The 144179-nt window shown below is 42.2% G+C and overlaps 2 protein-coding genes across 2 annotated transcripts; both read left to right on the top strand.

Annotated features, from left to right (window-relative positions):
• Positions 1-29977: 29977 nt before the first annotated feature.
• On the top strand, positions 29978-34351 carry LOC147608637 (glutamine synthetase cytosolic isozyme-like). Its single transcript, XM_086789545.1, has 14 exons — positions 29978-30121; positions 30434-30473; positions 30572-30675; positions 30816-30864; positions 30974-31080; positions 31190-31277; positions 31415-31543; positions 32059-32133; positions 32270-32323; positions 32427-32464; positions 32586-32745; positions 33775-33835; positions 33944-34033; positions 34164-34351. The coding sequence occupies exons 1-14, from the start codon at positions 30051-30053 to the stop codon at positions 34172-34174; spliced, it is 1077 nt and encodes a 358-aa protein (XP_086645671.1). The 5' UTR covers positions 29978-30050; the 3' UTR covers positions 34175-34351.
• Positions 34352-63339: 28988 nt separating this feature from the next.
• LOC147608636 (uncharacterized) lies at positions 63340-105365 on the top strand. Its single transcript, XM_086788973.1, has 10 exons — positions 63340-63671; positions 63933-63978; positions 64060-64196; positions 64326-64392; positions 66414-66555; positions 66671-66877; positions 67277-67350; positions 67556-67747; positions 67946-68041; positions 104752-105365. The coding sequence occupies exons 1-10, from the start codon at positions 63370-63372 to the stop codon at positions 105160-105162; spliced, it is 1674 nt and encodes a 557-aa protein (XP_086645099.1). The 5' UTR covers positions 63340-63369; the 3' UTR covers positions 105163-105365.
• The last annotated feature ends 38814 nt before the right edge of the window (positions 105366-144179 follow it).

Raw genomic sequence — 144179 nt, 5'->3', positions numbered from 1 at the left:
TTCTTTTAATCCCCTAACCAGGGAAATCAAACTCAAGCTTCTCCCTAAGGAGGTTTTTTGCGACACTCAAATGCAAAATTGGCTTGGAAGAGTTTTTGACCCTATCACAACTAGCATATTAAAACACTTCTCCTAAGCTAAATGTGCTAGGATAATAGACCCTATAAAGCTCTTTTCACCAATTAAGTAGCTTGGCTAGTAGAACCCAGCCAAAATCCCTCAAGATAGGGTTTTTACACTAACTCTTAACCAACACCTAGCAGAGAACCTGCACTTTTGGAGTTTCTGTAAATAAATCAAGAATAATATAATCGCTCCATGGCTTGGTATGGTCATAGTACTTTATAAGGTCTACGAACCTAGTACCCAAGGTTGAGATTCAAGAATCTCTATGGCTAATTATAGCCAACTTGAAAAACCAACTCAGACAGGGTACCTAAAATAGCAAATTTCTAAATTTGACCAATCAGGGTGAGACTTGGTAGGAAGTTAGTCCAAGGTATCCTTATCCTAAGCCAAAAGTAAGAATTGAGTTTGGATACCTAGTGTGAGCACAAAATCCAAACATGGAGGCTCCCATGCCCCACTTGGACAGCTCCTTCCTAGACAGGGTAAACTTCTGAGACAGCCTTTTGACTCCGAACTCCGATTGGGGTGTTCAAGTAGTCAAAAGTTATCAACAGAAAACAAGGAATCCAAATCTACAAAAAACTATGTAGAATTAGTTTGACTCCGAACTCCGATTGGGGTGTTCAAGTAGTCAAAAGTTATCAACAGAAAACAAGGAATCCAAATCTACAAAAAACTATGTAGAATTAGATTCTTTGTCAAAAGTTGTTGCAATTCATGAAACTACAACTTTTCGACTCTATTCTTAAGCGCTTTCCCTGACCCAAATGACTCCTTCGTTATTGAGTTGATTATTTTACCCTTAAGTAAGATTAGATATTATAAGTTGGGATAAAATCATGTATGGATTAGAGTCTAGAGATTATTTGGAGAGTTTAGCATCTTAATATCTTGTAGAAGCGTCGTCCCAAATGTCGAATGAATTGTGTCTCTCAAAGCTCCTTATCCATCATCTCTCTTGTGTACTTAAATCTTGTACTCAAAGCTTTCTAAGTGGTTGGAGAGCCTCCCTTGGGAAGCTCTAAAGAGATTATAGAGTGACTAAAATCTGCAAAATGGCTTCCAACGTCCTCAATAGTACATGGAATGGATAAACATCAATTAGAAGCAATTAAAAACTCTAAATCCATTCAAGAGAAGCCCCAAACATGATTAAATTGAGTTAGACTTAATTAATATCTTAATTACCCTATTAATTACCTCAAAAATTCAAGAGTGATCAAATGTGGTTTTGAGGCTTGAAATAACTCAATTAGGTGTCCTAATTTCAAATCCAAGCTTGGATTTTGGATTAGAGTCTTATTAATTAAGTTATTTAGAGATTAATCTCACTAATATCTCTTTATAGAGTAATTAGTAAATGCTTAATCTAATGAAAAATGCATGAAATGCAAGTCTAAATGTATCTATTATGCTTAGAATGAAAAGCTATTACCTAGTATTAGATTAATTAGTTAGTTTTTATGCTAAATATCTAATTTTTGGTTAATTAAGCACTCTATAAATGTGCTTTAAGCCAAAAAAACAAAAATAATATTTCACCTAATATTAATGCAAATGCAAGTTTAGATGCTGCTGTAATGATGGAAATGTGATGCTAATAGCTAATATAGTAATCTGGTGGTAAGATTAAAGCCAAAAAAACCTAATTTGGGGTTAATTAAGCCCACTTTTATGGGCCTACAAAAGCAACAATGGATTTTTTTTACATTTTTCTTACAGAATTGACACATTAAATAACTAAAAACCACACAAAAATATAACAAATCCTACACACTAAACCCACATTAACCAAGAAAAACAACCCACACAACAAAAATTCAAAATAAATACAGAACTAAACCTTATCTCTTCCTTTTCCCCTTCCTTCTCTTACCTTATCCACCTTGTTATACACATAGAGTGGGTGAAAATGGAAGAAAATACGCAAGAATGCAACTAAGATTCAAACCCTTATCTCCCTAGCAATAGTGCCATTGTTAAGCTCATTTCACCACACTCTCAAGAAAATGCAAGCAATGGCATTATCCACACACCAATGAAAGGTTGAATATGAGAGAAAGAGATGAAACAACTTACTTGTCATTGGGATGCAAGGGAAACCCCTTTATTGAGCTTCCCAAGGGAGGCTCTCCAACCACTTAGAAAAGTAGCTAGTGCAAAACTTACCTCCCACCGCTTATCATTGAATGATGTGTGTGTTGATTCTCTTGGACATACCTGCTCACAACTCCATAGCTATGGTGATGTAACCCAATAACCTGCAAGAAACTCTCACTCCTACACTCTCACACACTCTAGTAAGACAATAAGAGCAAGAGAACACAAGAGCTCTAATATTGCACAAGCGAAGTGTGTATTCTCATTTCTTACATTGTTATTTATACAAAACTTATAAGTGGTTGGGCACCCAAACTTGGGTAACCATTGTGTAAAAATGAGAACTATGTGTATCTACGCCTACTAGAATACATGTGCATGTAATGCTGGCATTAAACTTAGCTTGTACATCCCCTATTTACATCATGATGCGCTCATTTAAATAGGAGAAATCCGTAAGATAATACATGAAGTGCTAAAAAACCCACTCAGGCGGACAAAACATTACAAGTGACCCAATTAGAGTAATCTGATCGTACTAATCACTTGTTACGCTTAGATGGATTTTGAAAAATTAATTGGTGGGCCTGCTTAAGCCAACCGCCCAATTAATTGGAGATGCGGTTAACAGGTTTCCCAGCTATCGATTGTTGTAGCCATTATATGTATCTAGTTTAGATCATCTTCAGGCTCAATAGCTTGTTTTTTAGCATTCACAAACCTTCCTCAGGGTGGAAGTTCAGAGGCCTTAACTAGCCAACGGTCCAAAGGCCGTAACACAGCCAAAGGGAAGGCGTGATGTCTAAATGATTTTCAAAAAGTCCTCTACCCATAGGATGTACACTACCAGTCACAAGATCAACCCTAATGATGGAATCATCAAATTGGAGGTAGACATTGTTCTTAGACCAGTCATGTACCATCTTTGCCTCTCTCATGAACAAGCATCCTCATATGATTTCATATGATCTGGGTTATTTGGAAAAGTCCATAACAATGAAGGTATTTTTAACTCGATGTTTAAGAACCTTGATCTTTAGATCTCATGCATCCCAATAGGTTTGGCGATAATTCCATCAACCATCTTGACAATGATGTTTGAGACTTCTGGGTGTGGCTTGGCCATCTTCTCCGGTGCACCTATGGAAGATGATGATTTGGTTGCTATTACATTGAATGGTATGGGAAAAGATTACAAGGAATTTGAAACCTCTATCATGGTTAGAGGTGGTGATCCTGTAAATTTTAATGAGTTGGTCTCTTTACTTATATGGGGGAAATGAAGCTTGGATTAGGTACATCATCCAATATCAGTGGGCATAGAAGGGTCTAGGCATTTTACACTTAGAGAGGTGCTAGAGACAAGGAAAGATCCTTGAGGGTGTCACTCATAAATATGTAAGTGTAGCACGTGGGTTCAACAGAAGGGGTTTTTTTAATCCCTTTTCTACACATTTCTTACATACAGAAGGGTACCATTTGAAGGGGGTATTTACAAATTGAATAGAAAAAGGGTGTGTTTTATTCATGAAAAATTTACAGATAAGGGATTTTCAAATTAGGTCTTGAATGCACGTGATATAGAGAGTTTACATATACTGAACCCCCCGAGGAAAGATCTAGTTTGAGAGGATGTATAGGTGGACATGGTTGGCATGATAGGCTATTGCAATGGCAAACAACATTCACATCCATCATTTGGTACACGTGGTGGTAGAAGTTTTTACTCTCATGCCAGAGTGAGATCTGGATCTTGAGATAAAGGTCATTATCAACCATAACAACAAAATATGCATGGCATTGATGAGTGTCACTATTGTGGTAAACTTGGACATATGGCTGGAGATTATTACAAAAAGCATAATGATCTTTGTGGTGATAGAGTGAAACATGGTAACTATGCATCATCTAGCAATGAGGGACATAAAGATCATTTGTTTGCTACTATGAAACATGTGATGGGCTCTATGATGTCACATAAGGAGAGTGATGAAACATGGTATATGGATTTAGGTGAATCAAACCACATGTCATGCCATGGAGAGTGATAATATGATGCCTACACAATCTCAAGGATATGTTTCCTACTACTGGTGATGATGCGTCACATCCTATTAGACATGCTAGTAATGTACCATTGAGGATGCATGATGGCAGAGTGAAAACCATGTCTGAGGTGTTGTATGTGCCATTTGTTTTTTTACAAAGATTTTAGCATCAGTTTGACAATAGAACAAGGATTGCAGGTGAGATTCAATGAGTATGGATACTCTGTTGAGGACTTTAAGCATGGCTGTAAATTGTTCAGAAATATGGTGCCAAAGAGCACAAGGAAAAAATAGGGAGTAAGTTGAGTAAGCCAAACAAGAACAAAGTCCAGGAAGAAGCTACATGAGCAAAGGGAATTATCCCACATTGATGTACAAGCCCAAGGGTATACCTCCTCATATAAAAGGGGGCTATTTCAAGCAATGAAACATGAAGCAAGTTCTAAAGCCTCTTTATGAGTATAAGTCTCAATCTTGTAACCAAATTATGCTTGAGTCTAAGATTAATTAGTTTAATAGTTAATCATCATGTTTAAGCTTAAGCATCATCCACCTTAGATTAGCTTAATCACCACATTAATTTAAGATTAAGACTAATCACCATAATCATGAATATGGTACCCATGATTCTCAACATAAATTGATTACCAAAGGTAAAAAACAAAGGTCAAAAACAAGGAAGATTGTTTAAGTTAGATGCAACCATACCAGAGTTGAAGTCAGCCATGTTTTCTCATAGTCATAGGATAGTGCCAAAAATTGATATTGGCACGAGGATTGGACATGTGAATATACAAAAGTTGAAATCTATGCAAACAAAGGACATTGTTGGTGTTTTGTCAAGATTCAAGTATGATAGGAGCACACATGTATGTGATGCATGTTGGTTTGGGAGAAATAATCAAGGTTGCCATTTCCTAGAGATGGTCCAATGAGTAGAAGACCACTTGATATTTAGGGTCCTGATCAAACACAATCAATATATGGGAGCGAGTACTACATTACATTTATGAATGACTATAGAAGGCTAGTTCCAACCAATCTATTATGCAAGTAGAAGACTGTCAAAGCTAGAGAGGAATTATTCCAACAACAGAAAAGGAATCATTGGGAATGATCTACTCGATTTAAAAATTTAGGCATTATTTATTGGGTAATGTTTTTGAATTTTATGTAGACCACAAAGAAATCTTGTATCTGGTGCACAACCCAAATTTAGTAGGAAAGTTAGCCAGATGGATGCTATTCCTACAAGAGTTTGAGTTCATCATCAAGCACACCCCAAGAAACAAACGTGTAGTGTGGCAAATTTCCTATCTAGACTGGAGTTAGGAGAAACTCCAGATGGGGTGGAGGATGATTTCCCATATGCTCACCTCTTCATCATAGATGAAGAGAGACCAAGTTGGTATGATGAGATGCTATAGTTCCTCTCCAACTTGTCTTTTCCGGAGTACATGTCTAGAGATCAAAGGAAAAAGCTGACTCTCTAGAGCAAGTCATTCATGGTGGTAACGAGACAACTTTATAAGATGGGCATAGACGAGATTTTGAGAAGATGCATTCCTGGGCATGAACAACAAGCTATGCTAGCAGAGGCAGATCAAGGAATCACTGGAGGCCACTTTTCTAGAGAGGTCATGAGAAGAAAAGTGTTTCAAGCAGTATTGTGGTGGCCAACAACATTGAAAGATGCCCACAAGTTTGCGAAGGAGTGTGACATGTGCCATAGGCTAGGGAAGCCAAATGACTCAAATAGAATGCTTCACACCTCGATGTTGCCACTCAAGCCGTTCCAAAAATGGGGTTTGGACTTTGTAGGCCCATTCAAGCAAGCATCTTAGAGAATGGGGAACAAGTATATACTACTAGCTATACAGATTCCAGCATGAAGTGGGTAGAAGCTAAAGCTTTGAAAGAATGTAAGGCATCGTTGGTGGCAAAGTTTCTATACAAAACTATCACAACAAGATTTGGATGCCCAATCGAGATAGTCTGTGATCAAGGAAGCCACTTCCTCAATGAAGTGATAAGGAAGCTGACAGAGTAGCACATGATTATACACAAGAAATTGATAGTCTACTACCCTATAGGCTAATGGTCAGGTAGAATCCACAAACAGAATCCTGAAGGGAATTTTGGTCAAGACAGTAAATGAAAACAAGACAGAGTGGGACATGAAACTACATTCTACATTATGGGCATTCATAACATCTTCAAGAATGCAATAGGACTTATGCCATTCATCATGGTGTATGGAATGGAAGTAGTAGTTCCCATGGATCTCCTCACACAAAGCCTCAAGATAGCCATGGCAGAAAGACTCTCTTCGAAAGAATCAGTAGTCCATAGAATTGAGCAACTCCTTAAATTGCATGAAAAGAGGCTGCATAGAGCATGGACATACGAGATTGTCCATAAAAGAAGAAAGCTCTAGGTGGATAGAAACACAAAGTTCAAAATCTTTGAGGAAGGAGACACAATCCTCCTATTCTTCTCAAGAATGGGACCTCACCTAGGAAGGCTGAAGATGAAATGAAACACGCCCATTAAGAATCGTCAAGAAAATGGGAACGAGAAACTTTGAACTGGCAAGCCTGGATGGAGAAAGGTTAAAGAAAATGGTGAATGGATATAGGTTGAAGCCTTATCATCATGAAAGGATGCCCCAAAACAGGAAGAGACCAAAGAAGACAAGCGCGTCCAGATCTTGAGAGTGTCCAAGGAGAAGAATTTGAATCCAATCAAGATCAGGAATTGGAAGTGGGACAGGATTTTGGAGGGAGCAAAAAAGGAAAAGCATAAAATCTAAAAATAGAAAATGTCAGTGTAAATATGATTTCAGTATGTATAGAAAGTAAGGAGCCAGTTGGCAACTACATGGAGGTGGCGAGAAAATCGATGTTGTCGCCCCGTAATAAGAGGGTGCATGGATGGAAAGGGAATGGCATCACATCAAGTTCACCCCGCCATAACCTGGCCATAAATGACCTTGTGGCTTGTCCAATAGGCACTGATAAACAAAATTTGAAAAGGATTAGGGAAAATTATCTGAATATTAGGCAATTATGGCCATACCAAGGGGAGGCATGCACCATGACAACGCTTGGGAGACACTACACTTTCTCACTCAAATGCCTAGTTTGCATGTTTCTATTGTGCAAAAGCTATATTCCCCGCTTTCTATTACTCTGCGCTACCTACCCTCTCCTTGCTAAGCTTTTTTGTAATCCCTTACCTTCTCTCACCCAACCCTAGCTATCTGTTGCCTGATAGGATGGTGGAGTTTGAATACATGTTGTCCACTCTATTCAAAGAAGTAGAAAAACATACAGAGTAGTTGAAGAAAATGGGCCTGAAGGAGTTCGTAAAGCTACCTTGGGAGGAGCTCTAACATAACTTTAGAGCAGGTGAACAGTTGGAATAGCTCTAGAGATCCAACATCATCACTCTACCCTCACTAGAGAAGAGGGAATTCAACCTCTTGTATGTGGATGAGGTATTCCATTTGCTAGCATAAGGTGAGGTGGATATCAAAAGCCGACAGAGGATAATGACTTGATTGTAGAAATCGGCCCGCTGGAGGGGAGAGACAAAGAATATAAGATATCTAGACCAACTGACAAAGATATGCAAAAATTGATGACATTTCTGGTGGAGATGATAAACCTCACCCACAAACCTTATTGCATGTCCAGAAAGACATTCGACATGGTGAAGGCTGCAGAAGCAGGCACAAGGGTGGCATGGGTAGAAGTGCTCTACCACCACAACCTCAAGGAGAAGATCGGGAAACTCACCAGGCCCAACATATACAAAAATTAGGCCGTACCTTGACGCATTGTTCAAAGGAAAGGATCAACCAGGGGCAAAGAAGGAAAAGAAGGAAAGCTTAAAGGAAAATGCCCTAGGGAAATCTATCAAACCCCCCCCCCCCCCCCCCGCGGAAGGTCTCGAGAACCGGCCACCTCGAGATAGGGCAAGAAGAGAGTTTGAATTTGGGGAGAAAAAAGTCAGTACCAAGAAGGGAAAAACCTTCAAAGAGGGTTCTAGTGGAGGAGTAGAGGCACCAAGCTGGCAGAGAAAATGAAGGAGGACCTAGCCGCGCTAGGCAGATCTGTGCTATGGTCCCAAAAGTTGGAGCAACCAGCAAGAGGCAACCTCTACTACAACACTACACTTAGAAGTGCAGCCTCCACAAGCCAGAGTTTTCAGTGCCCATATCAGCCCCGAATGGTGCCAAGTCAGTCCAATTTTTTGGAATCTATAAAGCTCGACTGGGTGCAGGGATCCTTAAATTACCTATAACATTGCATGAATGATGGGCTCAAAGAGATGACAAAGCTACAATCCATCATCAAGGAGAAGGATGCTGCATACGTTGTGAGAGCACAAAAGCCTTATAGGACTTGATGAGCCAATAAGAACCACTCCAAGAGGACCTGCACAGAAGGAGGGTAGAAACTAGCCAGGTGGATGACATGTGAAGGCAGCTTAAGGAGCTCTAATAGGCCAACAAAGGAATGAAGGAGGAGGTGGATGAGATGAAGGAAAACATGGTTAAGAAGAACCAGGAAGCCTTACAAATGCAAGATGAACTGCACTAAGCCATAGAAAGGCAAGCAAGAGTGGAAGCACAGGTGGCCCTAATCCAAGAAGAGCACCTGAAGATCATAAGGGATGTCCAAAACAGGACAGATAAGGATAAAAATAGATGTGGTGAAGGTAGAGGCAAGGCTAGGAGTATTGGATGTAGAGGAATATCCATATGTTTATGAGCTGGATGCGAAGAAGATGGAGTAATGGGAGAGTCGTGCAATAGAAGACCTTAAGGATGTGTGGGGAGCTTATTTGGAAAAGCTAACATCAATAATGGAAGCATCCACACCTTCCTGCAAATAGATAACTCCCCACTGGTTAGGAGACAAAAATCTAGATGGAGGATGTGGATATCTAGATCTGGCTCCAACCGTAGGGCCATGAAACCCTCAAAGGCGCTCGAGGAACCAGCCTCAAGTGGAGTTAAAAAAGAAGCGGGCAACAATAGAGGTACTGAAGCTGGCAACAATATAGAGGTACTGAAGAGCTATAGAAGGAGAATGAAGAGCTGCATCAGGAAGTGGAGGCATGGAAAAGGAAATTTGCTATCTTGAATGGAGAGAGAAAGAATCATGCAGGCTTAAATAGATAGAAAAGGAAAGGATATTGTGTTGTGGACCGGTTCTACACTAGACCTTATCCTAGTGAATGAACTAAAGGAACATGCATGGGTGGCCACGAAGAAGTTTGAAGAGAAAGATAACAATGAATGAAGAAAGAGATAGAGGTAGCCACACCCACAAGGGTGACCAGGAACAAAGGAGGAAAGATGGGTGTCAATGAGCTGAATGTGGTATTGATGACTGCGAATGCTGACATCAAGAAAAAAGCCCAACAAATTGATGCCATGAAAAAGGCCCACACCAAGGAACTATAGTCCAAAGATAAGATGGTTTAGGACTTCCAAGGCTGGCCAAAAGGGAGAAGAAGGCTAGGGAAGATGTGTAATGTAAGCTGTAGGAGGAGTTAGGCCAGAACATCTTGAGCGCATAGAGAGACAGCTCTCAAATGCATGCAGAAGTTGGTGCACTTTGCACAATAAGCGAGTGCCATGAGGCCTTCCAACTAGGAAGATATAGCCAAATTCATGGATAAGTTTGAAGCACCTAAAGTGGCCAGACAAGGCCAAAGCCCTTCCCTAGGAGCAGTAGCAAGACAAAGCCAAAGCCCTTCCCCCAGGAGCAAAATGCAAGGTTGGATCTAGAGTCGTGCAGGGAGGCAGTGAAATGTTATAACTCATGGATCTGGGTGAGGAGGCAACATCTTATTCAAAGAGCGATGATGCTAGTTTCCCTCACCAAAAACAAAGTCAACTAGCAGACAAAGCAAATGGGACTTCAAGATCAGATCAGTCTGGAAGACTACCCTAAAGGTGGAAGTGGAGATGAGGTAGCAAAAGAGGGCCAAGAGAACTGGAGGAGACTATTTTCGAAGAAGATGCTATCTTTTCGAAACAAACAGAGCCTCGTGCCTTTACATGGTAGTGGATGTAATGAAGAGAGCTAAAGAAAAGTATCCGGATGCATGGCCCATTGAGGTGCAATTCAGACAAGTCAATGAAAGAATAGGGCTTGTCCATGCCTGGGTGAGCACCAGGAAAAGAGCTTATAAGCCCAGATATAGCCAAGACCAGACAATACAGTTTGTTTCAGGGAACACTACACAGACCAAACCAAAAGGAGGAGGGTCGAACAAGCTGTAAATGTCTACACAACATTATCCAGAGTCGGGAATAATCCAAATTTGATTTTTTTTTGTAAATTTTCAGAGCAACAACATGAACAGTGGACTTTGGTGTTGATGTAGTGTCCCCATTGTGATCACCACGTGTTGGCAGACCATCTTGCCACTGCCCAGAATCCTTCCCCTTTTCTAACAAACTAATATGGGTTAAGCTTTCGTTTTTAAACAGCTTCTTGTGCAAACAGGTACTACATGGATTGATGTAAGAAGTGAAGGGGATTATTATCGGATAGACACATAGATGAATGGATAGTTGATCTCAGAAGTTCATGAGCTAAGTCATTGATAATGTATTGTACACTTGAGAGATTAAGCTAATGTTCAAGAATGTCTTGTGGGTTACCAACCTGTGCGGAAGTCATCATCACAACTGATTCTCTAAGCTTAGGTAGACCAATAGCTCAACATGACAGCGTTGGCTTGTTGCGTTGGGTACATCTGTATATTAGTCGCTACTCTTTAGGACCAACTAGGTGGTCCAGAACCATGCAAGTGTCTGGTCTTGACTGTACACCGACAACAAACAAAAAATTACATATGTGCTAGCAATGAAGTCACAAGGAAATTGAGATATCATTAAAAGAAGAAGTGCATGCTTACATTTTCTAAGGATAGTCCCAACATTGAGTGCATCAGTAACATGGCATTGTAACACACTCTTCAACCACAGCTAAATCCATCCTATTGCTACTACAAGACTCTGCATCTAATGATCTTTGATGCCCCTTAAATCTGCTCCTATGTAAGGGCCTCGATACTAGCTTTTAACTTTCTAAAAAATTTGCACACTATTTTTCAATTGTCAATATTAAGAGTTCTCTCTCTCTCTCTCTCTCTCTCTCTCTCTCTCTCTCTCTCTCTCTCTCTCTCTCTCTCTCTCTCTCTCTCTCAATTATAACAAAAAATGATCGGGTGGACTTACTACCTCACATTGCCATGAAATCATGTAGTTGAATTGGCAAGAAAACATCACTTTGACTCAGTATCTATAGCAATCAAACTTCATTATGCACTACATTATCAGATGTAACATCTACTATCTATGTCAAAATACCAAAAGTACAATTTAGGTCACTTTTCATGGTAGGCCATTACAAAGATCTAGGCTTGGTCCAAAATTACATGCCTAAAGCATGGACATTCATCCACATAGGAAGTCTCCTCTAAAACCACAAGCGCATATATAGGAGAATCCAAAACATATACTCTGCACTGAGTTTCCCATGGATATTTAATAAAACTAGGCTACACATATAATTCACATTGTATTACTTTGAGAATGCATAACACTTTAAGTTAAAGTCTATCACATGGACATAGCAAACCTTGAAATAGTATGCATAACTCTGTTGTTTATCTCCTTGTGCATTCTGGATAAGATATCAATCTCCTCCACATCGAAAGGTAAGTAACTGACAAAGAAATTTTTTTGGATAAAAATCAATACAATGTAAACAAACATCCAACACATTATAGCCCCCACATCGCATTGTACTAAATTCATAATCAATAAAATAACAACATGCAAAATTGACTCAAATGACTAATAAGGAAAACATTTTGGATAAAAATCACTACAAAATGCGATAGGAAGCTATTAACACTCATTGGACACCTCTCCAAGATTGACGCCATCCATTGGCGACCGTCACTTCATTGGGCCATTGGCATTAGAAATGCTAATATTGTATATTTTACATGTGCGATCACTGCTTGTCTATGAAAGGCAAACCACGAGATTAATTATTGAGATTGCATGCTAGATTAAGTGCTTGCACAAGCCTAGGTGGCAAAATGTTATGGCTCACCCTAACCCCCCTTGAAACACATCCAACAAGAGATTACCTGGTGAACTGCAACAACTATCGTGAGGATCTTTCCAATGGCCGAGCTTGTAACCCTTGAGGTCTCCAAGCTCTATAACTCCTTGAGAAGCAATTCCACCGTGCCTCCCACGAGCGTTGTCACACCGCCGCATTGCACTATGGGTACTTGTCCCTCCTCTCACCTCACTTCACTCACACACACTCACTAGCATGAATTAGGGAGAGAGATTAGCAAGAGCAAGACTCAATTGCACAATGGAAGAGTGTGTTGTAGTATGAGAGATATTCACTTATATACATGGCCATAAGTGTTCACACTCACTTAAACTGTGGCCGGCCGGGCACTTTAGGCTCATAAGAGGCCTAATGCTATTATAATGACTACTCTCATAATATATCCATGAAGTAAATCACTTAGGTCTTCATCCTAACTTGCTACCACACGCTCTTGAAGTGGGAATCACCATAAATACTCCGTCACACCATTACAAGCGCCCGTCCAAGTTTTAGCTTTGGACACTATTACTTCATATCTTAAATGTATGACCCTTTGGTGTATCTATTGTGACTCCTTGATGTAAGATAATGGTGGTAGATCTTGTTAACCCTAGGAATGGGTTAACACCTTGGTAGCCATGGACCTAGAGCTAGGTCATGGAACATTGGCTTTTCGATTGAGCTGTTTTATGCGAGTGTGGTTGGAAAAAGCCCCACGACAAGTGGTGGTTTCTTATGTCCTTTCCATGGCTCAAGGGCCTTCCATAAGTGACACCACTATTGGGGAATTGCACCACCGCATAGGCATAGTGCATCTTGAATGCTTGTGTGTCATTTATTTTTGTGAAAATTTTACTTTTGTCAAGAAAGAAACATAAGAAAAATCTCAAAATTTTATCTATTTTGCTACATTATTTATGTTTCTTGTTACGTTTTGTTGTTATATTTGCAAATCTCTATTTAGTTTTGGTCAATTTCTACAAAAACTATGTGTTTTTAATTCTACATTTCATGTTTTAGTTGATTTTTGTTTTTTTTATTTTTTTGTATTTTTAAATTTCAAAAATAAAAAATAATAAATTTCACATGAAATTGAATTAATCTAGGTAAACAGACCTCAAAATTGGTTTTCAGGCATAGGGTTTATCCCAATTTAAACTTCTTATATGGAGAAATTAGGATTGAAACAAAAATTCGAGGATTTGCAAGGTGGATTAAATTCTACATTTTGCAAGTTTTTGCATTAGTGTAATTAATGCATATTAAGCTAGCTTAATCCCCTTATAATTTGGGCCACTAGATGTTAGACTTGATTGACTGGCCGCATTTAATGCGTGCAGGCTTTTAGACAACTAGCCAAAAAAGTTCAAAAGCCTATCAATACTCATTTTTGGCTAAGTTTTGAGTGATTGGATGCATTTAATGTATGCAGGCCCAATGCAAAGATTCCAAGAATACTCTTTTTCGGTGGGTAAACATAAACTGTAAACTGTAAATCAAAAACGTAAAAAGTTAAAAAAAAGGGTAAAAAGTAAAAAATAATTTTTTTTAAAGTAAAAAAGTAAAAGAAAAAAAAAAGAAAAAGGTAAAAGGTTCACACGAGTGGGCAAAAAAAAGAAATTTTCTCGAAAAGTGCTCGCACAAGTTTGCCTAATATATGTTTTGGCATCGTTTTGACGCAACTTTTGTAACACCCCAAAAAAAAATTTCCATAGTTAAGGAGCTTCCTTAACTATGGGAGCCAGCGCATGTAGCGCTTAACTGGCCCAAAAAAAGTACACTGTTTTTTGTGCCAAACGAGTTAAGAAACACCAAAAATGTGTTTTGGAAAAACTTTGGACAATCCAAATTTTCCAAAAAAAAAAATCAAAAATTCTCAAACTTGTTTGGGGCATCCGTAGGACCTTGAAACACCCCATATTGACATGCACCTATAATCTGGGCATGTATTAGAGGCCTATTTAGATGATAGTGCATCTATCGAGCTAGGTGCGTACCAACCTACACTCGGCTCAGGACCTTCAATCGGAACCTACTTTAACATTATACAAGGACTTGCAATAGAGGCCAATGATACTTCGTCTGATTTCGAGTCAATTTAAGGATCTTGAATCCAAGAAGTGAGAACCCTAACTAAGCCTCACAAGTTAGGCTAGCTACCACTCTTTTTGATCACGTAGCTAGCTACCAGTCTTTTTGATCACGTAGCTACCTCAAAGGTTTGTCCTCAAGAAGTGAGAACCCTAACTAAGCCTCACAAGTTAGGCTAGCTACCAGTCTTTTTAATCACGTAGCTAGCTACCTCAAAGGTTTGTCCTCAACCACTACCTCTGAACTAAATCTTACTACATACTGACCACATGATGGAGTTAAGATAAACTCCAGAGAGACACCTAGTGTAGTCTCATCGTTTACAAGCAAGGAACGTTCACATTGATGTCCATGTCCATACAACTCGTGTTGAATCTACTGCAGCATTGAACCACCCCTGCATAACTGCTTATGCATAACGGTAGAACATTAGAAGAAGTGTAGGTAGTAGAGACACTAATTCAGGCTGCTAGAGTAAAGGAAGAAGAGACTTTACAATTGTCTCCACAATAATTAGTAGCCCAAACAACTCAATATGCCCAAAATGAGTCCCAAGCCAAGACTACACAAGTAGTGCCCGACAGTCTCGACCCAAGCAATAACATTATGTCTACCTCGAGGAAAGAGCTACACTTTCAAATCTTGGATCGACCTCTTCTCATAGATGATTGGGAGTATGATGCATCAACAGAGACCCTTATGGATTTCAATACAGGCCAAGCTTATGATGTTATTGGGGTAGGGATTTTCCAATCAATATCTGGGGCCACAATAGAGGAGGAACAATTGCAGGGTATCTGCGATTACATACATAAGATCATTGAACATGAAAGGATCCAAAGAGATATGGCGCAAGTCAGGACATCCAAAGCAAGAATGCCCACAATAAGCAGAATGGTGAGCCTAGTGGATCCTACTTTTGTAGTATCACACGGGTATACCACGGACCAACCCACATCTTCTAACCCACAAGGCCATGCAAGGACTCAAAAGCATACTAGCATGACCTTCACCTTCTTAGATCCTAGAGTTTGTCCCCACCCAAGACACTACTAGTACATTGCCTCATCTAGTGGTAAGCATCACACCACCAACTATGGCACCTGACTGACACATTATTACCTTTGAACCACACCCATGGTTACTATGGTAGCCACCACCACTTCACATGTGGACCCCCCTACGCCTGGCATATCTAGTATTGTCATTCCTAGAGGGGTCACATTTCATTCTGGTGCATTCATGAAACATCCCTTCCCTAGAGTGAGGGCTACCAATTTATGGTTCCAGATAGGAGTTAACTTCCAGACAAGCATGCGATTGACACGGAATGGAAAGAGCTATGCAGTGCAGAATGGAGACAAGACCTGCTATGAGATTGATTACACTTAATGCCCACATGAGTAAAGCACCTATTGGGGCACCAGTAGGACACATACCTTATGTAGCACATCTACCCCCCACCAGGGTTTAGACCAATACATCATCATGCAATGCCATGTGTTGCACCTCCACCTGCTCCTATCATTGCTCCTATTATGCAACTCTAGGTCTACCCACAGACCCAGTTGCTTTTGCATAGGCCCTAGAAAGAGCGGTAGTAGAGAGCATAGCACCTGTTATGAGAGATGGTGGTTGACATAGCCAAGCTAACTTATAAATTCATTGGAGATGGTGATCCTAGGAGACATTTGGAGGTATTTGATCAAGTGTGTGAGGAACTAGGAGAACAAAATCAAGTTTCCAAGACCAATGTCTTTAGTCTAACATCAGACAATAAGGCTGGGGATTGGTATATAACTCTCAAGGTCAAGGAATGCTTGAACTTCATTGCTCTTAGGAGATTGTTCTTGAAGCAATTTGTGCATGAAGGAGTCTTATGGGGTGTAGCTTCACAACTACACAACGCTGAGAGAGAAGAAGAGGAGTTTGTTAGAGATTTCATTAGTTGTCTCAAGCATTTGAACTCTCGTTACCTTCTGCATGAATGCTACTTGAATAATCGATTGCTTGATATATTTATCCATGGGCTTAAACATAAAGCGATCTATAATGGCTTAGTCATTAGAGGGATCACTACATGGGATGAAGTCACAACAAATGCCATATAACTAGATGATAATCTGATGGTCAAGGGAGCCAAAGCATTGGATTCTAAATCTGTTTCTTTCATAGTCACAAGACATAGCACGTCTATAGTTAAACCCCTTACTAAAGATAACACTTTAATTTCATAGATTTCATGAAAGCACTCCAAGAGGGAATGAAGGCCAACAAAGCTCCAGAAAACGTACATATGTATCCAAGGAGAGATCTTCAATGGTGCTCAATCTATCGACAAGGACATTCAACCAATGAGTCTCCTAAGGGCATGCTTTAATGGAAATTTTACCTTTTGTGAATGTTATGGTCATGAGGCTTCTCAATGCTGCATTCATTTTCAAACCCTTGCTAATACTTCCAAACCTTAGCAGTTGGCTTTACTAGCTTCATCATTACACAGCCCCACCACAAGCCATAATGCCTACTGCAACACCTCAATGCTGCATTCATTTTCAAACCCTTGCTAATACTTCCAAACCTTAGCAGTTGGCTTTACTAGCTTCATCATTACACAGCCCCACCACAAGCCATAATGCCTACTGCAACACCTCAACCCAATGCTAAGCAAATGGCACAACAACATATTACAAGGGGGATTGCACAAAATGTGTCGTTACCTCCACCAGTCTTGGGACCTCAACCTCCCCCGTAAGGATCACACCATTGAGTCAAATAGGTTTCCACAGTGTCCAAAATAGGTGTTTGACTTGGATAACACCTCACATGTTACTAAGGACTCAACAGAGCTTTATCCAAACTACTATGTAGTTAATGCAAGAGGCTAAGTCAAACCAGTATACCAGCTAGCCACCGTAGGAAGAGGTCAAGACATCAACAACTCTACTATCAAGAGAACTCATCGTCAATGCTATCATTGTCAGGGACCACACCGAGTCTCAGAGTGTCCTATAAGAAACCAACCAATCACCCATGTTGCATCTTCTAGTTGCCACCTACAACCTATAATCTCCGTGGCATAGATCATTGGATGAAAGATTTCCCAATGAAAGTGGTGGTTTGCAAATCAACAGAATGGTCCAACCATCACACCTCTCAACATGATTGGAGTGGGTGGTCGAACTCAAAGATTAATTTTGAGAAATCCTAACCCACCTGTGAATGAAATAACGAGACTCATGGCTCAAAACACACCTATTGTGGAAAAAAAATAGAAAACCATGTGACTTCAGTAGCAGGATCCAAAAAGAAGAGGGGCCATAGAAGAAAGAAATCCATAAAAGGAGGCAAAATGGTGAAAACGGAATGAGTGAACTTGGCCTGACGAACTAGTGTGCATGAATGATATTGATGAGGATTTTGATTCGGTCGACACACACGCTGGTTCTGAGAAAACTAGATAACTCAAACAAGAACTAAGGAGACCAAAAAGGAAAGGATGCAGGCCCTCAAGAAAGCAAGCAAACAGAAACTTTGTTCATACCTTGACCCTGTAAAAGAATTCAAACAACATCATGAGCTCAAGGATATAGTCACACATACTGAAGAGGAGTTAGAACCAAGACCAAAATAAGTAAACATCTCTGACACTATGTTCATCCAAAACACCTATAGCTTATCATAACCCACAAACCCTTGGATATACCTAGTGTCATCCTTGAGTTTAGTGAGAACTCACCTATCCCAAGCATGGATTCTCGACCCTTTAGGAGTTTGTTTGAGTATGAGAACCCTGAACCCATTCAAGAGGTGGAAATCACAATATCACTAGCACTCTCATATGGTAGAGAGGTGTTGGGTACTCCTTTGAAGACCCCTAAATTGTTGGAGTTCATGGCTTCTAAAACAAAGACCACGATGACTACGCACTTGTGTGGAGATCCCAAACTCTTTAGAGCATAAAAAATGCTTAGATCCTAGAGAAAACTCATGTAGGGATCTCTGGAGGCCACTTTGCTGCAGAAATCACAACACAAAAGATTTTACAAGCTAGTATGTGGTGGCCTACCCTCTTTGGTGATGCATCAGAATTCATTCAAAATATGTGATATGTGCTTGTTTGGGGAGAAATTGGATTGGCCACTATAGATGCATGGTAGAGTGGGATTCTAGAAGTGCTTCATTGAAAGTTTATAGTCAAGAATTCAATATTCTCTTATTGAAGGATGAAATTGTAAACCTACCTGATGAAGAAACTCTTTTGGGTGTGCCATGGAACACGTTGCCTAAACCCTCAAAGTCAATATTCTCTTATTAAAGGAAACTATAAACCTACCTAATGAAGAAACGTTTTTAGGTGTGCCATGAAACACATTGCCTAAACCCTCAAAGAGTAAAAAACCTTCCATCCTATACCACTAAAGAAAGGCTGCTAAAAATGTCTTGAACTTACCATGTTGTAGTCAAACATTTCAGCAAAACAAAGTAAGCAAGGAAGTCGTACACGGGTAGGAGCATCATCATCTCTTCCCCCTCATGTTTAGGTACGACATTCCTTGAGTAGCTCCAGAAGCTACACATCTTCAATTTGAGAAGCTGTTTTTGTAAACTTAGAGGTGCTTGTAAGGTGCAAAGTGCTTTATACTAAAATTTTACAGCCAAAAATGCATTTCGGGTGCATTTCGATCTCCATTCGGTCACTAGAAGGTGTTTTCAGCGACGACAGGTTCGGGAATTCTAGTTGAGAACTATCTTTGGTTGAAATCTGGTTATTGTAGTGCAACAATGCATTTTGGGAATGCACATAGTGTTTACACATGTATTTCTAAACTTGGGTGTATGTACATGTACTTTGGTCACATCTGGTGACATACAGGTTGTGCTGAAGTACCACTACAGCAATCATAGAAGATTATGATGTGTTACAGGTTGCATGTATAAATTATTTGTTTGTTGGTTTCTAGTTATTATTGCAAGCAAACATGTTTGACAAACTCAATCAGATTGTTAGTGAGAAGCTGGACAAGAGCAACTTCCAAGCTTAGAAGTTCAAAATGATCAATTTCCTAATGGGTAAAGGATTTTGGGACTATGTCAAAGGAGACAATGAGAAGCCTCCAAAGTTGCCTGAAGAGAATGGGTAAAGGATTTTGGGACTATGTCAAAGGAGACAATGAGAAGCCTCCAAAGTTGCCTGAAGAGAATGGCATTCAAGGATTGGAACTAGGGTACAAGGAAAGTCATGTATTAGCTTTTGATCAATTACAGATACATACAAGATGCCAACACTCTAGCAGTTGCATGGCACAACCTAGTGCAGATGTTCCGACCAACACAAAAGGCAAGGAAACTGTAGCTAAAACAAGAGCTGCATATTATGGAGAAGAAAAGCATGTCTATCAATGAGTATGCTTTTAAGATCAAGGGCATTGTTGAATCCCTTGGGTCTATTAATGTATCAATGGAAGATGATGATTTAGTGAGTGTTTGTCTGAATGGGCTTGGCAAAGAGTACAAGCCATTCAAGACCTCCATTGTAGTCAAAGAGAATGTTCTCGATTTTTGGGACATGTGTATATACTTAATCATAGAAGAAAATTCTATGGGTGAGGACTCTTCTTCACAAAGCAAGAACACATTAGAATAGGCCTGAGATATGTCAGGATCTAAAAATATGGCTAGTCATGGTGGTGAGTGGTTTAGAGACATGCAGAAAATGGGAAAACCAGGTTATGTAGAAATAGGTGATGATATTGTGCATCCCATTGTGTATGTTGGTAAAGTGCCATTGTCTATGTAGAATGGCAAAATTAAGTACTTGTGGTAGGTGTAATTAATGTTCTAAATATTACAAAGAACCTAGTTTTTGTTGGACATATGGTTGAGTAGGGTCTGTAAGTGAGATTTAATCCTCAAGGATGTTTTTTTAAAAATCAGTGTCACTTGGTTACAAAGGGTAACGGAAATGGCAGGATGTTTACTTTGGATGTGAACATGCCTGAGGTAAAGGAATCCACGTTTACACATGGAACAGGTGTCATTATAGATATTAACATATAGCACGAGCGCATTGGTCATGTGAATATACACCAGTCCATGCATGCCCAAAATATTATTGTAGGTTTGCCAAAGTTTAAGGTTGGCGGTATGCATAAAGTATGTTAAGTATGCCAACTTGGTAAGCAAGCCAAACATGCTTTCCCATATGAAAAATATGTTAATGCAAGGCCATTAGACATTATACATTTAGATGTATGGGGACCGGCCAAGATTACAACAATTGCAGGTTATAGGTATCATGTTACCTACATTGACGATCACACTAGGAAAGTGTGAGTTTATTTCATGAAGAAGAAAAGTGAGGTTTCAGAGATTTGAAGTCTTGGTCGAGAAGAAAAAAGGCATACAAATAAAATTTCTGAGATCATATAGTAGTAAGTAAGAGTATTTCTCCAATGAGTTCAGTGATTTCTTGGGAGACAATTTACATGTAGGTATACTCCGTAATAACAAAATGGTATTTCAGAAAGAAAAAATAAGCACATTACAAAAGTGGCACATGACTTGATGTCTAAAAATAATATGCCACATTAGTTTTAGGCAGAATCACTAGCAAATGTGCTCTGTACATTATGAACAGGACCTCCACTGCACCTATTCATGGTATGATACTTGAACATAAGTTTACATGCATAAAATAGGATGTGTCTCACTTGAAAGTGTTTAGGTGTATCACATATGTGCATGTTCCCGAATGAAGTGAGAACAAAGTTATATCCAAAGGCAGAGAAATGTATCTTCATTAGTTATACTTTGGAGAAGTAAGGTTATAGATATTATAATCCTACCACTCATGAGATGCGAGTAAGCAGAGATTTTATCTTTAATTAGATAAGTAGCTAGTATACACCAGCAAGTGAAGGCGATAGAAGATGCAAATGTAATAAGTATTGATGCTGCACCGCATGTAGAGCAGCAATCAAATGTGCTTAGTGGACTTAGAGAGTCCTCTAGTAGTGGATCCAATGTTATCCCATGGTCAGGAAATTGAGGACACATGCAAGTACACATGTATTACATAAAGGGAAGGAAAATGTAGATCAACCTTTTATGCCTGATTTGTCAAAACATGTCACTCATATGTAGATAGGGATAGTAGTGGCTCAAAGCAAAGCCTTCATGAGGAGCTTGGCATCCCTTCTATTGGTGTAAAGAGAACGAGGGCTATTTTGAGGACATACTATTGGTGTAAAGAGAACGAGGGCTATTTTGAGGACACCTGATAGTGATTCAAGTGTACGTAAGCCTATGAGGGTTAGGTACCCCATTGATAGGTTGAAATATGATGGATATACAGCCCATCATTATGCTTACATGGTTAAATCAATACAAGAGTTGCAGCCCACTTGTTTTATGTAAGAACTTGGAAATAAAAAATGGGAAGATGCCATGAATGAGGAGATGGCAGGATTAGATACAAATGCAACATGGGAGTTAGTGCCTTTGCCTAAGGAAAAGAAGGAAATTGGTTTTGTATGGAAATAACATGCAAATATAAACATTTGTATTGGTTTTCTTTAAAGAACATAACATAAAACTCAATAACTTGTATATGCTTTTTTTAAATAATTAATATGTATATTTAAAGAAAACTTATCCTACCTTTAATTGTTTCATGCATGTTTTTTGCACAAAAAATAAGGTTTAAGAAGAGGTGAAGGGCCTCTCCTAATTTCTGGGGAAAGTTATAACTTTGGGATTGTTTATTAAAATGGCCATATGCATAGTGAACATTTTTTAAAGAAAGCATTTTTTTTTAAAAAGAGTAGTTTTAAGTCACAAAACCTTTTTTTCACCAAAAAGTTTTTTAAAGAAAGAGCTTTTGAGAACATCTTGAAGAAAGTTTCAAATTTCTAGTTTTTATTTTGTATTTGAGTATGCATTATGTATATTTCTTTCAGAGACTAAATAAGCAAGGAAGATAACTTTTAATTGATAATTTCACCATCGCTCAAATGCTCAAAAGTTTTTGCTAACAATTCTTCATAATTTCAGCATCACTCAAATGCTCAAAAGATTTTTCTCAAGGAAGGCAATTCTTAATGGATAATTTCACCATCGGTTGAATGCTTGAATGCTCAAAAGTTTTTGCTTAGAAAATGCTCATCCCCATACACCTTAGTAATGCCCTCACACACTCGGTAGGCACATTACAAGGATGCCGAGAAGAGGGATGATAAGTGTAAGAAGAAAGACAAATGCAACTATCATCGTAAGAAGCCAGACCATTATATTAATGAATGTTAAAAAAGGTTAGAGAAAGAGAAGACGAAAGGATTAGGCATGGTTGTGGGCTGATGCATCTGCACTAAGTGTTGAAAAGAAGGAGTTAGCAAACTATGCATAGGATGATTGGGCATTCATTGCATGTTGCAATTATAACCTTCTGTCCATGATGTATACATGTCAATGATATATCAGGATGTCTGGCTTTTTTATAGTGGTGCTAGCAAGCACACTATTTGTTTTCCTCCCTTCTTCAGTCTAGTCCTCAAGGAGGCACATTCACATGTGGAAACAACTCTTTATATCCAGTGAAAGGAGTTGGTAAGGTTGTGTGCTCACTATTATAAATGGTGGGACAATCACTCTCTCATAAGTCTTGTTTATGCCAGGCATTAAAATAAATGTTTTGTCAATCTTTGCCGTTGGTAGGGTAGGCCTAGTGGTCATATTTATTGATGATAGGTGTGAAGTTCATGACCGGAGTGATGGAGGCATCATTGTGTATCCAGTACTCTAAGCCATGCGCTTTACAGATATGAGAGATTGGCACATAATGCTTGTTCAATTTACTGTCGCACTGCTAAAAGTGATCCATAACTATGTTTATGCATGTATATTTTGTGTAACTCCATGAAAAATCAAGCCCTTCTATTGATTTCTTATATTATCTTACAAATTTTTTAGTGGCTACTCTCCCAATATCTTATACTGATGATCATCAATTGATAGCATACGTTAGGGTTGTTTGGTTGTGCTTCATTTTGAATATATTCTTATGAGACTGTTCTTTGGTTAAAGGCATTGGTAGAAAATTGGAGTGGTTTGCTTTGTTTTTCTAGTGGTCTATCAAGAAGAGTCTTATAGCTTACTGAACATTCTGAACCTTCAAAAAGGCCCCTTAAGGACTAGGTCCACAATCTAGGTGAATATGGGACCAAAATTCTATTTGCACATTAATTAATTACTTGAGACAAGAGAACCTTAGAAAAAAGAAAACTAGAGTGTACGGGCCAAAACCTTAGAAATTAGAGTGTATATCGGTTAGCCGTGTGGCACTGAGGGAATTTTCTGGAAAGAAATGCCGTGCAAATTGTGTAAGAGGGGGAAAGAGCGTACGTGGAGGAAGAGCTCGCGCTGAAAGAGAGCTCTGGTCTTTTTTCCCCGGTGTGTTGCATCTCCTTCTAGACCCGCTCTTTGTCTTGGGAAGAGAGAGGTAGGTTTCCTCGGTGTCTCTCTTCGATGGACAAAATCGCCTCTCTGCTCTGACGATGGACAAAATCGTCTCTCTCCTGACGACGAACAGCGTCGCCTCTCTCTCTCTCTCTCTCTCTCTCTCTGCTCCGCTTCGTGTGTCTATCAGGGTCTGCTTCCTGTGTGTGTCGCCCAGTAGCTTCCTCTATGTGTCACGTTAGCAGCCTTAGCATACCTTAGTGTATGCTAAGGTATTAATTTATTAATGCCAACTTTGAGAGTGGGCATTAATAAATTAATATGTCCACAGCCTGATATGTCTGAGTGTGTGATATATATATATATATACAATTTCAGTAGCTATTGTTTATATCATTAGAGTAGCTATTATTTATTATGTGTTACAAGAATCTAGGTCCACAATCTAGGTGATTATCTTCTCAACAAGCCATTATTATCATTTGAGTAGCTATTGTTTATATCATTAGAGTAGCTATTATTTATTATGTGTTACAAGAATCCTGCATAAGATGATGTTATAAGTTCTCCTTGTAGGACTAAAAGTCTTGAATTTAAGATCTATTTGACTTGAAAATTCTTATAATAGGGCAACACTCAACACAATAGTCCTATGTGCAACTTGTTACATAGAAAGAAATAACAGCATAAAAGTCCCACAACGAATAGATAGCCTTAAGCTCAACATTACTAGCTACTCAAGATTGTCAACAACACATAAGCAGGAGTAGATTCAACTTACACATTCCAAAGAATTAGATGGCCATCTTCCCACCTAATAAAAATATCTCGGCCACCTTTAAGAGCTTTTACATGCATGCATGTATGTGTGTGTGGTGTCTATGTATGTATAGAGAGATAGATAGATAGACACAAAGAGAGAGAGAGAGAGAGAGAGAGAGAGAGAGAGAGCAACAAGAGATCATGTAGAGAAAAGGTAGCATATAAACAGTGCGCACGATACCAAAGAGAAAAGAGAGACAATTTCACGGCAAGGGCTATAAGAGAAGACTAAGCGGAGCTTCTTCAAGCCGCACATCGAGTAGATCTAGAATAGCATTGAAGCATATAGAAAGGAAGAAGAACACAATAAATAGTAAAACAATTTCCATTAGGCAAAATTTGGACTCAAAAAGGGCCCTCTAAGAAATGCCATGTCAGCTTTTTTAAAAAAATGGGTTGATGGTTAAATTTTTGCAAATCAAATCAAAATTTGTTAGAGATTTTAGATTGGGAATCTACTCTTTGACCTTTCCAATGATATATATCATGATGTGTAATTTTGTATATTCAAGAAGTCCCAAATTGGTGATGTGGCATGTAACCAATTTGGCAATCTACGAATTCATATGCAAAATTGTCCATCATCTTTGTAGATTCCCGAATTAGTTACATGCCACATCATCTTTAATATGCATAATTGCCCGCCATCTTCGTAGATTTCGAAATTGGTTACATCCCACGTCTTTACCAATTTGGAACCTTCTTGAATATGCAAAATTGCCCATCATGCTATATATCATTGGAAAGATCTCGAAGAGTAGAATCCCAAATTGGTTACGTGCCACATCATCACCAATTTGAGAACTTTGTGAAATGCAAAATTTCCCATCACGCTATATATCGTTGGAAAGATCTCGAAGAGTAGATTCCCAATCTACAATCTCCAACAAATTTTGATTTGATTTGTAGAAATTTAAACATCAGCCCATTTTTTTTAGAAAAAGCTAACATAGCATTTCTTAGAGGCCTATTTTGAGCATAGAGCTAAAAATTGTTGGGAACTCCTAGTTTTGGATAAGCAATGTCCAATGTTTATACACTCCTTATCTTAACACTTCTAAAGGTCCGTTATCCTATAGTGATATACAAATTCCATATATTGTCTAAATGAATTTTTCTATCCTTATGCCTTCCCTCTTGAACATGCTCTTTTCCTTAATATTTGCTTTCTTGCCTATGTGCCTTACCTTCATAATGGGAAAGCTTCTTCATACTTTTTCACATTCCATCATGGAGAAACGTTTTCAAGAAGGATAATTTGTTTAGCATGTCTACTTCTTGTTTTTAGCAAGTTGACCTTTAGAGATAAGTTCATGGTGATATGCATGGCAACTCTTAGTTTTCAAGAAAACAAGTGCATGTTTTATCTCATTAAGAAAGAAAGAATATGCAAAAAAAGGTCTTCATCTAGCCATGCATTCATGGGAAAAGAAGCCATGAATATATACCCTTCAATTAGGAGAGGAAGAAGATCACGAAGTTCACACAATGTAAAGGGGTAACTTTTCAATGTTAAGGGTTGGTAATGACATGCTATTCATTAGTATTACTCATGAGAATGACAAGGTTATGAGACCAAACATTTGGTTATAAGGTATCCCATTAAACCTTGATAGCATTTGGTACTTAAGTATGATTAGCATCATTCATCCTATAAGTTAACAAAATGGATATTTTGACCTCATGAGATAGAGATGGCATTCTCACATACAAGCAAGTCAAAAAACGGGGTGTATTTACCCTATAAGAGTGTTATACATCAAGGCTCCACATAAGAACTCATATTGAGAGTGTATAAATCAACAACTCCTATTGAGATTTCAATAACAACCTCAACAGCTTACATGAGATTTCTAAAAAAACAACATGGCAAATGGTAACAATTTTTTTAATGACCAATCACTATTGGCTTCCAAGATAAACCCTACCTCAAGAAAATTATATATTTTTTCCTCTACCTTTTTGGCATAACTTTGGTTCATTTTGTATCTTTATATCTTGATAAACTAGGCATCAAGCTGCAAAGGGATCTTGTGCTAACATGCTTAGGGATCCACCCACTTTAGATCCGTGTGTTACTAAGGATCTTGTGCTGACATGCTTGGGGATCTATCCCCCTTAGATCTATGTGTTCCTAATATGTCTTTGTACTTGAATATATATTATATATTTTCCTTGAATTCCTTGAAATTCCTTAATGGGAAAAGGAGTAAAATTTTGAAGGTTAATTGGAATAGGCTAGCTACAGTTTTTATTTGTTTGATCGAATTCTTAAATAATTGAATGTACATTTAAGGTCTTCTTTTAGAAAGTGGCACCAATAAACTTATATAATGACTCCATTATGGCAATAATGTACATTTAATATTTTCATTTAGAAAGTGACACCAACAAACTTATATGCTTCATTATAGTTCACAAGGCCAAGTTTTAGAAAGTGACACCACTGGACTTATATGATTTGATTACAATTCACAAGGCCAAGTTTTTGGGTATGACAATGCTTCCCCAATCAAAGTTATTCTATTTTAACAATGCTTCCCCAATCAAAGTTATTCTATTTTAACAAAGGGAGTTAACTTGGATTTAGGAAGATTCAACAAATAATGTGCCAGAGAAATAAATGTGCGATCTTGTTAAACATTCCTAGACTTTGTTGTGATATTATGTCAAGAAATGATGTCATGTGACTAGACTTGATGCCAAGTTTGGAGAGCAAAAGAAATTGTGCCAATATTGGCATGATTATAATGTACAGAGCCAAGTTGCTTGGAAAGGCAACAAATTAGTTGGATCTTCACGCATTTCAGCTTTGACGCTATCATGTGCATTATGCTTGATTTCTCACATTTGTGATCATGAAAGGGAGCAGTGCCCATAATCTCATAGGTATTGCTTCACATGTACTTTCCTTATGTGTTTCCATTTAAACATTAAGAATAAGAATAAATGGAAATAATGCCATTTTGAGATAAGCAAGTGTAAGTGCTAGAGAAAGTTTTGATATAGAAATCCTAATGCCATTTTGAGATAAGCAAGTGTAAGTGCTAGAGAAAGTTTTGATATAGAAATCCTAAAGCCATGCAAGTGTCATGACACCATGCCGATATGGTTATACAAAAGGTAGTGTGTGGGTGGGCCGAGTGCCATGCTCTCCACCTAACCTAGTGGACCTATCTTAAATGCCCATTATCCGTGGATGGGGCATTGTGGGCATGGGTTTATTAGAAAACACCCTAAGTCGTCCTCCACTTGGTGATTAACACCTTATGGGATTCATCCTATGGGATTACAACAGGTAACAAACAACATATCCAAAACATCACCTTGCTTGAGTGGCATACATGGACAAAAGACTTTGTGATTGTGCTGGTGAGCATTGGGTGATGTGTAATTTGTAAGAGGCAAAATAGAAAACATGGGCCCAAACAACATCGTGGCACTTTTGTGCTCCTAGTAGGTGACCACAAAATGACACTCTTTTTGTAAGGATAAAACTTGGACATGAAGGTAAGACACATAGGCAAGCAAGAAAGTACTAAGAAAAAGGGCATGGTTAAGAGAGAAAGCACAATGATACATATATCCAAACTAATCTAGACACTTTATGGAGTTTATCCATGGATGGGGCATGGTTAAGAGAGAAAGCACAATGATACATATATCCAAACTAATCTAGACACTTTATGGAGTTTATCCATGGATGGGGCATTGCGGGCATGGCTTTGTCAAAAAACACCCAAGTCGTCCTCCACTTGCACCTTACTAGCATGGGCTTACCAGCACCAGTTTGTCAAAAACACCCTAAGTCATCTTCCACTTATTAGTGATCAGGTAACACACAATGTACCTAGAATATCACCTTACCAGCATGGGCTTCCCAGCATGGGTTTGTCAAAAAACACCCTAAGTCATCTTCCACTTAGTGATCAGGTAACACAAAATGTACCTCATGGTTGTGCTGGTGGGGAGTGTAATTTTTTAGAGGCAAAAGAGAAAGCATGAGCCCCACACACAACATCGTGGCACTTTTGTGCTTCTACATGACCACAAAGAGACACAACTTTTGCAACAATGAAACATTATGAAGGTAAAGATACATAGGCAAGCAAGAAAATACTAATGAAAAGGACACGGTTAAGTGAGTAGGCACAATGATGGAAATATCCAAACTCCTCTAAACACTTATGGAATTTGCATGTCAATACATAATAAGGGCCTTAACAAGAAAGTAAAAGGACATGGTTAATTGAGAAGGCACAATGATGGAAATATGCAAACTCATCTAAACACTTATGGAGTTTGCATGTCAATACATAATAAGGGCCTTAACAAGTATAAAGATAAGGAGTGTGCATGAACACTCAATGGTTGACGCGACATTGCTTATCCAAGCCTAGGAGTTCCTAATAATTTTTTGTTACGTGGGTATGTTTGTGGAGGCCCAACATCTAATTTGCATTTCTTCACGAGGTTTCTTTAATCCTTAATGCTTCAACTAAGGATAAAGGACAATAATATCCTTTAGAGGTGAGCGCGTTTGAGGGCAAGAGGGAGGCCAATATAAAAAACATAGAGCAATGTAGGCAACATAAGGTGTTCACTATGTTAAACCCCATATGGCATGTGTATTTTAGAGACAGTTTATGGAGTTATCGAACCTTTAAGATATGAAGATAGGAAGTGTAATAATGCTCAATGCCTAAGATGTGGCATCAACACAAAAAAGTGTCGAGGCAACTGCCTTGAGAGATATGGCTGTCCTCATTCTAGCAGGTTGGTACCACCTAGCTTTGCGTGTGAACAGGCCCTTTGCGATGAGTGGGTGTGATTAGGATTACAATGGGTAGCTATTTAGCAAAAACCTTATCCAAAGCAACACCTTACTAGTGGCATATATTTGGCCATAAGATAAGAAAAGCTTTGTGACCGTCGGGCGCTGGTGGGCGATGGGTGGCCTGTAATTTTTTAGAAGCAGAAGGCCACACACACCATCGTGGCATTTCCGTGCTCCTACGTGGCCGCCAAGAGCCACACTTTTTGCAAGGACGCGGCGACCGGCTCAACCGGCAACCTTAGCTTGTCAACGGGCTCGTGTTGTCATTCGGAGGAGCTTCCTTCGAAATGAGCGCTAGAAATCAGACGGCAGCTGTCGGTAATAATGTTGGAAGGTGGTGTTATATAGAAACGCGGGCGACACTTCCGCCTCTATTGCTCTCAACCTTTCATCTCTCTCGCCATGGCTCTGGAGGAGCTCCTCAACCTGAGTCTCTCTGATCACACCTCCAAAGTCATTGCTGAATACATATGGTAAGCGCTCTCTCTCTCTGTCTCTCTCTCTCTCTCTATCACGCGCTCTAGCACACAGACACATACGTATGCTCTCTCTCCTCACACACACACACCCCCCTACACGCGCGCGCGCGCGCACACACCCCTTTCAAGCAGCTAATGGACAATGTGACCGCACAGAGCGTTTCTGCTACATGATAGTAGTCTCACAGACCCGTCACTTAATTTCCGTTAAACAGCGAAAACAATGCTGCTGCCACACACCTGAATAATCGTGAGAAAAATTTGTCCAATCGGCTTACTTAGTGTGGTTTTCTGTCACGCACACAGGATCGGTGGATCTGGTCTTGACATGCGCAGCAAAGCCAGGGTAATCTTATCTCGTTTGTCATAACAAGTTGTTTGCGAATAAGTCTACTTGCTATATATTTTGTGTGCAATGCTTTAATTAGTGGATGGTGATCACAGACTCTTCCAGCACCAGTTCATGACCCGAAGAAGCTTCCCAAGTGGAACTACGACGGCTCAAGCACGGGGCAAGCCCCTGGGGAGGACAGTGAAGTGATCTTGTAGTAAGTGGTCCTAATGTATTGTCTGGAAGACAAGTTCAGGAAATGAATGTGTGTGTGTGTGTGTGTGTGTGTGTGTGTGTGTGTGAGAGAGAGAGAGAGAGAGAGAGAGAGAGAAATATTGTATGTTTTTGTGTGTCAAGTCCACAAGCCATCTTCAAGGACCCCTTCAGAAAAGGTGATAACATTTTGGTAAGCTGGGTCTCTCTTTCTCATAATTACTATGTTACCCAATTTGTAGCTACGTAATGGTCCTATGGTCTGTATTAACGTCCATGTATACATCCCATGTTCAATGCAGGTGATATGTGATGCCTACACCCCTGCTGGTGTCCCCATACCCACCAACAAGCGAGCTCAAGCTGCCACAGTCTTCTCTGATCCAAAAGTGATTGAGGAGGAGCCATGGTGAACATCCATTGCACCTATACTAAAACTGATGATGAACACATTTGTGTTATTTTTGGGCCTCAGCCTTAACACATTTGAATCCTAATCAAACCTTTTTCTTGTGTAGGTTTGGGCTTGAACAAGAGTACACGCTGCTGCAGAAAGATGTAAACTGGCCTTTAGGGTGGCCTCTTGGTGGTTACCCTGGACCACAGGTGGTGACTTCTTCAACATTTTTCTGATGAATTGCAGATATGCTTTTAAACGTGTGCATGCCCCATTGTTTATGTGAGAGTGTGCATACCGATGCCACCCCTAGCACTTCATTTGAACAGTTTCTTTTGTGTACCAGGGACCGTATTACTGTGGAATCGGAGCTGAGAAAGCATATGGGCGTGACATTGTGAATGCTCATTACAAAGCTTGCATGTATGCGGGCATCAATATTAGCGGCATTAATGGAGAAGTTATGCCAGGCCAGGTGAGAAAAACGATCATAAAAATGGCTCATATCAAGAGTAGGAATGCCACAATTAATAATACAGAGTACATGTCCGAGTGGCTCTCATGTGAGTCATGTACAGACGGGTACATGTCCGAGTGGCTCTCATGTGAGTCATGTACAGACGGTTTGCTCATTGCTTGTGAAATTGGCAAATATTTAGAACAGTAGCATTGAATGTGTGTGTGAGAGAGAGAATAGTAACATCGGGCGTTTGTTCTAGTGGTTAAAGGGGTTGGTTTGTAACGTGGAGGTACTAGGTTAGATCCCGGTTAGACATCTGATTGTTACATTGCCTTCACTTTGTAGAGGATATGAGGGGTTCTCACAGAGTATGTTGCTCCCTTCTAGTAGTCGCCAAAATTAAAAAAAAGACAGAGAACAATGCGTCCATGTCTCCACCATAACAAGATATGTGAGATATGTAAAGAGACTATTGTAGCGTCCAGCATTATGTGACACTGTGTTTACCATCTTGTTGTTGCTGCTGGCAGTGGGAATTCCAAGTTGGGCCTTGCGTTGGCATCTCTGGAGCTGATCAACTTTGGTGTGCCAGATACATTCTTGAGGTGAGGAGGGGCTTTCTATAAGTTGTACTACGTCCTAGTGATCGTCTGGACAAACGCTTGCAGCCCAGGAGCATAATGAAAGCCCTTGATGTGAGGAGAGTTTCTAATCATTCTTTTCCTTTATTGATTAATTCAGAGGATTACCGAATTGGCAGACGTTGTATTGAGTCTTGATCCCAAGCCAATTCAGGTCTGTATTTACTTATGATACCACAAATCAAGCTCTTTGTTGAAAATTTGACTTTTATCGTCCCTTATTCTTATTATCCTACATTATTTGACAATTATTATAGGGAGATTGGAATGGAGCTGGTTGCCACACAAACTACAGGTTGAGAGGACTTAAATTACGATACAAACCAAGCAGAGATTGATTTAATATACTGCTAATTCAATTAGAGTACAGGATCTAAGTTAATGTATTTGCTAATACGGGTCATGGCGGGACGCAGCACAAAGAGTATGAGGGCGGAGAAAGGATTTGAAGTGATCAAGAAAGCCATCGAGAAGCTGGGGCTGAGGCACAAGGAGCACATTGCTGCCTACGGGGAAGGCAATGAGAGAAGGCTGACGGGAAAACATGAGACTGCAAACATCAACACCTTCTCGTGGGTAAGATCAATTTTATCAATCATTGACGTTAATCTCATAAGGCCACTCAAACTTCATTAATTGAGTCACTGATTAACCCCATTATTTGATATTGGATTTGTGATATATCTCAGGTTGGGTTTAGTACACCCATGGGTTTTTCTGCAAAAAGCTCCATTAATTTTGACACAATTTTTCCCACTATTCTTGCCCTTGTCACAGCATTCACTCACTTATCATTCTACAGTGAATCTCATTTTACCACGTGACAGGAGTGTATAAGGGAAGACAAACTCCTGCACAACAATAACGGGTCCCCACTAATACTTCTTACATAGTTAAGAAGTCCTTGCAAGTGAAGAGCTAAGATATGCATACATCAAATTTTAAGTCAAGAAGTATGAACTAATAAACTCAACCATTACAATTGATACCTTTTTCACCATGTGCTTTACGAGGTTATTTTTTATTTAACACCATGAGATACCTTTTCCTCCCAACAAGTCAACACACACTCTACTTGATTACAAGGGACATCCGGAGGGCATAGCCTTGATACCATGTAAGATTTCCCACAATGGTTATAGGACATGCACGTATAGGATCATATGTGTCATCATCATAGCGAGCCGTTGACCCGTCTATAAAAGATGATCCTTTATCTCATAGGATCTAATGAACCTATCCATTCTTGCTTGTATACAATTGGACCTTTATCACTGTGTGGTTTATTGGATTGTATTTTAACGTGAGTCTGTATTTTAACATGAGTCAATATTTTGGATGGGAAACCATGGTGAGCGAGATTCTGACCCATGGTATAACCCATCGCCTTGACCGTTGGACTTTTATCACCATGTGCTTTATGGAATTATGTTCTTCCACGAGTCAATATTTTAAATTGGTTTATAGTACCTCAACCTTCCTCAAATCAACAAAAAAAAAACTTTTAAAAAATCTACAAAAAAAGCTTTTCAAAAAGAGACACCCATGAAGTGCTATGCATTCATATTAACCTCTTGGACTCAATAAGTGTTTTGCTGAATGCAGGGTGTGGCAAACCGCGGAGCATCTGTTCGTGTGGGCAGGGATACAGAGAAAGAGGGCAAAGGTGAGATCTCTGAGCTCGCTTCACATATTTATTCAAATATTACATTTGTAATCCGTAGCGTGGTTAGTGGACCATTAAAATGTTCTTCTTTTTAAATAAATCCAACAGGTTACTTCGAAGACAGGCGCCCAGCCTCCAACATGGACCCCTACGTGGTGGCCGCCATGATAGCAGCCACCACTATTTTATGGAATCCCGGTACTCTACTGCAATTTATATAACATTTACTTATTATTCAACAGCCTATTTAGGTTTTGCGCTGATCGGTTAAGAGATGTGTTTCTTTTGGTAATTAATGAACTAATCATAAATAATGGTGTATCTTCAGAGAAAGCGTAGATTGCCGATACACACACTGTGGATGGATTATTGCCTTAAAATGGAGAGTGCCCGCGCTTTTTTTAAAAAAATTTGGTCAGCCCTGCGCCAATCATGGACGCACAATTTCAAGGTGTACCCGTTTAAGATTGACCATTCGTTTTTTATGAAATAAAAGCCTCTTGGTTGTATTACAAATGGGCTTTCGTTTATCTTACTTAGTTAGGCACCTTATTAGTTGTATTTTTTCTTGGGAGGGTGGATCTAGTCCATCAGCTCAATCAGCGTGCCATTCATCATTTAGTTGCCATTCATCAAACCCGGTCCCCATCATGAAACCGACCGCTCTCCAAACTCAACCTACACGCTTCTTGAAGGCATCCTTATCGATATGTTTCTACACGCAACCTCTTTGCGCTCTAGTGATTCTCCATTCTCTTCTTCAGCAGAGCAAAACGAACTCCTTCTACAAGTATAGCATGTAGGGGTCTTGTTGGATGAGTGTTGCCACCAAAATGGAGTGTGGGAGCCAATTTTGTTTGAGATGATTGAGAAGCACGACGATGACTCTTTGTGTTGTATTATTGAAGAGCATTTCACCAATGTGGAAGAGCAAGATGGTACTGGTGGTGTATATAGGTATATATATGGAGAGAGAGAGAGAGAGAGAGAGCAACCCTTAATTGGCATGTTGAATGTTTTTTCTATAAAGTTGAAGGGGAAGTGCACTATGAAGTGCTCACACCTACCACCATATAGAAAAAGATATTTGAAGTGATAAGAGAGCCTTGAAACATTCCCACATGCCACCATTTTATTTCATTTACAAAATTCTAAGCATGGCAAGTGGCAAGTAAGGCCCTAACTTGTGACATTATGCTAGGTAATTGAACACTCTACCCAATTGAGTTAACACCCTATCCTATTGATGATGATTGATTGATACTCCTCGCGAATATGTAAGCATTGTATGAGAGCTCCATACATAAGAGTTGAGAGCAGTTCTTGCAAGTTGGTACACGTTTTTATTACTTTATCATTTACCGAAAGTGTCAACTCATCCTAATCCCACTCACATTCTAGCAATGCCATAGAGTATTGATCCATCCCACGGGTCTTGATAGACTATACCAAACCCTTGGAATTATCAACTCTTATAATTGCTTGTCTTCTAACACCTACAATTTCCCTTTCTTTTAGTGTTTTTAAGTCTTGTTGCATTCTTCATGAAATTTTGAACAGTGGTTCGTATCAATGTGCTTACTCTTGAGAAGTTGGAATGGTATTTACTCTTGATTTGGTGGTTCCTACCAAGGTGCTTACTCTTGAGGAGTTGGAAAGGTACGGTGGTTCCTACCAAGGTGCTTACTCTTGAGGAGTTGGAAAGGTACTTACTCTTGATCTAGTGGTTCCTACCAATGTGCTTACTCTTGCAGAGGTGGAAAGGTAGGTCTAGCTCCTTGTCATCTCCATTTGGTGCCAATTTATTATTTATTGAGAGCTTCTCATTGAATTGTTGAATAACAACATGGGGTTGCAAAGGGAAAATGCATGTTTGTCCTTGTATATATGTTAGACGGCTTAGGAGAGGAAGGTAAAAGTAGTAAGAATGGAAATGAGTAGAATACGACAAATGTTAAATTAGTGGGTCGAGAAAAATAGATAGGTAGTTGGAAGTGGTGTTATTATATATCAATACAGACATACTTTGAGCTTTCTCCCTTTAGTCATTATTCCCGCACTTAACAATCAATCAACATACTACACCGTATGTGTCGTTTGGTATCTTTTTCGATTATCTTACAGCAAAAGGCGCAAGCTCACAATGTAATGAAAGCATGAGTAGTCACAGAGAGATTTCACAACAATAGAGAGATATATGTTATGTTGTCCCATCACTGTTTATCTTCTTATAGATATCTAGTTTATACCCATATCTTGGAGAGCTTTTACAATAATACAGAGATATGTCATCTGCTTATTTTGTAGATGTCTGGTAGGAACTGATATCTATTGATTTTAATGGATTAACATGTTAAACCATATATGTTGGTTTATCGGCCAACACTTTTCGTGATCCTGCCGCTACGTGCAATTCTCCTACTAAGGGATTACCTCTCTTAGCAAAGTAAGCAATTGTGTAAGGCCTTTTGGAGACCAAAAGAGTTGAATTAATTCACTGCAATGTGGCCCCTGCATAGACTGTTCTAGTTTACGTTTGGGTTTTAGTTGATGCATATTCTTTATCATATATGAATAATTATTATCTGGCTAAATTATCCATTGTCCAATTAGCTAGTTATTAGGGTATTATCGACCGCATTAAGTTCAACACTATCCATCTTTCTAACAGGACAGGTTATTATCAGCAATTTCATTTTGGTGCCATTCCCCATCCCATGTGGTTTGAGGATATCCATCTATTTCTTCCATTGTTTAGTGAAATGCTTGTAATTTTTGATATGCATACGCTTGACAATGTAGAAACTCTTTGGAACAAGCGAGGTTTTAACAACTAAAGGTGGTGAAGCGCATGACCAACCCCGTAGGTGGGCAATGTTACAAAGCTTATTTGGAGGATGCCTAACTCACTAACAAAGACCATCCAGGAGATTAAGGATCGAGAGCAGGAGCTACCCCCATTTTAAATCAGAATAGCTGACCAGTGAAGACTGAAACCTCTTGGTCTAATTTGAAGTACAGATATCTAGATAGCAGAATATGATTTCCCACTAGTATTTATTGTGTTAAAGATGGAGGGGATCTTTGGATCTTACCCAATGTTATTGTGGGTAGACCTTGGCTATGGCAAACAAAAATCAAGCATAAGTGGGAAACTGATCAGATTACAATTTGCAACTAAAGTAGAAGGTCATAGTAAAGATGGCATCATCGAGAGATATGCTATAATAGTATGTGGGCATGATATGTGCTGAAGTGAAGTTAGAGGGGGTAGATATTGATAAGGAGGAAGAGATTCTCACTCAAAATCCAGATCTCCTCTCTTCTTTGAGGTGGATGTGGATCGGATTGTATCTCAATATACCCCAACTATACATCACCACTTCGCCAAGATGACCTCTTGGATGAAGTCGGTGTGCTAGGTGAAATCTAGGCTCAAGTGGAAGCTGAGGAAGCAAATAAGAGGGAAATGAAGCACACCCGCCGAGTTAAGGAGCCGAGTTAGGAAGATGATATGGAAGACATGAATTTTGGAGATAAGAAGGATCCGAAGATGGTATGAGTCAGTAGAAATTGAAAAAGAAGCTCCATGAGTTATTAAAATCATATGTGGATGTGTTTGCCTAGAGTCACGAAGATATAAAGGAGGTAGACCCTCAATTTTATCAACATCATATCAATCTTAAGGACGATGTTGTTGTGGTCACACAACACAAATATTGGATGAACCTTAATCATGAAAAATAACTCAAGGAAGAGATTGATAAACTCTTAAACATGGAATTTATTTATGTAGTAGTAGATAAGGTGACTTGGTTGTCACCTATAGTAATAGTTTTGAAGAAGAATGGGAAGTTGCGTGTATGTTAGGATTACAAAAAATTGAATGTAGTTACTCAGATGGATCCTTTTCCACGTCCATTCACACATTCAATGCTGGATGCTGCAAGTCATAAAATGTATTCTTTCCTAGATGGTTGGCCCTCGAGGATCAGGAGAAGACGGCCTTTGTCACAACTTTTGCTTCCCAATGTGATTATTTTTGGCCTCAATCATGCTCCAGCAACATTTCAAAGAATGAGTGTTCTTAGATGATTTCAATGTTCTACGTGCCAGAATCTGACTAAATGCACAAGGTAGCTATTTTCTTAATGTAATAATATAAAAATTGACACAACAACAACACATGATAATTCACAAGAAGTCTACCGTGTACTATTCACATGCCACACGCCAATGAATAGGCTGGAGTCTTCCACAAAGAATTTTAAAGAAAGTAGTAAATGATAACCAAATAGATTGGGATCAGAAGCTGCATTCGGCATTATAGGCATTTTGGACTACTATAAGTTAGCAAAATAAGGCAAGCGCCGTTTTTTGTGGTGTATGGACTAGAGGTAGTAGTTCCCATGGAATTTGTGGTGCCAAGTTTTTGAGTGGAAGCTACTGCTATATTATCCTCAAAAGAGTTCGATGCAAATAGACTTCAACAATAACTTGTTGTTGATGTGAGAAGCGGTTAGAGTCTGTATGTCGGACGTCATCCAACATGAAAGAAAGCTTTGGGTAGATTATAATTCTAAATACACAATCTTTGATATTGGTGACCTAGTCATATTGTGTTTAATTCAGGCATGGGTCCATAACCCAAAAAGCTGAAGCTTCACTCAATAGGTCCAGAGGCTATACAATAAGATTTATGTCGGGTGTGCAATAATCTAACAAAGACCAGTTTACAAGGGGAGCTTCTAGAAGTACAAAAGAAATATATTGATGCAGACCTCCAGGCTAATAGAATTTATCAACAACATTTATTTTCTCTAAAACAATTAAAGTTTGTTGCTCAAGAAGATGAAGCTCAATTGCATATTCTCAAGAGTAAGATAGCTATGATGAAATCAAAGGAGGATACATAAGTTTAGGAGTTGTCGATAGAGATGGATGCTTATGAAGCTCGCTATATAAAAAGATGTAGGGGAGAAGAGAGTTTGAGCTCTTGCAAGCACACACACACTCACACAAAACCTAGAAGAGAACACACATAATAGAGTATATACAAGCGGTTCATAATGTGAGCACGCTAAGAGAAGTACTAGTCGATGTAGTCTAGTTGTAGAATCTTTGGTGAAGATATATCGATGCCAGCTAGCAAACCCGCCAGTGATGTAAATGTCGAACGGTCATGCAAGTGCTTCGTGAGTGTCAGCTCATGTTGAGCTTAATATCTCAACACTCCCCCTCAAGCTCAACTCTAGCTCATTAAATCCAAGCATATCTCAAAATCTGCAGAGCTTCTCAGGTCCCAAGGCCTTCATGAAGATGTAAGCGACTTGATCCTGTGTGCTGACATAGGCCAAGTCGATGTTGCCTGCCAAGACTCTCTCCCTGATGAAGTGGTAATGTACCTCAATGTGTTTCATACATGCATGGAAAACTAAGTTCCTGGCGGCCAACTGTATACTGCTAAGATTGTCACAATATATGACAACCTTTCTCTCCACATGCAACCCCAAATCAACAAGTAGCTTGTGTAACCAAGCTACCTCACATGCTACCACCAGCTCCTCGGTACTCGACAAGGCAACTGTAACCCTTTGCAGAGGTTGACTTATGATGGTTATGTGGCACATCACTATGCTTATATGGTAAAAGTTGTGTAGGTTGTAGAACCCACATGTTTTGATGAGGCTATTGGAAATGTGTTTTGGGAGAAAGCTATGGACGAGGAGATGGATGCATTGTATGGAAATGAGACTTGGGATTTGGTGCCATTGCCTAAAGGCAAGAAAGCTATCGGTTATAAGTGGGTGTATAAGGTCAAACATAACAGTGATGGTAGCATAAGCAAGTACAAGGCTAGATTGGTAGCCAAAGGATATGCGAAGACACATGGGATTGGTTATGAGGAGGCACCGGTTGCAAAGATGGCAACTGTGAGAGTTGTGATTGTGGTGGCTGTAGCTAAAGGCTGGTTTTTACATCAGATGGATGTAAAAAATGCATTCTTGCATAGTGACTTGCAAGAAGAAGTGTATATACAGGTCACCCGGAGTATGTATGGAAGCTTCGTAAGGCTTTGTATGGGTTGAAGCAAGCTCCATCAGCATGGTATGACAAGATTGCTGAGTATCTTGTCATTATAGGTTTTCATATGGCAGATGCAGATCACTCTTTGTATCTGCATAAGAGTGATAAGGGTATTGTGATCATCACCATCTCTATGTAGATTATCTTATTATTGGGGGTGACAACTTGGATGAGATTGAGCATGTGAAAAGTCTTCTCAAAAAGGAAGTTTGAGATGAAGGATTTGGGAGATCTACGCTACTTTTTGGGATTGAGGTCATTCGCACACCTGATGGTATTTGGCTGTCATAGAGACAGTATGTATTGGACATGTCTAAGTATGGGATGGCTGACTGTAAATCAATCTCAGTGCCATCATTAGATCAAAATGGCAAGCTTAGTGCGGATGCAGATTATGTGTTGGAGGATCCCACTATGTACAAGAAGATTGTGGGGGGAAGTTTGATCTATGTCGCAATCAGCAGGCCAGATTTGAGTTACACTGTTGGCTTAGAGAGCCAATTTATGCAAGTTCCGTACAAACCACATCTTGACAGTGTGCGACACACACTTTGGTATTTGAGGGCCACTGTTGATTATGCATTGTTTTATGCAGCAGGTGTATCATTGGAGCTATATGGGTACACATGCGGATTGGACAAGTAGCATCTCAGACAGGAGATCTACCAGTGGATTTATGTTTTCATTAGGAATCTTCGTAAATTTGCATTCATGGCTTTCATAACCTTCTTCACACCAAGTGTCCTCATTACTGGAATCCCAAACTCCTCATTAAGGCTCATCTCCGAGCCACGATTGATCTCGAAAATTGTCATTCCCTAAATTCTATGCAACCTTGCCTAAAAGCTTACAACCAACATCTCTAAGAGAGGATGAGATCCTTCAAAACCAAACATCCTTAATGCCTCTACAAGTGAGGAATGAAATGCCTTGTGTTGAATGCAATCAGTAACTATCCCAATCCCCATTGTGCATACAAGGCACCTATTTTTCTATACTGCATATATTGTAATACCTTTGACCATGATACTAAAAAGTGTCCCACTTCATCCAAAATGTACTCAAAACCTCCATCTCCCGTGCACCAAACAGAAACAGTCCAAAGGGTAGAAACTGCTCAGGAAGCAGTTAGTCGAACACTTCAATGTTTCTATTGTTGTGGACCTCACAAGGTGGCAGACTGCACAGTTTGGAATACTTCCATGGCCATAGCCACTGACACTTTGCGACCCATGTGTGAATGATGTGGAATTGATCACATGTTCCAAGATTGCCCAAGACGAGTTGCTTCAATGCAACTTGTCTCACAAAATCTAACTCTTAACATCTTAAGTGTACAAAATGGGCGATTGTCCATGGTACCCTTGAATGTGCTTACAAGCCAAGGTACGAGAAATAGTCAAAAAGAATGCAAAAGGCAGTACCTCAACATGGGTAGAAGAACATGCTTTAAAACACAACCCAAAATAGAAAACAAAACCTTTTAAACCCAGGAAAGACAAGGGGCTACAAACTATCGAAACCAAGGTTGAAATAAAAGATAGGGAAGAGGAGCTTGTGGAGAACATAGAACCAAAAGGATACATAAACCTAAAAGAGCCAAAAACTACACATGATGTAGAAGCATCCACCACAAAAGCCACCACACAAACCACAAAACCCATACGTGTGCGACACATGGTACAAAAGCCTAAAAGAAAATTCGATCGCGTAGCATAGGCAAACATAATGAAAAACTCACAATCCAAAGAAAGTCAAAAAATGAAACAAGTTCTAGTACGTCACTAAGTGAGGATAAAACAAGTTCTGATTCGTCACTCAGTACACCTCATAGACCAATCACGAAACTTAAAGGGTTAACAAGATCTACCGCCATTATCTTACATCAAGGAGTCATGATAGATACACCAAAGGGTCATACACTCAAGATATAGTGTCCAAAGCTACAACTTGAAAGGGTGCACGTAATGGTGTGGCAGAGTATTTGGCGATTCCCGCTTCAAGTATATGTGGTAGCAAGTAAGGATGAAGTCCTAAGTGATGTACTTCATGGATATATTATGAGAGTAGTCATTGTAATAGCATTAGGCCTCTTATGAGCCTAAAGTTCCCGATCGGCCACAATTTAAGTGAGTGTGAACACTTATGTCCATGTATATAAGTGAATTTCTCTCATAATATAGGATACTCTCCCATTGTGCAATTGAGTCTTGATCTTGCTAATCTCTCTCCCTAATGCATGCCAAGAGCTACCGCCATTATCTTACATCAAGCAATGGTGTCCAAATCTACAACTTAGACAGGCGCCTATAATGATGTGACGAAGTATTTATGGCGATTCCCACTTCAAGAGCGTGTGATAGCATGTACGATGAAGTGCCAAGTGATGTACTTCATGGATATATTGTGAGAGTAGTCATTGTAATAGCATTAGGCCTCTTATGAGCCTAAAGTGCCCGATCGGCCATAGTTTAAGGGAGTGTGAACACTTATGGCCATGTATATAAGTGAATTTCTCTCATAATACAACATACTCTCCCATTGTGCAATTAAGTCTTGCTCTTGCTAATCTCTCTCTCTCTAATGTATGCTAGTGAGTGTGTGTGAGTGATGTGAGGTGAGTGGAGGGACGAGTACACATAGTGCAATGCGACGGTGTGACAACGCTCGCAGGAGGCGCGGTGGAATTGCTTCTCAAGGAGTTGTAGAGCTTGGAGACCTCAAGGGTTACGAGCTCAAACATTGGAAATATCCTCACGACAGTTGCGGTTCACTAGTTAATCTCTTATTAGATGTGTTTCAAGGGGGTTAGGGTGAGCCATAACATTTTTGGCACCGCTCTGCCAGGGAACCATCCTTTAGCTTTTTCCATCATTTTTCTCTAATCTACGCATTACCCATTTCCTATTATCTTTACTAATGGTTTCCCATGAAAAACATGTGGATTTGATGGAGATTTGTGTGTGATTTTGTAAGAATTAGCTCTTTTTTTTGTTTTGTAAAGAATGCTTTTTTGTTTAATTTATTATTTTTGTTGTTGGTTGATAATGTAGGTTTTAATGTTCATAGGAGTTACACATAGAGTGTATTAGAATTAGTTTGGATCCATTGCATCAAACAATGCAATAGAATGTAATTTTTAGTGGTTTTTAGCTCTCTTTAGAGTTAAAAATAGAACTAGAATCATTAATTTAAATTGTATGTTTTTTGTTATAATTGTATGCATTAGGAGTAGCTTAATCATTGAAAAAATTTCTCAAAAACATCAAAAAACTCTTAAAAATGACTAATCTTCCTTAATCGATTGGTTTTTATCATTAAGGGTGATTAATCCACTTCAAGTGACAGAAAAGTAGAAAATGTGTTTTTTGGGGTCTAATTTGATCATGTAAGTAGTCGAAATTAGTGTTTTATGGGGTCTAATTTGATCATGTAAGTAGTCAAAATTAGTGTTTTTGAGTGTCTTAAGAGCATCTAGATGCATCAAAACACCTAATTACATCAATTTCTTCATCAATTGGAGAAAATTGACTCTCTTTTGCTAATTTTACCTTAAAAGAAGAGATAAAATTTTTAGAAAATGTGTTTTTGGGGGTCTAATTTGATCATGTAAGTAGTCAAAATTAGTGTTTTTTAGTGTTTTAAGAGTATCTAGATTCATCAAAACACCTAATTACATCAATTTCTTTATCAACTGGAGAAATTCGACTCTCTTTTGCTTAATTTTACCTTAAAAGAAAAGACCAAAATTAAGAGTCTGATTAATCTCTAATTATACATTAATTTATACATTATTTGATGCACATAGCTTAGCAATGCCTTGCTCTATCCAATGATGTGCTCAATTGTGTGAATTAATTAGAGATTAGTGGTTAATTAAAGTTCTTAATTAGTATAAAAGTGAAAGATTAGTGAAAGGATTAATCTTTGATTAATTCTTAATCACTTTTTTACATTACTCACATTAAGGCTAATGAGCATTGAATGAGTAGATGCCCATGAGTTATCAAATTTTTCATTTTGGGGGAAGGGTGTAAGGGGGTGTCATAAAAGGGTTGACTTTTTTTATTCCCATTTACCTTTTTGGGATAATGCCCATATCTCTTTAATTTAAAACTCAAAAAATATTCCCCCCAAACAAGAAAATTCAAATTTTCCACTAGACTCCCAAAAAAAAATCAAAAATCGGTTCATGGGTGAACCATTTTTGCCCTCTCACGCCTTACGGGTTCACGTCCTAGGAGTCCGCATCCAAAAAAAAAAATTGAAAATCGGTTCACGCATGAACCATTTCTATACTCTCATGCCTTAAGGGTTCACGTCTTAGAGGTCCGCTACCAAAAAACAAATCGATGGTTTAACGAAGTAGATTTGGTGTCACATGCACATGGGGGATGGGGCCTAGGCACTTGGGTTTAGAGTCATTTACATATGTGCCTTTGGGGGCCTTGGGCTCATGGGCATTGTACACACAACTTATGATCATTTTTTACTATTACTTTCTTGGAGCTCTCATGCCCAAGCTTTCATGGTGAACTTCTCCCATATGAGATGTGAGGATGCTGACCCACACCCATGTTGTCACTCCAGGCCTTGAGTGGCCAACCCTATTTTCTTGCACCTCGCCACAATAAGTGGCTACTTCAACACATAGTAGTTCAATAAGTGGTGACTTCAACACATAGTAGTTCAATAAGAGTCTATATGCCTCACTTCTTATACTTCATGTATATCTGCTTCCTAAGAGCACTTAAATATATATAAAAATATAAAAATCACATAGGAAGAAGCATGCAGGAACAAGTCCTACTAAACAACATTTGACAAGAATCCTACCACACAAAGGGACATCATCGAAGGCCAATTTCTTCAAATGATTAATGTCACTTCAATGAATCAAATGAGGAACTAAGAATCACCATCTCATTCTGATGATTATTTCTTCCCGACACAAAGGTCTTCAACGCGATCACGAGGACATGATCGGCATCAGGAAGGGGGGAATGTTAACCTATTCCTAGGGTTAACAAGAGCTACCGTCATTATCTTACATCAAGCAATGTTGTCCAAATCTACAACTTGGATGGTGGGCGCCCGTAATGGTGTGACAAAGTATTTATGGCGATTCCCGCTTCAAGAGTGTGTGGTAGCATGTAGGATGAAGTCCCAAGTGATGTACTTCATGGATATATTATGAGAGTAGTCATTGTAATAGCATTAGGCCTCTTATGAGCCTAAAGTGCCCGGTTGGCCACAATTTTAGTGAGTGTGAACACTTATGGCCACAATTTTAGTGAGTGTGAACACTTATGGCCATGTATATAAGTGAATTTCTCTCATAATACAACATACTCTCCCATTGTGCAATTGAGTCTTACTCTTGCTAATCTCTCTCTCTAATGCATGTTAGTGAGTGTGTGTGAGTGATGTGACATGAGTGGAGGGACAAGTACACATAGTGCAACGCGACGGTGTGACAACGCGGTGGAATTGCTTCTCAAGGAGTTGTAGAGCTTAGAGACCTCAAGGGTTATGAGCTCGGCCATTTTTGGAAAGATCCTCATGGGACAGTTGCGGTTCAGAAAACAAGTAATCTCTTATTGGATGTGTTTTAATGGGGGTTAGGGTGAGCCATAACAAAGACAATGATGCAGAAAATCCAAGAAGTAGTAGAGCCACGAAAGAATTCCGCAAGGGTGACCAGTTTATAGAACACAACTCCGTAGTAACCAATCAAGGCCAGGTCAGCAAAGAAGCAAGCGACCAAGTGTACGCTAACCAAATCCACATCAGCAATTTAAATTGCCACAATGTCGGCATAAGTAACTGCATCGAGGACAGCTATCATAACATCATTAAAACTCCACATGCAACGGCAAGACGGGGAGGCAGCGAGCAAACTTTAATGCTTTTATGCCAAGACGATAGGGATGATACAAATCAGGGGTCAAATCACATCAAGAAGTGGGAGGTCAAAAATGACTATGCCCCAAGAAAGGAAGGGAAAAGAAAAAAGATTGCAAAAAAGAGCACAAGGAGCCAAAACGCACACACTCGCAACTCGCCTTCTTGCTCAGAACTTTCTCACCAATTTGCAACACTCTCTCAAAAGACAAAGCCATGCCGAAGTTCAGCAAGATTTTGAGGCTAGACAAAAGCCCAAAGAAAAGCCTCTACATGCCCATGATGATCCCTGATATGAGGAAGAAAGAACACTAGGAGTGGGCGAGGAAGTGCAGCTTTGAAGAGCTGTTGGATCACCAGTGGGAGGATCTTCAAGACCCCGAGGATGGGGGCAAGCTTATTAATCAGTTTCTTGAAACAAATACTGTGCATGTGGAGAGGGGAAGGAGCCCATAATGATCTCGAAGCTCACAGTGCACCATGCACTAGGGTTGCCGATATGGAGCATTGGACACAAACATGAAGCCGAGAGTGGAGGAGGAGATCCCGAAAACAAGCAACATGCACCAGGTAAAGGATGTGGCAGACAAGACCCAGTGAGAACAGTTTATCTTCTTCTTACAGAATGTGATGTTCATGGAAAAGCAGAAAGATATGTTGAACAAAAACTATAGGCTACTCAAAGCAGCAGAAGCAGGAGAAAAGATCAACTGGGCTACCATCTACAAAGAGAATTTGGCAAAGAGAGCAGCCACATGGGCCAAGGAAAAACAGCCAATGGTGGTGCATGCTCACTTAAGGGCTATCGCCCAGGTCCATGGATCTCAAGTTTGGAGACTCTTGTTATGGGCTACCACACCTCTAAGAGGGAACTCAATGCATTCACCTTTGGAAAGAGCGATAGAACACAACTATCGTAGGGCACTTACCAATGCTTTGAACTTGTGTCCCTTGAGGTCTGCAAGCTCACTTGAGAAGCTCCAATCCTCCAAGCTCCACTTCCAAACTATCACCGTAGAGTCGCTCACACCACCACACAAGGCAATCACTCTCTCTCACTCCTCAATACAAGCATACAACATATAAGTATAGAGAAGGCACAAGTGCTAGAATGCTCTCTCTCAAGACAAAAGCAAGAACTCTCATAGCACAAAGGGGGATTGTGTCCATTCATTATGAGAAAATGCCTTATATATAATTGACCCTTATTCACACTTGGACACCCAAAACTTAACTAAGGCCTTGGGTGGCCAATATCTCATAATATACAACTTTTATAATGCCTTTGCATGACACTTATTAATGTCCTCAAATGAGGAGCATATTTGTTAATCCAAAATGGAATTAACATCCCCCTACCTCATATAGGTTCTGTCCTTAGAACTTGTTATCGAGGTCGAAAGACCTGGTCGCCGAACTCGTGACAATAGAAGTTCTGGCGCGTGACTGAAGCTTTTTCAGGGTTCTTCTTAATGCAGCGTGTGATCTCCAGAACCCAGTGGTGACCATATCCTCGAATGTGACATGCATATATGATGGTAGACATCTTAGGCGATAATAATATAACATCATGCCTCTGTCACTTGGTCCTTGATTCATGTTGATCCATGTCGAATTGCCAACTGATTAGCACCATACCCATCATATCTTTCTTTAGGTTGATCTATCAGGACCACAAACAACTTCAAGAATCGAACACTGGCTACAATTTTTGGGTCTGGAATAGGACGCCATGCATGTATCCAATTCAGCATTTGCTTTCTTTTCTCTCCTACATCTGTAAATGTTGCTGGCATGAATACAAGGAAGTTGCATCAGACATGTGATTCTCTTTGCTTTGCCTCTTGAAACTCCAGTGGTGTCCGCCTTCTCTTCAATGGCATGTACAAAAAATCTACTCTCTGTGTTCGTGGTGCACATATATATTGATGGCTATATCCTAGAATTGTAAGGTACTCTTTCCTCCAATCCGGTTGTATACCAAAATCCTCCAGTTTGGGGTTGGCATCTTCTATGATAATCACTGTATAACCCCCTCTTGTGTGGACTGGATTAGCCTTCCTCCACCTGTGGAAGCAGTAACTAATCATAAATGTAACAATCCTTATTTCCAATAGATCTGCCAAATGTGGGTTTGCCAGCTTTGTGTGTCGTGCCATGTTGGACCACAACGTTCCCTCTTCAGCCAAAGGCAGTAGCTCTTCTAATTTTGGTCTTGATGCTCAGAGAGGGTACGATACATACGACTGCTTCGTTGGTGTGACATCTGAGTAAGCTTCGGGTAGAATCCGCCAAGTAGGTTCAAAGGGTGTTATTTTCATTAACACCTTGAACATGAGCTTTGGTTTGAGTAGCGGATTCCTAGCTCTTATTAAACCTTCGTACTCTGCAAAACAGAAAAGGACTCAAGAATAGAATCATCAATAAATGGCTCAATTGTATCTTGTGGTAGAGTGTGACTAACCTCTTGTGGTAGAGTCTGAAGGTAGCTCTTCTTCCTTGGCTTGGGAGGTGTGCTTTAGCTCCTGTATTTGTTGAGCATGGATAGCCGCTTGTTCCTTATTATCTATGACTTCCTTTTGAATCTGCTCCTTGGCTTGTTCCATATACGCTTTCAAATCTGTATTCTCCTTGATTTTTTGCATAATGGTTTGGCTCGGAACAAGATTGTTGTTTTTGAGGACTTGGTTTTTGGCACCCTGCTCCTCGGTTGCCTTTAAGCTTTTTTTAGGATAACATCCTTGTGGGTTGCTTTTGCTGCTATTAGATGCTCTTGCAATGTATGAACTTTATTGGTAGCCTCTTGGACCTGCTGCCATAATGTTGCATTTCAGTCATGAAGCATGTGGGTTGTAAGGAGATGGCATCGCCATACACCTTGCTCTTGTTCCCAAAGGGAAGCACTTGTTGCTCTCTACGGCTCCTTCCAGTCCAAGGTGTGGCAAGTGTAAGAGTTCTTCCAGTCCCTCCATGGTCTCTTGAAAGAATCTTTCATAATGCAAATTATGGAGTAAAGATGCCTCTAGTATCTCCTCCTCATCCTCCAGACGCCTTTTACTAGGACTTGGTGTACACATCTTTAGCCCTTGGTCATTTTCCTGTATCTAGTGGCTCTTATGTGAGTCGTACTAGGAGTGATATGGCTTCTTCGTGTCCTTGGGGCTCTGCTTCTGGCAACGCTTTCGGTTTAGACTCTTTTTGCGGCCCAATAAAAGCAAGTGTATCTGACATTGTTGAATTCTTAAGGGGAGAAAGATTCTTGAATAATAGTTGTGACGGACTTTGAGGGGGAGTTAGATGATGTACTTCAGCCCTCTCTTGAGGTGCTGTCAAGCTGAGACTTGCTTCTTGCTGTCCTAACCCTTTTTGGGATGACATTATTTCCTAGGCTAGCTCGGCCTCGATCCTTTGTGTCTCTTCAACGACATCCGGGTATAATGCCTCTCATCTTTTTCTCAGTCTTCTTCTTTCTCCCTTTCTTTATCTTCTTCATGATCTCTTTTGTTTCCATCACTATGGCTTGTCCTTCCTGCATTTCTTCAGTAGTAAGTGGTGGTTGTTCTGTCAATAGTGCCAGTTGCATCCTTTCTTCTGGTTTCAAAACTGGAAGAGGCCTCTGAGCTACGTGATTCAGCACCTGTGTCATTAGGTAAGGGTTACAAATCTTTGATTAGTGGGCCTTTAGATAATTTTCCATTTCTCTGTGGATGTAATAAGCCCAATCATCCTCTTTTTCCTCATGTACCTTGGCTATCCTATCATATCTGTCTACTGGCTTTACTTGCATGATGAGCGACATTGCCCTCTGCAGGCCTTTTCTGTTACTTCATCCGTGATGTTGTCATATTCGGCTCCATTAAAGTTGTAAGAACTCTTCTTCAGGCCTTTTCTGTTACTTCATCCGTGATGTTGTCATATTCGGCTCCATTAAAGTTGTAAGAACTCTTCTTCAGCATTGCATCCAGGGGCATCTTTTCGTAATTATGTGTGTGTATTTTAACTGGTGGTGGTAATTGCAGAGCCTCACGTATCAAGTCTTCCATGATCAAAACCTGCTCTATGGTACCATCCGCTTTGGTTACCGTTCCCCTCTTCGTGGCCTTGTCGTATGTCTTGATGTATTTTGCACACTGCTCTGTATCAATATTTCGGGGGAGACTATGTGCCATCCTCTCTAGGCCCACTTTTTCCAGCTTTTCTTTGACTTTAGCATCCTCCAAAATTTGTAGGCACTCAAGACTATGGTATTGTAGAGCTACCTTTCCATGTGCAGTGTGCTGAATGATTGCGCCGTGGAATGCCTGGGCATACTGACCCAGGTAGCTCATCTTCAAACCCCATGTGAGTCTTCTCTTTTTGCTCACTAGAGATCCCGTTGCACTAGCTTGTGTCACCGCCGAGGTCTATGTGGCTTCCGGGTCAAATGTAGTTGAGGTCGACATCTGTACATTGAGAAGAAGGTCAGTCCATCACTGGTGAGAGCATGTGCCCTGCTTTGTTGTTTTCTCTTCTTTTTTCTTTTTTAGGGAAGTGTCAAGGTTAATTTTGATGGGAAGTGTGTTAGTGGTATGAGTAATTGAGAGGGTACAAGTGCTGTGACATGACAGGGTCCAAAACCTGTGAGTTGGTTGAACACCGTGAAAGTGCAGGTGTTTAGGCCGTGAAGGGTTATTCCATGAAACAATTTAAACCCGTGAAAGTGTAGGCCGTGAAAGGTTAGCTCGTGAAATGGTCTAAACCCATGAACTGTTATTCCATGAAATGGTTTAAACTCGTGAAAGTGCGGGCCGTGAAGGGCTATTCCGTGAAATGGCTTGGAGCCTGAAAGGTAATCCCCTGAAATGGCTTGGAGCTGTGAAAGGGCTATTCCGTGAAATGTCTTAGAGCCGTGAAGTGCACGCCATGAAAGGGAATCCCGTGAAATGGCTTGGAGCCATGAAAGTGCAAGCCGTGAAAGGGAATCTCATGAAATGGCTTGGAGCCGTGAAAGTGTAGGTCGTGAAAGGGAATCCCGTGAAATGGTTTAAACCCATGAACTGTTATTCCGGGAAACGGTTTAAACCCATGAAGGTGTAGGCCGTGAAGGCTATTCCATGAAATGGCTTGGAGATGTGAAAGGTAATCCCGTGAAAGGGCTATTTCGTGAAATGGCTTGGAGCCGTGAAAGTGCAAGTTGTGGTTTCATGAAAGTGTAGGTGTTGGCTTAGAGCCATGAAGTTGCAGGTTGTCTACCTTGTTTATGAATAGTGAAGTTGATTCGTGTTTAAATAACCCATTTTCATGAATGCATGATGTGATTTATCCACAGAGCACGGGGTTTGTGAAATGATGATAACAAATATGATTGATGATAAGGGGGGAATCAACATTTCCAATCATGCAATTTATGCTTAAGAAGAAAAGAAATGAAAATGCAAAAAGAAAATGCAAAATCAAGGTACAAGCTCCCACCTTAAACCCATATATGTTGATTTGGCACACGATGAAGGAAAACTGAAATCGATGAGAGCCAAGCTTGATGGTTGTGCACACGATGAAGGACGATGAATGGTTGTGCACACGATGAAGGACGATGAATGCAAAATGACAAAAAAGGAAGGAAAATTGACTTTATGGCACATCCATCGGACTGGGCGGCTGCCTTAAATGAAGAATGCCACGTCTTCCTATGATTGGTCGAGAAAGTGTGACCATTTCACGGCATGAACCCTTGAGGACCAGTTCACGGCGTAAACCTTTTAGGACCAATTCATAACATTCTAAGCTTAGAATGTTTCACAACGTGAACCTTTTTGTACCAGTTCATGGCATGAACTGTTTTGTGCCAAGTGTGTGCAAGATTGATACCCTACATTTCTCTTCATGCTCAAACACTCAACCATGCATTCAAAGATTGGATGAAGTGAATGATACCCATTTTTACCTTGCATCCATTTTTGAGTAATGGATACCTTTATCTCTTTATTGCCATGGAAACCAAGGTGGTACTTTGGCATTTTTGGAAAGTTGTTGTTGTAAGCGTTTTAACTACGTGTTAGAGTGCTCGATCCTTCCCTCCATCCACAACGGAATAGTGTTTCTACTGATTCCTATGGATTGGGGTTTGCATCGGTGTCTACTTGTTGCACATTCTTTTTCTTATTTTCGATGACCTTGTCCAGCTCCTTGATTGTGGTGGTTACAGGTAGCGGTTTTGTTATATTTAGCCCATCTTGTTGGATTGGTTTCTTCCTCCAAACTAATGTTTGTGCATTCCTAGTATTTGTTTTAGTGGGGAGTTAGTTCTGAATGCCTTTATGACCCTTTTCTTTGTATTTGTAGGCATTTGCAACAATGGTCGTTGCATGGAATTTGGGCACCCGTACTATTGTATTGCCCTAGTAATAGCCTTGTGCCACTAGCAATTCCTTTCGAACCCATTGCTGATGAGGGCTTTGTGGAGTGCTATTTTGTTTAGAATACTGCTAGCTTACATTTGAAGACCATTTCTGTTCCTTGTTTGCTCTTTGAATCTTTTTCCTTGACTCCTTATTGATGCCCTTCTCATCTTTGTATAGTTGGTTTCCAAGTTAACCCTTAGGCACCCACTGCTGAGTACCCTATGACTTTGGTTGTTTTTTGCATATGGACTGCAGGATTGATGCCTTCTCTGCTTACATGAGCTGATGTCACCGTACTTGGTGTTTCCATATTCTCAATCATGGCTTGCTTTCCTGTGTTTATCGGGCTCCATAAGGGCATGGAAATGACATTGTTGCCCTCGTTCAGCAGTGTCGTCCTCTTTTCCCATTGGATATTACAGTTACTATGGTACAAATCCAAGATCATCCATGATTATCTCCTCCTCCATCGATCTTGCAGGCATGACAAACACCTTTCCAACCAAGGAATTATTTCTGATGGAAACATTAACACTTAGAAATCCCTCAGCTTTCGTAGATGTCAAGTACACATTTCGTGCTTGTGCATTATTGATAGCCTCAAGGTACGGTTTATCTAAAGCTACCCATGTCTCATATGAGATCACGTTATGACTTGATCATGTATCTATCAATGGCGATGCTCGTTGCATGACATTTAGCCATACGGAGATTCCCACCTTGAGCCGTGCTGGCTCAATGTTTAGTTCATCTTCGTCAAGGAGAGTTAGTGAAGCCATGTTCACATGTAACATTCTCTTCTGCAGTATCTGTTTGGCCTTGGCCTCCCTTGCCTTAGCCTCTTCTTGAGCTTGCTAGATTTTTTCTTTTGCGAGCTCCTTCCATCATTTTAAAAGATGTTCTTGCAAGAGTATCTCTTGGGTCAGTGGTCTAAAATATTTTTAAAGTTTGCTTCCATTGATGTAACCCTCCATTTGTATGCCCTCAATCGTCTCAATTCTAACCGGCCCCTGAGGTGTGATCTCAGACACTCGGAAAGGTCCTAGCCCTTTGTACTTGAGTTTCTTTTTTCTGGTGCTCCCTATACCATACATGAGGACAAGGTCCCCCATTTCTAGTTCCTTTTGTTTTAAGTTATTGTCGAACCAATGTTTTCTTCATAGTTTTTCAACCATAATTCCATGTGAAGCAATTAGTCTAGTTTCATCAAGCTTCTCTAAATCTATTAACCTTTCAGCTAATGCATTCTCCATCAAATGTTATTGCATTGCAATTCTCAAGCTTGGAACTAGATACTCCATAGGCATTACTGCTTTAACACCATAAGCTAGACGGAAGGGAGTATATCCCGTTGCTATCTTATACAATGTTCGATATGCCCATAAGGCTACTATTAGCTTATGTTCCCAATCCGTTCAACTTGCTTCCAATGTTTTTGTCAAGATAGTACACAAAATCTTGTTTGTACTCTCCACTTGAGCATTAGCTTGTGGATAATAAGGTGATGACTTTTGGTGGACTACAAGGAATCCAGCAAGTAAGTGATCAATCACCTCATTAATGAAATGTGAACCGCGATCACTGACTAACTCTAATGGGCAGCCGAATCTCGAAATGATTTGCTCATATAAGAACTTAGCTATTATTCGTGCATCAACTCGCTTAGAGGCTCTGGCTTCTGCCCATTTCGTGAAATAGTCCGTGGCCCACGATCAAAAGGTTGTCTTACAATAACATGGGTAAGTGTCATCATGTCCCTTTTTTGCATGATAGCAAATCGCTGACACTCTTCGTACCTTTTGACAAACTCTATGGCATCCCTGAACAATGTAGGCCACCATAGTCCTACTTGAAGCACCTTGCGACCTGTGATTTCTCCAGCAAAATGTCCTCTAGCTACCCCTGAATATGCTTCATCCAATATTGTGGACAAACTTGTCTTCCCTCACGTATCTCCTTAAGACATTGTCCTTACCTAGCGTGTATAGTTCTCCAACAATTAATTGATAAGGTGCAGCAAGCTTAACAAGCCACCACATTTTATCTTTGTTCAAGGGTCAGAAAACCATAAGCTAGATAATCGGATATTTTTTTGCTCCATTTGGGCACCATGTCCAGTTTGAACAAAAAAGCATCAGGGAGGTCATCATCAACACCCATTGGTGGTTCCCCATTTGGAATTCTCAACATATGATCGGCTAACACATGCTGTGTCTCCTTTCTCACCGCCGTAACCATGAAGTCAAATTCCAATCGTAATAACAACCAGCATGTGATCGTTCCTGTGGTGCAAGGCCTGTTCACCAAGTATAATAAGGCCTGATGGTCCACAAAGAACACAAATTTATTGGCCAATAGATAATGTTGATACTTTTTAATTGCATCAACCATGGCCAACCCTTCTCGCTCTATGGTAGTATAATTCACCTCTGCATCATTCAATTGGCTAGCAAAATAGACTGGGTAGTCAAATTTGAACTCACCAGGCTATGCCAATGGACATCCAATAGCAAAGTTCGATGCATCGATATGCATATGAAATATAAGGTCCCAATTAGGTGATCTTAGAATTGGCACGCTAGCCAGCGCTTGCTTCAATCTATCATATGCTTCCTGGCATTCTTCAGTCCATTCAAAGACAATGAGTAGCTTATATAATGGCCTGGAAATTTCAGCATAAAATATTATGAAGCGGCAGTAATACCCAATGTGGCCCATAAATCTTTGCACACCTTTGTAATTAGTGGGTGGTGGCAGTTCTAGGATCAACTTGACCTTGCTGTCATCAGTGGATATACCGTTCTTAAAGATAATGTGTCCCAATATCACACCGTGTTTGACCCAAAATTGGCATTTTAAAGGGTTTAAGAATATACGATACAATTGACATTGCTCAAACACCTTCCTTAAGCAAGCCAGATGGTCTATCCATCGAGAGTGCACACAGATCATCATGAATACCTCCAACCACTTCTGCAAGTAGTCTTTGAAGGCTGTGCACATTAATCGTTGTTGGAATGTTGCTAGGGCATTGGTGAGACCGAAAGGCATGACTTTGTAAGCAAACGTCCCCACATTGTATTGATGGCTATCTTATGCTGGTCTTCGGGTGCTATAGACACCTGGTTATAGCCTGAAAATCTATCCAAGAAGTTGTAAGCTTCTTCACCAGCTACTCTCTCCAAAACATGTTCCATATAGTGCAATGGATAATGGTCCTTCCTAGTAGCTGCGTTGACCTTTTTAAGATCGACACATACCCTAAGTTTCCTATTCTTCTTTGGCACTATTGTGATTGGTGACAACCAATCACAATGTTCTATCTCGTAGATGAAATCCGCAGCAATGAGTTTATTGATTTCCTCCTGCATATTTAGGATTCATCTAGTATGGTTTTTGTCTGGTTGGTCTTGATCCATCCATGATTGGGATCGTATGTTACACCACCTCAGGTGGTACACCCTTCATCTCTTTGTAGGTCTAGGTGGAACAATCCTAAAACTCTTTAAGGAGAGCGACAAGCTCATTTTCTTCACAACTGGAGTCAACTCCTTAGCGATATAAACAGGTTTGGTTTCCTCCCCTGGTGCTGCAATATCGATTTTCTTGACTTCAACTGGGCCATCGTATGATGTGGACAACCCATCTTCCTTAACTATTTTTACCGTCAGTCGGACCACCTTTCGTTCATCAATTGTGTAGGTTTTGAAATGGTTTGGTACTGAAAGCAAGTCTAGTTTATCCTCATTCTCACTTTTTGTTTTAGCCATAACTTCCTGGCCTCTTGCTCAGCTTCTACCAAAGCTTTGTTTCGTTTTCAGCACCCAGCTTTCGTAAGCTTAGGCATTCTCAAAGGATGACTTCCTCCCTATGTTTCCCTTCCAGGGATATCTTACTCAATTCCTCACCCCAATCCTTAGAAAACTCATCATGTACCTTAGTAGCTTCGAGGTATCTCAGCCATTGGGCATCCATGGGTTTTCTTTGTAGTAGGGCATTTCATCAAGCGATGTATCATTTCTGCTTTCGCCATCTTGGAAGGCGTTGGGTGCTGGTACGGCCTTGTGATCCAGTCCCTTCTATGCTAGATACCTCCTCTTCCGATTCCTCATCAATGGTTTGCCAATTGATCGTACAGACAGAGGTAGTGGGAACAGTCCCAGATTTCATATATTGGGTTCCTCGGGGTTGCATCACATCTATGGTGGCTAGCACATGCATCCAGCTTTCACTAAAATCCGGAGGAGGGAGTGATGCATACATTTATGTTTCCTCTTCCTCTTTGGAAATTTCCATTGTGGGCTGGCATATTTGTACGGATGTGATTCGCTCGGTTGTGACCAAATCATTACTAAACAGTTTCCCTTCCATGGGATGTGCTCTCCATGTTCTCAGATATATCTTTAGAATTTGCAAATCCCTACGAACATACACATGGTCTAATGCCCAATCATGCACCAATTTGGATTCCCTCATGAAGGGTCTCCCCAATATTACATCATATGAGTCTGGGTGGCACAAAAAGTCCATTACTACAAATGTATGACGGTAGCGAAACGTAGAGTTTGAGTATGACATTCTCTAAAATCCCAATGGGCCTTGAAGATGTTCCATCTGCCATTTTAATGATAAGATCTGCTCTTTTCAGATTTAATTTTTCCCAGTTTTCCCAACATCGTGATGCTAACCCCCGCCCCACCATCCAGGATAGCCAGTGCTTGGTATCTGTTATGATGAATTGGGATCGTAGCATTAATGTCATCGCTTTCGTAATAATGCCCCAATTTATTAACCAGTATCTTGACGACTCTGGTTGTTCTTTCCCTTGTGTGTTCTAAGGTTCTTTCTGTCAGAGGTGACAGAACATCCTCTGTAGTATCGACTAGCCACCCTCTACCCATTCCTTTATGTCTGCCCATAATGTTGGTGAACTGCATAGCAATTGTCCCAATGGCATTTGCACAGAAGTGGACAGTACAGTCGTGAGGCTGCCTATATCTCTGGGTTCTCTGTCAATTGAGAGTTCCTTCCATGTGTGTGTTTCGTATCCATCCCTAGGGAATGAATGGATGGACTCATCCTACGCATCTCCCTCAAACATTCTTGACATCGTGTTTCCTTGAGATCCCTCTTCCGTCTCTTCTAGAATTGGAGTAAGTATGTCCAATTCCCTTTCCCTTGTTGGTTTGTTTCTTGGGTACATTGTATCCCTGACGACCCGGTTAGCCCATAACTTGGCTTCGTGAAGTAGTTGGATACATTGTATCCCTGACCCGGTTAGCCCATAACTTGGCTTCGTGAAGTAGTTGACACTCGTCTACTAGGGTCCTGGCTTCTTCGAGCTTCCTTATCTCCTCTTCAACATTTGGGTATTCACCGACTCCTTTAGGAGTTGATGGTCTTTCCCCTTGTATCTCTTGGTTAGACTCATTGCGGTTTGACCGCTTGATCCTTCTCTTCTCTTGATTGAGTGGATCCGGTGTGTTAATCGTGTCTTCTTCATATCCATCTTAAATTGTAACCCTGGTGTCACCCTTACCCACTTTTTTCACCCTCCTTCTCCTACCAGTTCTGGAAGTGGTTGCATTTATTGGGTTCTTCCCTTTGTCCCCTAATTGGGCCTGGGCTCATGTCAGGACATTGAGTGGCGTGATATTTCCAGGTTACACACTAATGGTCCGAACAGTGGCCTAGTTAGAAGTGGAAGTCGAACCACTTACGCAGTATGGACAATCTTTGATCAAATGATCAATCCCACATTTAGTGCAAGTAAGTACTGGCATGTCATTGGGTGGTGCAGTTAATTGTTGAGGTTAATGCGTATGAACCACATTCTTGTTCGGACATTCAGCGATTCGATGGCAGTCCACCGTAACCAAAACATTGTAATGGTCCTCTCCTCATATTTGTGTTTATATCCTAACCCTTCCACTGTACTGTGGTTTGAAACAGGTACTGGCGTGTTATTCTGTAAGACATAGAATTATGGTGCAATCTCCGCACAGCTTCCTCATAGTACTCACCCCATTGATTTCTACTTCACACACCATATCCATGTCTTATGATGACTCTTCAACAATCAATACTTGGTTGATTTTAGCTTGTGGTGGTTGTGGCAGAGGTGAAGTGTCCTATACCCAAAACATCCCCCTAGGTAAATAGGAAGAGTTTGGCTATCCTGCAGCTGCAGTGATTTGCACAGGTGGTGCTGGTAATGCCAATGGAGATCTAGGTGTTGGCAACTGTGCTACTATTTGGAACCTTGGATATCTGCACATGGAGGTGTCATGATTCCCTAATTTTACACAGTGCGCACAATAGAGTAATGGCCTTGCTCTTAATTGTGGGCATTCGGTGGTAGTGTGATTCAATCTACACATAGAGCACCACACCAATTCTCTACTGCACATGGAGGTGTCATGATTCCCTAATTTTACACAGTGCGCACAATAGAGTAATGGCCTTGCTCTTAATTGTGGGCATTCGGTGGTAGTGTGATTCAATCTACACATAGAGCACCACACCAATTCTCTACTACACAATAGAGTAATGGCCTTGCTCTTAATTTTGGGCATTCGGTGGTAGTGTGATTCAATCTACACATAGAGCACCACACCAATTCTCTACTACGAGGGTAAAGATGGGTATGCCCATGCCCAGATGTTCCTCTTCCATCTTTTACCTTCAATTTTTCCAATATTGCATTACTGAGTTCATCCACACTCATATTCCTGACTTGCTTGCTCCGAGTTTCAATCTCTTGGTGACTCGAAACTCGCGAAGTCGTTGCTACCAAAGATACTTTGACATTTTCTGGTTGTGGCAATTCCAGCATATTGTCTTCATATTCAATTGCCAGTTTACAACATGTATCCAGAGTAGCCGGTCGGGCTAATACCAGGGCTAATACCAGATAATCATATATCTTGTGGTCTCGAACTCCTCTCTAGAAGCAAGATCAGTTAGCCTCTCCCATAGTTTGCACCTTGAATTCAAGTGCTTTAGCCGAGACACATAGTCTCGCATCGACTATATTTCCTTTTGTGTGATGTTGTGCAGCTGTGCTACAAGACTCCATCTGTTACCAGTTCTGTGAAATCTTGGCACAAACACATTCTTGAGCTGCGTGAAATTAACCTTATCTTCGGGTTTGAGGATTTGGAACCATAAAACAAAAATTAAAAATAATCACATGAGAGAGTATTGGGTGCAATCTATCCCCCACCAAGAAGTGTCAACATACTCGCACTTCTTCAGTATTTATGTCTTTATTAACAAAAATAGCCCACATGCCAAAAATAGTTGCACGCTCTTGCATGGGCTTGCCCTTTACAAAAAATAGGAGTTGCTTTTACCAAAAGCTTAAATAAATCCTTCCTATCCAAATCACTAAGGAAAAATACATATAAACTCCCAAGGGCTAGTTCACATGCAACCAAATTAATAAGTCCATGCCCATGTATAACAAAAGTGGGTGGCTAACAAAATACAAAAATATTTCTTGTAGTAAATACCACAGCCAAAATACCAAAATCATTGGCTATCCCACCAATGCCAAAATACAAAAGGAAAACCTTCCCGGTAAATGCTCACGCCGCCAAATCACCGCCATCATGTCCTAGCCATACCATATCGGCTTACGAGCACAAAACTCATCAATCTCACCAACCTATAAGCTGTCCATTCAAACACATTGCACATTAGTGACATATGCTAAAATTACACAACAACACATAAGCATTAAATCTAACACTTAGTTCCAGCTATCCCTAAATTCATATGTCCTACACATGGAATATTCGGAATCACCCAAGTGCCATGCTACGAACATAGTGGTAATTAGGCATCCTAGTTAACTACAGAGGAGCCGTGACACCCACCACAAGCGTTCCAAAAAAGGGATTTGATGCTGGGGTGACTTGTGGTCTTTAGGACTTGGACATTGCCTTAATGCTACAGAACTAGGGCCCTTTTTTATTAAAGCCTTTTCATGGAAAACCCATCACAACTTACTCCCCATTCCTTGTTTGCCCTACCAGAGCCCTACTTTACATTGCAAAATGAATGATAGGTGGCACATATTAATGGGATCATATACAGTGGAGGTACAAGTTCTCCAAAATATAATCTCCTATTATTTCCCAAAGATGTCATATCTCCTATGGTTAATTATGCACAAAGCCCAGTTGACTAATGAAAGAGGCTTAAAAATTGTCATTGGAAGTGGGCTGTGTCCCGAATGTAATAAGGATCTTGAATCACTAGCACATCTTTTTATTACATGTCAGTGCAATAGGGAGGTGTTGAGGCTTTTATAAGTGTGTCTTCACCCCGTCTTGGATAGGGATCTCACCTAGAAGGAGCTGATGTTAGGAGTGCCAATTGGGTATTCCATAGTAATGTGGAACATCATTAGAGCTAAATACCTTTGGACGATGTGTTTGGGAAGAAATGCATGGTTGTTTAACTTATCACGAATTGACATGTTCCAATATCTAAGTAGGGACTTGTCTGTGTAGATAAAACTGATGATCAAAGTAGGTTTTAAGTTGTGCAAAGCTCAATACACTATGCATAATGTGAATGAGATGACTAAAATGTCGAGAGCCAAGGATAAGTTTTAGAATTAGATCAGAACCATTCATCAATAGGATAGCATCATCTCTAATGAAGAATTTGAGAACCGCCTTAAGAAGGATAGCATTGAGAACCGCCTTGAGAAGGATAGCATGGTCTCTAATGAAGAATTTGAGTTGATAGGTGGGATTCAGAATTGGCAAAATATATTTAGAGCCTACTTACCCTGAAACAGTATCTAGAATAGAGGTTTGTTGGTTGTGCAAAGGTGGTTTCATGCATAAGATATGCATCGGTCAAAAGCATTATGTAATGGTTGAACTCTCCTTCTTGGGCTCTATAATTTAATATAATTGCCCAAGACAAAGATTATGTGATTAGCGCATATTCAAATTTTGTGACTAATGCTCATTAATGCCCACTGGCACATAACACTTTATAAGAAATAACAGAAATTAAATAACAAAAATCATGAACATGAACGCAAACTTCATTTTATTGATCCACTAGAAGTTTTATTTCTGTACATGAGTATTTAGCGGATGTTTCAAGAAAAGCAAACTGCAAGATTCAGACAAAGGCTTCTCCATTGAGGTCAAGCTTTGGTGGTACTACTGAGATGAACTCATCTCCCTCGCTGATGGCTCTGCAGATTTCTCTTCAGAGGAATTTATGTATGGCTCCATAGGGTCAACATTAGTAGGTGGGCTGTCCTCCACGAGGATTGGATTATTGCAGCCACCAACAACTGGAACTCCATCCTCTTCACTTTGTAAGAAGCCTTTTGGATCATCTTCTTGTTGTGCAGGCATGGCCTTGGAAGAAAGTACTTGGCAGACTCACCTTCGATGTAGTGATCTCTAAAGAACACTTTTCTTATGTCAAAGATGTCGGCGAGCTCAGGAGTCTTCAAGCACTTCCACACCGCACGAGCTCTGCTAGAATCCATTCCATTGCCTGCCTTTGGAATGATCCATTGCACGCTAGGGAAATATTTTCCACTTCTCATCATTTTAAGAATAGTTACACCAGGTGTCACTGTCCACTTGTTGAGTATGTAGTTTTCCATGTACACAAAAGCCCTTTCAAAAATATTCACTGGTGTGAGACAAACCCTATTTTTCAAGTCACCCTGCCCAAATTATGCATACAGTATTCGGCCTCGGGAGATCTCATAGGCAAAAACATTGTGTGCATGAAAATGAAAGTGAGGTTAATGCAGATCTTTGAGACAGTAACCTACCATTCCTTCAAATGTATGCATCTTTATCTGGCGCAATGCACGACACATCACAATAGCCCCCGGCGACTTATTTACATTCCACATCAAATACCGCCTCTCACAGTTTTTCCTACTAATATTATAGAGGTTGATAGTATGCGAGCGACCATCTGGAAATGAAGATGGTGCAGAGTTCCACCTCTCTCAAGTGAGAACACAACTTGAGTGCACTTATGATTATCCCACAAAGAGATGTTGACATCATCATTTTTCCAATGCCGATAGTGATTGATACCTCAAACATCTTTACATTGTTTCGGCTAGGATACTGAGGACATGCTATCTACGGGTGGCTCGGTTACGTGCATAGCAGGCAGGCCGACAGTATCCGCACTCTCTTTCCTCTTTGTTGTAGCACAGGAGGTTTCTGAACTCCTTGCGAAGACGTGACGACATTAACGCAATATCTCTACACACAAACGTAGAGAAACATGTACACAAACATGTTGACAAACATATACAGACACATGTTCAAAACATGTATAGACAAACACACAGAAACATGTATGGAAACATGCACAAAAAAACGCGCAGAAAAGCATATACATACCAAAGGTAGAGGAACATGTATAGAGACGAACGAACAGAAAAGCACATACCAACAGAGAGGAAAGCGTACATAAATATATACATACCAGACATAGAGGAAACCATCCTATGCACATATACAGGAGAGATGAACCATCGTAGGCACATATACAGGAGATGAACATAGAGATGTACATACCAAAGGAGCGAGCTTTGCATTTGACGGCTTTCAAATTTTCTAAGCTTAGTGGACCTTCAGGAGGTGTAACGATTCGAGGAGGTACATTTTCCTTGTTGGAGTCCAACGGCTGTTGGGAGGAGGTTCGCCAAGAAGCTGAGAAGGCGACGACACCTTCGTCTTTCTACGAGAGCGCTCAGGCATGCCGAGACACACATGCCATGCACAGCAAACCACAATGTCCATATAACAGGATGTGCGACAAACAGCTGGCACACAAACCGCCATAAGCGGAGCACTGCACGAGCTCCACGCAAACATTCGCTCGGAAGCTCCATGCAAACATTCGCCCAGAAGCTCCTAGCACCCAGCCTACACACGCGTACTCCATGCACCTTGACACACATAATGCATGCGGCCGACTACAACAACCAAAGCATGCACAAAATAACTTGAAGATACTTTCGAATATTCCATATTAATAAATCAAATTTGAAAACAACATCTAGGCACATATATTGGCATAAATTGCATGTAAATAATAAATTGCCACGCTAGATAGTGCTAGCCCGCCGATCTTGGGGGCCATCATCCAGCAATGACGGGGCTGGTTTATCTTCCTCCCGCAGTGGTTTTGCAGGGCTTTGCGTGGCAAAGTAGGCAGGCAGGATTGGCTACGCGAGCCCACAATGCGGGAGGGGACGAAGAGAAGAAGAGGAGGCGGCCGGCGACGGCGGTGGTGGTGGGCGGAGGGTGGGCGGGTTTTGGCGCCGCCCATGCCCTCGCCAAGGCCGGCCTCTCGGTCACGCTCTTGGACGCCGCTGCCAGCCCGGGCGGCCTAAGCACTGGCTACCGCACCGCCCAAGGCAGGCCTGTGGAGGCTGGCATCAAGGGCTTCTGGTATGTTTCTGTCTGTTTTCTTCTCATGTAGGAGAAGTACCATATATCACTCTGATTTCTGTTTCTGCACATTTCCAAATGTACGGCAGCCGTGCAGTCACGTACGTACGTATGCATTGTGCCTTCTTGTACGTACGCTCTACTGCCATGGATGTACCGTGCCCAGCTTGGATTTTGAGTCTATTCTAGAGCATCTCTAATGCAGTGGAAAAGCATTTTTTGATTGCACAATACTTAAAAATCCAACATGTTTCTGCACAGGTGGCAGTACCACAATATTTATGAGCTCATCCGTGAGCTTCGAATTGTGAGTCTTGTCTTGATTTGGTGAATCTTAAAGATGCATCTTGACCTGGTCTGAGAACATTTGAGAATTTATTCTCGACAGCCTTGGCCATTCACGGACTGGACGAGGAGCACATTCTATTCTCCAGATGGAATTCAAGTGGAGGCGCCGGTTTTTAACACCTTGCCTAGACTCCCATCACCTTTAGGATCTTTTATTTACACATCCCTGTACTTCAGGTTTTTTCTTTCGTCTTTCTCAAATTGTGATGTTGATGTGGACTTGCTCTTGCCTTGACATTGGACATTGGGTTGTGACAGCTACATGATTCAACTTCTTTCCATACCTTTGGTTTGCCTGTGTTTCAGAACTTTGCCGATCATAGATCGATTGACAGCTCTTCCTTTGATCAAAGCTCTTATAGAATTTGATGTGGTAAGCGTGCAACCATACATGTCTTTTGCTTTTTTTTTCATAGCCTTTTTGCTTCTCTATTTTATCTCATGATAGTAGGGTAGGTAAGACCACAAATTGATCCTTACTGTTGGATGGTGGATAGAAAGCAAGATCTAATCTTGGTTGTCAATTGATTTATTCATCTATCTATCTATTTATACGTTCATACATGTATGTGTGTGTGTGTGTGAAAGCAAGGTACTTGAGATTCTGTTACTTGCAGTGTAGAAGACCCTTGATTAAGATGTGCAATTATTGGTTTTGGTGTGTTAATCTTAATTAGGGAAGAAAGAAGAGGAGAGAGATTGTACAATGTACCCCGATTGGATCCCAATAACCTACCTAAGATTGTGGTGTACTTGCTTTAGTGCTGTATTTGTAACGAGTACAAATACTTCAATTTGAACAGCTTGAGTGAGTGAATTGACTTTCTGCAGTACTGTGTGTGGACTGATGAATTGGAAGTGGGACTTCCTCACCTGGCTGGTTTTGTGCACGAGCAAGTTGCCTGCTCAACTGGGGAAGATTCTGGAAGACAAACACTGGCTCTTGGCTGGTTTGGGCCGCTTTTGGGATGGGACTTCTTTGCTAGATGCTTTCTTGTTTGACCTGCTGCCTTACCAACACAGCGACCTCCTGCTGGTGCTGCTTGTGCTACCTGACCACACCGATGCAGTGCTCACCTTGTCTGGCATGTTTAGATGTGCCAGTGTCTATTGGAAGGCTGCACGCTGTTACGACCCCTGCAAGCACACTTTGGCAAAGTGTAGGACACGCTAGTAAAGCGTGGGACCCATGGGCGGCATATGATGAGACATCGACAATTAGGTAATAAGTTTGAAGGCTTTGTCTGTAGTTGACGAGGTTCTTGGGTGATGGCTGTAGGCCTAAAGATCCACTGATGTGTAGCATGGGGGTATCGGCTGACACAGGGGGTGCATGAGTATGGTGTGTGGCTGGTAAGGTACGCACTGGATGCCTGGGGTGACCGGTATATATATATGGATGGGTGCCATGCTAGGGTTTTTCATCTATCTTTGGAGAGCACTCAGATTTTCAAGGATAAGGGTTTTGCATAGAGTCTGAGCCCTGACATTTGGTATGAGAGCTGGTTGCTGCCGGATGCATCATCTTGCCTTTTGGGAGGAGAGGAGTGTTGCTTGTGAATGAAGAGGAGAGCTTTTCCACGAGGAAAAGTTGCCTTGTTCTTTTGTTATAACAGTCACTGCACAATAATCAACGTTAGCACAATGCCTTTATACCACATGACTATGGTCTAGTCGTTGTTTGCCTGGTTGGAAGGGGGGCACAGCAGGCCGAGGGAAGCTTTGGGACCACACCTGCATGTCGAGAATGGCTGTGCTCTCTATGTCTTTAGTGGCTACGGCAAAGACATCTGCCAGACCAACAATGTCCTTTAATCTGATCATTGAGCTGTCTATTGTTTTATCGAGCTAAGTATTATAGAGCTTTCAAAGTTTAGGACGACTTTAAAGAGTTGGGGGGATGTCACCGGCTTGGACATTTTCCCAGTGTTTTCCATGTCTCGCGCCGGGCTATTGGCCCAATAATCGGCCAGGACACCTGTACAGACTACAACTCCCAAGTGGGTTACGTAATTGTATGGTCTTACTGACTAACTGATTGACATAACATAACTTTAGCGAATTCTGATGGTGACCGGTCCCTGGACTAGGGCTTACAAAAGTTCTTAGTGCCCATCTCTTTTCAAAAGTTAACCTTGCACTTATGTACAAATATGCTCACATGACACCCTAGCGCAGCAGGTGCATGTGATATGTCCCTATCAGTGGATGGTGGTTGCAAGATCTAATCATAATTGTTGTATGATAAACAAAAAGGCATCTTAAGTGCACTCATGTCCTCTGGAACCTTAGTTTTTATCAGGGTTTTGTTTGTGAAGGGGAACACATGGAGGTTATTTTATGCAGAGACCTTAACAGTTGATTATTAAGGTGCACCAATAAGATGATTTCCAGGATGAAGAGGCTTACAAGAGCTACGACTTAATGACGGCAAGAGAATTGTTTCGTAAGGTGGGGGTCTCCGCAAAGTTATACAAAGAATTCTTGGAACCCATTCTACTAGTCACACTGTTTGCACCTCCAGAACAAATATCAGGTCCCTTGAAGTTGTTTGTTTGACTGAATTACTTGAATCTCTCTTTGTTTATCCATGGCCTGCATTTCATTGCCATTTATGGTGCTGATTTATGGTTAAAACCGGGTGCAAACAGCTGCTGCCGCTCTGGGCGCCCTTTACTTCTATGTGTTGGCACATCAACAGGATTTTGATGTCCGGTGGTGCAAGGGTTCCATTGTGGAGCTAATCTTCAAACCATGGCTTTCAGCAATTGAGAAGCTTGGAGGTCGGGTGCTTGGTGGGAAGCGGGTACAGAATGTTGTGTGCAATGACTGTACTAAGGTCTCGTCCGTTCTTGCAAGTATGCCTTTACCACCCTTTTGTTTTTCTTTGGAAGAAAAGTAGCTGCTTTGCGAACTTGTGTAGATTTGAAGATTGATTGCATCAGGTCAATGAAAGTGCGTGCCCATTACTAGGTGCAATAACCTGCAGCATACTTGCTCAATTTAGGGGCTTACAGGTTTAAAGTCCTTCTGATAAAAGGGGGGATGCAACCTGCCCGAGGTCCCTTATGGGCAGGGATCTCTTCCATTCAACCGCCACCCATCCAATGAAGGGGGAGATGTCTGTAAAGGGCCTTATTATCTCTTCTACGTTATTTATAGTTATTTTTGTTAATGGAGTGTTAAGTTCGGAGAGGCAAGGGGCTTTGTGATATGTGCTGGGTTTTTATTAACTTTTGAGTAGAAGTCTATTGCAGTGGACAGCTCTGGAGATTTGGAGTTATATGAAGCAGACGTGGTGATATTTGCAGTTGGAGTCCAAGCTATGCAGGTATGAACTTAGCATTCAAGTATATTTATTTTGCTTCCTTTTTTCTGGCTTTCCTACAATGCATTTTTGGAGATTTAGTGATGGAAAAATGTGCCCATGGAAGTGAAGAACAGAAAATAGAGGAGCTCAATTTTACCTTCTTGTTGGTCATCTTAAATGACTTCTTGCAGCTGATGGAAGGGATTTTTTTGGGGAAGGATTGCAGAAAATTGTGGCTTCGTCGGACGTTTTAGCACGGATGGATGATTTTGCTGCAGTGGCAAACATTGGAACAATTGATGTGCTTGCATTACGTCTGTGGCTTGATTGCTTAGTGGAGTTGCCAACAGCATCCAATGTGCTTGCAGGATTTGAGGCAACTACAGGGGGAACCCTTTTCCATCTCAATGGCTTACAGGTATGCCTAGCACAGGAGGAAACCATTAGTGTTTCCGTTCGAAATATAGTTAAATCAACAATGCAATTCTTATAATAATGGAACGTGAATGCATGAAGGCAGGGGAGCAGTTCCGTGTTTAAACAAATGTGAGAGGTTAGGTAGTCTTGATCACAGACAACTAGATGTGCATATTGATAGCTTTACGGGTCTTTTCAGGATGAATTCAAAGCAGAACAAGGAAGTGTGCTTGAAGTAGACCTATATCATGCTAACCAGCTTCTTCATCTTCCAAACGATGATATCATCAGCAGGGTAGCCCTCTCTCTCTCTCTCTCACACACACACACACACACACACACACACACACTAGACACACACACACACACTGACACCCTCACCCTCACCATTACGCGCATCCTCATTCTCGTGTACTCACACTCTCACTCGCTCACTCTTGATGTGTACATCACACATACATACCCTAGGCAGGCTTGCGCACACGTGTGTGTGTGAGAGAGAGAGAGAGAGAGAGAGAGAAAGATATATTAAGCGTCTACTAAAGACCCAATGGGCCTATGAGACCAAAGTGATACAATAATGTCCATGGCATGTCTCATTATGGAATGGAAAATAAAACAAAAAGAAAACATAAACATAGCTATCTCACTGGGGTGATACAAAACTGTCCATGGAAACTCATGATGGAATACTAAGAACATAGAAACATGAGAGCAACATTAGCTCCGAGTAGATGGTATACCAGTCTCCAAAATATCAAGCATGGGGCTTATGAGTATGGCTGAGAGGTCTCCCTCAACTATGTCACGTGGAAAGGTAGCTCACTGGCGGTGGAGCATGTCCTAGATTTGGAGCTGATTGGCCGACGGGGGGGTTGAGGGCGTGGGGCACGCTGGAGTGTAGAGGCTCGGTCCGAGGTAACTCCTCTCGGGCGAGGTATGTCCAGAGCAGCTCGTGGAGGGTCCACAAGATCCACTATGTCTGTGTCCTCCACCTCCTGGGTCCGGAAGAAACTGGTGATGGTTGGCTGGCGAGGGAGGGAGCGGGGTGGCTGGGGCCAACGCTCTCTCAAGATGGTGTCCCTATGTCTGCGGAGAGAGAGAGATTAATGTCTATGGAAGACCCCAAGGGTTTGTTTTGTAATATTGATGTTGCTACTCTTGTCGGGCCACTATAGTTGGTAGTTGTGTCCCAAAAGAATGTGTGATGGAGGTTTGGGAGGCATTTTTCTGGTTATCTTTCTCGGATTGTTGCCTTAGAGTGACCTTTTTGTGATGGCGAAAGAAAATCAATTAGCAAATGACAAGGGCCTTTGAGACCATGCAAATATATCATTAGTGCAATGGCACGCAACAAAATGGGGGCATAGGGTTGTTTATATATCCCATAGGTAGAGATGGCCGACCACCACCACACTTTGAGATACATTAATTTAACACCCTCTTTGTAGCTCATAGTGGGCATAGATGAACAAGCCAAGTTGATGTAGATGCAACCATGGACACCTCAGTACCGGCCGGATACCGAATACACCTCGGAAAATGCACCAAACAACCTGTCTCCTCAAGGAATGCCATCTTGAGCTTCAGCTGCCACATAGAATAATGAATTGCAGACAACTCCATATCCATGATCCTCCATTCATTGAACTGAGAACACACACATCCAAAAGATCTCCTGAACATTGAACTATCGACACATGACGCCCAAAATTCTCTGACAATGAACTATGAACTCATCCCGTCCATAATGTTACCACAATGAACTGCAAACAAAAGCACGTCCATAGTGTTATCAAGCCATTCTTCTCGCCAGATGCATGTGCATTGAATTCTGACACACGAATCCAAACACCCAAAAATTGAACTCCGACACACGGGTCCAAGTCATCAAAACGGGAGCACAGACTGCCCCTCTCTGCCACTCACATGCCTCTCTCTGGCTGAAGCACGTGGTAGCATCCATCCACCAAGCTAGAATGCTGGAGCATGTGCCAGTGTAGTCCTCGCCACACCGGCAGACGCCGTAGCATCTCTGGTAGAATCACTGTCACTGTCATCCTCGTCAGCTTTGCCTTTGCCTTTGTCATTCGTCGAGCCTTGAGCTTTAGCTTTGGATTTGCAATCCCGAGCCAAATGCCCTCGCTTTCCGCACTTATAACAATGGCTCCTAGACTTCTTATTGGATTCCGATGCAGGATGTGCCGATTCTACATCCTTCGGAACCCGAATCTTGCCTTGGGAAATGAAATAACATGCAAGATGGCCGCTAGATCAATGGGTCCCGACTGTGCTCTCTCTTGTAGTCGCCTCTGGTGTCGTGCCCGAATGTCCCTGATCATATGTCGATTTTTGTGGGAAGGTCGGTATCCAGGCGCTCGTGGGTGCCGCAATGCTCGAATTTCCTCTGCTCTCCTCAAAGCGACTCCTTGGCCCATCACTGTGGGGTCTGGCATGGCTGTCCTCTGGAAGAAATTGGTCAGTTGAGTCTGTCGGATCTGGGCTCTCCTCTGGAGTAACTGCTCTCTGTGTCTGTATATCTCTAGTAAGAAGCGTCCAAGTACTCGTTGGTCTGATATCTGCAAGATGGACTGAAAAGATGTGTCTGCTCCTTTGAAGAGAGTAGGGTAGGTGGCTCTGATCCCATCATAATATGGACATTTGCATACAAAGTGCGACTCGCTCTCCACATCCTCTCTGCATAATCTGCATAATCTCTCCTCCCACGGGATGCGGGCTGCTCGTCCAGCCTCAATCTCCAGGGGGTGTGATGAAACTCGGAGCTGTCCAATCACTACTCTCAGAGCATGTCAAAGATATAGATCCATGTAGTGGGGTCTCTGAATGAAACCATCATAAGTCAGCATCAAGAAATGATCTCTGTAGTATGCCATCTTCGTATGTACGAAGAGGCTGTGATGGTGTCACCCATGTGCGCATGATATGTCTCTGAATCAGCTCCTGCCTGATGACTCTATTCCTCTCAGTGTGTGAGGTCCAAATCATACCCAAAACTTCGGAGCCATTGGACTACCAGTGTATACCATGAGCGACTGTTGACTCTGCAAGCTGCTTGGATGCCTCAAAAGCAATGTGCGGGAGTCGGTCCACCGGCATGTCACTGAGTCTATGCAAGAAACATACTGTATGAAAGAGTGCCTCCACTAGCATCGGTGCTGCAGCTAACTCTGCTCTCACAATGTCATGAGAGAGAGATGGAAACCATACACCGTATGGGGTCCCGAATTACCCATTGAAGGGCCCCCTATCCCGTTACGGGAATAGTATTTGCTTTATTATCTTTGAAGAGACCGACGGTGGACTGACGATAAGCCAAACGCAAGATCTCTGAAGAGCAAGAGTCGGGCTGAACTAGACACGGCCGTAGAAACACCAATGATATCTAATCTCGAGCCTATGCACTCTTCCCAATGGAATGAGGAAGGGCTGCAAAGCTGAGGCTGAGATAAGGGCTGTTTGGGACTGTTCTAGGCTATGTATGAATGCTGTAAATGAATATAAATGTTGAGTTTTACCTTCACCAAGTGGCTGTAGCAAAACAATGAAGAGATGAATGCTGAAAACTGAATGTATGCAGAAAACGCAAGGTTTAGTGATGGCTGAATGCTATACACTGCTGCGTTTTGCTGATGGAGGGCTGGATGTACATGCGTTGATGCTCCTAGGGCTGTAGGATGACACACCTCCAAAACGCAAGTTGCTGAAGTGAACTATGGGCTGAAGACTGAAACGCTGAAGCGCTTGAGGGCTGATTGCTGAGATATGAGATGAATGAATGAATGAGCAAAGCACTCCTATTTATACTACCCTGATGTTGGTCGGTTGGCACTAGATGCTGGCCGACTGCATAATAAATGCTACACGACTGATAAATGGTGTATAAATGCTGGAAATTGTGGAAAGAATACCAGATAAATCCTAATAAATATTCTAAGAAATACTAGATGATATCTGAGGGGTTCTGCAATGGTCTAGATGCAATGGATGAATGATATGCAATATGTAGAGTGCTCTCTAATGCAAACCCTAAGGTTTCTACTGACTGTACATGCATGAATGCATCTCTTCAAGTAGGTTAAGGGACTTGGACTGACTGACTGACTGACTGTCTAAGGCTGAGAATGACCTACGTAGCTCGTGCCTGACTTATCCTGGAATGAGGATTACGATGGGGTCACGGCGTACGACAAATATCATCCTAAAAGGTGCTAATACCATACAATGTTGCACTGATGATGATGAGCTAGCTTGTCACCATGCACTACAGTGCAGAGTGCATGTGACATTCCTTCCTGCTTAGCCTTGCGGTAGGTTCATGGCTTCCAAATAGTCTGCCAACAACTAGGGGTACTCTTGAAAGAACTCCTCGTCTAGCCATACGGCTTCGTGGGTACCTTGATCTCAAAACTTCGTATAGAACTGATGTATCCGTCGACCGGAACCATGCTTCCAATGATGAAGAAGATCTGCTTAGGCTCGATGACTTCGGCTTCGTCTACCACGTCTGGCTGCTGTTCATCTGAAACATCAAAAACTTCTGGTCCAACATATGGTTTTAGCCAAGAAACATGGAAAACATCATGCATCATCCAACTGTTAGGCAATTTCAACTTCATGGAGACATCACTTAACTTTTTAACTATTGGAAAAGGTCCAAAACTACGGAATGAAAGCTTGGGACAATGTTTACCCACGTGTTTCAATCTTTGTTTCATGATGCACAGATAGACCCGATGCCCTTCCTTGAAGTGGACATCTCGTCTTGACTTATTTGCCTGTCTGCTATAGGCTTCCTGTGCTTTGGTCAAGGGGTTCTTGACTGACTTAATGATTTCGGAAAATGCTTCTGTGGTTTTATTAGCCTCTAGAGATGGAGACACTAATCTCCAATCTCGTCAAAAGAGGAGAAACGACGACCAAAGACTGCTTCATATGGAGTCCCTCCGACACTGGATGAACGAGTATCGTTCAAGATAGCTTGGACCAATGGAAGATAATGTTTCCATTTGGACTGCTGGTCATGACAATATGACTTGAGAACATCAAAGGCCAACTGGTTATAAATTTCTGTTTGGCCGTCAGTTTGTGGATGGAATGCACTAGACAACTGTAACTTCGTTCCAAAGTTTTCGAATAATGCTCTCTAGAAATGCGAGGTAAACTTGAATCTTTATCTGAGGTGATGGTACTAGGCAAACCACAAATTGGGTACCAATGTTTGAGAAAAAGATGGGCTACGTCCTTAGTTGTGGCCGTATGCTCGCATGGGATGAGCATGTAGAATTTACTGAAGCGATCCACAATGGTGAAACATTGAGTGTTACTGGATCTGGTGGATGCTTATGTCGATGAAAGGTCCGTCGGGGATAGGCAAAGGTTAAAGTAAATCAGTCTTCTTTGTATGTGGAACCTTGACTTTTTGACAAATCTTATAGGCTTGAACATGTGAATAGACATCACACCTCATTTTTGGCCAATAAAAGGACCGTTCTGATTTCTCAAGGGTACTGTTGATACCTCTATGTCCTCCAACTAAGGAGTCATGGGCATCATGGAGAAGAGCTGATCGTTTTTTGCTGAATGACACAGAGACGGTTCTTGAAGAACAACCGTTCTGTACTGAATAATGGCCAAGGTCAGAAGTGGGGGCCAAATTATACGGAGTACCAAACTCAGGGGAGTCGACATATTGGTCTTTCATGCTATCCAAGTCCTTTCCTGTGATTTCGAGAATGGTAGACTCTTGGATTGCTTGGATGCTGGCCTTTTGAGCATCGGGGGAGATCGGTAACTTCAATGCTTAGAAATCAGCACACTTGTCGCGATGAAATTAACGCACAAAACTGAATATAGATGTGCAGGAAAAAATAGAGAGAGAGGGAGAAGATGACACAGTATTGGGTCCCAAATACTCTCTGTAGGGCCCCACCACGAATGGTGTATGTGCTTTTATTAGAATGATGTAAAATACTGAAATAAAAGACTGACTGAACCTTTCTTGGCTGAGAGGAATCTCTGCCCTTGACCTGCAATCCTTCACCCCTTCTGCGTTAGCTTGATATGGGATGTCCTGGCCCTTGCTTCAGCACTTGGCAGATTATGAGATGAATGGACTGAACTGAGGCATGGGTATTTATACCCCTCTAGACAGCCAGTTGGCTGTCTCAAATCTGCCCCATGACTGACAAAATACAGCATAAATCACTAATAAATGCTGGGTGCTAGGCGCATGAGTCTAGGGGCTGGGCACTGTCTACCTGCTGTACTGGAGGCAGGGCAGCCTATATGGGCTGCCCCACGCTTGCCCCATGGCTGGATAACCAGTTGGCTACCCTCTGTATGCCCTTAGGACTGTCATACAGCCCTCCCATGGCCTACCCATGGCTGGTGGGTACAGCCAGGGCCTTCCTGGCCCTTATGGGGATTGTCTTGTACTTTCCCCATGCCCACGAGTTCTTGGGGTAGCCCTATGGGTTGGCCCCTTTTCCTAAATGCAAACCAACTGTCTACACAGTGTTCTGGCATCCGGTATCATACCAGATACACAGAGTCACTGACATCATTCCAAAGGGAGACTCACAGCGTGGACTGGCACTGCTTCATGTGCAGATAATGCACACCCGACCTTGGACTCGTGCAGGACAATGCACACCTGACCTCGGACGACTGGGATGAAACCTTGGCTAACTCGTCCTGGACTGGGCTCACATGGGACCAGTTTACCATCCTAGGTCCTGCACCTTCTGTACAGATATGTCTATGTGGCATCCAAGTGCGGGATGCACGTGACATCCCCTTCTGCTTAACTTGACATAAGCTGCATAGTCTCCAAATAATCCGTCAATAACGCCGGATAGTCCTCGAAAAACTCTTTGTTAAGCCATACCGCTTCGTGGGTCCCTCGGTCCTGAAACTTCGTGATGAACTGTCCTTGCCTTCGGCCTGAGCCATGCTTGAAGCGGTGCAAAAGGATCTGTTTTGGAACCATAACTTCTGCTTCATCAACAATATTGGGTTCCGCCTCGTCGTTAACTTCTAAAGGGATTGGACGTGCATATGGCTTTAACCAACTGATGTGAAACACATCGTGCATAGTCTAACTTGGAGCTAGCTTCAACTGCATGGAAACCTCATTAATCATTTTTTGGATGGGAATGGGTTCGAAGCTCTTGAAAGACAACTTTGGGCATCGCTTGCCCACTTGCTTCAACCTTTGCTTCATAATCCGAAGATAAACCCAATCCCCTTCTGAAAACTTTCTATCCCTTCGGTCTTTATTGGCCTGTCGAGTATAAGCCTCTTGCGCTTTAGCCAACTTGTCTTTTACTGACTCTAAAATCTCCTGGTAAGACTCCGTCACTCTGTTCGCTTCAGGTACTGAAGACGAGGTCCTGGTCAAAAATGACTGGAAAGGTCTTCCAAACGCTGCCCCGCATGGAGTCCTGCCAATAGCTGAAGAAAAAGAATCATTCAAAATAGCTTGAACTAAAGGCAAATATGATTCCCACTTACCTTGCTGATCGTGGACATAACACTTCAGCACATCAAAGGCCAACTGGCTGTATATCTTTGTCTGGCCGTTCGTCTGTGGGTGGAATGCAGTGGAAAAATTCAATTTAGTACCAAAGTTATCAAACAATGCCCTCCAAAAATGATTGGTAAACTTGGCATCGTGGTCTGACACTATGGTCCTAGGAATCCTGCCAATCGGGTACCAATGTCGAATGAACAATTGGGCGACATCCTCGGCGGTCACATTGGCCCTGCATGAAATAAGCATATCAAATTTGCTAAATCTATCAACTATAGTTAAGCACTGAGTATTACGCTTATTGGGACTGGGAGGCAGATTCGTGACAAAGTCCATTGAAATATCTTGGAAAGGTCCCTCAGGAATTAGCAAGGGCTGTAATAACCCTATCTTCTTTCCACGAGGAGCTTTCACCTTTTGACAAATATCACAGCGTTGTACGTATGTAAACACATCTCGCCTCATCTTTGGCCAATACTATTGCCGTTCCAATTTCTCCAAAGTCGAATTCATGCCCCTATGACCACCAGTAATGGCGTCATGGACATCATGGAGAAGAGTTGCCCTGAACGACTTCATGACACATAGTCGGCCTTTGTAGAAAAGCCAACCATCGTGTATCAGAAAGATACATGGTCTTGTGGCATCCAATGCCTGTTTTCACTGTGTACCGAATTCCTCGGAATCCGTGTACGTGTGCTTCATGTCATCTAGTCCCGTACCAACAAGGTCGAGTCTAGTGGTTTGAATCGAAGTCACTTGTCCCTTCCTGCTCAAAGCATCGGCCACTGGATTGGCCTTCGTGGAAGGTACTCAATCATACCACCGAATTGCTAGAATATCTGGCTCCAGCGGTGTTGTCGGTCACTCCACTGTGCACTTGGCATAGTCTGAATCCAGCGTAATGCTTGATGGTCAGTGCGAACCTCAAAGTCACGGCCATAAAGAAAATGTCTCCAATGTTTCAAGGCTTGTATAACTGGAAGGAGTTCATGATTGTAGACTGAGTAATTTTTCTCTACGGGTAGTAACTTACAAGACATGTAAACTACTGGATGACCATTCTGTTGTAACACACCGCCAATTGTGATGTTACTCGCATCGGTGATCACCTGAAATGGCTTCTCCCATGAGGCAAGTGCTAAACAAGGCGCTTCTGATAACGCCACCTTGAGGTTCTTGAATGCCTCCAACGCTTGTGGAGTCATTCGAATCCGTTGCCTTCTTGTCTTAACACCCTTTAGCAGATCGGTGAGATCTGCCGAGAGGTCAGAAAACTTGTCTATGTGGGTGGAGTATGCCTGGCATATACCCACAAAGGATTTGATGTCATATGCTGTCTGAGGTGACTTCCCAATTGACAATCTCGGCCACTTTAGCCGGATCAAGTCGAATGCCTTCTGCACTAATTATGTATCCTGGGTAATGCACCTGGAACAAATAAAATTCTAACTTCTTCTCATTGACGTAGAGCTTGTTGCTTTCGAGCAACTTAAGGACTTTCTTCACATCAATGTCATGCTGCTCAACCGTAGTTGAAAATACCAGTATGTCGTCTAGAAATATGAACACACACTTTCCAATCAAATCCCGGAAAGCACGCATCATTATGCGGTTGAATGTAGCTGGGGCGTTCGTCAAGCCAAATGGCATGACCACAAATTCATAGTGGGCCCGTTCCGTACGGAAGGCTGTCTTGGGAATGTCCCTCTCCAAGTGGTATCCACTCTTTAAATTTTTATTCAGTTTTGTGCGTTAATTTCGTCGCGACAAGTCTGCTGATTTCTAAGCATTGAAGTTACCGATCTCCCCCGATGCTTCTGCATGTTATAGTGGTATCAGAGCGTACTTTAAGTGTAAAGATTCAGCAAAGAAACCAGAATTTTTTCTCGCTCGTGTGGTTGGTTTTCAAACTCCGGTGGACTACCCCTTTCGGAGTGACTCCTGTCCCTCGAAGGACGGTTGGTTTTCAGCCTCCGAAAGTCTCCCACACACATAGTGGATGGTCAGATTGCGCTCCAGAAAGGAAGTGCGTTTTCCTGCTATGGCAAGCTTCGACGACGAGAGAGACCAAGAAGCTTGGGACCAGAGTGCACCGGGCAGCCCAGCTAGGGCACCAGGCTTGAGTGTTACAGAGATGTTCCAGCAAATGATGCGAGCAATCGGAGACTAGACGACCAAGTTGGAAGAGCAGAAGGCACAGATCCAAGCTCTGGAAGAGCGTACCCGTTCTCCAGCGTCGCGTTTTCCATCTCCTCCTCCCTCTCCTTCCGTATCCCAGATCCTCGACACAGGGACCCTCTCGCGGGGTCACGACCGTAGCCGAGCTCTTTGCTTGAGTTGCAGATGCATGCATTGGAGATCCAACAACATGAAGACGAAGCCATGCGACGCGTGGAACATGAGCATTACCTTAAAGCTTTGGATGCCAGATTGACACCAACAGCGCCCTCGAAACTCGACCCCACGACTCTTTATTCATGGTTGCATCAGTTTGAAGCTTTCTTTGCCGCAGTTAGAAAGACAGATATTGACGGAGTGATCTTAGCTAGTTGGTACTTGGAAGGTGAGGCCATTCCTTGGTGGACTCCCTGGGCTCATGCCCACACCAGATTAGGTATGACAGCTTATGTGTGGGACGAGTTTGTCCGCGACCTTAAGCAGTAGTTTCTACCGCACCACTATCTTGAGCGACTCGAATACGAGTTCAAGGGAGCGCGTTAGAACGCGCAACCAATCCTTCAATTTGCCAATAGAATCTCGACTTTATGTTTGCAATTAGGCTTATCTGATTCGGACAAGAAAGGGCAGTTTTTGTATGGCCTTGACACGCAAATCCAGTGGGAGGTGCGTATGTTTAGGCCAGCCACCTTCGAAGGCGCACTCTCGCTTGCGTAGAGTGCACAAATGAAGCATAATGGTGGCAAGCCCAAGACTTCCCAGCCGGCTACTCCCAAGGCTACCACCTCGCGGGGAAAAGGCCAAAACGAGACAGGGTCTTCCCCAGGACAGAGCACGGGAGCCTCTGGCTCTAAGAACTCGAACAATGCGTCCAAGCTTACTCCAGACCAGAAAGCGGAGGCAGGCAAGACAAGTGGCAAGTTGAGTGCTCAGGAGATTTCTTAGTACAAGGAGGAGGGTAGGTGTTTCTTTTGTCATACAAAAGGACATACTTCTTGGGAGTGTCCTAAGAAGACTACCGCTCCAAAGACCGCCGCCGCAGCCTGATGGGCGGACACCATGCACACGACTTGGATACTCACATGAGGGAACCCCCCCCCCTTTCCTCAAAGCTTGGAGGGCCGGCAAAGACATGACAAAGAAGCAAGCTCTCATTATATAGTTTCGGGATGTGGAGGCACGCACCATCTTCATGAGGAAGAGGGTCATACTACGAGGCTTAGAGGGAGCTCCTATTTTCTTGGATGATAATCTCACGAGGATGGAGCTAGAGCATCGGAGAGCTTGCATGCCACGAGTCTTACACGCGAGGAGAGAAGGTATCGAGATGGTCGGGTCATCATTGATGGCCGGCCCATGGATTAGTGGTTTGGGGCCTATGGGACACAGACCAGGCCATTGACAGAGCTACACATGGTAGTATGGAACTGTAATGGTTCACTATGGGTGCAGCCTGGACGACTGGAGCATGTTATGGTGAGGAGAGACATCATACTCTTGCCAGAGACACATCAGAGCCCAGAGAGAGGGCTACCTCGAGTAGAGGGATTCCAGTGGGAGTCAGCATACAGGTGGACCACACGCCAGGGTACCTCGATTCCTTTCGAAAAGCATTAAGATGCATTTTGCTAAGAATGCATCCCTCACATACATGTTTGGGAGGTAGTTCGACATGTGGCACGTCATGCATCTTGCTTTTGCAAGAGCATCAAAGTGCCATAATTCACATGCCCAAACCTGGCATGCCGCAACTCCGCCTCTCATAGTTGCATTCCGTACCCGTACTCATCCGATGAGTACCTTCAGTACTTTCCGTACCACTCCATACGTACTGTACCTCGTAAGGTCTTCGTACCAAATATGAGGTTCAATGTACAACACTTATTTGGCCCGTTTTTTAATTATTTTAGTCAGTGGTCATTGCTCAGTAGTTAATAGATTAGTTTTTATTTCAGTATTACAATTGTCTTTCATGCTATTTTTGTATGGATTTTCTTATTTTATATACATACATACATACATAGTAAAAAATGTGAACGTACTTAAAGTACTTATCTTGATGCGTACTTTACGTACTCGTACAGTACACGTAGCATACCGCATCGTACCTAAAGTACTAAACCACTATGCCGCCTCTTGCATGACAAGAGTAGATGTAGTATCCACACAAAGCACTATTGTCACCATTTGGTCCCTTCATTGGTCCTGACCAGTATTTCACACGTTTCACACACTGAGCAAAGCCAAGGTGTGAACGAGGAGTTTCCACAGAAGAAAGCTGGAGCAAAGACGGCGGGATTTTATTCATCAAAGTGACTTATAAGGTTTATAAGTCAGTGTGTCCACACATTATTGAAATCTGGCTGGACATATTATTTGGGACATGGAAAGGTGGACAAAAGGAGGCACCTAGAGAAAACTTGGCCAACAAGCCGAAAAAAGCATAAAAGTTGATATTTTGGGCAACTCAGCCACTTTCGGCAAAAAGGAAAAGCACAAGGCCAAAAGTAGAGCTGGTCGCATAAAAAACTGGGAGGTGTTTCTCCTTGGAGCATCATCAGCAAGCGCTCGTACCTTTTGGCCGGCAACATCTCTCCCCCTCTTTCTCTCTTCAGCGTTGGTGTATAGCAGTACCTCTCTCTTTCTGCTGTGCGCTGGTCGTACAAGGGGGGCTGCAAGTTACTTTCAGTGCTGGCCATACAATGGACCGTTCTCTCTCTTTCAGGGCTGGTCGCATAGTCACAGGGGACGGAGGGGACGGAGGCTTGGAACGCCGGGACGGCGAATCGGGACGGGGACGGACGGACGTCCCCCACGGGACGTTTCTCACAGGGGACGGCGATGGGGACGGCGCAGGGACGGGGATGGCGCTGTGCGGGGACGGCAGAGAGCCGTTGCGCCTGCCGTTGCTCCTGCCGTTTTTGGCCGTTGCGCCTTTGTCCGTTTCTAGCCATTTATGGCTGTTACTTCTTGTTGCTATTTTTCTTGAATTATTTTGTGCATAATAGGATGTTTTGCTGCCGACCATTGAAAAAATCATCACGATTTTGAGTTCGTTTCAAGCTTCGGGGGCGTTGCCTCCGAACTCCCCCGCCAAGGGGGGCCTAAATGGCTGCTGCCGGCCCCCCTTGGATCCCCCCGACGGCAGAAATTTAGAGAGAGTAGTGTAAGAACATGCTATCTATATGGTGCTGTCTCAAACACATTGCAGAGACTGTCACTCTAGCCTCTAGTCTTCAGCAATTTTTTGTCATTGACTCATTTGAGTCCGTCCATGTAAATTTGTGCTCATTTTGATGTACTTCCAAAGTAGAATAAGTGTAGAGTAGAAAAATTTAAAAAAAAAAGTATTTTTTGAGTGCCGTTCCCTCCCCCGTCCCCGTTCCCTACTTATGGCCGTCCCCCGTCCCGTCCCCGTCCCCCGTCACCGTCCCCCGTCCCTTGTGACTATGGCTGGTCGGTTGCTAAAGTTCTCTCTCTAGGGGTTGGCCGTACAGTTTTCTCTCGCCCTTTTGATGGGCTAGCCCTCTCTCTCTCCTTGTAGTAGAGCTCCATCCCCTCCCCCACTCATTGTACTTATTGCACACCTAGATTCAGCTTCTAGTTCAATACCTTTTCATTTTGTTGGGATGACAGAGGATACCCCACACAGGTACACCGATTTGTCTCATAGGCTGAGTTCGGTCTTTTGGAAGATGTTAATAAAATCTTTCTTTCTTTCTTCCTTTCTCTTGATGCGCTGGCCGTACAGCAGTCAGTGCTGGCCGTACACAGCAGCCACACGTGTGGCTTTCTTCTGGTGTTCTTCACTCTCGGTCCTGGCCTTGTTATGGGCAGATTTGGGGCTGTTTTTGGAGGAATTTGGGACAGGTTTGAGAGCTCTTCTGGGGCTGATTTGAGGCTTTTTTGGCATGGAGTTCGGGGCTGTTTTTGGCTCTGTACCGGGCTATTTTATGGACTGTTTATGAGCTGATTCATGGGACTGTTTTGAGACAGTTTGTTAGATGACTTTTGGTGCTGTGTTTTATCTTGGCACTGGATAGATATCTGGGCAGGAGATTTGCTGATGCTTTGTGGAAAATCCGGTGCTGGAAGTAATGACACTTGCCCTTTTTCTTGGGCTTTTTGCATCATCCTTCTCCTTCTTTGATGGTTGTCTGGAACCAGCCCTTGCCTTTGTTATGTGCCACAAATGCCTGATCATGACCACGCATACCCAGAGACTTGTTCTTCCTTGTCTGTACTGCCTGCAGCAAAAGCCCCACCAATTCCTAGAATGTGAGTGGGTTAGGGTTTCCTCTCATAGACAGGTTGAGTGACGTGTGGAAGGTCAAGTATGACTTAGGCAAAGAGTTAAGTGTCGTAGACACTAGGTGGCTGTCCGGAATCACTTCATCAATGCTTAACTTCTTCTCACGAAGATCTTGGATCTTCGTCAAGTGATCCGACATGCTGCCCCCCTCATTCATATGCATACCATCAAGTTGTAGATTGAATACGCCAATTTGTGCTGTAATTGCAAAAATCTCCAAATTTTGAAATTTGCAGGTGTTGTAGTTACAAATGCGAGTAGGTATCGATGGTATGAAGAGTACGGACTCCAAGTATGATGACTGTACGGGCGCGGCATGAGGATATATGAAGAGATTCGAGACAACGCGAGGATGTACGGTTGGGTACAGGTTGGCATAGGCATATGAATAGGTACAAGGCGGCATGAAGAAGAAGATGGTAGATGTCGGAATGAGAGCGGAAAATGAGACAAGTGCTGTGTAGAAGTGTAGAGAGAGAGAAGCTGTATAAACTCTGCTATATACACAAGAATCTGATACAAAATGGAGTGGGGGACCAAGGATGGTATTTATACCACCCTCAAGTGCTGGTCGGCCAGCCTAAAAGAAGCCGATAGCAAGACTGAATGTCCACGATTGAGAGAAAGGCTAGTTGGCCAACAAAAATCGAGTCGGCCAGTGGTGAAGACAGCCCCCATGACTAGAAAAAATAGGGAGAAATATGGAAAAACCAGGGAAAATAGGAAAAGCTCTTGGGCTGGCACACCCACAACAAAGACCCTCACTGTACAGACAAGAGATGACTGCTAACACTTCCTCTCAGCTCTTGGATGTCGAACCAACCCTAGTGAGCTGGAGTGCTGTCGGAGTATTGCTTGAGGTAGAGACTTCGTGAAGAGGTTCGTCGCATTGTTCCTCCTTTCCAATGTGAGTCACTCCAACCTTGAAGTTTGACTCGTTCCGTTGTTTGCCCTCTAGTGTCATAGAAGAGTCCAAGATCTTTCGTACCCTGCAGATCCTGCAAGATCCGCAATCCTGCGTCCTAATGAGTCTTCAAAGGCGTATGCATGAATGAGCTCAAGAGCCCCACGAGAAAGCTCAAGTCTAATCTGGTGTTCAACAATCAAATCAATGAACCAACGAGCTTCCGATACAGAGGCATCGACGTGCTCACAAGGATCATTCACTGTAAGTTTGGTGTTTGGGTCCATCGGTGAAGTAATAGGCTTGCAGTTCTCCATCCCAAAGAAAGAAAGATTTTATTAACATCTTCCAAAAGACCGAACTCAGCCTATGAGACAAATCAGTGTACCTGTTTGGGGTATCCTCTGTCATCCCAACAAAATGAAAAAATACTGAACTAAAAAGCTGAATCTGGGTGTGCAATAAGTACAATGAGTGGGGGAGGAGATGGAGCTCTACTACTAGGAGAATGCAAAGCTATATGCATGGAGTATACAATCATGATATGCAACCTAGCTAGCTCCATCTTGTACCATACTGGGGGTATAAAATGGTATACATCAATGAAGGGGGTGTCCACAGCTCCCTGAAGAACATGCCTGGGTCTGCTTTGAAGCGAGCCAGTCGCTCCGCACCCTCTTTGTGAAACTGAGCTCTGATCTTTGTCATCTCTCTGGTATAGGCATGGTGTTCGAAAGCCAGGTGTCCTCTGTCTCCTGCGGGCTCTGAGTGTCTCTGCTCTCTGGAGAGTAATTCCTTGCTGTGTAGGGGCTGGGAGTGGGATGGATCTCTGAAAAGATCTGTATCTGTCGTCCCCCCTCTGGAGATGTCTGAGCCTGTAACGATGTCTCTCTGTGACGCTGTATGTCTTGAATGAATCTCCCCAGTATGCGCTGGTCTGCTGCCTCAAAGATTTGGCGTAGGGAATGTGACTCTCTGAATAAAACGGGATCTCTCTCTCTCATGGCTGTATATGCTCTGCATCTGCATACATAATGCTCCTCACTCTCGACCTCCTCTCTGCACAATCTGCATACCCTCTCCTCTCGGGGGAATTGTGCTGCTCTGCCAGTCTCGATCTCCAATCGATGTGATGAGACTCTAAGCTGACCAATAGCTACTCGGGAGCCGTGTGGTAAAAAGCCCTCCATGTATCTAGGCCTCTCTATAAATCCATCATCAGTGATACTCATGAAGTGATCTTTGTAGTATAGCATCTTCGGTGGAAGAGGCTGTGTAGGCGATATCCATGTCTCTCATGTATAGAGCTGCCATAGGTCCTGTCTTAATACTCTGTTCCTCTCTCTATGAGAGAGACGGATATGTGGTGCATCCCTGTCATACTAGAATGGTGGTAGATGATCCTTGTCTAGGCTATGCTGTGAGAACCAATGTGTGACCTGTGCATACCATGATCCTCTGTCTCCTGCATATAGTGTGGAATATGGTCTCTACCATCATAGGAGGCGCAGCAAACTCTGCTCGGATAATGTCATGAGGTACTGACGGTTTGCTGCGTATCTCTCCACACAAGGCATCCTATGGAAATGGGCATCGTGCGTGCACACAAAAGAGAGTGGATGAAATCACGTGGACTACAAGGCAACTCTCTATGCCCACTAAGAGAATGGAACACATCATAAAAAAGTTTGAACTCAACATGGTAGCGACAACAACGTGTGTCACGCTGACGTGATTACCTCACAAACCAAGGCTTACACCTCTCAAATGACCTTTGCCCAATTTTAAGCTTTGGATACGAAGCCACAAACTAAGAATACAACTCAGTTTGGGTCATTTCAAGAAAACAAGCACCGTGCTCAATGAACACTCCTCGTCACTCTCTTACGCAAAGCTTTCTTGAAATCTGGCGAGGCACAACAATTCTCCTCCCAAAAACTTTCTATCAAGGTTCTAGTGGTTTCATCTAGTAGGCGATCATGCCTAGCTACACGACCACCACAAAGCACCAACCTCATTGGCATCTAAACTTTGTCGTCTAATAGACCCAACTCTAAGTGCGTGTGGTGCTATGGAAAGGATGCGAGATGTGGCACTAACCTTACCCTTCATTTGGGAGCTACTTATGGCTGCCACAATAGCCCGTCGAGCAGCCAAAGCGTCCGCAGAGTTCCTCTTCTATATAGGAATGACGAACACTTTGTAGCACCGCCATGCCAGCTCTCCTCTCTCTTCGACCTCCAATGTCGGAAAGCGCCCTGCAGTTGGCCATGTTGGGCAGATCAATCAAAGCATCAAGCACACATACCTGTGATGAAGGCATGAGGTCTTTGAAATAGGAATGGAAGATTGCATGGGCACGACGATGCGTGCCATCATGAGGGCCTGTGGTCTCTCTATCTGTGTCCACCAATGGGTAGCAAGGCCTGGCGCCCATACCGCTGCTCCATATATCAGTGCCGGTGTGACTAATGTGTCAAATAGCCACCCCTTCGTCTGGGGCTCTTGAAAATGCGCCTGGTGGCACTGTCTCTCTAGCATAGCCAATGCTGCATATCCGCGTGTCAATCTCCTGGTGTCATGCGAGAGTGAATGTCAGCTGACTCCTGCCCTGTCTCGATGTATGAAAGACCATAACCTTGGTTTTTCCAAGGTTCACAGTAAGACCCCTCTGTGTGCAAAAATCATGGAGTGCATGTAGATGCTGCTGTAGACCTCCTTGAGACTCAGACACTAATACAATATCATCAGCATAAAGCATAATTTGTATTGAGGTACGTGCTAGATCAACTCCATCTCCTCCTCCCCGTGTAATGACAATTCACTAACATACCGTTGTTGAGAAACAAAGAATCCCCTCTGGGTCTGCCAAATCTCCAATCCCAAGAAGAAATGGAGTAAGCCTAAGTCGGTCATCTCAAACTCCTTTGACAAGGCAGCCTTCGTCACTGCTGTGTGCTCCACATGACCGCTAGTGAGAATGAGATCATCCACATAAAGGATAATCAATGTGACCAAACCGCGTTCCCGAACAGGAGGACGGGGGTCGAGTTTTGAGTTGACCAGATCAGTCCGTCAGGGGTGTCCTCTCGCCCCGTTTCTTTTTCTCTTCTTTGCTGAGGCTATGAGCATGTATCTGACGGCAGAGGAGGTTGGTTTGAGAGGACTCCAGTTCCCAGTCCGGGGGGAGGACCTGCTCGATGCTGAGTTTGCTGATGACACGGCTTTATTTTTGCATGGCCAGGAGGCCAATCTTCAGAGGGCAGAGCAGTCGCTTCAGGTTTTTAGTGCAGCTTCGGGAGCATTGATCAATTGGCGCAAGACAGTGGCCTTTTGGATCAGTAGTGCTCCCACTCCGGCATGGAGCCCAGACCCGGGTTTTAGATGGATTCCTCCTGGCACAGCAGTGCGGTATTTGGGATGCCAGATTTGTCACCTGAGCAGCAGATTGCCCTGCTTCTTCTGAGCATTCGGAAGAAGCTTTTGTATTGGAGTACAGCTCGGCTATCCTTGGCTGGGAGGGTGGTGGTGGCAAATCAGGTGCTTTTAGCGACCATGTGGTACATCACGTCTTGCTGGATCTTCTCGAGCTCTTGCATCAGCCAGGTACAGAGGCTGATTAGGAACTTTCTTTGGTCTGGGCGGAGTCCGGGCTAAGGTCGCTTGGGCAATTATTACACTTCTGCTGGCCCAGGGGGGCTTGGGCATTATAGATCTAGTTGATCAGAGTAGAGCCTTATTGGGGAAGCTTATTGTTCGGGGGCTGCTTCCAGGCGCTGAGCCTTGGAAAGAGCTTCTTTTGCAGCGGCTGCAGGCTCGGGCTCCCCCAGCAGGGGGAACTTGGGCACCAGAGATACGATGGATCTTCATAGAGATGAGGAGGATAGGCCTCAGTAGAGGATGGGAGGACAGATTTGCCTTGAGCATCCTGCGAGCTTGGGAGTTGCTGAGACCGGGATTCTCTCATAGACCTCCTTTTTGATGAGGAGCGGGCCAAATAGCCGCTCATCTGGAGCCCAGCGGTTCGCACAGAGCAGGGTCATATGCTGGGTTCTCGGCCTCGTCTAGCCTGGGGACCATTGGCGGCAGGCCCAGCACGTAGTTTTGGAGCATGGCAGGCCTTCTGCAGCCTCCCAGAGGAGATCCAGGTGGAGAGGCTGTCACTTCAGAGGGGAGCTGATTATGAGGGATGACATTCAGGAGGCACTCACAGAGGAGTGGTTCACGCCTCTCGAGCCAGTGGCCCCACAGTGGATGGGAGCCTTTACACAGTTGGAGATCCTGATTGCTGTCAGAGCTTGCACTGAGGATGGTAGATTCCTCTACTATGAGATCCAGGATGAGGGCAGACTTCAGAGAGTGGAGGTGGAGTCGCCTTTGGTTGCAGAGTGCATTTTTCAGAGGATACGGGTAGTGGCCGCCGCTTCTCGGAAGTGGCATATTGACCCAGACCCCGCAGATGTGGACTCTGATTGGCGCATATGGGCATATGCAGCGCGCCCCTTGGCCCGGCTCCAGTGGGACCCTGGCGAGTACGAGTGGCATGATCCTTATGCATCCCCCGAGGCCACAGAGATCACCTTTTTCCAGTATACTGTTCGGTTGGGGCGACATATTTTGACGGCGAGGAGGATGGTCTCTCCAGCTGCATCGGAGCATTGGCGGCTCTACAGGGACTCTCACAGGAGTTCCTGGAGGATTTTTGGACCAGGCTCTGGGCTAGTCGACAGGCACGCAAGATCTCGACTTTCCAGTGGCTGGTCGCCCACAGGGGCTCTGCAATTGGCACCTGGCTTGTCTACAGCGGTCTTCCGACGGCCTGCGTCCAATGCGGCCACCCTATGGAGACACAGAGACATTGCCTATGGGGCTGTCGTCAGGCGCAGCAGATTTGGCTGTGGATGCTGCGCATTCTGGCCCCCCTCTCTCCAGAGGGTATGTATACGTGGGGTGCCGCTGCTTGGTCGACTTCGTCAGGGCTTGCTATGGGCTATTAGACGGAGCAGGACAGCCAGGCATTTAGATTCATTAGGGGCCAGCCTCGCCTAGTTCCTTCACCGGATTTCTCGTCCGCCGGTTGGACACAGGAGAGGGATCTATGATGGGAGCTCCTCAGCAGCCTCACCATCTGGTTCACCTGGAGAGCCCGGTGTTTCAGGGCCTTTGAGGGGAGACTGGAGCCACCAGCAGAGACTGTTCGGGGGATTTGGCAGGAGTTGATCCACACCTTGCGAGGATAGTATGACCGCATCCGGGGCGACTCGGATGAGGCGATCTGGCCTTTCACACCACTTGGCGCAGCGGCCCCTTCTATACCCTACACGCGGATTCCCCCCGCTGGCACTACAGGCCACCTGTTCGGCTTTTCTCCCCTCCTATTGTATGATATAGCCCCTCAGTTCTTTGTACTGATGTTTGTACTTTTCTGCAGCTAGGGAGAGTCTCCCTAGCTGCCTTGCTTGGATCTCTGCTCTGTTTTCTTATGAGCAGGAGAGGATCCTTTTGTAGCCCTACGGGCGTTTTTATATAACTAATGAAAGGATCTTTTCTCGGAAAAAAAAAAAACCGCGTTCCCGAAAGAGATACAAGTTAGGATCTGCAACTGATCTCTGAAAACTTGTCCGTAGAAAGAAGGAATCAATCTTCTGATTCCAAGCCCTGGGAGCATGCTTAAGACCATACAAGGCCTTCCGTAACATGTAAACCATCCCCTTTGATCCCGGAACCTCAAAGCCTGGAGGCTGCTCAACGTACACCTCCTCTTGCAAGTCACCATTAAGGAACACAAATTTTACATCCATCTGATATACGGGCCACCGCTGAGAAGAGGCAAGGGCAAGAACTGTCCGAATCGTGGTCATCCTCGCTATCGGTGCAAAGGTATCCTCATAGTCGATGCTAGGCCGCTGAGCATAGCTCTTAGCCACAAGACTGGCCTTGTGCTTGTCCACCGACCCATCAGACGTATACTTGGTCTTGAAGACCCACTTAACACCAATGGCTGGCCGTTTTGATGGCCTCGGAACAACTCCCAAGTTTTATTCTTCTCTATAGCATCTAGTTCCACTTGCATGGCTTTCCTCCAAGTCTCTTGAGAAAGAGCTTCCTTCACGGAAGTGGGCTGTTTGTCCCGAATGATACGAGACATCAAAGCATAGTTCACTTGTAACAGCTCCTCTGAATGACTTTTGTCACGAACTTTGTGCGATCTTTAAGGTCCATTTGGAGGGAAGCTCCGTAACACTTGACTCTTGAATGGTGTCTAACAACCACTTTGGTATTTGAACAGAACGCGGAGCCTCCTGCTGCTGCTAGGGCTTATCTCCAGCCTCGATCTCAACCTCTGCAACTGATTGAGGTTGTCTAGCTGGAACAATAGACTAGGAATCATCCTCATACTCATCTGGTTCTCCAAGAAGTGGCAGCTCATCAACAGTGGAAGCTGAAACATGCTCATCAAAGACAACCTCTCCGTTGACAACAATCTCGTTCCGCTTTGGGGCATAGAACCTGTAGCCTTTTGAAAGAGAGTTATATCCCACAAATTCAAGCTTCTGGGGCTTCGAGTCAAGCTTCCCCCTCTGCTTCTTTGGAATGTGAACATAGGCATCACTCCCAAACACACGAAAATGGGAGACATCCAGTTTCCTGCCAAAATAAGCCTCAAATGGAGTCATCTTTGGTACTGAAGTCGTCGGAGATCAGTTGAGGATATGGACAGCCGTAGCCACAGTCTTTCCCCAAAGGGGACGAGCGAGATAACGATGCTGCAGCCTCGTCCTCGCCATCTCCACCACAGTCCAGTTCAACGCTCAACTACTCCATTTTCGGAAGGCGAACTTGGATTGGCTAGCTCTCGCTTGATGCCATGTTCCGCACAAAACCGCACAAAAGCATTAGAAGAGAATTCTCCTCCTTTGTCAGCCCGAAGAGTCTTCACTTGCTATCTAGACTCCTCCTCCACCATAACATACCACTCCTTGAACCGAGCAAAAGATTGGTCCTTCTGGGAAAGAAAATAAACCCATGTAAATGTGCTACAATCATCAACAAGCAGCATTAAGTACAAAGAACCTCCCAAGGATGGGGTCTGCATAGGTCCACATAGTGTGTACCAACTCCAAAGGTTTCGAAGCGCTTACCACGAATGTAAGAACTACAATGTCCCTGCCATGAATGCAAGAACTACAATGTCCCTGCCATGAATGCAACCACCAACTCCTAGTAGCCCAGAGAAGAAGGGAGAGAGAGCGAGACATGTGGGGATAAGTCAACTCAAAGTATGAGTGTGTGACTCCCCTATCACACATGTATATTTGCTCTAGTACACATAGTGCACTTAGTACATTAAAAGTACTAAGTGTACTATGTACTATAAAACTTATGGGCTTGTACACACTATAAGGGTGGGCATAATGCCTTTACCCCAACAACCTCCCACTTAAAGGCAAAGTGCCCTTAAATGAAGGAAAAGAAAAATCAGCTTGTACATGATAATATACAAGGCCATATCAAGGCTGAAACTGGCCTCATCCAATGCCCATCAAGTGTCTGCAATGAGCAAACCGCTCTGGAGGCAAACTCTTTGTCAACAGATCAGCCGGGTTGTCATCCGTATGAATCTTGACAAGCTGAATCAGCTTGTTCTCTATCACCTCTCTGATGAAGTGATACTTCACATCCACATGCTTCGTCTTTGCATGAAAGACAGGGTTCTTTGCCAACTGGATGGCACTTTGACTGTCACAATGCAACAATGGAATATCCCTTGTATAACCCAAATCAACCACTAACCGAGATAGCCATAATGCCTCCTTGCAAGCCTCTGTGGCTGCAATATACTCGGCCTCTGTAGTAGATAAGGCAGTGCACTTCTGCATTCTGGATATCCATGACACAGCACCTCCTTGCGTATGTGCACGTACGCAACGCAACCAAACACTCTCAAGTGCTTGTAGGACGGAGGCTTCCCTGTCCATACTTCCTCTGGCACTTTCCCACCAAGCCTCGTGTTAGGTGACCTGTTTATAAGATGAACGGCTGTCATAACAGCTTCAGCCCAAAAACCATGAGGTAACGCATCATGTGACAACATAGAACGGACCTTCTCCTGAATGGTCATGTTCATCCTCTCTGCTGTCCCGTTTTGTGGAGGATCATAAGGAGCAGAGAGCTCCCTCTTGATGCCTTTAGCATCACAAAAGTCCTGAAACTGTTTGGACATATACTCTCCCCCATTGTCGGAACGCAAAGCCTTTAGTGTTTTGCCAGTTTGATTCTCAACATGAGCAACAAACTTCTCAAACACTGAGAATGTATCACTCTTCAAACAAAGAGGATAAACCCACACCTTGCGTGTGGCATCATCAATAAAAGACACAATATATTTTGCCCCTCCCAAAGAAAGCTGAGGCATCTCACATACATCTGTATGCACAAGCTCTAACTGAGCATCTTTCTGTCCAAGAGCTTTCTTGTGGGGGCACTGGAGTTGCCTGCCATATATACAATGCTCACAAAACTGAAAACTTGAGAACTTTAGAGAAGGCAAGTAACCAAAACGAGACAATTGCTCCATTCCTTTGACACTCATGTGTCCCAACCGGCTATGCCACATAGAGATTTCCGGCAGCTCGATTGCATTTACATTAGCATGGTGACAAACACCAGCATGCATGAAGTAAAGAGTGTCCACCTTAGAGCCTCTGGCAATAACCAGTGAGCCCTTACTAATCTTCCACTTTCCACTACCAAATGTGGTAATATAACCAGCATTATCAAGCTGTCCAGTAGAAAACAGGTTCTTCTTGATCTCAGGCACATACCTGACATCATGGAGCATAAGCTGTGAGCCATTTGAAAACACAAGCCTCACATCACCTCTGCCGAGAATCTGGCATGCATGGTTGTCACCCAAATAAACTACTCCTTCATTGCCAGCAGTATACCTGACAAACAAGTCTCTGCAACCTGTGACATGAAAGGAGGCACCTGAATCAATGATCCATGAGTGCATACCATGACCATCTCCTGCATGGAGTGAATGGGCATCAAGTGAAGACATGAATAGGACTTCATCCTCACTGTCACCTGCATGTGACACATTGACTTCTTCAATCTTGACTCCACTTTTGCCCTTTGGCTTTGCATCTTTGGCTTCATCTTTGTCTTTGTCTTTGCCTTTGCCCTTTTCCTTTTGATCATTCTTCCATTTGTAGCATTGCTTTTTGAAATGTCCCTTCTTGCTACAATAATGGCATTCCAAGTCCTTTTTGGAGCGGGACTTGCTCCTTCCCCGTTCTTGGCTTTTACCCCTTTGCTGGGATCTCCCACGTGCATTCATTGCATTGGACTTTCCAACAGAGTCGTTCTTCCTGTCCATCTCCTCTTGAAGGAGAGCACCCTCCACATCTGCATATGACAACATAGCATTTGAATTGCTAGTGGCTGTCCTGAATGTGGCCCAACTCTCTGGCAAAGTGCATAAGAGAAAGGTGGCTTTGAACTCATCGTCCATTGCCAACTTTTGATTGATGACTTGGCTGACAACACCATTAAACTCATTTAGATGGGCTGTCATAGACGCCCCTTCCTTCATTTGAAGACCTATGAGTTTCTTCAACCAATACACTCTGCTTGAGGCACTTTGCTGGGCATACAAGTCGTGCAATCTTTGCCACATTCCCCAAGCTGTCTTCTCTTCATGTATGCTGAAAAGTAAAGAGTCTGACACAGACAACATGATGGTGGATCTTGCCAGCTCATCCATATCTTCCCATTCTTCAGCAGTAAGAGAAGCGGGCATTACACCCCTTTCTTTGATGGGCTTGTGCTGCTTCTTCTGGAGCAACACATTATAGCACTGGGTTTGCCAAATGTCATAATTATGTGAGCCTTCAAGCTTCTTGATGTGAAGTAATGAAGAGCTCTCACCTGTGGTTGCCATAGCAATATGCAACCTTTAACACAGTCAATGCCTGACTCCGTGCAAGATGTGCAAACACTGCACTAAAGGCACACAAAGTGCTCACAGTTGTTCTCCCAAAGTTTATCTCCCACTGCGGAAGCACGAATGCAACTCGCCTCCCACTGAATGTGATAAAATCACCAAAATCTGGTTGCTGCAGATTTATGACAACACCTTAGATGTGCTGTGTTCCCCTTCCAAAATACTGTATGACAGCACTAAGTGCTCACCAATGATGTACCAAATCTGTACCGGCAAGTACAGCGGCTGAAAATGAGCCTTTTCCTCACTCAAATCAATGTACAGCCATGCCAAAACTTGTACAAAATTGTACCAAATCTGTACCAGCAAGTACAGTAGCAATAAATGCTCTCCTGGCTGTCCAAATGAGTGAAAATCAGACCTTGACAGTCCTCACCACTGCATACAACAGTCCCGGACAGAAATTGGGCAAAAGCCCCTTGATTGCTAGTGGATTTCTGAGGGTTCAAGACTTAAATTTCTTCCCTGCTGCTTTGCCAAGCTCAACAAGCACAAAATCTTGAAAAGCCCCTTGATTCAAGATCAATTTCTGATCATGAATGGTACATTAATGCACATGAAGGCATCCAGAGTCTTCACAATGCTTCCCCCTGGCCACATATACATCCAATGCATAAAAGCCCCTTGATTTACTGGCACATTGAGTGCTTGACAGGCATCAACACATTGCCCAAAGCATCAAATGCCAGTGCCTGCATGCAAATGAACCCAATTGGCACAAAAGCCCTTTGATTTGCACTCCAATTTCTTGCAATTTAGCCCCGAATGTGAGATTGCTCACATCATAGAGCATGAATGCCCAATGGCACAATTACATCAAAAGCCCCAAATGTTAACACCCAATTTCCTGCCAATTGACCTGGAATGTGACCAATGTCACCCAATGTTGCCAATTGTGCTCAAATATGAGCCATTAGGACCTGTACCTGCTCAATTGATGATAATGGACATGCAAATCCCAAAATTGAAGCAAATACCTCTGAAAATTTTTGATTTTTGTTGCAGGAAAGGGGGGGGGGGCGTCTTTTTTGCTGTCTTGTGTGCTGCTGCTGCTGCTGCTGTGCAGGTACGGATGCTGTATTCGTGCAGGTGGGCGGTAGCTGAGGAGCTCTGCAGCGATCATGCCATGGCGGCAATTTGTTGCAGTTCTTCGTTGGATGCACAAGGGCGTTAAGCGGTGGCTGCTCCGTCTAGTAAACAGAAAGCGAGAGTGGACGTCTTGTGCACGGGCGTCTTCTGTCGGACCCATGCATGATGCCATTGTTGTTGGCGCACTTCACCGACGTGGGCACTGCGTGTGGCGCTGCTGGGCGGACGTTCTGTGGTGGCATGTCGCAGCTCGTGCAACGCCTTCTCGCAGCCGCAGTTCTGCTGCACGGGCGCCTATGCCAAGCCGATGACTTGCCGCGCGTCCTCCTTTTCTCGCCTCTTCAAGCGCGCCTGCCCCCACGCTTACACCTACGCCTACGATGATCCCCCTAGTATTTTCACCTGCTCATGCCAAGCTCAAGGCTCCATAGCCGAGCTTCTTCTTCGCGATGAAGACGACTCCGCACACCCGCATGCGCACACGCGCGCACGCGGCACACCGGGCTCTGATACCAGTTGAAGGGAGCTAAAGAAGCTCAGCTGAAACAGTTAGGGTTTCATGTGGGAGACACACACAGAGAAGAAGGGAGAGAGAGAGAGACATGTGGGGATAAGTCAACTCAAAGTTTGAGTGTGTGACTCCCCTATCACACATTTATATTTGCTCTAGTACACATAGTGCACTTAGTACATTAAAAGTACTAAGTGTACTATGTACTATAAAACTTATGGGCTTGTACACACTATAAGGGTGGGCATAATGCCTTTACCCCAACAAAATGCTCGTGAAACTCCACTTGGATGCCAGTCTTGCAAATCTCATGCATTGAAAAAGATGAAAACCAACTACTAGGACATAAAGAACACGAGAGGAATGCTTTCCCCTTTGCCATCGGGAATAATCTCCATCCTACCCTCACAGTGAATTGGGATAGTGGAATTGTCGCCAATGAAAATGTGACCTGACTGCTGGTTAAGATCCTGTAATAACTGTGAGGAAGGAGTCATTTGCCTGGAAGCACCACTATCGAGAATCCATTCCCGAGTATCCTTGGCGGTGAAACCAACTGCCTCCCTGCTCGAAAAAGATGAAGCATCTATGCCCATAATCTCCAAGTGCACAAAAGCTGGAGTCTTGGTAGCTGCAGCTGAAGAATTAGTACTCTTCTCAGTACTCCGCTTAGGACATTTCCTCCAATAGTGGCCTTTCTTGCCACAATTGTTACAGGTCCGCTCGGCTTTCAAAGCATCACGCTCTGAATCGGGCTGCTTCTCAAAAGACTTCTCCGATGAAGACTTCCCTTTGCCCTTATTGTTGTTGTTACGGCCTTTTGACCACTGGCCAGTCAAGGCCTCAGAGCCTCAGAACCTCCGCCCTGTGAAGGGTTCGTAAAACGCTCTTCCTGGTCCAAGAGCATAGGCACAAGCTCTTCCCATGTGATGGTACTAAGCCTCCCATTGGTGATCAAAGAGGAGTAGAAAGCTGAATACTGAGAGGGGAGATGAGACAGCAAAGTGATGGCCATGTCCTCTGAAGATATCTCCTTCCCAACCTGAAGAACCTCCTGCTGAAGAGCTTGCAGCTTGTTGATGTGCGCTTGCATTGTCGAAGACTTTGCAGGATTCATCACCTGCATTTGCACTTCCAAGGAAATCTGCTTCATGGGTGATACCCTGTTATACAGAGAAGCCAAATGTTGCCAAATCCCTCTGGCCAGCGTCATATGTTTGATACGATTAATCACCTGTCGTGTGCAATTAAGGAAGATGAAAGAACGCACACAGGCATTGACACGATCCCATAACTGTGCGTGAGCCTCCTGTTTTATCCTAGTAGAGGGTAAAAACTCCCCGTCCTTCAACTCTGGCCTTGGAACACCAACCACAATGAAATCAGCCAAGTCATAAGACTCCAAGACATACTCCATCATTACCTTTCAGATGCCATAGTTGGTCCCGTCCAACTATCGATCCACCGGGAATGTGGGGAGAGAGGGGATCTTCACGTGCTTGTCAGCCATCACAAGGTCTTGTGAAGGGAGGGTGGGTGGGAAAAAAATGAAGAAGAGCCTGCAAACAAAATGCAAGGTGGCTGTCCAACATCGATGGCGGCTTTCTACTCAATCTCCAAGTCCCGAACAGCCCAAGAATTCTCTAATCAGCACCAAAAATCTGCAAAACCTCAAGCTCCCACTGTCTCCAAGCATCAAGCCACCTGGGGCTCTCGGAATGCACAACGGAAAATGAGACAAGTGCTGTGGAAAACAAAACGCAGAAGTGTAGGGAGAGAGAAGCACAAGAATCCGATACTAAATGGAGTGGGGGACCAAGGGTGGTACTTATACCATTCTCAAGTGCTGGTCGGCCAGCCTAAAAGCAGCTGACAACAAGACTGAATGTCCACGATTAAGAGAAAGGCCAGTCGGCCAGCAAAAATCAAGTCGGCTAGTGCAAGACAGCCCCCACGACGAGAAAAAATAGGGAGAAATATTGGAAAACCGGGGAAAATAGGAAAAGCTCCTGGGCGGGCACACCCACAACAAAGGCCCTCACTGTAGTGACAGGAGACTGCTAACAGTAGATTAGTATATATTTCATGCATAGTTATATACACATACCAAATTTATAACATAGCCAACAGAAAGATGAAGATGCATTTTTTGAGACTAGTGGGTATGAAATTCATGATTTTGGGAGTAGGTTTTTTGGTATTTTCAAAATTTGAAAGAGAGGAGGAAAGAAACAAGTTGGAAGGGAATAGGGAGGTGAGAAGAAAAGGAGAGAAAGTTGGAAGACGAGAAAAGGAGAGAAAGAGGAGGAGGGAAGTGTCATGTGCACAATGTGTATCTACCGTGTGCTATACGCATGCAAGACTAGTTTCGAGGCTTGGGGAAGCTTGGAACTAGGCAGGCTGATTGACGAGCTGAGTTAGGGAAATACTAACGGGCGGGCACCCAAGTATGGACGGGCGGGCGGCCAAGTGTGGACGCCCGATGACCGGCCAAGAGCCTATAAAAGGGTGGCCAAGGTTAGTTATTGTATTATAGAGAGTCTCGCGAGTTTGTGAGAGCTCTATGGTCTTGGAGCCTGGATCTAGTGCAGACGTGCACCTGCTTTACGCAGTCGAGGCTGACAGCAGTCTCGAGGCCCGCGAGGGTAGCTTCGTGGCGGTATGGGACGTCGCGAGGAGGAGATTGGTCGGTACGTCATCCTAGTTAGCTCAGCTCGTGGCTCGGTGGGGACAGCCAAGACTGTGGGCTTGCCCACGGCTGTCATGGTTGGGAGGTGAGTCAGGCCTGCACCCCCTTGCTTGTTTGTTTGTTCGTTTGTTTGCAGGATTCGAGTTTCGAACCGAGATCGATCACGAGGGGATCCATGGGGATTTGACAGTGGTATCAGAGTATACCTCGTGAACGAGCAAGTCGGTAGGTAGAGAAGAAGAGGTCGAAGAAAGGTATGTGTTAAAAAACTTGCTGTTTTTCTTTGCATACTGCAGTTTTCAGAAATAGTATGTGTTTTTCTTCATCAAAGACACCCATGTTGATGGGAGGTGGTAGTCTAAGTAGGGTTGATTGCTTTGCAAAGAAGAGGCATGTTTGTTGTGCATACGCATAAACTACAGGGAGAGAAACAGAAAAAAAAGAAAGAAAGAAAAAGCATGTTGCTTTTCGTTGAATGTTTGAGAGAGAGATCGGTTGTGAGAAGAGGCGCTGCAGGCTGGTGTGTTTGTGAGCTGACGGGTGTTGCTGGCATTGGGCTACAGTCAGCCGAAGGCGCCTTAGGCCTGCCAAGCCAGGCGGCCAGGTAGCCAAGCCACGTAGGCGCCTAAGCTAGGCCAGGCGGGCTGGTGCCCAGGCCAGGCCGGCGCCCAGGCCAGGCAAGGCGGGCTGATGCCCAGGCCAGGCCGGCGCCTAGACCACGCACAGCAGGCTGGCGAGAAGCGTAGGCGACAGCCGCATGGGTGACGCACGCAGGCGCCGGCAGGAAACCATGCGCCGACAGTGGTTGACGTCAGCAGCTACCGCCGCCGGCCAATCCAGGAGGAGGAAAAAAAAAAACGAGGAAAGCTAACGTTTTTCTAAGCTTTCGTTTTTTTTTAAGTTTTAATTTAAAAAAAAAAGGTTTAAAAACTCCTCCAAGGTTTAAAAGTGTTTATTTTTTTTAAGACCTTAGAATATATATATCCATATATATATATATGTATATATATATATATATATATATATATATATATATATATATATATATATATATTCAAGAAAAAAAAACACAAAAGCAAAGGAAAAGCCAAGCATAGCTTTTGGGGGCTTTTAGTTTTTTTTTGGGAAACCTTTATAAACCCCCTCAAGTGGGCTTCTTGCCACACATCTCTCAAGCTCTCGAATTCACTCGCACTTTTGTTGTGCAAAGATCGAATTTTCTCTCTACGTACCCTCTTCACAATGTCGACCCAAGAATCAGAGTTGGAGCCCCTCGTGGAACGCAAAGGCTTGCCGGCTACGGAAGGTACCGATGCCGATCTTTTTGACGATTTTGTGTCAAAATCAGATTTCCAAGAGTTCAAAGTAGCTCTCGAAGCTTCTTCGACGGAACGTCAGGCACAAATCGCAGCCCAGATGCAAGCTTTGGAGAACTCCATCGCTCTTTTGACCACTACCCTCTCTACTTTCTCGGGAATGGATACCTTGGCTTCAGCTTTAGGCCCCAACATTACTCCGGAACCGTTCGGGGGCGAGCAAAAGCAGCGAACCAAGGAGATCGTGGACACGTGGCTACATAAGTGGCAAGTTCACTTTCAGTTTCATCCATATGATGATGGAAAGAAGATCCAGTTAGCAGCAGGTTTCCTGTCCGGCAAAGCTTTGCTTTGGTGGAAGGAACTCAATCCTAAGCCAACGACTTGGGCACAATTTGAAGACGTTTTCAAGAAAGAATTCCTCAAGAAAGAGGATGATTACGATGTTGTTGCCCGGTTTTCAGCTTTGACCATGACCTCGCAGCACCTCACTTATGAGGTCTACCTCCAGAAGTTTCGTGACTTGCAGATGAAAGCTACAAAGATGGATCCCACTACTCTTTTGGGGTTTTTCGTAGCTGGTTTACCAGACTCGTACCGATTACAGGTTAAAAATAACAAATGTAAAACATTGGACGAGGCCATTCATTCAGCTCGTATCTATGATGATACGATGGTCTCTTCCAAGTCGAAACCCGTTACCGAGCAGGGGAACAAGCATAAAAGAAAGTTCTCCGCACCTATGGCTAACACGACAGGGGGAAAGTCTTCGGACCAATCTTCAAAGATATCAAGTTCGACACCAGCGAAGGAGAAACGACTCCTTAGGGCTTTAAAGCTCAAGAAGGAAGGACATTGTTTTATCTGCGAAGAAAAAGGACACATGCGTAACGAGTGCCCAAAGCAAAAGGGTACCAAGACCAACGCAGGACCCAAGCCAAAGGCAGCTAACCAGTTGTCTTTGACAGGTAAGTCAATTACTGTACTTTCTCGCCCTAGTACTTGTTCTGATTGTCTGTTCAATTCTAAGATATTTGGCATGCATGATCTTCTCCGAGTTTATGGAGAAGTGAAGGGCCATAAGATTCACATTCTTTTAGACCCTGGCAGTTCGCATAACTTTGTTAACTACAAACTTGTGCAGAAATTGAGTCTTGAAACGACACTCAGCGACCATACCTATGAGGTACGTCTACCTGCGGGAAGACAAGTTTGGGATCGCAAGGTGGAGATGCTTCCAATCCAGATTCAGGACTACAAAGACACTCTGGAATGCTATGTCATGCATCTGGAAAATGTAAACTTGTTATTAGGGATTGAGTGGTTTAAGACTCTTGACGTCCAGATACATTGGTCTAGTCATATTTTTTCTTTTCAGCATAGGGACACCAAGTATAGTATTTTAGGTGATTGTATCCATCCCTCTCAGGGACCTCTTGTAAATACAATTGATTTTGGAAATATAATGGATTCTTCTTTGTATACCGCTTTCCATTGTGTATTGATTCCATTTTCTTCTTTTCTCATCCCTTCCATGGATGTGAATGAATTAAGTGTGTTTGAAAGCAAAGAATTACAGAAGATACTTGATTCATTTCAAGATGTATTTCCTAAGGAACTGCCATTGGGTTCACCACCTGAACGGGCAGTAGATCATCGTATTGACTTGATCCCTGGTGCTCATCATGTGAGTATTCCACCTTATAGGATGAGCCAAGCTGAGGAAGATGAGTTGGCTAAACAACTCGAAGATTATTTGAGGATGGGCCAGATCCGTCCAAGTAAATCACCTTGGGATGCACCTGTGTTGCTTAGGAGAAAGAAGGACAATACCTGGAGAATGTGTATAGATTACAAAAGATTGAACAAGCTGACTATTAAGAACCGTTATCCTCTCCCTAGATCAGATGACCTGATTGACCGGTTAGCAGGAGCGAAATATTTCACAAAGATAGATTTACGTACTGGCTATCACCAGATACGTATTCATGAAAGGCATGTCGAAAGAACCGCCTTTCGGACTAGGTATGGCCATTACGAGTTTCTCGTATTACCTTTTGGGTTAACCAATGCTCCAGCCACTTTCCAGCAAATGATGAACGATCTTTTTCGTGAACATTTGGGAAAATTTGTGGTGGTGTTCCTGGACGATATTTTGATTTATAGTCGTACTCTTGAGGATCATGTCAGACACCTCACGATTGTCTTATCTTTTTTAAGACAGAATCGACTATATGCTAAATTGAGTAAATGTAAGTTCTTTATGAGCGACATCATTTACTTGGGACACAAGATCACTAGAGATGGATTGAGCATTGACTATGACCGAGTTCCGAAGGTTCTGGACTAGCCTATACCGCGAACAGTGAAACAACTTCGTTCTTTTCTCGGTTTTGTTGTTTTTCTTCGGAAATCTGTACGGGAGTACTCTCAGCTCACACTACCGATGACAGTATGTGTGTGATGCGGATGATTTGAGAGGCAGGAAAGCTCGTTGGGCAGAGTTAATGCAAGATTTTGATTTTGAGTTCCGTTATCGGAAAGGGTCCATGAATAGTATTGCAGATGCGCTTAGTCGGATTAGAGAGGTGAATACTTTGTCGTTCACCGAGATTTCTACCGACTTATTTCAGTCATTGAGAGGGCTTTGCAGGACTGATAGTTATTTTGGTCCATTTTGGCAGAAGATCCAGGACAGGAGCTCATTGATTGACCAAGACTCGGTGACTGAGCAATCTACCATTCAGGCTGTAGGAGGCCAGTGTGGATGATTCGGAATGGTTTACTATTCCGTAATGGCAAAATTTGTGTACCACAGATCCCGGACATTAGGTCCAAGATTCTTAAGGAGTGTCACGACGCCCCTTCTGCTGGACACCCTGGGGTACACAGGACACTATCATTAGTGAAACACACTTTTTATTGGACGAGAATGAAAGGGTATGTAGAAGATTATGTTCTCAAGTGTCAGATTTGTCAGGCAAATAAAGCTGAACGCTTTAGACAGGCTGGGTTGTTGCATCCTTTGCAAATCCCAAGTAATAAATGGAAAAGTATTTCCATGGATTTTATTACCGGATTGCCAAGAACACATCACGGCCACGATTCTATTTGGGTTGTGGTAGATCGCTTGACAAAGATGGCTAGATTTTTACCGACCCGGAAGAATATTACAGCTACACAATTAGCTCGGCAGTTTATCGAGCAATTGTTTAGACTGTACGGGTTACCGCAAGACATAGTCAGTGATAGGGACTCTAAGTTTACGAGTGATTTTTGGAAACTTGTTTTTGAGAAGTTGGAAACAACTTTGAATTTGAGTTCCTTTGATCATCCTCAATCTGATGGCCAGACTAAAAGAGTGAATCAGATTTTGGAGGATATGCTTCGAGCATATGTATCCAAAAGACAGAGTTCATGGGAGGATTATCTTCCTATGTTAGAATTTGCATATAACAGTACTAAGCATACGAGTACAGGGTTTAGTCCTTTCATGCTTATGTATGGTTTTCAACCTAGATCACCTGTTACAGTAGGACTTCAGCATGATGCAGCACGTAATTTTTTGCAAGATATGCAGGAAATGTTACAAGTTGCGAAGGAATCTATTAGAAGTGCTCAAGACCGAGACAGGTTTTATTCTAATAGACATCGTTCACCTAGAGAGTTCTCTGAAGGAACGATGGTGTATTTGCGAGTTCCGAAAGATTCCAAGACTTTACGGACAGGTAAATCTCCGAAATTATCCCCTAGATACTGTGGACCATTTCGTGTTACACGACGGATTGGTTCAGTTGCATATGAATTGGATTTGCCTTCTCATGTGAAAGTTCATCCTGTATTTCATGTCAGTAGACTTAAGGAAGTACTGGGTGGAGCAGATCAGTTAGTTACTCCTCAAGAAATTATAGATGTCGAGGACATGACATTTGTTCCGCACGAACCTGAAAAGATTCTCGGATTTCGTGAAAGAAGATTGCGTAATACGCTTATCACGGAATACAAGATCAAGTGGAAGGATCGTGTTGAGGAGGACGTTACATGGGAGACATTGACTACTCTTCAGAGAGATTACCCTGGCTTTTTAGTGAGCTCATGAGTGAGCTCTTAGAGGAAGGGGAGTATGTCATGTGCACAATGCGTATCTACCGTGTGCTATACGCATGCAAGACTAGTTTCGAGGCTTGGGGAAGCTTGGAACTAGGCAGGCTGATTGACGAGGTTAGGGAAATACTAATGGGCGGGCACCCAGGTATGGACGGGCGGGCGGCCAAGTGTGGACGCCCGATGACCGGCCAAGAGCCTATAAAAGGGTGGCCAAGGTTAGTTATTGTATTATAGAGAGTCTCGCGAGTTTGTGAGAGCTCTATGGTCTTGGAGCCTGGATCTAGTGCAGACGTACACCTGCTTTACGTAGCCGAGGCCGACATCAGTCTCGAGGCCTGCGAGGGCAGCTTCGTGGCGGTATGGGACGTCGCGAGGAGGAGATTGGTCGGTACGTCATCCTAGTTAGCTCAGCTCGTGGCTCGGTGGGGACAGCCAAGACTGTGGGCTTGCCCACGGCTGTCATGGTTGGGAGGTGAGTCAGGCCTGCCCTCCCTTGCTTGTTTGTTTGTTCGTTTGTTTGCAGGATTCGAGTTTTGAACCGAGATCGATCACGAGTGGATCCGTGGGGGTTTGACAGGAAGAGGAGGGGTGGATTGTGGAGGAGAAGAGAGAGAGGAAAAGGGAAGAGGAAGAGGAGGCATGGAGGAGAAGAAGTGAAGGAACAAAAAGGAGGAGTGGACGAGGAGAAGAGGCAGAGCAACGGGTTATGGCCGAGATGAAGCGTCGGATGCGTGAAGTGGCAAATGGGTAGCAAACAGGGACGGAAACGACAACAGTTAGCAGAAAGAAAATCTTCCGTCCTTTTTTTAAACCCGACACCGATGGGCAAGTTTCGTTTTGTTTCAAAACGTTTCGTGCCAGAAACGTTTCATGCCGTTTCGAGAGGGCAGAACAGGTTTTTATGTTACTATGATTTCATGTTAGTAATACATGCTAGATTAGGTCATCTCTCTACTATGTATTGAGCATGAAGAAGCAGTAGTTTGTGCATGGGTTTAAGTCTCTGATTAGGCATTAATCGCAATCAATCAATTCGTCAACATGCTTCTGCAAGCACCCATATTGTCATGTGCACAGTGTGTATCTACCGTGTGCTACACGCACGCAAGACTAGTTTCGAGGCTTGGGGAAGCTTGGAGCTAGACAAGCTGATTGACGAGCTGAGTTAGGAAAATACTAACGGGCGGGCACCCAAGTATGGACGGGCGGGCGCCCAAGTGTGGACGCCCGATGACCGGCCAAGAGCCTATAAAAGGGTGGCCAAGGTTAGTTATTGGGATATAGAGAGTCTCGTGAGTTTGTGAGAGCTCTATGGTCTTGGAGCTTGGATCTAGTGCAGACGTGCACCTGCTTTGCGTAGCCGAGGCCGGCAGCAGTCTCGAGGCCCGCGAGGGCAGCTTCGTGGCGGTATGGGACGTCGCGAGGAGGAGATTGGTCGGTACGTCATCCTAGTTAGCTCAGCTCGTGGCTCGGTGGGGATAGCCAAGACTGTGGGCTTGCCCACGGCTGTCATGGTTGGGAGGTGAGTCAGGCCTGCACCCCCTTGTTTTTTGTTTGTTCGTTTGTTTGCAGGTTTCGAGTCTCGAACCAAGAACGATCACGAGGAGGTTTGACACATATTAGAGGTATCTACCTCTGATCTCTTAATAAATAGACTTGACATTTGAAAAGGTAATGCTTCTTCGACTCAACCTCTCATGTCTCATAAAGCTGACAAATGCTACAGGCTGTCAGGGATTGTGGATCTGTCTCAATTCTGAAACTGTGTGAGCAAACTCTAATCTGACCAATGGATCGTGGATCACCATAAAGCTGTCTCAATTCTGAGACTGTCAGCAAACTCTAATCTGACCAATGGTAATCCTCATAGCCAAGCCAACGGACCACATATGATCCAAATGATGTTATACTTGAACTTGGGATCTTTATTTAGGATCCTTGTGCATAAACCACTGGGGCAGCAGTCCACAGAGAAAGAAAGAAAGATATATTCAGCGTCTACTAAAGACCCAATGGGCCTATGAGACCAAAGTGATACAGTTATGTCCATGGCATATCGCATCATGGAATGGAAAATAAAACAGAAATATAGCTATCGCACTGGGGTGATATACCATTCTTCAAAATATCAAGCATGGGGCTAATGAGTATGTCATGTGGAAAGGTAGCTCGATGGCGGTGGAGCATGTCCTGGATCTGGAGCTGATGAGGGGATCGTGGTCGATGGCTGGGGGGCCGGGGGCGTGCACGCTGGAGTGCGGGGAGAGAGAGAGAGAGAGAGAGAGAGAGAGAGAGCTGCACATAAGCTTTGACACCCTGCATCCAGGTCTTGCAGAAATACTTGATCAAATGTGACCCGAAATTTGCTTCAGCCAAGGTTGTTGACAGCAGCGTGCTACGTTTCAAGGGTGCAGTGACATGCTTTGGTCCAGGAACACATCAATATATGCCCTCTACATCCACAAGCTTATCCAACGTTTTTATGGCTGGTGATTGGTTGAGTCAGGGTCCTGGTTCACATGGAGCCAAGGGGCTTTCGCAAGAAAAGGCATACGTGACAGGACTTCAAGCCGCTAATGCAGCAGCATCGTATCTGGGTGTGCGGAGCCCAACACGTATTTTAGATGTTGAAGAGGATGAGCCTCATATTGCAGCTGTGAAGTCAGTGACTAAGCAATATAGGCAATTGATGCATACATCTGGGCTCACATCTCCTTTGCATCAAGTTGTGACTCAAATTCTTTAGATGGCCTGCAAATTTATTGAGAGAAGGAAAGCATTGTACGATTTCCTGCCACCCTTTCTGTGGACTCTTCTAGATGGGCACTATGCATGTGTTGATATCTCAGGTATACTGGCACTAGTTATTTTCACCTGCAAGATCTGAGCCATATCCAGATTTAAGGAGAAGCTAGTTATTCTTTATTTGTGCATGATTGGGTTCCAATAGGCCATATTCTCTCTCTCTCTCTCTCTCTCTCTCTCTCTCTCTCCCCCCCCCCCGCGCACACCCCCACCCCCCTCCCCCCCCGCAGGGGTGCACCTCGTCCTCTCTCCCTCTATGCACTTGTGGGACCAAGGGCCAGCTCTGTATGTAATTCAGAATGGCAATGGTACACTTTGGTTTGCCTCAGGCAAGCTTAAGATCACCAAGATCTCTCTTTTCGCTTTCCAAGGATTTAGCCAACTTATGGTGTCGGATGCAGATGGCACCAGCACACAAGACCTTTGACCAAGATCTTGGAGCTCATTCACAGAGGACTTGTTTTAAAGTATCTTGAAGACTTGCACCTAGGGATTGTGGAATCACACCTACTATTTGGAGTTGACGGAGAATTTAGGTGATGCATTGATGATGACAATCATTCAAGAGTTGTAGATTGTGGACATGTTCATGGATGTGGGGAGGGTTCAATCATCTATGCCCTTGAGAGTTGAGATTCTCTGTTGGTTTTGTAGTTTCACATCTTTTGCAAAAGTGAGATTCAACATTAGCTGAGGAGCATATATGGTTGAGGTGCATGATTGCTTTTTTATGCCATAGAGCATTTGATTTAACATTTTGTTGGTTGGAAAAGCATTTAGGGGATACTCTAGGCATCTCCTCCATAGTGTCGTACACTGCTTTGGCCTTCTATGTAACTTGATCCCCTCCTCTCTCTCTCTCTCATACGAACTCATACCACAGGGAGAGGTGGGCTCCAGCTCCAGCTCAGTGATTTCTTCCAGAGATCTATTCCAGTGCCTACCCTGACACAGGAGAGGGTTACACTTCAGCGCGTTGCGGACCTCCGAGCCAGACGGAGACCGAGAGCACCAGACTCCCAGACTACATCAGAGGGAGATCACAGAGATATGGGCTCGACATCAGCACCATATCCAGGAGCGGCTAGCTCACTTACACTCACACCCGGAGATCATGCTCCGAGGTATTTTTGCCTCGCCATCGCCTATGTATCACATATTACACCCCCATTATGGTACTGGTTGGAGCTAGACAGATCTGCATTGCATTCTTGTATACCTTGCGCATATAGGTTGCATACTGAGCCTCTAGCAGTAGTGCTCCCTCCATCACACCCCCCCACTAGCTCAGTACTTTCATAGTTTATTTCATGTTCATTTTGTCCCTTTTTTTTTGGACATCCAGAAGACATTGACAGTTGTACATTGATTTGTCTCATAGGTTGAGTTCGGCCTCTAGTAGACGTTAATACAGCTTTTTTTCTTTCTCTCTCTCTCTCTCTCTCTCTCTCTCTCTCACTCTCAGGCACACAGACAAACGTAAAAAGCAAATTATGCTTATCATTTTAGCTTGTTTTAGGAGCATCTCAAGCATACAAATTTTGGTAAACTGCATTCATCCCCTAAAACAAGGCTTAATTAATTATGAATTCTTGATTTGAGAACAATGTCATTGATTTGACATGTATTTACATTTTTGTTTCCCCCTCAGATTGGAGTTTATGTAGTTTGTCTAGAATATTAATTGGAGTATTGTAAGGTACGATCCCCTATGCATGTAACCAAACATGTGCCACTATGTTGTATGACAGATGCAATTTGATGTATTTTACCATTATCTCATAGGCCTATCTTGTTTGTTTAATGATCCCAGTTTGTTACATGCCCCTATACATGATAGATGTAATAGCATGATCACCATTAATCTTAGAAATAGTTGCACCTTCATAATCTATCATGTATTGCATGTGACACTGACCAATTAAAAAACTTTAACTATCGATCATGTTGCAACAGCGTTCATGTGCCATTCAATTTCAACACAAGTAGTAGGTGACCCATTCATTGTTGTGGTCATGCCATACAACAAAAAATACTTATCCAAGCGTGACTCAAGCTTGGAAAATTAAAGCTTCACTTCATTATTTCAAAACCAAAAATCTTCCTTTTTCTTGGCCCCTTTCTCCCTCTCGGTTTGGCCACGACGAAAGGGAGTAAGATGTCTTTAATAAAGAGTAGATTTATGACTGTTATGTGATTTGAGCATTAAAATTGTTGTATGAGCACAAGTTGGATTTTTGTTTAATTAGTTTCTAGTATATGAGCACAATTTGTTGCATTTTTGTTTAATTATTCATACTTGAAGTCGAGTCTTGATGGCAAAAGATTAGGTTTAAATACTAGCGAGATATCACATTTGTCTTTAAATTATATATATATATATATGTATGTATGTATGTATTGACTATGATACTTTAAATGAAGTATTAAATTTGTGTTTGAATAAGAAGTGGGAATAGATAGTCTTTACATATTGTTGTGTACACAACAATCCAATAATCTTTAGATTTATTCCATGCAAGCAATGAACCTCTAGCGATTCTGTTTCGACTTAAATTCAGTTGTACTTTTTCTTTTCAAAATCTTCAATCAATTCATCAACTAAGTAAGAATTTGATTATGTCCATTAGTTTGAGAGAAGAATGAATTTTTAGTTGATTCTTGTCTCAAATGATTTGAGAGTATTAATAATGATAATTTTTTAAAATCTCAACCAATAGCAATAAGTGTTTTAGAGAGAGACAAAGCATTGCTCAATGACTCACAAGTTGTGAGAATCTAGAGAATTGAATGGCTTTGCGGCTATTTAATGAAAGGATTTCTATTTTGTGTATCCAAGCCTATGGGTGTGTCCTTCTGTCCTACCACTGGACCTATAGAGTCGATGTGAACTCACACATCCGTAATGAAGGAATTTTAGTATGCACATACACATGGGGCATGGACCTAGGTAAATAGGACTCAGGGAATATTTATGCATGTGGGCACATGTGGCCTTGGGACTATAAAAGACACATGGCCTATGTACTTTATACCCTTTTGATATCTTTTGGATCATTATACACTTTATCTTCTTGGAGCTTATGGCCCAAGCTTTCATGGCTATGTCATGGTCGACTTCCCATGTCTAGGTGCTACTCCCTATAATGAGTGGATCTATGGTAGTACGCCCTTCATGAGTGCAAGCTCTATGTACTCTAGTTAGTGTAGCCTCAACCGGTAGATCCCTTTCTTGCACACCCATAATTGAAACTTTTATTCTACTCACATATACACATCACTTAAATAAGTTCACACATGCACTTCTTTAAAAACATATCTTTCATAAAAGAAAAACATAACATCATACAATTCCTTTTGTCTCATGCATAATTCATATGTCCAATCTCATATCACAAGATAACACATGAGTATCACATCATTACCATGTATCGCCTTACATTATGATCGTGATCCTTCAAACCAAGATGGCACCGCTTAGCCTGATCATTCTTGGACCATTGTGATGTCCACCTCAACACATGTGCCATAATCCTCGAAGTCACTTCTACTTCACCTATCCCAGAAGCATAAACACTCTAGGTACTAATGTCAAAAGCCATGTATGTCTAGTACCATTATGCATACTTAGCCACTAGGCACTACCTTGCCCATTTTACTCTGGTGCCACTTCTACTAGTCATCACCTATCCCAGAAGCAAGAACACTCTAGGTACTAATGTCAAAAGCCACGTATGTCTAGTACCAGTATGCATACTTAGCCACAAGGCACTACCTTGCCCATTTTACTTTGGTGCCGCTTCTTTTTCCATCACACAAATCGTGCCAAGAGTACATACATGTTTGACCGAGAGGGGTCAAGGTCTCAGATGACCATCTTCATGTGACACACTCCGCACATGACATCCACACATCAATCCTTGGACTTGTGTGGTACCTTCACATGCTTTCATAAACAAACAACACATATGTATCACATGAATACAATGCCCAAATAGTAATTTTAAGACATAGATTCAAGAAACATGCTTAGGAGGATACAACTTCTAGGTTATTCATCTCATCTTTAAAGTTGAGTGTTTCATGTTTAATGAGAGTCTTTCTAAGATCAATTAGTTATTCCTCCTCTCTTATCCACGCCTTGACAATTCTTCTATAAACTAAAGAATTCTCTCTCTTTAATCTGAACATTTCTAATACTTGTTCTTCTCTAATTTTGGTCTTAGCCTTCCAAATTTTACTCTATGTTATTAGCTTAAAACTAAAGTGTATTTACATTGTGCACATTAAGCACATGTAATCGTTATGTGAATTTTGTTTCATCGAAAAGGTCTATAAAACTTGTACACTCGGAATGGTTTAAGAAATGTGAGACTTTGCTGATGTCCGAGTAGCTTAGTTGGTAGAGCACATGGGTTCCGAGATGAGGACCCGAGTTCAATACCTAGGGGCTACATGACGGACATCGACACACACAAATGCACCCTCCCCAAAAAAATACGAGACTTTGAAAGAGCTGCAAGTTAAATTAGGAATCATTATAACTAGCTACACTTTACTCTTTTAGTAGAGAAGTTGTATCAAAATTATGAGATGTGCTAGTGCCAAGTGGTATTAATTAAAAATTGTAAATAATAATGAGATGCTTTGGGTCTAAAATACCATTGTTGCGGATCAAGTGAGCAATATACTAACCTATTATAGGAGAGGATTCCTATAAAAAGAGGTGGTTCTAAAGAACAAAATAAAAAATCCTTAGCTTACTAGTAAAGGATTTTTAAAATGACAAAAATATGTCCTTTTTAAAGAAAAATTTGAAAACATTAACAATTTGAAACTTGGCCCAAAACTTGGGATATGATTATTCTCATACAATGAACTAAAAAATGTGAACTTCTATAATCTTAACAATAACTTAAGACATGGTCTAGGACATGATGTGAGCCTAGTGATATTTGCACCTAATATTATATCGGGTGGTTAAAACCACCTTGAAGCCTTTAACCCTGAAAAGGTTTTCTTGTCATGCCTACCCAGAAAGGTTTTCTTGTCATTAAATATATACTAGCCTCAAGGAAAATTCTGGTCCTTGTAAATAATTGAGTAATTTCTCACCAATCCTATCATAGGCAGGGGCTCCACTTGCAAGTATTGTGCTCGGGTATTGCTCAATAATTGCTTACCAACCCTATCATAGGCATGGGTCTCCACTTGCAACCTAGCTCACTAGACTTATGTAAGCTTATTTCATCCAAACCTCGTGAGCATATTTTATCCAAAAATTTGTGAGCCCAACTAGAATTGACGTGAGTCTAACTCACCAGACCCGCATCGTCAGCCTATTTCATGCACGAGTTTATTTAATCTAAACTGCCATGAGACCACGTGAGCTTAACTAGACGTGACGTGAGTTTGTGAGACATGACATGAGTCGATGTGATGAGAGCCAAGCTCACCAAACTTGTGTGAGACTACATCACCAAATATGTGTGGGCCCAACTCAACAAAATTGCATGAGCTTACATCACCAACAAATATGTTGCCCAACTAGTTGAAACCACATTAGCCCAATTCACCATACTTGTGTTAGCCTAGCAAGTCATGATTTGACATGTCATAAGCCTATCCATACCTACATGAGCTTAGCAGCAAGATAACTTTTTTTTAAAACAATGTAAGCAGCAGTACACACATGTTTGAATCTACTATGAATTGCTTTAAAGAGCACTAGAGACTGGTTCACTCGAGAGAAACTCTTGAATGTGAATATTTGGGGGTTGATTACTAGAAAATAACAATTTGGTCGACTATAGTGCATCAATTCATACTTCCTCAAACCCACCTCGCCTTTGGTCCCATCGAATGACCAGTACTTAATATAGTGCTTCCTTGATAAGAAGGCAAACCTCCTTTGAATCTCCCTCAAGAAAGGATCTTTGAGAAAAAATGAATGAAAATAAATGCCGACTTGGATGGAGTTACCATGGAACCCCTAGAAATGGGAAGCACCACGGTCCTTCAGCCCTCAATTTGCCAATAGACGCAATGAATAGAATCATGAACTTTGTGAAAGGGAAATGGAATCATCCTCTCTTTGAGTGAAGCTCTAGTGAGGGACTGGGAGCTAGGACGACCAGAATGATCAAGGTTCACCCCCAGCTACAAGTGCTCAAGGACACCACACTTTTCCAAATTCTGGGACCAGAACCATCAAAATTCCCCCCAACCAGAAAGTGCTCAAGGACACCACACTTTTCCAAATTATCAAGGATGAGCACCATTAAGATTCACCCCAGCCACACTAGTGCTCAAGGACACCAGAGTTTTCCAAATTATGGACATCAAAACCGAGTTAGAAATGTCACCAGCTATGGCCTAAGCCAAGTTTCCCCATTATTTCCCTTGTGGCAAAATCAAGGCATATCTCTTTTGTAGCACCATCAAGGGTAAGTAAATCCATAGGTTGAGGAACTACTTCCAACAATCAGGTGTTTCCACAAGGGGGCTACTAATGTATCCTCTAAGTTGCACAAGCCTCGAGCCTCAAAGCTAGTAGGTAGGGGTAGGATCAATGCCATTGGAAACCACATGATGGGACTTGAAAGTTTAAACCCATACTTGGAGGGTTTTGTGTAACCATTCCCTTACGATTCACCACCCTGCTAATATACAAAATACTTGCTAATAATGACATTTGAAATGGGAAGGGAGGTTGCCATCATGAATGTAGCACCTGGAGGCCTATTTCTAGGCAAGACCAAGGTAATCCATATCTTAAGGTTGATGAGCAAATTTGATGGAACTTGAGATCTCATTCAGTACACCTAGAGAAGTTTTATCACGTTTGTGAAGCCATGGGAAGATTTGATGCTCTCATCAAGATCTACTCATTTTGACTTTGCCTTGAAGGCAAAGCAGGTTAGTAGAATCGGGCATAAAGAAAAGGCGAGCTATACACTATTGGTGACCACATCCGAGGTGGAAAGGTGTGGATGATCTAGGATACACGATGATGTTAGCATGTGAGGTTAAGTGGTAGGGTTTGAGATTGATTTTCACAGCCACATGCATGGCATATTGGTGATAAGCTTTGGGTAGCTCTAGTAGTATAGGCAACTTGTCGAGGTGGCATAAAAGGTATAGGTGATGTAGAAGTTCTTCGTGTGATGAGGCTTTCTTCTGTTGTGGAAATGGTTGGGACCCTTTAAAATTAGGTAGTTTTAGTAGAAGTAGTTCACACCCTATGATTGGTGGAATGAATGATGCCAGGACCATCATGGAATGATTCGCCTGGGTAACTGGGGGTCCGGATCTTGGCACAATATGATAGTATATCTTAATCTCATAGCGTGATGCTTAGAGAAGGCTTATGTAAACCAAGCCGAGCTTGTGTTGGTGTTAAAATGGAGTTGAAGAAGATGCCCATGCATTGAAGCTCTTTGGAGGTATCTATAAGATTGAGGATTCTGCATCCAAGAGTTGTTAACAATAGCCACATGTGAGTTCAAGGAATAAGATGAAGAGACACATATCTTATTCTGGAGAATATAAATTTGGTTATGGTTGAGCATCGAGGGAAGCCTATATTTTTTTTTTTGGATTCAGGGGTTGACGAAGCTAGAGCTAGTTGGAATTCTATTCGAAGTGTTTACAACAGTGGTGAAATGATGGTTAGAAAAGAACACTTGTGCCTTTTTCATTGGAAAGAGAATCTTAATGTCCATATAAATAAATATAGTTTCTCACATTATAGAACGACACACATTGTAATATGTGAAAAGTGGAGGACACGTAAGACAAAAGATGTTGCTTTTTATATAATTCAAAAAAATACGTGCTTGATGGACAACGCTATGAAAAATTACCAAGCTTGAGTGGATCAATATGTTCTCATGTGCAATTTTTAAGATGATAATTACTAAAATGACTTGCAAGAAAATGAAGAAACACTTGCACTATGATGTGGAAGCAATGAAAGTAGTTTGGACTTCATACTCTTATCCTAAAAATCACTGAATGCAAGGGTAATGTTTTGATGGATGATGCAACGAGCCTTGCCAAGCTCCTTGTGTACTCTAAGTCCCCTAAAGACATTTATTTCAAATCGTTGACTCTTTTCCTCCTCTAGTTTGTTGGCGGCGGGTAACCAACACATATAGTTTAACATGTTAATACATTACAATCAAGTGGTGATAACATAAATAAATATTAGTACATACCAGACATTTAGAAGATAAACAATGACGGTATAACATATCGCTCTGTATTATTATAAAAGATCTCTCTGACTCTACTGATGATTTCATTACATTGTGAGCTTGTGCCTTACGCTATAAAACAATAAAAAAAGATACAAAGTGACACATATGGTTTCAGTATGTTGATTAATATCTAAATGCGTGAATAATGACTAAGGTGACTTTGGTTTTAATACTATATGGTTAATACTATGGATCACCCACCACTGGTGGTTTTTTTCGCCCCACAAATAAAGGTCAAACCCACATGGGAATCCTATAGATAAGTTATAATATATCCGGATGGAGTAATTCTTGATTAGAATATCCTAATCCGATTCTTTCTTATGGATGTCGGAACTATACACCAATAACTTATGCATCTAGATATGTATTAGAGAACATTTGAGCTTGTCAATGAAGATAAGCCTGAAAATATTATTGGTCTCTAGCAACAATAACCGGTTCTGCATCAACATCTTCTTCTTCATTTCTCCATAATGCTGATTGCCTTATTTAGCTAAAGAGTTAAAAGACTCTTCGATGTTGTGTTCCGGGTCCGGAACTGTGCATCAATAACTTGTGCATCTAGATATGTACTAGAAAACATTTGAACTTGTTGAGATGAAGATAAACTTGAAAAGATTATTGGTCTCGCTAGCAAACTACAACCGGTTTTGCATCTACATCTTCTTCTTTATTTCTCCAGAATTCTTGATTACCTTAGCTATAGAGTCAAAAGACTCTATGATGTTGTGTTTGGGTCCAACCTCTAACAATATTCCATTCCATTTTTCAATCTGATGCTCTATCTGAGAAGTTCATTTGCATGCTGAATATGTGTTGAACATTTTCTAAGTTGCCTTTTAAATGCTTGAATTATCTTAGACTGATTTTGAGCACATTATTTATGCTTTGTAAATTATCTAATCTTGCTAAAAACTTTGTTTCCATACGTTGCATTATTTGTTCATATTCATCTAGCTTTTTGGTTGCAGCTTGAAACTCTTTTGAAGATTTAACCCTCTTTTGAAGTTGTTGAATAAGATCTCCATCTTTTTTATGTTGCTTAATCATTTCTACTTGATTTTTCTCGAGCTCTTGGTTAGCCACTTCACGAGCCAACTTCTCATCACTAAACTCTTTTACTTTATTTGATAAACTAGAGCCTACTTGCAGGCGGATAATCTGTAAATCTTTTAAATACTTTTTCTTCTTCTTCATCAACAAACAAATAGGGTTGAGAAGATGTTGTTGTTGTTGTAGTTGTGGCTATCTGAGTTCTACTAGTATTGTTTACATGCCCTTAGACTATAACAGCTCCATTAGGGCCTTTGGATCCGTCGAATTTGTCATTTGGATTTTGGATTTTTAGAGCATTCGGTTGACTATTCAATTGAAGTAGAATCTGTAATTGCTCCATATAGCTAACATATGTATCATGTAAGAGTTGTTTTTCATGACAACTAAACTTCATAGCCTCCTCTGATTTCATCATATTAGCTATCCTTCTCTTGAGAATATGTAATTAAGCTTTGTCTATCCCGAGTAGAAGCCTCTATCTAATCAGAGAAAATAAATGTTATTGATAAATTCTATTGGGCCGGAGCTCTACATCAGTATATTTCTTTTGTACTTCCAGAAGCTCCACTTATATAGCCAGTCTTTTGCATTGGCATAAATCTTGTTGTATAACCTCCAGAGACTAGCTCATGATTCAATTCTGAGTTTTAGCGATGGTGTTCCAGCTAGGTCTTGGTAGTGTTGGTATTGACATCCAAATGAAGATACAATTTCTTACACTCCACCATGTTGGCCACCATGAGGAACAAAAACACACAAAATGTACAAAAGAACGAGATTAAGGAAGCAAGGATACATCGAGTGTGCAAATGAAACAAATAGTAAACATAAATGCAGATTGGGAGGATGAACATTCACGAAGAAGAAAGGAACAACGGTAATTTACTGTGCACGTACAATGATGATGATAGAAGGAAATATTCACATTATTCAAGATGCAAGATGATAACTGCAAGAAAGTTGCACCTAGATTAGCTTGAGATTAGTCTAATTAGCCTTTATTAGATTGATTATAGTTTGGATTAAAGAGAAAGCTTGAGAAGTCTAAAGATATCCAATGCCATAAAAGTATCAAAAGGTATCCTAAAGGTTTACAAAAGGTTCCATCATCCTAGGGCTAGTGCCTTTTATAGTCCCAAGGCCCTCATGCCTTAACACCACCACATGTATAGATGCTCCTAAGCCCCATGTGCCTAGGACCACCCCCCATGTGCATGTGTAAGCCTAAAATCCCTTTGCTACAAACCATCCTCTCCTACAATGATTTTGTAAGGTTGTGCACAAAAAACACATACAAAGGCTATAAACAAAAGCCAAAAATCAAACATATAGTCCGAATACACTGAAGTGTGACTTGAATGATGATGTAAGGACCTGCTAGATCAAATGGGAAACCAAAAAGTTGCACGATCAACGCCATAGACCTTGTGCCACCTAGATGGAAAGGGTAAGTCGTATCACCCCCTAGAGCCATGAGTGTGCAACGGTCGCATGGATCAAACGTGAAGTAACGCCGCCCCACCCTCAAAAGGTGGTCACCAAGGAGGCATGGATCAAATGGAAATCTATCAATCATACCATCAAGATCATGATCTAGATATCCACCAAGGTCGAAGATGAATGTGTCGTGATGGTGTCCCATAATGCTTGCAAGATGATCTCCAATATGACCAAAAATGAATGTCCCAAAATTGGTATCCATGTCTATCCATAGTATGCATATCCACATGATCTAACTCACACACATCACTATCATAATCACTTTCACATACATCATCATGTGCATGTGTATCAATATCATCATATGTGTGTGCGCAATACATCATTATGTGTATGTATATGAGATACATCATCATTATCATTATTTGCACCGATGTCGATGAGATACATCATCATTATCATCATCTATGTCGATGTCGATGTCGATGTGGCGTACATGCTCAATAATAAAATCACCTGCTCAAGAATGTAGGACACTCAAATAAACAACCATAAGAATCATCCTAAGTGAGAAAAACTGATTCATCTGCCTCTACGAAATATCTCAATGACCAATAGTCAAGGGATCGTCGAATGTGCTAATCTCTCTCATCCCATAAATGATGAATAGGTGCAGATAATAAACTCTGCAACTCCAACCTCCATCGATGGCCTGAATGGACTATCTCGGGTAGCCCATGGTAATGCGTGCAAAGAATCCCCAGTAAAATCTAGCATCACACATGGATCCCCAATCATCAAGAGTGACCAAATGAGATTGTTGTCGAAGAAAGAAAGGACCCTGGTGAGTAGCAGAAGGGTAATAGCAATAAACCATGAATGTGTGTGAACACCACCCAATAATGCTCAAAGCATGTGAACAAGGTCTATAAAAAAACCAAAGTATGCAAAACAAACCCATAATGTGCTATGCGTGTGAACAAGGCCAAATAATATGTAAACACGTGTAACACACCTGTATAAAATCCCCCAAAGATGTGTGAAAGAAGCCCAAAACATACTACGCATATGAACGAGGGGGCTAGCAAAGCACAAATGCATGCGAACAAGGCTAACAATGCATAAAACACATGTGAACAAGCCCTAAGAAAACTCAAGGCATGTAAACAAAACCCACAAAGCTCTAATGCACATGAACGCGCCCCCAAAAACTCATAGAAGTTCTCATACGTATAAAAGAAACCCAAGTGTGTGACCTCTCAACACCTATACCACCATCGTAGGTGAACAACCCTTAGTATTAATAAGGGTGTAGGTTGTAGATCAATAACTTGGGTGTGAAAAGGATCAAATTGGGTCCCACAATGTGAAAAGCCAAGGAATGTGGTCCAAATGAGTGTGGAGGGACAAGGTAGGTAGGAAGTGTGGACAAAGGAATTGGAAAGGGTTAAAACCCTAAGATGTCTTTTGTTGCCCCCTAGCGGTTGTCTTCACCTATGTGCTGAGCGTTACAACAAGGCATTGAAGCTTTTTGGACAATATGTGATGTCTCAAGCAAACGTTGCTACCCACAGAAACACGGTTTTGACTATTCAAAATTTGTCGAGATTATGATTACTTTCACCAAGATTAAAAAAAAACACTTGCTCTTAAACAAACTTGATCAAGAATCAACCAAATTGTTGTAAATAGTTCAAGATTTTTGCAATTCATAGTCCACACACATACCTTGAATAAATTTGTACACTTGTCTTTGGAAATCGCATTAAAATCTTTGTAAAATGTACTTTGTACAACTCTTTTTGCTAACTCTTTTTGAATTTGCAAATTGCAACACTTTGCACAATTAATTTTGCATAGAATTGTATACTACACACTTTTTTGAAAATTGCACCAAGATTTTGCAGAGCAACCAATAGGTTTTTCGAAACTACCAAGATTCCCTAGATCTAGGCAAATGATGAAGAGAACTAGGGTTTATCTGTAGGTTATTTGAAGAAAGGCTCTAATCAAGATGGTTATTTGAAGAAAGGCTCTAATCAAGATGGTTTGGTAATAGATTTCAAGAAAATTCATGTTGAAAATGATTGTAAAAGTGAACGAGAAAATCAAGATTCTCTCAAAACTGTGCAATAATTAGGGTTTTTGAAATTTGTGATTAGCATATATTAAAAAATGATTGTCACTAATCTCATTGCTAATCCATTCAAAATAAAATAAATAAAAAATCTAAAAATGATATAAAATTACTAATTTAAAAAAGATTAAGTACTAATTATTTTCTAATTCAAAGCATCAAGATTTAAGTCAAGAGCTTTGATACCAATGCAAGAAAGCTATACCTAGATTAGCTTAAGATTAGTTTAATCAGCTTGATTAAATTGGATTAGAGAGAAAGTTAGGGAAGTCTAAAGATATCCAATGCCATAAAAGTATCAGAAGGTATTCCAAAGGTTTACAAATGGTTCCATCATCCTAGGGCTAGTGCCTTTTATAGTCCCAAGGTCCTCATGTCCTAACACCACATATATAAATGCTCCTAAGTGTTGAAATGAGTGATGCTAGAGTGCTAATCTTTATTATCATCACCATCTCCATGGGAGCTTGGATCCACAAGCTTCAACATGGTATCAAAGCTAAGTTCTTGCTCCATATACCTTAGCATTCATGTCTTTCAAATAACATTGCACTAGTCTTAATCTATTAGCCATTTGCACTCACTTAAGCTCAACCTTATCTTCTACCCAAGAGAGGCTAAGATTGCAAAGCCTCATTCTCCATACTCCCTTGACCATTGCCCAAGATTCTTTTGTCCACTCACTCTTCATCTCAAGGCATTCAAATGCACCAGAGGGAGTGCATGCAGCTCGTGAATTTCGCCCAACAGCACCGATTAGTCTTTCTACGCATTCCACATTGTTGCTTGAAATCAACCTAAGCCCTCTTGGATGTGGGTTAACAATGCCCTAAGCTACCCACAAATTAATTTTGAGCCCTATTCATGCACTGGTGATGACACTAGGATAAAAAACCAACTAGGCTTAAATGTCGAATTGCGCTAAGTTTTTGAGAAGTATTAAGCTCATTTTGAGTTCTAATCAAAGGCACTCATCAAGGGCAAGAAGGCCAAGCAAAAGACTCTATAAAAAACACTATTGATTTGCTCTATTTCACCCTCCATTTTTAAAGCTATGTTAATCATAGTACTTAATCATCATTAATAGTCAATTACTAGAAATTGAGCTTAATCAAAGTCAAAATTAAAAAATTAAAGTATTATTCCATTGTGGGAACCTCCCTCTTGCATTAAAATCCATCTCATCCACCTACATTACTCAATTTAAGTGGTATTTTCATCTCATCTAGTTAATTTTTGGCACATAATTTGCATCTTAACCACTTGTAAAAGGGTTAGACACTACTTGACCACTAAAATCAAGGCTCAAGGTAAGGCGTCCTTATCATCATGGAGCATGTAGAATCATCTTAAGATTTAATGGTGATGGGTTGTACAAATGGCAAAGTAAGACGATGTACCGGCTTATGCGTAAGGAGCTTTGGCACCTAATTGAGGATGAACAAGTGAAGGTTGAACCACTCAAAATAACAAACCATTGGGCCTTATCGTTCAAAATCTTGGTGATGATGTAATTAGTCACATTGTTGGCATGGCAGGAGCTTAACAAAATTTTTGGCATTGACTCAAAGATCTCATGCAGTTTTACAAGCTCGATAAGAAGGACACCGAGACCATGGCATAGCACATCATCAAGTTCAAAGGTATCAAGCAGCAAATTAGTACATTACAGAAAGTTATTGAAGAAGATGAATCTATTGCTGTGCCGTTAAAAAGTGTTGACAAAGAACCATATGAATCACTTGTTGCTAAACTTAGAAATGTGCCCCAACACTAAAATTCAATATATAGAATCATCTCTACTTTAAGATGAATCAAAATTCAAGGATAAAGAACCATTCAAATCACATTCAAGCAAGTAAGCATTGTATACAAAGGGTGAGAGATTTTAAAGGACAAATCAATCAACATCTCAATTTCCAAGATGCTATCACTGCGAAAAACTTGGTCATACCAAAAATGAAGGTTGCAACAAAGATAAACCAAAGCTTGTTTGTGACTATTGTGGAGAAATTGGTCACCTAGAACATCGCTATCATGAAAAGAAGAAGACAAACTACATCATGGGGTCAAAGACACCCCAGCAAAAGAAGCACCCTTCTAGAGAAAGAACCATTATAATTTTCACCCCTCCAAAAAGTGTGATGTAATCAGCCTCTGAGGCCATATGATGCAGTTAAGCTGAAATTCATACCCAAAGTAGCTATAATGCCAAAGTAGCCTAGCACAAGGAGAGAGAGAGAGAGAAAGAGTGAAAGCCTAAAAATTATACCCAATCTAGCATCAAGGGGAGGGGGGGTGTTGAAATGAGTGATGCTAGAGTGCCAAGTCACCTAATCAAGTTATCCCACATGAGCTATCAAAGCTTTGTTGTACTCTCCTTATATAAAAGGGGGCTATTTCAAGCAATGAAAACAAGCAAGCTCTCAAGCCTCTTTATGAATACAAGTCTTAATCTTGTAAGCTAATTGTGCTTGATTCTAAAGCTTAATTAGCTTAGTTCATTCATCTTAGGTATCGCCCACCATAGCTTAGCTTAGCACTAATCACATGTTAATTTGTGTAGGACTAAGTCTTTCTTATCATCACCATCTCCATGGGAGCTTAGATCTACAAACTTCAATACTAAGCCCCATGTGCCTAGGCCCATTTCCCCTCTCCCCCCCTCTCCCCCCCTCCCCATTTGCATGAGCAAGCCTAAAATCCCTTTGTTACAAATGACAGAAGTAAATATTCACATTATTCAAGTAAATATTCAAGTCGACAAGGTGGTGTGAACGAAATTGTTTAAAATCCTTTCCCTAATGGTCATAATAGATTTTGAATGTTTCTTCCTAAGGCTCAATGCATGTGTAACATGTGGAATACAATCATGCAAAGTGTGAACGGAAATAGAATAAGTGTGAACTAATTTTGGTAATTTACCAAGCTGAGGTTTTAATAGACAAGCATTTACCGACTTTGGTAATTTGACACCATCTATTGTTGTGAGCTCAAAGGTTCCAGATCCAATCCTTCCGGATGTCAGGTAGCAGCAAAGTTTCAATTTTTTAGGGTGCGGACCCATCATTGAATTAAACAATAAGATTGGGTCACCAATATTAAAGATTCGGTACTTAAAATTCCGATCTACCCAAAGCTTTCTTCAATGCTAAATGTAATTAGACGTCCAGATACTCTACAACCACTTTTACAATCGCAAGGGGTAGTAATTGTTGAAGTCTATTTGCTTCAAACTCTTCTATATAAGGATAATCTGGCAGTAACTTCCACTCATAAACTTGGCACCACAAATTCCATGGGAACTATCGTCTCCAACCCATACACCATACATCTGCCCTTTTTGCTAACTTATAAGTAGTCCAAAATGCACATAATGTGGAATGTGGCTTCTAATCCCAATCTGTACTTTCTTGAAAGTTCTTTGCAAGATCTTACTGGAAGACCACCTGTCCATTGGCCTGTCGATAGTACACTACTCTAGACTTTTTGTGAATTATCATGTGTTGTAAAATTTTATATTATTGCATTAAGAAAATGGCCGCCTTGGTCACTAATCAATTCTATTGGGCATCTAAACCTTGTTCATTTGATCAGCTCATACAGAAAATTGGCTGTTGAATTGGCTTTATTATCTCTCAAAGCTTTGGATTCTACCCATTTTGTATAATAATTTGTGGCCACTAAAATATACTTGTTGTCGGTTTGGTGAGCAGGAGGTTTAAATGGCCCAACAAAATCTAGATCCCATTTCTAAAAGGGTTCTAAAGGTAATACTGGAGTATGATACATCCAAGTTGCCACATTTGGCTGCCCCAATGCTTGACAAACATCACTTATTACGAGAAAACTTCCAAGAATCCTTTAACACCATGGGCCACCATAATCCTACTTGAAAAGTCTTCTAGCCTATAACTTCTCTAGAAATATGGCCACCACTTATACCTTGGTAGACCTCCATTAATACTGCTTGTTTCTCATGTGACTACACACATCAACGAACAATCCGATTGATGCCCATTTTATACAATTATCCGGTAATAACCAAAAAGGTTTGCTGCAAATTGCTAATCCCTTTCGGTGATCCCGGTTCATTCCTTTCAAAAATATTCATTCGGCTAGAAAAACAAGCATCGCATTATACCAATCTAGAGGAACATATATTTGAAACAAATTGACATCTGTTGTTAAACTGATCCGGTATCCTTTCTTGTTGTTCCGTGGTCTCAATTCCAGAGATAAGAAATACGCCACTGCCTGTTGGTTACCCAGTGTCAGTGAAATCAAATTCCTGCAAGCATCCATCTGGCTAATTTTCTAGCCAAATTAGGCTTATTCACCAAGAAAAGCAAGGCTTGGTGATCGACATGAAAAGTGAATTTGTTACCCAAAAGATAATGTCAGGATTTCTTAACAGAATAATTCATCTCAAGAGCTTTCCTTTCTGTAGTAGAATAATTTCTTTCGACAACATCCAACTCTCATAATACACTAGGGATAGCCATTCGTCTCATCAGATTCTTACATGAGCACACTCCCAATTGCCATGTTGGATGCATCAATGAACACATGGAATGGTCTTTATGACAAGAGCAGCTAACATAACCTGTAAATACCTAAAAGCTTTATGACACTCTGCTGTCCAATTGTCATACGACGGTACCTCTTTCTTGGTAAGGAGATACATGGGATATGCCACATCTACTTAAGTATGCCAGAAATGGATTATGCCATTTGATCTATCCTAAGAATCACCCTAATTCTTTGATCTTACGAGGTGTCCTTAAAGCTTTAATCACTTCCACTTTTTTAGAATTCATTGCAATTTTGGTTGCAGACACTACATGTCCCAAAGGATTCTGTTGGCTGCAAATATGCATTTATCTGGATTCAGGCTCAAGCAGGTAGAACGACATAAAACACTGAAATCATATAAGAAAAATCTCATAAAAGTGACCAAGTATTCATAAAATATCTCTTGGACCATGAGGCCAAAAGTCATCACATTGTAAGTACAAGCTTCCCATTCTTTCACACAAAGGTTATCTTCTCTATTGTCAATCTTTTCCATTGTGCTAAGGAAGGCCTAATGGTCAAATTTGTTGATGACAGGTGTAAAGTTCAAAACTAGAGCGGTGAAGACATCATTGTGTATCCGGTACTCTAAGCCATGGGCTTTATAGATATGAGACATTGGCACATAATGTTTGTCTAGTTACTATCGCATGTTAGCTGTGAGTGAGGTAGAGCTATGTTTGTGGAACTCCAACCCCTTATATTGATTTCTTGTGTTATTTTACATATTTTTTAGTGGATTCTATCCCAAGATCTTATATCGATGATCATGAATTGATAACATGAGTTAGGGTTGTTTGGTTGTGCTTCATTTTGAAATATTCTTATGAGAATGGTTTTGCTTGGAAGCATTGGTAGAAAGTTGCTGTGGTCATTGGGGTTAGCCTTCATCATAAGCCAAAGTGTGGTTGTAAAGCCTTGGCATGAATTTGGTAAAGCCGTCATCATAAGCCAAAGTGTGGTTTGTAAAGCCTTGGCATGAATTTGGTAAACATGTGAACAATAGACACCAATAAACTATTCAAGTACACATCATCAATACATGCAAGTTGCTCTCTAAGATCTTTGATTCTTGTGAGAAACTTATCGATCATCTCCCTCCTTCATATGCTCAAATTCTAACTGCTTGTGCAAGTAGGCCACATGTGTTAGGTCACACGTGTCTCAAGAAATTAGTATTTAAAAATATTAATATACTTAGAACACTCTACCACTTCTTTTATTCATTACCATATTCATATAAAAGTAAAGCACTTCCTTATCCAAAATTCTCTACCGCCTCCTTTCTTTGGTCCAGTAACACCATAATTAGCTTTATGAAGTCACAAGTAGCTACCACGATTGGATCTACAGTTCTCCTTCGTGCTATGTTCCATAAGAGAAGTCCCTTCCTTTGACTCTCTATGTTGTCCACCAACTATGCTAGCTCAAACACTGGAAAATTAAAATAAGCATAGGGATCCCTTTTCTATTCCACTGCAAATGCTATCAGGGTGAATTGCATTTTGATTGGCATGTGGAGAGGATCCACCCACTATGTCGATACTTCCATATTTTGGTATAAGGCCCACATGTAGATACTTCCATATTTTGGTATTTGCCAAAAATTCTTTCTGGCATTTTGATTGAATGCCAAAGTCTTCAATTCTTGGATTTGCCTCATCTTTTTCAATCTTCATGTAGCCGCCTCTCGTGTCTCCATAGGATTCTGCTTCTTCCAAAGCATGTAACTGTAGGCAATGAGGTTTGTGACTTTTCGAATCTCAAGAAAATCTTGTAGTTGTGGATTTGTGAGCTTTGTATACACTGCCATGTTTCTTCATAATATACATTCCCCTACCATCCGGCATTAATTCCTCCCATTCTAGCATTAGTGTCTGATAGGATATAGTGCGTAAGAAGGAAGACTTCTTGGAGCTACACTGTAGTCCGCTACTAGGAATAATCATATTGTCGGATTGAAGCGCGTCACCTATATGTGCACTTTAAAAAATAACTTTAGCTGCAGCATTGGGTTCCCAAGTCTAATGAGATCTCCATATTCTATCATAGAAAGCTGTTCCAAAATATCTTCATTAGGATATTATACAAGCAAGGTGAAATGCAATAGCATTCCCTTAGTGTAGCTATTTTCAGTCGACTTCGGGGCCAGTGACTCCTCGGGGGCGAGAGTGTTAGTGGGAATGTCATGGTGAAGAGAAGAGGAAGCTATGTAGTTAGTTATGTCAAGGGCTAGCTTATGAGAGGGAAAGAGTTTGGAAGATAGTCGCCTATTAAGGGGATATGTATAATGGTATGCATTTTCTCCCTCCTTATCTTCATTAGGAGTTGGGACTTGAGGGGGCTTAGTGGTATTAATGAACATATTTAGCACTAATTACTCTAAGACTTCATGAGTTATGACAACACGATGATATTCAATATGCTCAATAGAAAATTCATATAACACAAATACTAAAATATGTTCTAGATGTTCATATATTTTATGATAGAGTTTTAGTATGTCATAAGGATGGTATAATGTACTCTCATGTAAGTTTAAATACTTATATACGCCATAAGCTTCTAGCCATCATTGAGTTTGGAACCACGAAAAGGAGTTAGTAAGGGTTTCAAAATTTGTGGGAGTTAAGGGAAGGTTAGAAGACATAAATAGTTCAAGCATACCCTCCCTCTCATCCACAACGGTAGAGTTCATTAGCACCCTGCACCATGATATATACTTAAGTACTATTGGGTGTAGAGAGCATAGGTATACATGGCCATATAATCTATAAGATAAATAGAGCAAGTGATTTTATATTATTATCACCACCTTCAATGCTTACTCGGATACATGCAAATCACTTTTGAAGACTTGATTTGGTACCTTTTTATGGATGCCCCATCCGTTCTTCAGACACACTTTTTATGCAAGCTTTAGTCACAAAGTAATTGTTATAGATTCAGATTTGGTGACATGTCTTTCAAGACTTAGAAATGTTCTAAAGATGGAACATCCTCAGGTAAGAAGGGATGCTAACCCCATTTTTGGCTTAATCAAGGTAGTCCCTACTACAAAACGGGAGTTACATAATATGTGTTATAAAGCATTGCATATATTATGAGAAAAGCTAGTAAATGACCAAGCTTAGTAGATTAGAGTTAAGTTTGGATGCCCAAGGGCCAATTATATATAAGTGAAATTCTCATAATGGAAAAACATAATCCCCCTTTGTGCCAATTGAACCTTGCCTATCTACTTGCTCTCGTGTGCTCTTGTCTTTTGTGTGTGTGTGTGTGTGTGTGTGTGTGTGTATGTGTGTGTGAGAGAGAGAGAGAGAGAGAGAGAGAGAGAGAGAGAGAGAGAGAGAGAGAGAGAGAGAGAGAGAGAGAGAGAGAGAGAGAGAGAGAGAGAGAGAGAGAAAGAGTTAAGTTTGGATGCCCAAGGGCCAATTATATATAAGTGAAATTCTCATATGAAAAAACATAATCCCCCTTTGTGCCAATTGAACCTTGCCTATCTACTTGCTCTCGTGTGCTCTTGTCTTTTGTGTGCTTGTGCGTGTGCGTGTGTGTGTGTGTGTGTGTGTGTGTGTGTGTGTGAGAGAGAGAGAGAGAGAGAGAGAGAGAGAGAGAGAGAGAGAGAGAGAGAGAGAGTTGAAAGTAGAGTGCATGAGCCTTGGTGCATGTGCCTTTTGTTTGTTGTGAGAGAGTGAGCAAGAGAGAGAGTCCTTATAGGGAGTTGAAGTAAACTTCTTAAGAGGTACAACAAGGAGATTTGGGAGATTGGAGCTAGCACAACCATTGGTGGTTCTTGGAGGTCAAGGAGATCCTAAGACAGAAGCAAGGTAAGAATCCCCATACGGTTGTAGTCTATTTCATTATCTGCTAGAATGGGTAAGTTTTGTAGAGATTTGGGAGATTGGAGCTAGCACAACCATTGGTGGTTCTTGGAGGTCAAGGAGATCCTAAGACAGAAGCAAGGTAAGAATCCCCATATGGTTGTAGTCTATTTCATTATCTGCTAGAATGGGTAAGTTTTGTAGAGAGTAAAAATAGTCTATAACACTAGTATATTGAGAGATCATGATGGTATGAGGTTGAGAAACTCAAGAGGATTTTGGGTTCGCCAAGATGACTGCCTCTTAGCTACATGGTGGTTTGGACAAGCATTAGAGGCACTGCATGTGATTGCAAAGGGTTGACATACTTAGTGACACACAACATGTTCTTATCCATATGTGAAACGGGTGACCATTACAGACAAGGACATCATGTAGTTGATTTGCCGTCTACGAAAATGGAGGGATGCTTAAGGAGATAACCCAAAATGGAGGGATGCTTAAGGAGATAACCCAAACTTATGGATTCATCACATATATATAACCTTAATGTAACCAACGATGCATAATTTCATGATTATGATTGATAAAGATCTTTTATCTACTCTTTTTTATGCTTATGTTCATTTTCAATCTAGTGGTTTATATTATTTAATTATTTTTTAAAATTGTATTGAATTAAATTTTAGTTTATCAAACACAAAATGTCCAATGCATCAGATGTATGTTGAATTTTTAAACATATGGGAACTAGTATCAAATAAAAAAAATATTCAACCCCAACATTTGAGCACATGGTGCAAAGAGAACTACAAAATAAGCCTTTCATTACATGATAAACACATGAAACATGTTGCATAATACAATGAAGAGGCCACGTCCTATGCCTCGTGCTACTTATCTTACCAAAAGAAGACAAAGGAGGGGCTTTGATAGCTGGTATCAAAATTGTCACCCCCAGAACCTCCCTTTAGATGATGTGGATATCACGTATCCCAACAATGTGGCCATCTAAAACCTCATCATGTTTTTTCCTTCTCTCCTTGATTCCTTGCGTGGGAACCCCCCCACTCTGTCTTTATACTTTCAATTTTACTTTTAAAATTTTTAGGAGGAGGTGACGAGTGCTGTCGACCACCCCCCCACGTTAATGGCCCTCTTGCTGGATCACTCCCGTGTCTTCTTGGCATGGTGCCATTGTGGACTCTTCTTCCACCACCCATACTACCGCGTAGACTGGCCATTGTCTTCTACTCCCTACTGGCCAGCCATGTTGGCATTTTTTTGTCTCCTTGCACTGTCGATGCTGACTCTTTCTCACACATGCCCCAGTTCCTCTCTCCTCTTGTTCTTATAAAGACACCCCCCTTTGCCTCTTGACACAGCAATCCCCCCCTTGTGGCTCCTCATACCCCTTGTTACTCTCTAGCTCTTGCCACCTCTCTCTGTAATGCTCCTTGCATTATAATCTTGAGGACTTGTAAGACTAGTACTTTGATTCTCCACCCAACCACATCCCAAATGGACCCTAAACTCATGGTTATATAGGCCTAGGTGGTGCGTGAACTTCCAACTTATCCTCTTGACATTTCATTGGCTAAACATTGCCTTTTCATTAACCAATGCCTCTTCAACAACCCCTAGAAGGGCACTCCCTCTTCTATGTCCCTTGGGCTTCCATTGTGCACCATTTACTTTCCATTTTAACTTTAACTTTAATGCCTATTAAACATTGCTTATGTACTTACTTTAACTTTAGTGCCTATTAACTATTGCTTATGTATTTACTTTAACTTTAATGCCTATTAACCATTGCTTATGTATTTCCTATTTGAAATCCCCTGAACCTTATTTATATGCAAACCTTTACATATAAATAATATTTCTTAGTCTTACCTTTTAGTGTTTCCTATCAGTCTCATAACATTTCTTCCCCCTTAAACTCGAAAACAAACTTAAGAAACCTTTTCTTCAGTGTAGCCACTCTTTCCCAAGTTGATCCTTCTTCTGGTCTATCTTTCCACTTTACTCATTCTTCAAACATAGAATGTCTAGTTTTCTTTTTTTTGATTTCAAGCTCATGTGGAAGAATAGGTGGTCTACTATTTCTTCTTTTCTAATGATGTTGTCATTGTTTCCCATCTTGCATTTTAGTCTACTAACATGAAAGACAGAATGTACTCTGGAACATTCAGGGGTAAAGCTACCTTGTAAGCTACACTTCCAATAAAGTATTGTATAAGGACCACAATACCTTGGACTTAACTTTGGGATTTTTTCACTTTTTAAAGTTTCTGACTTTTCAGAAACTTTTACATAAACTAAATCATCTTCCTCAAAATTAATTAGTTTTCTTTTACCTTTCTCATAACTAATAGAACGATCCTGTGCTCTCTTAACATTGCTTCTTGCAATGTTTAGCATGTCTTTGAGAAAGCCTTTTACACTTTGCAATTTTTATTTTTGTAACTCAACAGCCATGGGTGCTCTAGCTTGAAATCCATACATTAGCATGAATGGACTAAAACCAGATGTTTAACACTATTATAAGCAAATTCTAATAATGGAAGATAATCATCCCTATTATTTTGCTTATGATTAACACATGCTCGAAGCATATCTTCTAGGACTTGGTTAACACTTTTCGTCTGTCCATCGCCTTGTGGATTTTTAGATATACTCATACTGAGTTTGGTGTCTGTTGGAATTAGGGTTGTAGGAAAGCACACAAAGCTTGGAGAAGAAGAAGCAAGAATGCACACAACACGCAATGTATTAGATTGTGTCAATGTAAAAAAAGATAAGATAGCCCTAGAATAATGGGCGTATATACAAGCCGAGGGAAAAAACCTCCTAAAGAGGGAAAAAGTGCCTCGGCGGTCCTAAGTGTGTTCACACACATCACTGCTTATATATATGGTAACAAATCCCCCCTGGGAGTGATGGTGTGAACGAGAGCTGGCTTTCATGTATAGGAAAGTGCCATGCCCAAAGTAGATCAGTCCACAAAGGGAAGCAAGCCCAAAGCTTTGCGAAAAGCTTCAAACTTCTCCAAGAGGAAGCGCCTTTGTGAAAAGATTGGCGGCGGCGAGGTTGTCCTATGTTGGCACATAGGCCAAGCTGATCTCTCCTGCTGAGAGTCTCTCCCTGACATAGTGATAATGCACCTCAATGTGCTTTGTGCGAGCATGAAAAACTAGGTTTCTCGCAACTGCCAATGCGCTTTGACTATCAGTGTGTAGATAGAGGTGGCATACTCCTGTCCAACACCCAAGTCAGTCACCATAAGCCGTCTGAGCCACACACACTCAACCGTAGCTGTGAAAGTTGCCCTGTACTCAGCTTCACAACTAGAAGTGGCCACAGTAGGTTGCTTCTTGCTCAACCAAGATGCTTAACCAAGATATGCATGAGCTACCGAGCATGAAACAAAAACCACTTGTGGACACTCTTGTGTCATAGCAACCAGCACAATCTGAGTCTGAAAAAGCATGTAAATCTGGCGGCAAACGATCCCCCCTTGGGATAAAACAACCCAAGATGTATGGTGCCACTCAAGTAGAGCGAAAGATGCGTTTAACTGCCTTCCAATGCTGAGACCCTGGGCTATGCATAAACCTGCTCACCTGTGAGATTGCAAATTGAATGTCTGGCCTCGTAATGCATACATAAATGAGGCAACCAACAGCTGTCTGATAGAGTATGACATCAAAGTGATCTCCAGCATCATGAAGACTCAACTTCAAACCTGTCTCCATTGGAGTAGCAATAGGCTTGCAGTCTTCAAGGCCAAATCTCCGCAACAATGTCTCAATATACTTTGTCTGACGCAAAGCAATACCTCCATCACACTGCTTAAATTGTATCCCCAAATAATGATGCAAATGCCCCAAATCTGACATCTCAAAAGAGACATTCAAATCAGCCTTAAAATCAGCAATATGACTCTCATTTGGTCCTGTGAGCAGCATGTCATCGACATAGAGAGCAAAGATTAGATGTACATCATCCACACGTTTAACATACAAAGTACTTTCTATTGGACTATTCTGAAAACCATATGCAGTCAAACATGCATGTATCTTTTCATACCAAGCTCGTGGAGCTTGCTTTAAACCATATAAAGCCTTTTTCAACCTGCACACTTTGTTTTCCTGTCCTCTTTGAACAAAACCACGAGGCTGCGATACATACACCTCCTCATGCAAATCTCCATTCAAGAACGCAGTCTTTATGTCCAACTGATGTACATTCCAACCATTATGAGCTGCCAATGCACAAATGCTACGAATGGTAGTCATACGACAAGTGGGAGCAAAGGTCTCATCAAAATCAATGCCCTTTTCTTGAGCATAACCCTTTGCAACAAGTCTAGCCTTATAGCGATCAACACTGCCATCTGGCTTTTGTTTCAACTTAAAAACCCACTTACATCCAATGACCTTTTTACCAATAGGCAAATCACACAAAGACCATGTACCATTCTTCATTATAGCATCATATTCACTTTGCATTGCAGCCAACCAATTTTCTGATTTTTGTGCCTCATCAAATGAAAGAGGTTCTTCCTCTTCACACATACTAGACACAACCAAAGCATAACAATCTAATGCATAAGAGCATGTTGAAAACCTGAATGAGTACGACTAGACATAGGTGCATTAATTTTACTATCACGCAAGGTTTGCACCAGCCATTTAGGCATTCCTCTAGCCTGCTCATTTTCAGCCCTATCCTCATAAATTACATCCTGTAAATCTGCATCAGAAATAGGCTGATCTATGATGTCGTTTGAAATCTGCATAGGCTGAATATTTGCCTCATTAGGACTTACATTTGAATTCCCACCTGTAAACAGAGGCAACAGCGTATCAAATACATCTACATCCCGTGAGCTCACACCTGTCTCTTTGGTACATGATGATAACAAAGGTTGCATAGAATCTTCCACAAAAACAACATCTCGACTAATCAAGATACGCTTTGACTGCGGATGATACAATCTGTAACCCTTGCTCTCAGCACTGTAACCAACAAAAATGCATTTAACAGCCTTATTTTCTACGTTGTTACACAAGTACTAAAGCATAGGCCAAGTAACCAAAGACACGCAAGTGACCAATAGAAGGCTTCCTGCCATGCCAAGCTTCGTATGGAGTAACAGACTGCAAGGCCTTAGTGGAACACTTGTTGAGTACATATGCAGCACACATGATAGCCTCAAGCCAAAACGCATGTGGCAAAGCTTGGCTCTTGACCATACATCGTGCCATCTCCATAAGTGACCTGTTTTTCCTCTCAGCAACACCATTTTGCGGAGGGGTATATGGCACTGTACATTGGTGTTTTATCCCATGACTAGCCAGAAATGCATCAAACTCTTTAGACATGTACTCCCCCCCTCCTCGATCAGAACGGAGGGTGCCCACAGTACAATTGGATACATTTTCAACCATAAGCAAAAATTGTTTGAAGCACAAAAAACACTTCGGACTTTGCCTTCACTAGATATATCCATGCATGCCTTGAGTAATCATCAATGAAAGTCACGAAGTACAAGTGTTTACAAAATGACGGAGTTTGCATAGGCCCACAAGCCTTCTCAGACCTATTGTTGCTACCTGTGGAAGGAGAAGAAGTTGCAGACCTACTAATAGCAGAAGAAACAGTGGAAGGGGCTGCCTTACCACCACTTCTTCTCTGCTGGGCAGCAACAAATGCCTAATCAACTACACACTGCCTGGCCCTGTTTTGCCTGGACTGCGCTTCTTGCAAGAGCTTGTTGACTAAAGTATCATACTTGACAACATCAGGTCTGTCCTCAGTAACAAGTCTCCACGTGGAAGCAAAAGTCTGATATGACTCAGGTAAAGCATCAAGAACAGTCTGCACAAGAGAATGATCAGGAATAATCTCACCTGCAGAAATCAACTGTTCCTTGAGATCTTTAATCTCAGCAAGAAAAACATTCATGTCATCATCTTCCTGCATAATCTTCAATTCTAGCTCTTTACGCAGGTAAGAGATTTTTGCCTCGTTTACGACCTGCATACAAACCAACTAGGATATCCCAAGCTTGTTTTGCTATTTTAGCTGAACGAATATGTGGAGTGATGTTACGTTTGACAGAAAGTGCAATCAAGGCATGAGCCTGCACATCTTTACCATCCCAACGAGCTTGTTCAGCAGTGGGTAAAACAGCAGCAACAGTAGAGTTGCTAGAACCTTTGCTAGAACCTGCAACATCCTTAACAGATCCTACATCCACATCCTACATCCACAGAACCTGGACGTACATCCATACCCTGCACAATGTTCCACACTCCTTTTGCAACCAAAACATGCTGCATCATGTATGCCCAAAGTGGGTAGTTGCTGTCTCCATCCAATTTGTCATCAGCAGAGACACCATGCGAAATACATCATTGCTATTATCAGCCATGGCCACTGACTGAAACTGATGCAAAAGTTACCTATAATGAAGCAAAGTGTGCGCTTTTGCCGCACAGGTCGTAGCTGGGGACTTGCCAGACACCGTATTGCGAGCCACGAATGGCTACAAGCATACAACCAGGGAAGGAAGCTCAAAACAGAATGCAAAAGGTGTGTCACTCACCGCTTAACTGCTGCCTTGAAGGATTCCCGCGTCGCAGTCGTGAAGGAGGAGCCGCCGTCGCCGCTCTACCGCCTCTCCGCCGCCGCGCCGTGCCGCTACACAGTGCTCGATCGCTCTCTCACTCTCTCTCTCTCTCTCTCTCTCACACACACGCAGGAGAAGGGAACCAAAGAGATAAGGCAAGAGCACTCTTGTATTCACAACACATGAGAATGAGGATTTTAGGGTTACATTTGACTCTTATAGGTGACTTGGCCGTTCACACTTGGGCGCCCATACATGGCCGGCCGATCCTAACCCTAACCCTACTGATATCCAAGGTGCGCCTCTCATCGGCGATCACCCAATCCCTTTATCCTTAACATATGGTGCCGACAAGCCCGGCCCATGACTCAAAATATTTAAATTAATGACGTAAAATATAGTACGTCTCAATGTCCGCCACCATGGGTTAACATGCCCCCCTTCCTGATGTAGATTCCGTCCTCGGAAGCTATGGTATGGTAAGCTCGAGAGGGTTGTTGTGGTAGACCGTCTGCAAAATAGGGAAGTAGAGTGAAAGTATGCTAGAATTCAAAAGATATAAAGTGTAGAAATTCAAGCATGCTAGACCACAATGGATGATGAGAACTTAGTTTAAGGGTTACATGAATGAGCTAGTGTAGTAAATTAACAGGAGTTTAAAATTATTGAAAGTAAATCAAGAGTTAGCAAGGTGTCAAAGGTTAATCAAGGTTTATAACTGGCCTAAGTCAAGGAAAAGAACCAAGCTTAATAAATAAACAGATGACCACACTGTGTTTACTCTAAGAACAAGTTTATACCACGAGCCTAGGGACACAAGAAACATTAGAGTTACAGGAGCCTTTTGCCTTTATTTCTTCACGCACGTGACAATTTTTATACACAATGGCGACCTTCCTAAGGCAAAACTAACATCGATCCTGGTACCATGTTTAACACAAGGCATTATCCAGGAATCTATTAGCTCACTTTAGGCAAGGCTACCCCCTACCAACCAAGGCATCGGTCTGGAGTAGAATACTCCTCGCCTACCAAGTATCAATAAGGCGATAGGCCAACATTAAAGCACATCATAGACTTGTATTGCCATTTATTGTAGGCTTTTTTTTTTTTAAGTTTCTTTTGATCTTCGCTCCTGAACTAAAATGTGTTCTTACATCCTTTCGACAAGGGGTAAAAGCTATGTCCTAGAGGTCAACACACACACAGCCAGGTGTTCAAACATTAAGATGGTTTGACCCGAGACCTAAGACAATCGTATTCCAAGGTTAACTAAAGACGTCATGCTGCCTAGGAATATTTTCAATAAAGTTAAGCTCATTAATGATTTACACTAGCATGCAAGCAACTTCAAAAACTAAGTAGTACATTGACAATTTCCATGTGGTCATGCCTTATAGTTTATGAAATTAATTGAATAGTAAAAACGAAAGAGAGTGGGTATGGAAGAATTACACCTGTAATTGGAGATCTCCTTGATTTGACGAGACAGCTTGCAATTTGATGTAGATATATTTTGTTGAACGTTGCGGCAGTCTCAGGACTTGAAAGCGAACCCACCTCAAACTTTTTTAACCTGTACAATCAACTAACAAGCACTATACCTCGAGAGGCACATCAGTGTGAAGATTTCAAGACTAGTTAAGGAAGCTAAACTAGAAAAAACTTGAAAACACTAACCTACCTACCAGTCACCACACTACTACTGAGGATACGGTAAGAGGATGTTGTAGAGTCCTGGCTCTAGCCCTAAGGCTAAGCCTCTATCCGCATCATCCAAACAAATAAAATCAACCTCAGTGGTGCCATGAGTTTCATCCGTCCATTCATCATTGTCAGATATTTCCTTTTCATTTTCCCATCCACACAGACTCATCAAGAATGTAACCATGCGACGATAGTCATCTTGTGGGAAAGGGAAGCACTGGGCTATCGGGGATATTTCCTCTACGGAGTAGGGGTCAGTCATGGTCAATAGGCGAAGTAGCCATTCTAATTCCTCAACATTTTCCTCTCTGGCTAGTACATCTATATGATCCCATTCAGTTTCAATAACAGGATAGCACATGTGAAATATCTGAGAAAGGTATAGATGATACCTCTCACCAAAGGCGGAAGTGGATGAAGTGTATGATGATCGTGCATCTGCCATATCTGCAAACACAGATATAGCATCAGTAGGTTTGTGAGACAGGTCAATCTAGTTCTTGATTGTATACGGATATTTTATCCTCTTTTTGTGCTCTTGCTCTTTTTACTATTTTTTGTTTTTCTTTTCTTTGTTTGTTTTTTTTTTTAAAATGTATGAAGCTATATATATACATCCCCTTGAATTTGGCAATTACATGGTCAGGGGAGAAGGTTAAGGAGGAAGCATTAGAATGTCGAGCGTGAGTACATGCTCCCCCTTTCCTTGGGTAGATCATATTATTTGCAATGATGTTGCAGCCTCTTGGAACCAATTTGTCCAGCGGGTCATAGGTTGTGATGTGGGCAGATAGCTTTTTATGACCCTTGTGGCCACATCCAATTGCAGAGATGGTAGTGTACGCTCCCATTGACGAATGGAGGAAATGGTTTCCGACGATACTATTACAAGGGGAGACGTAGACTCATCGGTTTTTTGTTGGGTGTTGACAAGAGTAGGTGTAGAGCATGTAGAAACTTTTATATGATTGTGTGTTTGGCATGAAGAGCTAGAAGCTTCATGTGACTCCCCCCTTCCTGAGCTAGGTGGTAATGATCGATATCGTTTGGGAATCCAAACTAACTCTGGAAGAAGTGGTGCAGAGCACTCTGTTACCTTTCCCTTACCACGGTCTTGAATTGTCATTGGGGTGGCAACAATTGGTTTGCAAGGTTTTATAGGTGATGTAGAGGGATTCAGCTTATGTTTAGGGACCCAAATCTGGTCATTTCCCTCGTAGTACCCCTGGGCTACTAATAATTTTTTAGGGATCCATCGCGATGTTACATTGCCCTTTCTCGGGTGGGTAGCTGCTTTCCTTTTACGAGGCTTCTTGGTGGCTGAACGAGATTGAGCAGGGGAAGTAGCTGTTAACGAAGCTTTGGGGACCCATTTGTATGTACTCTTTGGCATAGTAAGCGAAGCTTTAGGGACCACCTTGCCTGTTTCCACTCTTGGCGTTGAAGCGTTAGAGGGGTGGCCAACAATCGAAGATGGTTTTGCCACTGGACTTTGTGATTTTTCGTTATCTAATATTTGAGTGGATGACTTAGGTGCGGGATTTTGAGCGGTCAAACTTAGTGTTGGTTCTTGCATTGTGACTTGTCTGGTTGCCCAATCGATATTGCACTTGGTGGCCATCATCCATTTGCGTCCTAAGTTTACAGTCCCTTCCATGGTACCAGCAGGCATAACCAAAAAGCTTTGAATTATGGTTCCCTTGTCATAGGCAACCGGAGTGTGCAGAATTCCTGAGACAGGGGTTTTCTTCTTGTTGATTCCTTGAACTTGGATAGAACTCTTGGATAAAGGTGGTTTTCCCAGTTGACACCACACGCCATATGATAGCAAATTGTGTTGAGCTCCTGTATCCAATAATGCATTATACAGCACCTCCCCGTAAGGACTTTGTAACTCAATTGGGTATCTTAGAGGTGGGTCAGATTCCCATGCATCCTCCTCTGCTTCCTCGAAAAATACTTGCGTAATTCCCAAGTTGGCTTCTCGTTGTCTCCTAGCACGCTGTTGACGTTCTTTGGCTTCGACTCTTGCTTGTATCTTTTTAAGCTCAGCCTGTTCTTTAGCTGCCTTCTTTTGATGGATTGCGTGTAACTCCTCCTGGCTCAGGGGGTCATAGTATCTTTTGAATTTACTCCCATTAAGGAATCCAATGGTTTCAACTCCGTCGAGAGTCTCCACTCTGATGGTACCTTGCGGTGTAATTTCACATACTCTATACGGTCCCTTACCAGCATATTTGAGCTTCTTCTTTTCGTTTCGCACTCCATACATCAGGACTTTATCCCCAACCTTGATGTCCTTGTCCTTTAGATGGCGATCAAACCATTTTTTCCTTCTATCCTTCTCCACAAGGGCATTGTACACAGCCAATTGTCTTTCTTCGTTTAGCCGCTCAAGGATATACAGACGCTCTGCTAAGGGATTACCATCCCAACCCTCTTGAGTAGCCACACGAAGACTAGGAATGACAAATTCCCACGGCATGACTGCTTCTTGGCCATATACCATTTTGAATGGTGTGCAATTAATAGCCACTTTGTACGCAGTACGATAGGCCCATAAAGCTGTCGTAAGCTTTAGATCCCAATCCGTGCGATGAGCTTCAATTGTCTTTGTCAAAACAGAGATTAATGTCTTGTTTGTACTCTCGGCTTGGCCATTCGCTTGCGGATAATAGGGAGTAGATTTATGATGGGATATCATGAAATTTGTTGTGAGCTCCTTAATCACGTCATTTATAAAATGCGTCCCATTGTCGCTCACAAGTTCAAAAGGACAACCGAAACGTGTGATTATATTTTCAAAGAGGAACTTGGCTGTTGTCCTCGCATCTGCCTTACGTGTCGCTTTCGCTTCAGCCCATTTGGTCATATAGTCAGTGGCCACAATAATATAGCGAGATTGTGTGTTTCGGGCCGCTGGGCTAATCGGACCTACAAAGTCTAAACCCCACTTTTCAAATGGTTGGTTTACTTTGATTGGATGTAGGGGCATCTGATCTTTCCTCTGGGGTTTCTTGTATCGTTGGCATTCATCGCAACCCTTCACAAAGAGTGATGCGTCTTGGAACATAGTGGGCCACCAATACCCTGATTGTAAGATCTTTCGCGCAGTTAAATCTCCTGAGAAGTGACCACCGGCTACGCCCATATGTGCCTCTTGCAAAATGTATAGATACTCATCCTCTCGGGCACAACGCCTAAGAACGTCATCCTTTCCTCTTTTATAAAGAGTCCCAGCTATCAGGCAATAGGGTTCGCATTCTTTGATTAGCTTTCGAGCTAGATCTTTACGAAGCTCCTTGGGTGGGAAGCCATTAACCAAAAAGTTAACAATCTTCTCACTCCATTCAGGCATTGTCTCCACCATGAACAGGGAAGTGTCAGGTAAGTCATCATCAACCCCCGTAGGAGCCTCACCATTAGGTATGCGAGACAAATGATCAGCCATAACATGTTTTTTGCCAGGTCTCACCACAACAGTGAAATCAAACTCAAGAAGAATCAACAGCCATCGTGTGATTCTTCCTGTGGAGCATGGTTTGTTTACCAGATACAACAATGCTTGATGATCCACATAGAAAACAAACTTGGTGGCAAGGAGGTAATAACGAAATTTTCTTACTGCATATATCATTGCCAACCCTTCTCGCTCCGTAGTGGTGTAGTTCATCTCAGCATCGTTCAACTGGCGACTGGCAAAGCTAATGGGGTAGTCTAGCTTGTGTTCTCCAGGTTGAGTCAACACACACCCAATAGCAAAGTTTGATGCATCAATATGCACATGGAAGAGTAAATCCCAGTTAGGCATTCTCAAGATTGGAGCACTCGCCAAGGCCTTCTTTAATAGCTCATAGGCACGGTCACATTCTTCGGTCCAAATAAACTCGATGAGAAGCTTATACAATGGTCGAGCTATCTCGGCGAAGAAGAGAATAAACCTTCTATAATAACCAACGTGGCCCATAAAGCGTTGGACTCCCTTGTAGTTGGTGGGTGGTGGCAGTTCCAGAATGACCTTGATTTTACTCTCGTCAGTGGAAATCCCATTTTTGGACACTATATGCCCTAAGATAACTCCGTGTTTAACCCAGAATTGGCATTTGAAAGGATTCAAGGAGATGCGATATAATCTACATCTTTCAAATATTTTTCGTAAACACATCAAGTGCTCATCCCAAGAGGAATGAACACAAAGATCATCTAAGAAAGCTTCACAGAAGTCCCTTAGATATTCCTTAAAGGCCGTGTTTATCAATCGTTGGAATGTTGCAGGTGCATTGGTCAAACCAAAAGCCATGACGCGGAAGGCAAACACTCCAAACTCCGTGATAAATGCTGTTTTAGCTTGGTCCTCGACTGCAATTGTGATCTGATTGTAACCCGAGTACCCATCTAAAAAGCTATATGCCTCCTTGCCTGCCACTCTTTCAAGCACATGTTCAGAATACGGCAAGGGGTAATGATCCCTTCTGGTGGCTGCATTAACCTTTTTGAGATCAACGCACACTCCAAGTTTCCCATTCTTCTTTGGTACGATGACTATCGGAGAAACCCATTCTGAGTGCTCAATAGGGTATATGAATCCACATTTTACAAGCTTTTCAATTTCCTCTTGTACAATCTTTGCGTACTTAGGATTCATTGGGTAGGGACGTTGCTGGACTGGTTTAGCAGTGCTAATCATTGGAATCGTGTGTTGCACCACCGAGGGTGGAACACCCTTCATATCATGATATGTCCAAGCAAATATGTCCTTGAATTCTTTAAGAAGCTTCGTAAGTGCAGCTTCTTCCGCCTTAGTGAGGTCTTGAGCAATAAAAACTGGTTTAGACTCCTCACCCGGATCTGCTAAGTCTATCTCCTTAACTACCGCAGGGCCATCGTAGACACCGCTACTCCCATTGGTAGGCGTTCGTTGGGCTTTTGTGTAGACTACTTTACGTTCCCCTGTGGTGAATGATTTGAAATGCTCGGGTGCGGGGTGTAAGTCTACTGGTTCTTGTTGTGCCCGGCTTTTTTCTTTCAATTCCGCTTCCTTTTGCTGCTGAGCCAACTCTTGGTTTTGCCGCCTCCTTGCAGTACGACTTAGTTTTGGCTTCTCATCAATTTCTAATTGGGCGACGTCATGAGGTTGCGGAATACACCACATGACACTTTGGAGGTATTGTCCCCAATTATCCGCTATCTTCCGATGAGCATCAATGGCTCCTACATAACTAAGCCATTCTGCAGTGGATCTTTCTTTGTTTATTGCAGTGCGTACATTAGCTCGATAGCGTTGGGGCTTATGTCTCGTTTTCTTCTTACCAAGTTTTGGATTTTTGTTTCTATCAGATTCAGATTCACTTGGTCGATCTTCACTTGTGTCCCCCTCACTTTCGGATGAACTGCAAGAGGTCACTGTCCTAGGCCTTGAGCACATTGCTTCCACATTTGGGTGAATATTTGATTCGTTTTTCCCATGAGGCTCAGGGTCAGTTTCTTCTTGAGATTCATACTCAGAGTTGCATTGGTCAGAGTCTTCACTACTTTCAGTGTCAGTGGAGTTTGCCACTTTCTCGCCATCAGGAGTCAAGTGCATAACACCTATCATGTTTATTGGCACTAACGGTGGCATATCTTGCCCCTCAGGTGTTACCCAACTTGTGCCTCTATTTCCCCATGTGTCTATGGTTGCCGCTAGGTGTACCCAATCCACGTTATCCGACTCAGTCATACCTGGCAGGACATCCATGTAAGGAGAGTCTTTCCCATCATCAGTCTCTTTTTTGCATGTATAGCAATATCTTAATGGGGCGGAGTGAATAGTGGTATCCGATCGATTATCAATGATAACTTTGCTTCCTAAAGGATGTGCACGACCATTCTCAAGATCAACTCGAATGACAGAGTCCTGGAATTGTAGATAGACATGGTTTTTCGACCAGTCATGCACCATTTGTGCTTCCCTCATGAAAGGACGTCCTAAGATCATTTGATATGACATAGGATGCTTGGAGAAGTCCATTACAATGAAGGTATGTCGTACCTTGTATCCCAGGACCTTGATCTTAAGGTCCCTTAACATTCCAATAGGTTTAGCTATGGTTCCGTTTGCCATCTTAACCACTATGTTTGTGACTTCGAGGTGAGGTCTCCCCATGGATTCCCAACAGTTTTTAGTCACAATGCTCACTCCAGCACCACCATCAAGGATTCCCTTTAGAGTTAATCCCTTGGTAGTAATGGGGAGGGTGGCATTAGATTCGTCACCTTCAAAGTACTGTCCCAACTTGTTCACAGGTATTTCAACGACCGAATCTTCATCTAGGTTGGGTTGTAGATCCCAATGCTCCCCTTCATCTTGAAGCGTGTCGGGTCTATCCATATTTGCAAATTGTGGTAGCCCCGCCTTTAGTTCTCCATTGAGAAATGCCCGAAGAGCTAAGAATAGCTCAGGATCTCCGTATAATTTGGATATGATCGTGGTTCTGATCTCGGAGGACATGAAATCCATTAGCTTGGACACATTCAATGGTACTTTTCGAGATATCGCTCCTTGACTAGGAACTGGTGAAGATGGAATCACTTCCTCTTCAATGGGGTCAGGCATTCCCTCACTAAACATTCGTTCAAGCAAAAAGGGTGTTTGCCCACTTCCTGATGTCCTATCCTCACTTTCTTCCTGAATGATACTAGGTATCGCTAACGGTTTATGGTTCCTGTGAGGTTGAACTTGCGTAGGAAACACTGTGTCTGGAATGTTGATTTTTCTAGGGTTTGGCTCCAGTTCTCTTTGTGTTTCTTCCACCAAACCCCTTAAGTGTTGCACTTGTTCAATCTCCTCAACTGGGTTTGGGTAAGTACCAATCTTTTTCTTGAGGGTTTTTGGCCCACGTGGCTTGTCTTGAGGAGTCTCAGTCAGTTTGGGTGGTCGAGAGGGCATTGACTGACTTGGTTGTGGGGCCGAGGAAGTTTCCTTCTGTCTCCCCTTATTTATGCTTGATTCTCCTTCATTGAGCTCCCGAGTGGGTTCCTCCCTTAAGGTAGTGGCTTTGGTCCCCATGGTTTCTATGGAGTCGGAATCATCTTCAGGATCATTCATATACACGGGGTCGTCTCCTGTCCCTATGTTAGTCTTTGAACTGGGCTTGGAGCTCGTGGCATTAAGCGATCTCTTTCGTCGTGTTTTCTTTTTCTTTGCCTGAGCGATTGACGCAGTATCCCTCTCTTCAAGAATGTAGTTTTTATTTTGAAGCATTGACCGTGTAACTACATTCGCGGGTACAACGGGTGTGGTTCTTCGTGCTTGGTTGGTGACCTCAACCAAATTCAATGGCGTAATCTTGGGTGCATTAGGATTATGTGGACATTGAGCGATCAAATGATCTATGCCACAACGATTACATGTAAGTACCGGCATTCCCGATGTGCTCCCTTGATTTGGTTGCATCTGAGTAGCGATCTTTTGTAACCTATTAGGGCACTCCGCTACACGATGCGGTCCACCACAATCATAGCATTGAAGAGGTGGTCTCCTTGCCATGGTATTAAGGTTTTGCCCTCTTGTGGCAAGAGCAGCCGCTTGATATACAGGCTTGACTTGCCCGAAATGATCCTCCATGTAGTACTGGGGAATCATTTCAAACGTATCAATCCCGTATGGAGCAGTAGGGTCTATCTCCTCTTCATAATCCCCACATGCACTATGTGACTCACAACCCATCTGGTTTATTGGGGTAATCCTTGGATGTGGAGGTTGTGGTCCTAGCACTGGCGGTGGTAACGGCACAGACTGGACTACATTCGGATTCCTTGGAACTATGTGCTGTGACGGTTGCTCGATAGGTTGTGCAGGCATTAGCGCGGGTACTTGAGGTGTGTTTGACCAAGCTAGTGGTGCCTGGTTTGCCAACATTCGCTTAAGTGTTAGGCAATCTTTAGATTGATGGCCGTACTTACCACATGCATTGCAATTCCCATTGAATTTGACTCTAAATGTGGGACATTCACTCGTGCTATGTGGTCCTAAGCACACCGAACACCATTGTTGCTCTCTCCTTGGGTACATATGGCTATTCTGAGGAGCTCGATTACCCCTGAAGTATTCTTGGAGAGCCTTAGTAAGGTCGGTCACAGACATTTCAGATATCTTGGGCTCCTTGGCAATTGGTTTTACCGTCATTGGCTCGTGCCCAGATACTTGCGAACTAACGGATTTTGTTTCTGAAGACACCTTTTTACCTGCAATCATCAAGTTGTCTTCTAACTGGATTGCATTGGCAGTGACTGCTTCCCACGTTGTAAGACCTCTAATGACTAGGCCATTGTAAATGTCCTCGTGGCGCAATCCTCGGATGAATCTATCGAGGAGTTGGTTGTTATTGAAGCGTTCATCGGGAGTGCAGCGAGAATTTAGATGCTTCAATCGACTTATAAAGTCTCTCACTGACTCCCCTTCCTCGCGTTCAGCTTTTTGGAGTTGAGATGCTACTCCCCAAAGCACACCCTCACGTATGTATTCTTTCAAGAACAATCTCTTGAGAGTGGGGTAGTGAGTGCGCTCTTCAACCCTTAAGGTTCGATACCAATCTCCGGCCTTCCCACTCAAGGTTAAGCCTAAGGCTTTACACTTGTGCAGCTCATTGTGCTCTTCCAAGGAATCACACACGTGTTCAAAGACTTCAATGTGCTTCCTAACATCCTCGTTACCACTGAAGTTTTGAGTGAGCTTAGCCACTTGTACTGCCTTGCTTCTAGGTTCTCTCTCAGGCATACCCCGCATGTTTTCTGCAATGGATCGTCCGATCGTCTGAGCAAATGCTGCGAGATCACCTAAGTGAGCAGGCATAGTTGGTGGAGGCACTTCTGGGATAGCCTGGCTGATAGGAGTTGGCGTTGGTCTGAGTAGGTTGGCAAATGACGTAGGATATGATATGTGGCTAGGCCTAGCTCCTCTTGGATAAGGGTGGTGATAAGGCGGTCGTGGAGCATACGCCATCGGCCTACTAAGAGGCGTAGGAGCTACATGAGCATGAGTAGCAATAGGTACATAAGGCCGATAGGCACTACCATGCACTGTTGTAGGTACTGTTCCACTAGGTAGTGGTGTTGTACTAACTACAGCGGTAACAGGTGCACTTTCAGCTATGCTCATCATTTGGGTAGGCATTGCGGATTCCCTAATGGAAAGTTGAGCCAAGGTTGGAAAGCTAAAGTTACTACTCGTGGGCTCAACCTGCATTGAGACTCCAGGCGAAACAACATACGAAGGGTCTATGGGACTCACCGAGGGAGTCTCCAATTGTGATAGGGTTGGTTGTTTGGCCTTGC

This window comes from Cibotium barometz, chromosome 53 (assembly GCF_041138505.1).
Source record: "Cibotium barometz isolate CiBa-2024 chromosome 53, ASM4113850v1, whole genome shotgun sequence".
In the NCBI taxonomy this organism is placed as follows: domain Eukaryota; kingdom Viridiplantae; phylum Streptophyta; class Polypodiopsida; order Cyatheales; family Cibotiaceae; genus Cibotium; species Cibotium barometz.
This window is presented reverse-complemented; position numbering and strand designations above follow the sequence as displayed.

Bases quoted from the DNA above. Each gene is read 5' to 3' on its own strand.
- LOC147608637 (XM_086789545.1), top strand. From the start codon at position 30,051: ATGGCTCTGGAGGAGCTCCTCAACCTGAGTCTCTCTGATCACACCTCC. The intron at 30,122-30,433 runs GTAAGCGCTCTC...TCACGCACACAG, and splicing joins GTCATTGCTGAATACATATG to GATCGGTGGATCTGGTCTTG. The intron at 32,465-32,585 runs GTTGAGAGGACT...GGCGGGACGCAG, and splicing joins GGTTGCCACACAAACTACAG to CACAAAGAGTATGAGGGCGG.
- LOC147608636 (XM_086788973.1), top strand. From the start codon at position 63,370: ATGACGGGGCTGGTTTATCTTCCTCCCGCAGTGGTTTTGCAGGGCTTT. The intron at 63,672-63,932 runs GTATGTTTCTGT...GTTTCTGCACAG, and splicing joins GCTGGCATCAAGGGCTTCTG to GTGGCAGTACCACAATATTT. The intron at 66,556-66,670 runs GTCCCTTGAAGT...GGGTGCAAACAG, and splicing joins ACCTCCAGAACAAATATCAG to CTGCTGCCGCTCTGGGCGCC.